Source organism: Lethenteron reissneri, chromosome 24, assembly GCF_015708825.2.
Source record: "Lethenteron reissneri isolate LAM-NWPU_2019-01 chromosome 24, ASM1570882v1, whole genome shotgun sequence".
Lineage (NCBI taxonomy): Eukaryota > Metazoa > Chordata > Hyperoartia > Petromyzontiformes > Petromyzontidae > Lethenteron > Lethenteron reissneri.
Genome location: NC_083802.1, coordinates 9,841,171 through 9,952,344, shown reverse-complemented (window position 1 = coordinate 9,952,344; position 111,174 = coordinate 9,841,171). Strand labels below are relative to the sequence as shown.

Below are 111,174 nucleotides of genomic sequence, written 5' to 3'. Positions count from 1 at the left end.
ATTGTCAAATGATAATTTGTCAATTCAAATATATTATTATCCTCAAAATACGTGCATTGAATGTACAGGTAATCTATCTTCTATCTATATATATAAAAAAGGGAAATTTGTGAATATGTGTGTCTGTTCGAAATGTTTAGTATACTTGCCGACATGCAACAAACTTGAAATTTCGCATGTGGGTAGCTTCCAGACTGTACACAATGCAAAAAGTATAAAAATAGACTTTAGTATTTTGGGGGGGCGCAATAATGCATATATTTTGCACGGCAAGTGAGCGGTGACGTCACATCTGCGATGTCACCCGCATGCGGCAGCGTCACGCAGTGTGCCTGCTGACGTCACGCATCCCCCCCCCACCCTCCGCGTAGGCCGTGTGTTAATCTAAGACAAGAATCCAAGTCCAGGGCGAAACCGGCTAGTAAAGCTAGTACTGTATAAGTTAAGAACTATAAACTAAACTTTTTATTTGACCAGGTAAAGCCCACTGAGCTATATATCTCTTTTTCAGAAGTGACTTGGCCACAAATGATAGCTCAACATAGTGGTTTATCATGTGGAAATGTATCGCAGCCAAAGATTCAAAAGTTATCTTCCAATGTAATGAAACTATTACATTCATATTGGTGAAGGGGAGTTGCTGACAGTTCAATGAGGCTGAACTCTCATACATCTCTCAAGTGTTACATTTCATTTCCAGTGCCTTCTCCGAACCAGAGGTCGATGACAATGCATCTCCAACTCTTCCTATTCTCCATCAAAGTCAAAGTTTCACAATTTTCCTGAATTATGTTTCACAACAAAACATTGACTATTCCAGGAGAGGCTCGAGTTAGCCCCACCATCATTTGACTCGGGCCATTAAAACGAGTTAAACCCACTTTGTGGGAAGTCACAACATTATTCATTTTATAAAGATGCTGGCCTCTGCCATGGGTTTGTAGAACTTCCAACAGTGATGAGCACTGCCCCACACTCATTTGAACAGTGTGATACTTCCAAATATGACCATTGACTCCCTCGCATGATCAACTCCCATCATCTCTCCACTGTCACATCTTCCTCTTTCACTGGCTCAGGAAACACAAAAACTCCACTCGAAGGGGGATCCGTGGTTGCCTCTTTCGCAGTTGCCACCACCATCATCATCACCACCACCTTTGACGGTGATGCCAAAGCATTGTTGTTATTAGAGGGAGACGGGGATGTGGAGAAGGAGGAGCACGAGAAAGAAGGTGAATATGGCACCCTGTCTCGATCCTCCAAAGAGGAGGGCACCATCTTCGCGGCTCCAACCACTGTCGCTCCTGCATCACCGACGGCTAAGCCGGGCCGCACGCTCAACGAAGACGAAATGCTGGACGGACTCCGACCACCGCTGGTGCTCCCGCTGCTGCCTCGTCTACTAGCGTGGGAGCGCTCGCCGCGGAGGCAGCAGACGAGCGCAATGAACGCCTGGCGCATGTCGCGGCTGCAGGCGGCATAGATGATGGGGTTGGTGGCCGAGTTGAGCACGGCCAGCGCGATGGCGTAGTCGGCGGCGCGCAGGAGCACGGGGCAGCGCCGGCTGTCGCAGGCCACGTCCACGGCGAGGAGGGCAAAGAGCGGCGACCAGCAGGTGATGAAGACGCCCACGACGAGGGCCAGCGTGCGCAGGAGGCCCAGCGAGCGGCGTGGGCGGCGGCGGCGGGACGACGGTGACGACGTTAGCGATGACGACGATGATATCTGCGAGAGGAGGGCAAGAGTAAAACAGATATGTACGGTCAGGGTAAAGTCATTAACATGTGTTGTTTACGTCATTTGTTTATCGAGGAAGGTCTCACCGAGTCACAATCCACCCTTTGTAGTGAGATGTTTGGCAAATTCCTTTACAAGGAGTTTTGTGTGGGAGGATATTGGAGGGCTCGGCGAAAAGTCACCAGGCGCACAAAAGTTCATTCAAAAACGTTCACAAACCCACTTGCTGTACTGCCATCACCTGGTCACCTCACAGCCCAGTGGGTTTGGGAGTTTGACACGTTTTTATTTGATCCAGAAACTCTGGCAGGTGTGCACCACGATGCCCGACTCAGAGCAAATGCCATTGATTCTGCAGCGACACTTTGATGTCTCATCCTTCTTCTAGGTCCCGCATCTGTTGCGAGGTGAAGACCTGGTCTCCAAGGATTGCTCTTCCAGAGAGGTGTGTAGTATATAATGTTGCGTTTAGTTTGTTTTTGCTTTGTGATTTGTATTAAATATTACAAATACTTTTGAAGTAAATTAGTCGAATTCATTCAATATATCAGATATAATTTTCAGGTGCATTGATATAGATTACCTTTATAAAGTGTAGTTTTCAGTTTTGCATTATTTAGAACAATGCATTATTTTGGATAACTTAACTTACAATTAATGTTCAACCTTCAATGTTACATTTAAACTGCTTTACTCATACCATACCAACCCTAGTACTAATTCTTGTCTGTTACCAAATCACTCTGAATGCGTCTGATCTCGTTAGATCTCAGATGCTAAGCAGGCTGGAGCCTGACCTATATAACCTCTTGTCACGGCAGCTCTCTCGCCTGCTTCAGCAGTTTTCCTGCTATAATTGTCTCACCTGATGACGATCGCTTGTGTTGCAATCGAAACGTCGTGATCTATTATTTTCTACCTACGTGACTTTACCGAAGGAACCAAAGAATATGGATTCCTGCAGTCACGAAAGCTTCAAACCACTTAGTGATGTATGGTAAAATAACCATAATGACCTGCACGTTGCCGGAGGCCCTCATTCAGCAGTGGAATGACAAACAACTCTAAATTCATATGGAAACCTAACCCTTAGACCCTAAATCCTCAACCATAAACCTCCAATTCTTATTTTCAGATGCATTGCCAGGTTGTCAGCTGTGCCTATCCACCTCCCGCTCACCTTCCTCCGTGCGGCCCGCAGTGCTCGAGCGGGCTTCCGCCGGCTGGCTGCGACGGCGCGGTAGAGGCGAGCGTAGAGCACCACGGTGGCTGTCAGCGCCAGCAGAGACGCCGCCAGGCAGAAGGCCACGTAGCTGCGCGCGTAGAGTGGGAGCAGCGTGGAGCACTCGCTCACATGCCCCATGCAGTTCCAGCCAAGGCTGGGCAGCACCGCCACCAGGACTGCCACGGCCCAGCATGCCCCCACGGTGAGCAGCGGCCTTGTCACCCTCCCAGCCCGACCGCCACCGACCCCACCACTCTTGCCAAACGGGCCACGGTGTGGCCGGCGTCGCTGGCCGTTGCCGCTGCCGCCACCGTTGCCCCTCGTGCCAGGCCGCGAGCGGATCATGGCCGCGTGGCGCTCCGCGGCGATGGCGACGAAGCTGAAGAGGGAAGCGGCGAGCGCGGCAAAGGCGGCCCCCTCACGGGCGAACCATCGCGCGGGTGTCAGCGAGAGTGTCGCGGCGCCGCCGGACAGGAGGACGTTGGCACAGTAAGCGGCGGCCGCCACGGCATCGGCGAATGCCAGGTTGCCCATGAGGCACAGGCAGTGCGTGGCCGTGCGCATGTGGGTTCGGTGGCGGTGGAGGGCGAGCAGAACGGCAGCATTTTCGGCGACGATGAGGGCACAAACCACCGCCATCACCATGGTCTTTGTGTCGGTGCCGAGTGATGGTGGACTGGTGAGCATGGAGCCATTGGTGTTGTTGTTGAGCCAACCGGGGTCGAATTTGCGGCCACGGAGACGTCCTGTCAGGTTATAGTGCAGGAAGACTAGGCCGGGCCCATCATAGCTTGGGGATTGGCCCATGGTGGAGTTGACCAGTGAAGGAGTTAATCTCTCTGCAAGTGAACGGGAGAGTGTGTGCGACTGAGGGTTACAAAGTGTGTCTGTTTTTTTTCTTACAAGAATTGCCAAGTGTTGGGGTCGTGATTTGATTCAAGGTTCAGATAATTATTTTTTCCCATTGTAGTGAATATAGAACATCTTGTGGCTGCAGGGATCATGTGAACCACTTAAATATACCATTAAATCAGCAATAATTTATGGCTGTCAATCGCTGGATGAAGGCATTCCCATGCCATTTTAGTCATGGCAATTTGACTGTACTTCACCAAACTGGTCAGTGTGGGTTATGGATAGGGGCCTAGGCCCAGTTCAGTTATCTCACAGCACTGATGTTAGCCGTGGCTGGAAATCGAACCCAGCACAGTCCTCTATCCGCTGCATAACCGCTTCACACTACATGCAACATATAGGAATGGAAAACAATGTATTATAATGTTCGCGATTCAATGCATGCATCATCATATGCATGGATAATACTCGATTCATCATTTATAATGTATTCTTACTCATGAGACAAGCAACAATAGTGTTATTTCACGTTTAGGTTAATGGAAGGAGACAAGTGAGACACGAAGAATTGCATCATTAAAATTCACCACCCCGTGTGCTCACGGAGACCCCGCCCACTGTGTCTGTTTTCCATTAGCCCCTATGTAAACAGCCCTACACAAACAGACCCTCTGTAACAGCCCTACATCACCCCCCCCTGTACAGCTCGCAGCCGTCCCGGCTGCAACAACTTTCAATAAAGGTTATTTAACCCCTGGATCCCCGCGTGTGCCTTAAAAAAACGTTTTTAACGCTAACTTGAAGGAACCAACAGTAACAACAACAACAACGACAACAACAAAACCCTCAACCCTGAAAGGGAACAATCCGACGCACCCCCCCCCCCGAATAAATACGGATACCGTAAGAACGAGCTATATACAATTTGTAGCGAAGCCACAATGCACACAACAGCAGGTGAGCCCAACGTACGTGAATGCAATGGGCAGGGAACACCCCCCCCCCCACACAACACACAATGAACACAACATATATATACAAATCTTGCGGTTCCTCAACAGTCTGCGCATTTTTGCGCGTGTCCTTGCGGTTTCACAACAGTTTGCAGCATTTTTGCGCGTGTCCTTGCGGCGGGCCCCTCACACGGGGAAACCCCGGGTGGCGGACCGTCAGGTGGCAATCGCCCGTCCGGGAGCGGGGCCTCCTCTGATGCCTCGTGACTGTTGGTATCCCCAGAAGGGGTGGTCGGGCGTGAGCCCGTCAGTCTCGATGCACCTGGAGGTGGCACGGCCGGCAAGGCATTAGGTGAGCGCGGTGGGGACGGACCTAGTGAGTCGGTCGACCCCCCACACGTCTGGCCACGCATGTGTGAAGTGGGTTTGTGTGCCGCGACGAAAGGTTTCAACCGAGAGGGGTGCACGAACCATCGCCGCTTCCCCCAACGAATGCGCACGCACTGTGGTCGCAGGACCTCGACCACTTCCACCGGCCCCCGCCACGGCCGCGCCAGCTTTGGGGAGGTAGCCAGGGGTACTTGGGGACAGTGCAACCATGCCCTGTCCCCCGGTTTCCACTGTATGACATGCGCTCGACCCAACCTGAGGCGCTCGTTCGCCTTTTGACGGAGGTCCGAGTTTAACCTCGCAGCATCCCGCGCCTCTGTTAACTTAGCCAAATTAAATTTGACGTGGTCAGCCAATTTTGTTTTTCCTTGCTGGTCGGGGATCTGCAGCTGGGCGCGAACAGGCGGGTCGGGTTCGCGACCGTACATAAGGTAAAAGGGGGAAAACCCCGTAGCTGCATGGGGTGCCATCCGATATGCCGCCAAGACCCCCTGAATATGCAGGTCCCAATCAGTCTGGGAATCTGAGACCTGCTGTGCCATCATTGACGAAATGGTGCGATGCAGGCGCTCGACCATTCCGTCAGTCTGTGGGTGATACGGGGAGGTCCGAATTTTCTTTGTGCCTAAGAGGTCACAGACTTGTTTAAGTAATTTGCTGGAAAAATTTTTACCCTGGTCGGTCAGCAGCCGTTCCGGGGCACCTTTGTCCAGGACGTATCCCTGAACAAAGGCGTCCACGATGGCTGCTGCCGACTGGTTGGCAAGGGGCCAGGCCATGGGCCAGCGCGTAAAATACTCGACACCTGTCAGCAAATACTTATTGCCCCTGGGGGTGGCGGGAAATGGGCCCAAGATGTCCAGTGCGACCAGCTCATTTATTCTGGACACCTTGATCGATTGTAAAGGCGGGTTAGACTCCCGCGCCGGCGGTTTCCGCTGCGCACACCGCGGGCATGAACTCAGAAGATCCCCCACATCCTTTGTCATACCAGGCCAAAAAAAATCTAGCTGTATTAGTGCAAGGGTCTTTAGAGTCCCCAGATGTAACAGGCGCTCATGCGCGGCCCACACCACTTTGCCTCGCAACTCCGAAGGGACGACCAGCCGATGTCGCTGTGATTTTGCGTCCCAGTGCATGAGCAGACCCTGTACCATTTCCCATGCACCCGAATCACCTTTCACCCGGCCAGCACCCCCGACGCGACGACGCCACCCGAGGAGGGAGGTGTCCTCCATTTGGAGGCGCCCCCACTCAGTGACGGGCAACCCCAACAGGGAATCCCTTCCCTGTTGTTCGATAGAATTATCAGCCAGTGGCTCGTCATCGTCGGTGGCTGCCAGGATCGGGACCGATGCGTCCCCTGAAGGTCTGCAACGTCCCGACCCCAGGAGGCATGCACATTCCGAGGCGGTTGGCATGCGTGACAGAGCGTCCGCGTTGGTATGGCGAACGCCCTTACGGTAAGTGGTCTCAAAATCAAAATCCTGGAGAACCTCCAACCATCGAGACAACTGTCCCGATGGTTGTTGAACCCGCAGGGCATACTGTAGTGCCGCATGATCTGTGCGGACGGTGAAATGCCGACCGTACAGATATGGGCGGTACTGTTGGATGAAAAAAACAATTGCCAACAGTTCTCTACGGGTAACACAATATCTCTGCTCCGCAGGAGACAACACCCGACTACCGTATGCGACCACCCGTTCAACGCCATCAACCACCTGGGAAAGCACACCCCCAATACCCGTGTTGCTCGCATCGGTGTCGAGCAAAAAGGGTTTCGAAAAATCAGGGTAGATCAAGGGAGGGGCTTTCACCAGGGCGTCCCGAAGGGAGCGGAACGCAGCCTCCTCCTCTTGACCCCAGTGGAAACGAACCCCTTTAGATGTTAGAGCGTGCAGGGGTTTTGCAATTGTTGCAAAATCAGCAACAAACCGTCGATAATACGACGCGAACCCAATAAAACTCCTGACCTCTCCCACTGTGGTGGGAGTCGGCCAGGAGCTGACACACTGCGTTTTGGCGGGATCGGTAGCAATACCCGAGCGTCCCACGATGTGCCCCAAATAACGCACCGAATCACGCAACAAATGGCATTTTTGGGGCTTAAATTTCAAATTAGCAGCCCGCATCTTTAGGAAAACTGCCCGCAACCTCTGGAGATGGTCATCAAAAGTTTTACTAAAGACGATAACGTCATCCAAATAAATGAGGCACGACTCCCATTGCAGTCCAGCCAAAACCAATTCCATCAAACGCTGGAAAGTTGCCGGCGCTGAGTGCAAGCCCATCGGCAACCTGTTGAATTGAAACAAGCCGTGCGGTGTACGAAAAGCAGTTTTAGGCTTAGACTCATCATCCAGAGGAAGCTGCCAGAATCCCGAAAGTAAATCGAGTGTGGAAAAGAATCGCGCTCCCGCCAAAGCGTCAAGCGATTCATCCATCCGAGGGAGCGGGTATGCGTCGGCAACCGAAATTTTATTAAGACGCCGGAAGTCAACGCAAAACCGCAACGAACCGTCCTGCTTTTTAACCAGGACGATCGGCGCTCCCCAAGGGCTGGTGGAAGGAGAAATGATGTCCGCGGCTAACATGTCATCAACAGCCGATTTGACATGTTCCTTTTCGGCGGGACTCAACCGAAACGGATTTTGGCGAATTGGCGCGCTGTCACCCGTGTCAATATGGTGACGCAGCAAGTGAGTGCAGCCCAAATCATATTTATCTCGACTAAAAACGTCGGAAAATTCTCGCAATAGCGTTTTAAGTTGTTGACGCTCTGAATCGGACAGGTCCGTCGATCCCGCACAAAGCGCCTCGAGCCACCCTTCATCGCTGTCCGAACGCGGTCGCGACGCAGGGACAGTGTTGACGGAATTGACGGCGGGCTCCTCACACGGCACCGGCGTTGCGTGAGCAAGCACGGTCCCCTGTGGGAGCACCACCGTCCGCGAGCCCACGTTTAGGACCGCGATGAAGGGTTCACTATCCCCTCTCACTATGGTCTGGGCCGGTAGTAAATCAGGTCCACTAACCCCGGCCCTAGACGGTCCCAACAGTACCCCTTGCGCCCCGGCACCCTTAACGAGGGGCCGCCGAAGCTTCAAGGGCACCAACATTTGCGTTCCCGGAGGAACGCGTACCGTTCTCTCCACGAACGCCGGCACCGTCGCGAACGCCGTCCGAGTCGCAACTGGTGATGGCAGGAACGCCATGCGTCTGCCCGATGGAAGCTCTATGCACCCCTGGTCGATCAAAATTACAATCGGCATTTTGGCCAGGAAGTCCGTCCCCAGCAGGCACGGAACCGCCAGCGAGGACGAGACAGACAATTTAATTTCCCCAATACAAATTTGGGCACGAATTTGTCCGATGATGCCAAGTGAGCCCCCGTTAGCCGCATAGAATGGTACGTTAACAGGCATCAAAGGACGGCTCCGGACAGGGAGAATATTGTAAATTAATTCCGAAATAATAGTCGCCGATGCCCCCGTATCGACCAGGATGCGCACTTCCACCCCGTCGATATATCCTACAACGGCCGACGACCCCGACGATGCGGCAACCACACGATCGGCCAGCACGGACCACTGGCCGGGTTCGATATGGGTACCCGGAGTGGTGCGTGATGGTGCGATGGTGCGTGATACCGGCCCCCCTCTCGTCGCGGTGTTTGAGTGCGTGACGGGTGTGTGTGTGGGCCAAACGTGTGGGGTGCCGCGACTCGCCGGTGTTTGACGGTGGAGCTTGGGATGAGGCCCGTCGTCCCGGTGAGGTGTCGTCCCGCGCTGACGAGGAGAGCGGCACCCCGAGGCGACGTGGCCCCGGACGCCGCAGTTATAACACCGCGGGAGCGACGTCGGAGGTGACGAGTGGTCGGAACGGCCTGACCCGTCCTGGCCCGGCCGTGCACTCGTCGCCTGTTGCCGTCGGTGGTCGACGGCGTAGAGTTCCTCCGTCGGAAGGGTGGCTGCAGCCACCGCACGCCCCGCCGATGCCCTGCTGGCTTTGCGTCGAAGCGACAGGAGGTTTGCGTGGAGGAGCCGCGCCGCCTGGAGCGATGTCATTTCCGCGTCCTCCTGTGCGACGACAGCGATGTCTAGATCGTCGGCCAGGAGGAGTATCTTCTCCGTTACCATAGCGTCGATGCCGTCGTCATCCATCCGGGGGAAGGCCGACTTGGCCATCGCCAGGAGGCTCGTTCGGTACGCTAGGGGCGACTCCTTCTCTCCCCGCTTGCGGTCGTAGAACTCCTGTCTGCATTCCGCCGACGGTCCGTAGACCCCTCCCAGCAGCTGCAGCGCCATCGGTAACGTGGAGCGCCTTTCCTTTGGTGCCGATGTTAGGGCGGCAAGCGCGTCGCCGTCCAGGAGCGCCGGCAGGGCGCTGAGAGCTTCTTCGTCCGTCCATTTAGCCATCTCCTGGTGGGCGAGGAAGCGTCTTTGAAAGCCGCTCCAGTCGCCCTCTGCGCCCACGAATTCTTTAAGCGGGGGCAGCCTTTGGTGTAGCGCAGCGGCTGCCGTGGAGTCCCGTGGACTGCTGCCTCCCCGACTCGGCTGCGTCTCGGCGCGAATGGCAGATGGCATCGCCTGTCGCAGCTTTGATGACGCGCCCTCCTCCGTCGTTGATGCAGCAGCCCCAGCGCGGCCGATGTCGGACCCCAGGTTGAGGTTGGCCACGCCCCTAGCGGTCGCTGCGTCGATGGCGGGAATTTCAAAATTTAAATCTTCAGAAATGGCGGGAAGGCGCTCCACAAGCCGGTTCCTCTCGCCCCGCGGTGGACCACCAGCCGCCAGCCGTGTGATGTCCCCCAGCGCAGCGGCAGCGGCGTAGAGCAGTTCCGCCAGCCTCTCATGAGCCAGCCTCAGGTCGTCTCCCCGCTGCTCCTCTTCATGGCGATGCTCCGGTAAGCCCGCATCCGGCCCCGGCTGCACGTCGTCTAGTAGAGCCATCTCGGGCTCGGCAATTTCGGTGGCGTCCTCCGCCCGCTGTTCCCTGGCTCGAGCTGTTTGGCGCGTGTCCATGTTCTTGGTTCTTCTGACGCCAGATGAAGTGTTGTTGAAGACGCGTGGACAACGGGGTAAGGCACACGTATTTATTTACACAAAGGGCTTACAGTACTAGAGGGATGTATCGGCCCCCTCACCCGTACAACTGGGAATTCACCCCTAGCTAGCCTTCCTAGCTGAGTCCTCCGCTAACGGGCTAGGGGAGGCTGTCTGGCCCGACACTGGTTAGTCGGGCTACGGTACCCGGAATCCCAGAGGTCTGACTCTGGTTCCGGGACCACGCCACTGGCTCCAGCCTGCACTGCCCTTACAAGGGCGGCGTCCCAGGGGGAGTCCAGGGCCTATCTGGCTGGTCTTCTCTCTTCTCTTAACTACTCTAAGACTGAGCCCCGAGCTCTCTGGCTCAACCCTTTTTATACCCCGTTAGAGGATCGAAACCCCCCTCACGCCGTCCAGTACGGACGTCGTTGCGGGCACCACCCCGTGTGCTCACGGAGACCCCGCCCATTGTGTCTGTTTTCCATTAGCCCCTATGTAAACAGCCCTACACAAACAGACCCTCTGTAACAGCCCTACACATGCTTACTAACTGCATTGCAATACTTTTTTCAGAGGTGTGTTAGGTTGTTTGGATAATTCTTGGAAATTGCATTTTTGTCTTCAATTCAATTGTGCTGCCAGCATCGTGTCACGAAATGAAGTATCCATTTGAATTTAATGCAGAACACTATCTTCCCCTTGTGTCAGACTGTTTCGTGGAAGCAGATATCACACAACTACTGCCAAGATCATAAGTTTTGTTTTATCAATACACTAGGGGGCAGCACGTTCCTACATGTTACATTGCAACGAAGTGTGTTTTATTGATTGATTTTATTTGTTGATGCGGGTAAGAAACATTTAGCCGTAAGCAGACAGTAGCAAACACATTCAAGGAAAACAACATTCAATTGATTCACCATTAAAATAACATTGGCAGGTTAATGGACATTAACACTGTAAAGTATGTATGTATCTATGTTGAACTTCTTTCGAAAACTCCATCCAACACTGAAGCACCAAGTCGCACAAAGTCCGTTAACCACAAGTACAGGGATGTATATTCTTAGGTTTTTTTCGGTAAAGTCACTTAGGTAAAAAATTCACATTTATAAAAGTAAAATAAAATAAAAATCACGACGTTTCGGAGGCAACACAAGCTTCCGTCTTCAGGTGGAACCGTCACAGCACGATAGCTGTATCGCCTAAAGACGGAAGCTTGTGTTGCCTCCGAAACCTCGTGATTTAAATTTTATTTTTATTTTACTTTTATTAATTTTTATTTTTTACCTACGTGACTTTACCGAAAAAACCTAAGAATATAAATCCTTGCAGTCACGAAAGCTTCAAATCTAGAATACAGGGATGTAGTGCATATCAGACATAAAACACCAAATCGTTCCGGGTTCGCTCACCACATTGCAAGAGAAGTGATATTTTAAATCGAAGGGATATCATAAATGTTTGTTTCATAGCAGAGGGAAACACCACTACTTTTAATTATCGGAGCTGTTATTTTCAGCCAAATGAATTAGAAAAGAAATGCATTTAATTATTGTTGACAACCAATTTAATGTACCCCATAGTGTGGCAGTGGGGACTGGTTCCCAGAGGCAGAAGTTTTAGCTGTGAGCATTGGTTACTAGACTGTACTAATGAGTCATAATAAGGATGAACCGGTCCACAGTTGTCTGCCTCACTGCTGCTGGTTAGTCGATCTCATTTGATCAAATTTGTTTGACGGTGAACCTTGACAAGAGGACCAAAATGCAGTTTTTATGGAACCCTTGATGATGTTTGCACAATGTGCAGGGCCGAGTGGATTTTGTACAGGTTTCTGTTTTGTTGAAACTTGTCATTTCCATATTTCATAACAAAGGTTCTTGGGTTAGATTGCGTTATTATAAATGTGTCGCAACCGTCCAAAACCTGACATGGCCAATCAGTAAAAACATGTGTCACGGTAACAAAATATTGGTCGCGAAAGCCTACGTGTTAAATTTCCATATTTGATGACGGTAATAGTAGAAAATTGTATCTTATCCTGTACTTTGGTCTCCCCTAGGTCGACTCGACCTGAAATGAGGTCTGGATACAGTGTGTCAATATCAGCGCTTGGGAGACAAAGGTGGCCTGGCGTGGTGCTGGTCACATCACCCCCTTGTGCGCCATGCCGGACTTAATAGGTACTTGCTAACAACACATGCACAACAACCTATGGATAAGCAGCGTAGCATTATAATTGTTTTTTTACCCTTTTATCTGGCAACAAAACTGACACCTTTTTTACAAGGAGTCATGTTTTCATTGACCACAATACCTGCGGTCGGAATGCAAACAAAAAACACAACTCTGATAATGTATGCACTGTCCTTGAAATTGATTGGTCCACACCCGAGACAGCTTTTCTTAGAGCCTAATCTCACATGGTGTTGGACCAGATGACGCCAAAAGGCGCAGCATTGTTTTTGTATTTTTTATTTCTATATGTGTGTAGGGTAGTGTCGTGATCTGCACACTGCACTACGAACCCAGCGTCCCGAGTTGGATTCCCGCTTATATTTCAACCGGTCTTGGGCCTCCTCTAGGTTAACTCAGCCCTTAATAATTGATTACAATACCTAAACAGTGTGTACACATCAGCACTAGGGAGACAAAGGCGGCCAGGTGTAGTGTTGGCCACCTACCCTTTCTTGTACTGTGCCAGCCTTCATAGGTGCTCACTAACGGCACTTGCGCCAAGAGTCTGTAAAAGGCTAAATGGGGGACCTTCGTATTTTTGTAGTTTTGTGGAGTGTAATTTAAGTTCACGATACGTGGATTTAGTCATGTTTTTAGGAATAACTTATTTTTAAAGGTATGCACATGAGATGTAAATTTGCACCTCTTTCTATATAAAAAAAATGAGCAAACCAAAGTGTACAAATATTGCCAAATAAAAAATGAGAAGTCGGAAGCAAAAAACGAGATAATCGAATCGTGAGTCCAAATCGTGACAATTGAAGGCAAATTGTTACATGTCTAGTTTTAAGTACATGCATACAATGGCAGAGCCAATATTTTCAGGTAGGGGGGGGGCAAGCCCTCCAGCAATGAAACATGATAGAGGAGTTGTTAGTAAGTAAGGACTTGTCCCTTGCTTTTATTCGACGCGTGTGCGGCGATGGCGCAGCCATCGATCGAGGGTCGAATTCGAACCGCGTTGTGTGATCGGCATCGCGCTCGCTGAAGCTGTTGATGCCTTCAGGGAAGTCGTGTCCTGTATACACAACTGCGCACAATTCTGAGTCACTTATCACTGCTTTGCCGTTACTTATTGCCAATAATGGACTCAGACTATTGTCCTATCATCTCATAGAGTCCCTGGCACGTAACAATATGCTGCACAGTGGCAGTGGGGGTCGCAAAATGCCGATTTATTACTAATTAATCCCAATGATCCGATCGAAATTCGGGATTTCAATCGGATCCGCCAGTGCATGCGTATAATGGTATACGTGGTAATCTGTGTATTATGTACGATTGTGCTCCGTGTAAAGTTTATATTGAGTTCGAGGCCCACGAGGGTGACATCAATGTGCAGTACCAGCAGTGTTCACCAGGAGGCGGTCTTGAATTGTCGATCTGCCGGGTGATCGAGAGAACAATGTGTATCATCATTCTCGAAAGCAGCAGAATTATAAGCAACAGGATCAGTAGCAACATCTTAAACAGAAGCGTCCTCAACAGCATCATAAGTATAAACATAATCAGATTACAACTATCAGCAGCTGTATCATTGACATCAGTGTAACAGCAGCATCTACAGTATCACATCGGCATCATCATCTAATGCTTTTCGTGGCAACATCATCAGCAGTGTCATTATCGTTAGCGGCACGTGACAGCAGTGTCATCCGCATGATAAGAGCCTTTTAATATAACATTGTAATTTTAAACATTACTATACTATAAGGACGTTTTTAGCAAAGTTGTTTTTAAATATGAACTTACCTTTAAATGTGAAATTATTCCAGGTCTTGTATTGCGTCTTCTTGTCCGTCCATATTTATACATGCATGTGTGTGGAATGTCTAATAATTATATACATGTGTTGCGTAGGTTAAATGTGTGCATGTATGTGTATATATGTAAATACAATTATACCGGCATTATGTAAATGTATATCCACATGTTACCATACATATAAGCATATATAAGCATATGTGATACGCATGCACTCGCTATTACAAATTATTAAATGATTGGAATTCACCACGGTGTTTAAAGTTTAACCCCAAGGGAGGCTTTAAACATCATAACTTGCCAACACTCATCATTTATACTAATGATATGCAAGACGTCATAGTAAGTGGACAAAGCGCCCCGCTCCTATTGGTTGATTTCGCCTTAGTGGGCGGGGCTTTGTTGTGGTTTGAGGTGATGGCTGAGACGGGTAGATGGTGTTGATTGTGTGTGTGTGTATATATACAGGGAGCTTTAGTCTGGTTTCATAAGCCCCAGACGTGAGACTGAACCGGAAGAGAGCCCTAGTTTTGCCTCAATAAGCGTTATTCATATTGAACCCTTTGGGAGTCATATGTCTGGCTGTATGAACAACATACTTTAATACTGCACCCGAGGGGAGTCGTATTCTGCCTCTATGTGCCTCATACATTAATACTGAACTCTAAAGGAGTCCCCGTCTGCCTCTGTATGCATCGTACATTAATAATGAACCCGAAGTTAACCTTAGTATGGCTGTACGAGCTAGACGAGGCTGAGAACATTGCACATGCCATTTGGTGGTCACATGACGAGCATGCACAGCATGATGGGAATTTTGCCTTTTGTGAGCGCATCTACGTGTACCATTGTATAAGAAACATTATAAACGAAAGTGTGCAATTCAGTCCATCTATTTCATCTATGTATACGCTACGTACAATGGCAACTATAAAGAAGCCTAGTATGGCGTTTTAAAGCCTCGTACATTCATACTGAACCCTAAGGAAGCCTTAGTCTGGCTCGGTATGAGCCTGATCCATTACTCCTGAACCCTAGGGGAGCCATAGACTCAGTGAGCTGTATACATTAACACTGACAGGTGTGGGTGGTATTGCAGTGCCTTGATTTATTTTGCCGGACATTGTGAACGACGCAAATTGAGGAGGGTGGTGTGTGGGTGGAGGGTGGTGTCACATTGTCACCGTTCGTGTCACAATCTTTACCTGCGACCATTTATTTAAGCACAACAGATAAATTGAGTTATAACACAACAGACAAATAATCTAATGGACACCGCAACGTCATGTGTAATGTAATATTTTTAAAAACGCATGTCTGTGTCTCCCTGCTCAAATAAATAGGGGGCCGTTCTGATCAGTCAGCAGTCCCAGGCCAGTTGTGGAGATTCTACATTATTATGGCAAGGAACACTCTTTAGGATTCTAAATAATAATGATGACGATGATGCACTTTAAACCCTCAGGATTAGCATCTCATTTCAAAATGTGTTTCAGCAAGGTGGCAGCGATACATCAGTTCAATGCACAGTTTACAAAATGAGCAGACAATGAATATTGCACCAAAGGAACACATGTTGGACAATGTAAATATTAAATTAAAACAAAACATTTTTATAAATTTTCCAAGTAAAAAAAGGTACTTTTAAACTTTATAGTAAGGTGTAATTATATTAAGTGCACAATGTATTTATGTGATGCAATGGATATATTTGACTCTTGTAATAACAAGGTTTTTAATATTCTTTGGGACTTTCGGGAAAGTCACGTAGATAGGTTCAAATAACGACCGCTTGTGTTGCGATCGAAACGTCGTAGTTTTTTGTTATTTTACTTGAATCTGTCTACGTGACTTTACCGAAAGACCCAAAAAATATGAATTCCTGCAGTCACGAAAGCTTTAAGTCAAGGTTTTTATTTTCCCCTTAAGAACATGAGCCAATTCAAAAAGTATCATAGTGAGATCTAACTGAGTTTCTCAGTAAGAGAAAGCTCTGCAGCCCAAAACAAACTCAGCAAATGTAGTCTTGAGCATGAGAGACATCTCAGACTTGAGATCCTGGGAAGAAACTAGACAGGTGAGTTTAGAGCTACGAAGGCAGCTTCCCGTGTTTCCCTTCAAGGGTAAATACTAAGGAGTGGACCAAATCACCCGCAATGCACCTGATCTCATTCGATCTCAGAAGTTAAGCAGGTTTGAGCTCGGATAGTGTTTGGATGGGTAACTGTCATGCATACCAGGCTGTGTGTGGCTGTGGACAGCAAAGAGCAAGTGGAATTTTCCCAAATAACCCCCACAGCATGCCTTCAATCGGCAGTAGCTTGATAAGAGGCCTGTAAATGTACATGTCTGCTTAGCAATGGAGTTTTCTACAACTTTCTTCATTAATCCAGGACAGATTTTCACAGTTTGCAATGCTGTTCTCGAACGAGGCACTGAAATACAAACTATTTTGCACTGTTACATATTGGAAGCAGATGAGTGACCACAGACAAACCCAACACCTTTAAAATGTACTCGACCACTTATAAAAAAAATGTTTCCTTGACTCACCATGCAGTTCATGACAGGATAATACAAATTTTGCTAAATTTAAATACTACAAACTGAAAATGAACAAAAAAAAAATCTAATTAACAAACAGCCTCCAACAATTAATTTAAAGTTAACTTAATGTTTTTTTTTCAATATCCCCATTTTGCTGTAATTACCAGCTCGTCAAGAGATGAACACATTAACATCGGGAACTCTCGTTGTGTGCAGTGTCGGGGAACGGCTCCGGAAGATGACGTCCCAGATCCACTTTACTACGAGTCTTGCCTTCATACAGCCTCTCAAAACAACACTGGATAGTGACTTTTCAAGTTCCTGAAAGAGCAGTTCACCGCATGTCAGTCATCTGATGTGTGTAGGAATTGTAACCTATAACATGGACTTGATAAAATTAAAAACCTAGTGAACAAACTTTAATTATGATCATGGATTTTGCTTTGTGCAGTCAGTGGTGACCGGGTTGAGTCAGAGGGAGATGAACCTTGAATTTGGCATTTATTGAAACCCCCCCCCCCCCCGAACGAGCCCAGAGCTTTTGTCTTTTACCCAGGACCTTGTCTTTGTTGCACCCTTTTCGTCCTAATACAACGCAAATAATACAACTCACTTGGCTAAATATATGGGTCCAGGACCTCTGCATTGCCATGTTAGTATTTCAGACATGACCATTACGAACTTATGAGAAACATAAGCCCTGCGGCAGGATTCTTAATCTTGCACTCTCAGGTCCTCATCAATGTCTGCTTGGGGTGTCTTTGATGCGAAAATGATCAACCTTATTATAGCCATTGTGAACCTCCAGATAGAGAGCTCTAGACACGTCCAGTCCCAAGGATTTGACTATAAATCTCGGAACTCAGGGATGCTGGAATACAGTCGTGACTCTAATGCCATTATTAACCTCCATGGAGAGGGATGGACACCAAGCCACAGCATTAATTAAAATAAAATGTTTTTTTTCCTGCAATTATATTCCACTAATACTGTTGCTATCATGCATGAGATGACAAAATGTATCTTCTGCACTCGCAGCGTGCAGTGCACCACCACTCTGTGTTGGAGAACTGGCCAGGAAAGTGTCATACCAGAACGACTTCTCAAGTCACTTCATTCTGTATTTTTGTCTGCACTGGAGGGCACCTTTTGCCATACCAACATTTCGTTTTCTTAGTGGTAAAATAACTCAAATTAGCCGGGTGGCTCAGCAGCATGGTGAGCGGCTCACAATCTCAAGGTTGCGAAGTTCAAATCCTGGTTGGGGATTGATTCGGCCTATCAACCTATCTGGGATTGATCAAATGAGTACCACTTTGTGGTAAATCAAGTCATTATATAGACTCAGCCCTGCCATAGGAATGTGGAATTTCCACCACTGGCTCAGGACTGTAAACAAGATGTGAGCACCGCCTCAATTGACCATTTGAGCAAGAAATCATGTTGGCTTGACTTTACAGTTTTAACACGAGTCATTTTTTTCAATAATTGCTTACAATTTGTTTACACTTGAGAACCTAGTTATAATCATGGGTGGCTGATACTTGGATCCAAACCCAGGATCTCAGCAGTACTGGCTCATTTCCCTGACGTGACAGCACCCTGAGCTACCCAGCCACCTCCTACCCCAGGGCTCTAATCTCAGCACCTCAGCAATGCCAGCTAACTTGTGTCCGACATGGCTATTATGATCTCTTCATTTAAGAGCAGCTCATAGCTTCGGTGGCGGCGGTGGGTCTGACAGACTCTGGCGCCGGCGACGGCGCTCGCCCTGTACTCCGAGTGCTCCTCCTCGAGCTGAACCCGCGCTGCCGGAATAGAATCTTGGCCGCAGCAGCGGCTGGAGCGTGGGCAGCGGCGGCGACCGCCCCGACGCCAGCGTGCGGCGTCGACGCCGTGTCGCTGTCCAGTCCCCAGTGGTGAGGGCTCAGGTGTTGGCTGCTGCGGCGCCGACCCATGGGCAGGGCCACCACATTGGCCACGCAGCAGGCGAGACGGGCGAAGGCGCGGCGCATCTCGCGGCTCGCCAGCGTGTACACGATGGGGTTGGCACCTGAGTTGAGCACGGCGAGCACCAGGCACCAGTCGGTGGCGCGCAGCAGCATGGGACAGCGGCGCGCTTCGCACGCCACGTCGGCAGCGAGGAGCGCGAAGAGCGGAGACCAGCAGGCGATGAAGACACCCACAACAATGGCAACCGTGCGCAGGAGCGCCACCGACCTCTCGGAAGCGGATGAGGCCCTCTGCGAAGCAGGCCTTGGCGTCAGAGATGGAGAGGGACAGCTTGCTCCGGTGTTTCCATCCGTTGTGGCCATTCTGGCTGTTTTGGGTGTACCGACCGTTCCGCCCGTTTCGGCCGTTACAGGTGTTGCGGCTGTTCCGCCTGTTCTGGTTGGTCTGGTTGGCTTTGGTGTTCCAGCAGATTCACCAGCCTTCTTGTGGCTTACTGGAGAGGTGTTTCTCATGGGGGTTGCTGATCCTGCAGGCAGCTTAAGCTTTACGCATGAAGACCCCAGCTCGGGAGATGCTCGCCCTGCCAGCGCCTTCCGAGCCGCTGCGGGAGCATCGACGGCAGACGAGCCGGCAGTGGAGGCGGACGGCGCCCGCAGGGATACACGCCTCCCACTGCGCCGCACAAGGCAATAGATGCGCGCATAGAGCACGGAGTCGGTCGCCAGGATGAGCGAGAAGAGCGCCACGCAGAAGAACAAGTAGGACTTGGCGTACAGCGGCAGGATGGCCGAGCACTCGGGCAGGCGGCCCACGCAGTTCCATCCGAGCGACGGCAGAGCCCCCAGCACCAGGGCCGCGGCCCAGCATGCGGCGGCGGCGATGGCAGCTCGGCGGCGCGCCCCGACGCGCCCCCCCGGGGTGAGGCGCATACGCAGCATGGTGGCGTAGCGCTCCACCGCGATGGCCAGCAGGCTGAAGACGGAGGCGCCCAGCGCCACGAACATGGCGCCCTCGCGCGCGAACCACGCAGCGCGGCTCAGCCTCAGCGTGGTGGCTCCCGACAGGCGCACGTTGGCGGCGTAAAGCGCCGCCGCCAGCAGGTCGGACAGCGCCAGGTTGAACACGAAGCAGTAGGTGGGCGTGTGCAGGCGGCCATTGCACGCAATGGCAGCCATGACCAGGAGGTTCTCGGCAGCGATGACGCAGCAGACAGCGATGAGGGCCAGCGAGCCGGGCCCCAGCGAGGAGCTGGGCTCCCCGCGGGACCCATGGTCCAGCTTCCCCGTGTAGTTGTAGTGCAGCAGGATGAGCTCGGAGTCCGAGAGAGCCGAGCTGTTGAGCATTTCTACCCCTTAGATTTGATATTGTGTTCCACGTTTGAATTAGACCTTGGGAGTTTTCAGTAGTGTCAATTGGTATAAAATCAATTAAAGTCCAGTAATAGGAAAAAAATAATTCTGGTAAAGCGATGTGTTTTAAGATGTGGTAACAGAGATGCTAGTGGAACTAGTGAGGCGATGCAGAAGTTCGTTTGAAAATCTTGGTGCAGTGGACAAAGGTTCGATGACCCACCAAAATGATGACTGGTAACCAACCACCAGCATTGAATTGCAGAGTTCTTTAGGGTCCATTAGGGCTTCACCAGGTCTCAGGTATATGACGGTGCCAATGCATGCAGTAGTTTGTATATAACTGGTAACATTTATGAATTCATGGATAACTGTACAGGTATTATAATTGATTTTTGTTGATGAAAAGTCTAATCGAAACCCATTGTTAAACTAATCATTGTCAGCAACACAGACCTGGGCGGTAAACGGCTTACATGAAACGTTAAAAAAAAGCGAGTTGTAATTATGTTGGACAACAAAGGTGAGCGACGAGTTCCAGAGTCTCGCGGCACATGCAGGGTATAAAGGAGTAGGCAGAGTGCTTTGTGCAAGAAGTATGGAAACAGAATTCACGTAGGAATGTGAGGAGAGGTGAGAAGCTCAAATACGTTGAGACAGGTGCATTAATGGTGAGATTTTGTAGTTGCACATTACGACTTTGGAAGTCCTAATGTGTGGTCAGGAATGGAAGATAATTTTGGCTAGTTTCCCCTTCTGGAACGTTGAGTTTCTGCTGCAGGTAGCATTTGTTGTCCTTCCCTGCACCTCAGATGAGCACGGTTGGCTACGTACAGTGAAAAAGAAATTCAATATACATACATCTGAGATACTGTATAGTCTTGCCTAGCTTTTCCTCTAGAATACCAAATCGCTGGTGTTAATATATTTTGACAAATCCAATGCCTCTTTGCAAATTGAATTTCTTCAGGAAATGAGCGGGTTCGTATCTCGTTATACTTCTTAACTGCAAGGCCAGCCACTGTCATTGTCGAACCACACAACACTTGACCCACTTTTGGTTTTGCCTTATGGAAAATGGATTTGCTAGTGCTCTTGGCGATAACTTTAGCAAAATAGTAATTTAAAGTTCACCTGACGTGGTTTTGTTTTTACAAAAGGGTGGGAAAACAGCCAGTGGTAAAGAACGTGTTATCCTATGGCTGTGTAGCATGTGCATTATATACACTGGAATGTGAGCTTTTGAAATTCTATTTAAAATGTCAAATAAATACCCTGTCGACCCACGAGCTTAGGAACCACCTTAACCAAACTATGGAAGGTTTTGGCTTATTAGGTTCCAGCAACCTGCTTGCTGTACTGCCATGTACTGGCAGTTGTGTATCTTCAGAATGAGATTCTCATGCCTGTGACACTCTCAGCATGGTCGACCAACTCAACCTCCCAAACTGAGGATTGCAGGTGTGGTTCATCATGGCCAGCTCGGTGAATGGTCCCTGCTGGAATCCTGGCTGGAGTGAGTGATTTTTAAATGCCAGAATTCAGCAATACTGAAATAGAGCAACGTGGTAAAGATGGAAAACTAGAATTCCAAAAATGTTGAAATTGTGATCTGAAATACAAAATATCAGGAACGTTGTAAATCCAGAATATTCATATAACTTGCAATCCAGAAACTCTGGATTTAAATAATTCTGGGACTTTTGATGGGAATCCAGAAAACAGACTGAAATTATAATTTAAGATTATAAAATGGTTGGACTCTAGAATACTGTAACTTCATAGACTTGGAAAATGCTCATTTGGAAGACTAGAACTCCTGAACTGTGTAATTGAGTTGATTGTGAATTCTGAAAATTTGGACCGTTAGGAATGTAGAACATTAGAACTCCATACTTGAGGAATTCTACAAAACTGGAATTTCAGTGTATCTGGAGTGCTGTACTGACATTGCAGAAGTTGGTCTTCGGACAATTACTGTGGGCGGCAAGAGAAAATACGAAGCATTAATTATTGTGAATGGGTGAAAGCTTGAGGATGAAATTGGATAAATGGGTGTCCTGCTGAAACGAGAATGGGGTGATGATCATCTACGTTGCTGGCACAGGGCTAACAGTGGAAATTCCACATTGAAATGGTGGTAGTAATTACATGCAAAGATCCATCAATTATAATATATGCAAATTTATATTAAAACAATGATATGCAAGGGTTATATATATATGCATTGTGATTGATTAAACTAAACTTTTGTAAACAAGATGTAAAAAAAGCAAAACAACACAATTATGCCATATAAATGAGAAAAATATTGTTTCTTGAAGTGAATTGTGACTCCCACTCTCTCTGCATTAGACAAAAACCGCTGTTAACTTCTCGCAAAGTGGTGCTTAATTCTTTATCAAATCTGGATGATAGCCGGCGATGATGATGCTGATGATGGGATCAGTCGCTGTCCCCATCCAAGATTGCATCTCACGAGCTTCTGACTGCGTATCGAGCGCTCGGACCGCAATACCATTTTAAATATGGAAACCTTAAGGGCCTAATACTAACTATCCAAACTCAGAAAAAACAAAAGCAACAATGAAACCTGAAACTGAAAACTAATTTTAAAAGTTTTCGTTTTAAGAGATTCGTATTTTTGTCAGTGATTTCGTTTTCTGCTTTCTTTCTTTCTTTGAACTGAGGTCTCCCTTACAATCGACTCTCACTTAAAGAAAGTCAACTCAGCCCAAAACAACAAACACACATTTTAGTATTCTTGTAGGTACACATCTAGGCTCTGTGTTGCGGCCTGTCTGACATGAGTTTGGAGATTCACAAATAATGACTTCCATTTGCACCTCCCATAGCACTCGAGTGATATCACGGTTGTGATTCTTGCATTTGAACCCAGAAGCACAGCAGGAGCTTCTCTTGAGTGCTCATCTGAAAGTCAATTCAGAGTCTATAATCTAATTACCAAAGCATCAAAGCCTTTGAGAGGGAGCCGTGGACACATACTAAGTGTGTCGCTACTTGCGAATAGCCGTTTGGTTTTTGGGTTGCACCCTGACCTTTCACCATAAACTTACAATATTGCGTGTTTACACCCACGCGCATCTCCACTGTATTTAAAAAGGGGGTTGTATAATGCATGCATTCTGAAATACAATGCTGTAGCCTTAAAGGTTTTAGCCTGAGGAGACCTGGGATTGGGACTCATCAAACCGGTTCTTAAGGTGCGGTATTGTTTTTCGCGTGGCATTTGGGATGGTAGGCGAATGCAAGTCAATGTTAATGTATGGACATTCACCAACCAACTTGCAGTGGATTATAGTCTACTCCTATATAAACTCTGATACATATGCCTATATAATCTGATAAGAGATGTATTAATCTCATCTGATAGAGATCCTATATCTTATCCGTTGTCTCATTCAACACATGCAGACAGATAAAAGTCAGTGGTCTTCCTGCTTAGATGAGTTTGGAGTGTTACTCTTTCCCATTAGCAGCCTCAAAACAGCGGTGTAAATATCAAATAGCATGACCACCACTTACAGTATATACATTCAAGTATATACTCAGTCTCATACTCACACAGATAGAGATCCCCCGTATAGCCTTCACAGACTGTCGGGGAAAGTGCTCTTAGAGAGTACCTATTATGGCCGGCACAGCACACGAGGGGGTGGGTGGCCAGCAACCACACCCGACCGCCTTTGTCTCCCCAGTGGCGATGTTTACACACTGCACCAGGCCCAGGACTGGATCACTCACACACACACATTTAGAAGTACACGCATGTCCGTGAGCGTAAACACTGACATACTGACGTAATTCACATAACAAATCATTAATGCAACTCAAAACAGAAATTCCGCATGTTACAAACTAGCCTTTAATCAAATAATCTTGAACCCCTCTATTATTGTATAATCTCGGAAGATCAGCAGGTTTCAACATTGTTAAGCGTTGGATGGGAGACCGCGTGGGAATACATCCAGTGTTGTTGACTTGAACGGAGAAGTGGCAAGGATATTTGCTTTACAGAAATGGATTCTTGAATTCAGGTGTTGTCTAGCTTTGCGCATTATGTTCTAAAATGTGTGTGCTTTCTCTGGGTTCTCCGGTGTCCTCCACGTGAAGCCAGACACTCGTGAATGGCATTGGGCAAACATACCAAAGAGTCGAGAGACTCAGTGAGGATTTCCAGCCTTCGTAAAGGGCATTGTTATTAACATTATTTATACCTGATTGTCAATTTGTCAAACACTGTCCATACACACCGCATGACATATGGCATTCAATACCGCACCTTTGTAGAACCGGTTTTTATGGGTACCAATCCCAGATCTCCTTGGGCTAAAAGCCGTAAGGCTACAGCATTGACATTCACTAAGCCTGTATTTTACAAAGCCTCTTTAATTTAATGTGGATGTGGACAAGTGTGGCTTGGTACACGTGACATTTAGGAAGGTTTCTGGCTAAAGGCAGATACAACAAAAAAACACAAACAGCTCTTCTCTATGGGAACCTCATTTGCCAGTAAAAATATGATAATTGGTTTTTTACCCTTCTATCTGGCAACAAAACTGACACCTGTTTGCATAGACCACAATACCTGCAGTCATAATGCAAACAAAAAACATAACTCTGATAATGTGCACTGTCCTTGCAGTTGATTGGTCCACACCCGAGACAGCTTTCCTTAGAGCCTAGTCTCACATGGGTTGGACCAGATGACGCCAACCCATGTGAGACTAGGCTCTAAGGAAAGCTGTCTCGGGTGTGGACCAATCAACTGCAAGGACAGTGCACATTATCAGAGTTATGTCTTTAGTTTGCATTATGACTGCAGTTATTGCAGTCTATGCAAACATGACTCCTTGTAAAAAGGTGTCAGTTTTGTTGCCAGATAGAAGGGTAAAAAACCAATTATCACAAACAGCTCTTCTGTATTATATTCTTGGTTCTTTCGGTAAAGTCACGTAGAAGGGAAATATTAAAATAATAAAAATAAAACACTCAAATTCTCACGACGTTTCGACTGCAACACAAGCAATCAACATCAGGTGTGAAAACCACAACAAGAAGATGTATTGTTTTATTTCATTATTTTATTATTTCCCTTCTACGTGACTTTTCCGAAAGAACCAAGAATATGAATTAATGCAGTCACGAAAGCTTTAAATCGAAATTTAGCTCTTCTGTGGTAGCTACGCGTCCAGGCTGTTCGACAATGGATTCATTCTTCATTAATGACCGTATTGTCCAGATCATAAGATACACTTCTTTCCCCTGTACATGTGGATTAATGCAACGTTGATAGTGTTGATCGTGTGTGTTCTATAATTAATTGGGTAGGTGTGTGCGTGTGGGACCAGATTTGTATAACTTTACTGACACCGGACACAGGTTTGGGGTGGATCTTACATTCCCGGGTGCCTCATAATACCGATAAATCGGTGGAACACAGACTTTAAATGCGCTCACAGATTTACGCGGTGGTACTCGCGTGCTGGGGTCGGCAACCAAAATAACAAGAAGAGCCATTTTTGTTAGAATTTGGTCCAAAAAAAAAACGAAACGTATTTTAAGAGCCCCCAATGCAAGTGATGAATACGACAACAGTGGTCCTTAACAAGTAACGGTCACGAAGCGGTCCTTAAAAAGCCGCATGCGGCTTCGGAGTCGGAGATACACGACCTAAAGGTCGTGTATCTGGGAGTCTCTAAAATCGGGTTTGTGGCTTTGTCGGTTGAAAAATAAATGCTTTCACTTCCAGGCTCTTAATATAGAAGAACAGCTGTTAGGGATTTTCGACTGTGTTATCCACTTGAGAGTCAACCATGAAGCGTCTGACTTTTAGAAAGCCGCCTGCCGTACTTGTTTGGTGAAAATTGTTTTGAATAAAAAGAAACGTAAATTGATTGGCACGCAAGTACTGTACCTGTACGGTCCTCATAGTCCTAATAGATTCATTGAATTGTCAGGATTTGGCTCATGGTTCTATTCAAGTCTTTATCTATGTTTGTTTATGCAAATTGCATTCGACACCAATGAGGAACCACAGGCAAGCTGGAAGGCAGCCAGGCGGTGAGCCGGCGACAACAAGCTCCCAAGCGCTGCAGTCTTTATATTAAGATGGACTATATTCAGCCAATTAATGAGTCCATAATAGAATTGTTTTGAGTTAGATCGCATAAATATCAATGTGTTGTTAAAACCCGCCACCACCCGACACAGCCAACTAGTAAGGGTTGTCACGTAAACAGAAATGCCAATTCGTCACTAGTTCAGCATACCGGTATATTGGAGAGCCATGCCACAACATTGTAAATGTTGGAGAGCCAAGCCACAACATTTACACCGGTGTGCTGTACTAGTGACGAATTGGCATTTTCTGTTTACGTGACAACCCTTACTCGTTGGCTGTGTCGGGTGGTGGCGGTTTTAACGACACATTTATTTACGCGATCTAACCCAAAAAACATCTTATGGATGATATTGGTCGTGAAAGCCTACGTGTTAAACCAATTAATGGATGTTTAACGTGTGGGAGGAAACCCGAATAGTGGTATATATTCATAGTGCTGTAGTGTGATTATATAGAGCCCGAGTGGAGAATATTATATTCAACAAATGTAGGCAGAGCACCATCCATCCACATGCAGCAAAATCCATTGTTGTGCTGTACTTCTTTACTCCCTTGTCTATGCTCCATCAATCTGTCACTGACGAGGGTGGTGAAGTATGGTACAATAACCCCCATGGGCCACATGGCATGAGAAGGGCCTCGTCTCGCAGTGGATTGACAAAAGATTGTACACGTGCCTGATTATAATTAATCTACAGAAATGTGAATTTGTAGAATCCAGAGTGGTGTGAATATATATATATATCGGTGTGAATACATTACTTTAATTTACAATGGTGTCAATCGCTATAGATTTATTAAATATATACTCGTACTGTATATAAATGTAGTGTTGGGAATCTATATAAATTATAGTACCATTAATATATATTATATGTAATGAAGTGAATACTCTATATACTCTAATCTCTAGTGCAGTATTCATGAATATACGATTGTGCGAATCTTTGAAATCTGCAGTGGTACGAATCTACAGCAGTGTGATTCTGCAGACTATACCACGATTTAATCTATAGGGGAATACTACAAAGACATATAAATCAGAAATAACCGATCCCTACATTCGCTATTTGATTAATTTATCAAAAGCTTAATCGTCGATGACAGTCGAGAACATGTCATAGCAGCTACACAGAAGTGAATTGAAAGTGTAGTTCATACGCTATCCCTTAAAAACAGATGGGCTTCCTACATATTAATTATGCATCACCTTGCATGTAGCAGTTTGTGTAATGCATTCAATGTTATAACTTTACATATGCATGTATGCAATACTCTGTTGTTATTTAAAAAAAATATTCATGTTATATTGACTATACAAAAAAATAGTAATTGATCTATAAATGTTACATTTATATAGAAAGCCAAGATTAGACTTTTTTTCAACAAAAAAAGCCACGTTCTGCTTTAGGGTTGTTTTGGGTATCATATTCCGTGTATTCACCGTTCACAGTGGACCACCTGTCCATTGTATACAGCGTGATTGTACACGTGTCTGTAATTGTATATGTGTTTATGTATGTATGTGTGCCTCTGTGTGTGGGCAAACGCACCACCTATTGGGGCGCGGTGGCGCAGTGGTGAGCGCGCTGCGCTACGAACCCGGCGACCTGAGTTACATTTCCACTTATGGATCACACCATTGACGATTACCTGGACCGCTCCTGGGCCTCCCCGAGGTCGACTCAGCTTTAAATTAGTACCTGGTGCGGCAGTGTGTAAACAACGTCAGCACTGGGGAGACAAAGGCGAATGGGCATGATGCTGACCACCCACCCACTCGTGTGCCGTGTTCGCCTTCATGGGTGCTCGCTAACAGCTCTTGCCCCAAGAAAATGTTAAGGCTATAGGGATGGGGGGATCTTGTCTTTATGGGCAATCGCACCTATTGACCCTATGTAGAGACTTATATAAACGTATTTACAAACACACGTAGATACACATATATAAGCAAGTATTTACTTACATACACACAACAGAGGCAAAGATCCCACCGATAGCCTTAACGGGCTGTTGGGTCAAGTTACGTTAGCTAGCATCTGTTAAGGTCTGTACACATTGCACCACGGACTCGCTGCTGAGTTGTAAACCTATAAACACGCACCTATACACCTACACAAAGACAAATGTCCCCCATACCCTGGACGAGTGCGCATATTCGTCACCGATGTTGACCGTGAACGGGAATCGAACTTGGCTCTCTTGGGTTCGTAGTGTAGTGCGCTAACCACGACACTATCACTTCTAACACGCATACTTACACACGCAATCTACACGCACATATATCTTCAAACTCATACCTGCACACACCTTGTATGCATACACCTACAACATACACACACGTGCCTACAAACACGTGCACGCCCACCGATGAGGGTTCTGTGGTCAGCACCACACCCTGCCGCCTTTGTCTCCCCTGTGCGGATGTTTACACTTTGCTATATGTACTCTTAGGTTGCTTTCGGTAAAGTCACGTAGGTAAAAATAAAAATAAATAATAAAAATAATAGCAATAATAATCGAAATAATTAATATTTTATTATATTATTGTATTTCTATTACAGTATTTTTATTACTTATTTTTATTTTTACCTACGTGACTTTACCGAAAAAAACTAAGAGTATGAATCATTGCAGTCACGAAAGTTTCAAATCTAGAATTTGCTAGAGGTATTCATTTAAGGCCGAGTCTTAAACCTACAAACACGCGCCTTATACCTACACAGAGACAAGGATCCCCCATATAGCCTGTAACAGTGTTGGGGCAAGTCCTGTTAGCGAGGACCTATGAAGAAGGCCAGCCTGGCATATGAGGGCTTGGGTGGGTGAGTGGCCGGGCCGCCTTTGTCTCCCAAGTGACGATATTTACACCCCGTACCAGGTACTCATTTGAGGCTGAGTCGGCCTAGGAACGGTTCAAATAATCGTCACCGGTGTTGGACCTGAGTGTAATTCGATACGCATATACACATACAACTACAAACACCCACACCTCAAAGACACCTACAAACACAGACCTATAAATAATGCACATACTTACACATAGACACACACACCTATACGTATAGACACCTACACATACCCATCCTCCGTGTAACTTTCAGACTGCAAGGGCATGTCCTGCTAGCAACACATAATAATGCCGGCACGGAACATGGCATGGGTGTTATGGTGAGCACCACACCTGGCCACCTTTCTCTCCCCAGTGGTTATGTTCACACACCACACCAGGCACTCATTCAAGGCTAAGTCGACCTAGGGGTAGTCCAGAACCAGCTCAGATATCACTCGCCACTGGTGTCAGCCGTGTCTGGAAATTGAACTCGGATCACCCGCTTCGTTGCGCATTGCGCGAACCACTGCACCACCACTCCGCCCCCATTCAAAACGCGTAGGTTCACCATAGAGCCTACAGACACAGACGTACAAAGAAAAACATCCCCCGTATAGCCTTGACAGACTTTGGGGCAAGTGCTGTTAGCGAGCACCAATAAAGGCCAGGACAGCCAGCGCCACGCCCAGCCACCTTTGTCTCCCTAGTGGCGATGTTTACACACCGCACCAGGTACTCCATTTGAGGCTGAGTCGACCTCGGAGAGGCCCAGGCCGTGAGCGGGAATCGAACTCTGGTCGCCGGGTTTATAGCGCAGCACGCTAACCCCCCACCCCTCACCACCACATATACCTAAATGTACACACAGACTCACTTACTCAAGTTCAGCCAGCATTGCCGATGTCCTCTCTCTGCTGGGAGGTGTTGTCCCTGGGACAGCATGCAGGTTAATGAGAAGCCGCTGTTGAAATTCAGCAACCACACCTACCCATCACCATCACCCCCATCAGCGTCCCCCATCACCTCCCACTATCACCTCCCTCTCGAAAGCGGTGATGTCATCACGGTGGGTGTGGGGGCAGATGCGCGTGGGTGCAGCGGCACGTGGGAGATCGGTGGGTACACCTGTGGGGGTGACATTGAGTGGGTTTACTCGGTGTCGGCGTCAGCTGGAGGTGATGATGACCATGACTACCATCCTCTACCATCCCCTTTCATTACCTGCCGCATAATCACGCCTAATCGCCACCACATTCATCTTCATAATCACCACGACGCACACTAGTTATGTATTACAAATAATACAACGCTCCCACCACCACCACCATTACCACAGTAATTCTCCACTTTGCTCCGTTGACCCCAATTAAGATGCAATTCCCCATTTTGTGCAGATAATGAGTTGTGAATTTTGGATTAATCCTGTGATCAAGAATTCACCGTCGCTCATTTAAAAATGCCACCTGCCTATTCCCTTTAAAAAATCAAAGAGCATTTTTCTTCAAAGTTCCATCACTAAAGGTTAGTCAAAATGTGAGTGATCTTGGCGATAATTGGAGAATTCTGAAATTGTCGTTTATTTTAAATCTCAAGTTTATCATCAGCATCATCACAAGTGGTAGTAAGAAAACACATCATTACTTTAATTATCAGCATTAGCATAATTTGTAATAGCAGTAACAACAGCGGCATCATCATTGTCTTGAATATCGGCAGCAGAGTATTCACCAATAGTAGCTGGTGATGATAATTATATTACTATTATCTCTTAGATTGTCATTTTAACATGGTGAGACTCGATTGAGGCCATATTTTGTGATCAAAATAATCGTTTCGTTTTCTATTTAAAGGTTGGACAAATAACACTACCTCTTCAAATAAAAATTGACACGTGTATATTTGCATCAAATATTCGTATAACTTCATTTTTTCCCCAAAAAAAAGTAGTATTCTCCTTTTAACATCCACCACTGACATTGGGTGAAGTGACTAATGCATTATTTTTAGATTAGCATCCTCCTTTGGGCATCCTTGGAATGCAATCCATCTTACCTTATAGTTTGTTTAAATTTTAGATGTATTCACTGCAAACTAAATGCATTTATTCAGTGGAATATAAACCACGTACACATTTCTATTCTGTTTGTGAGTAAATTTTTATCAATCCTTGTGATTTTCCAAGTGAATTATAAATGGAGACATGGCATTTAATACAGAAAAAATGTGTGACATAAACACAGAGGTTGATATCTTACATTTCACTATATGAGATTAGATTGAATACATGATCGCTTGTCAATATTCATACAAATATATTTTTGTATGCGTTAACTTAGAATGTTGCTTAGCCTATTTGTCTTCCAGACAAAAACGTTTGCACTGGGGTTTGTTTAATTATGCACATTTTGCACCGGCTTCAGCCTTCTTGGTCCCATAAGTAGAGTCAGAGAGAATGGCATTTGTCTCTTTATAAAATACCCTTGATTCTCATTCGATAATATGTTATCTCTTGTCATTAATGTCCTTTATTGAAGTAAGTAAGCACTTTAGCCAGATGAGAGGCCACTGATGTTCATTATCTTTTCAATGGCATCCTTTATTTAACCAGATGAATCCCCTTTGAGATTAATTGTCTCTTGTTATTTTCATCCTTTTAAGTTTTAAAGGTCTCTATCAATGATGATGTTATAAATTAATTATAACAATACTTTCATTTTATATAGCATAATTCATGCTAATTGCATCCCATAACGCTGTACACTAATTATATATGAGGACCAAATCCCATATACAGCAAATGAAAACCCTACTACCAAGCAAAATAAAAATTTAAATGGCACCAAAACAAAAGGCACAACAACAAAAACGTTATCACAAAAGATAATTTCGTCCATTAGGTCTTCATATCCCAGACCACAATCCTGACTTTTCAACCAAGCCAGGAAACCTTTACAGGAGGGGCGGTGGAGTGCCAAAAAACGATGACTAATTTAGACCAATCAGTTATATGTCCAAAATGTGATGACCTAATTTTCAGCGTATGCCTGGATAAAAAAAAAAATGCCTTTAGTTTGTATTTGAATCATATGATGAATAATATGATTCTGAAATTGATTATGCTGCTTCTGCTGCTGATGATCATATTAATGATGTTGATTAAGAAAATATGCTATCGATGAGGACGAGGCTGCTGTTGATGCTAATAATGATGATGAAGAAAATGTTGATGATGATGATCCTGCTGTTGCTGGTGATGATGGTCATGATGATGAAAATTATTATCCTGCTAATGGTGATGGTGGAAATCATAAAGATGACGATAATTGTGGTCGACTCAAGATTTAATTCTTAAAAATGAAATCGCTTTTTTCCCTCAAGTATCATATTACTGGTGTTGTTGAGTGCGGATTGGCAATGGGGCATTCATAAATTATTAACCGTGTAACACATATTTATTTCTTTTTCGGAACCAATTAGTCAAATGTCATCAAAATGTCAGTTTAACAGCAGGAGCTAAAATGATTATTTTCAGCTTGGGGAGATTAGGAAGGAGACCCCATTGGGCATGTGTGTGGTGTGTGGACACATGAGCAGGAGATGAGTGGCTCGGCAGGTTCATAATGACCATGTCAAAGACAAAGAGCCAGTACCATACAAACGTTAGGTTCGAGTCCTGGGTTTTGGTTTGGTGCATCAATCGGTTCACATTGGCTGAGCTGACACTATTGAGATATTAGCTTTGAGGTTTGAGTATGTCTCTGTCAGGAAGGGGGTGCATAATGACCTTGTTGGAGACGTTGAGCTACTACCATCTCTGATGAGTTTCCTATTGGGGAGGATAATGAATTGATGGCTGTATCATACACTAACTGGCACCATTTAGATCTTGGTCTGAATGTTTCCAGCACAGATACAATCCTGCGTTCGAACCCTGGCTCTGATTGTCTATATATTCAGGTGAAAAATTGCCAACACACTTCTTATTCAGTAATATTGTACATGTGTGTGGAAAGCATTGGAGCACTGGTTTAGGCTCTGCACTATGTTTCTAGGTTTAATTTGCCATCTATTGATATAATCAGTGCCATGTAGTATCTGAAGCTTTTCTGGGCCTCACCTCGGTCGACTCAACCCTAAATTTAGCTATTGCGGTGTATAAATATCAGTTCTGGAAAGATAAGGGCCACTCGACATGGTTCTGGCCCCACCACCCCCTTGTATGTTGTACTGGCCTTAATGGATGCTTGCTAACAATCTATATTGCTTAACATTTGATATTTTTGCATGTAGTATATATTGGTATATGTATGAATGTGTGTGTGTGTTACGGGAAGTCCTCAACGCGTTTTCACTGTAAAATACTTGTTTTATTTGGGGAAAAAATTAGCACAACGCGAAACGCACACAGTTATAACGTAGTTTTTGGACGGTCGACGACGAACTACTTTCTTGAGCTGTATGGGTGAGCGGTACGGGAATTCTGGGTATACGCGTGGAATGATAGAGTACGCGGTGACATACCCTCATCTCAGTTCTTTGTCCCGCTATAGCAGCAGACTGATTTTATAGTGCAAAAGTGATTCAAATTTGCATTCTTTTGATTCAATTAGTTATTCTCGGGTAATGTATACACAAGTAAGTTCGAGCTTAATATGTTTTCGATTAAGGTGTCACTTCTCAGGAATGCATCTGCTGTGTTAAACAAGCATTTACTGTATACGTGTGATGTGTGTGTGTATATATATCGCATGGGCAAATGTGTGGCCAAACTTCCTGACCCAACCAGCCACAAATCACTATCCTCATGTGGCCAAGAGCCACAAGAGACACGCAACTTTAAAACATGCATTCCCTGTGCGATGAGTGGGTCTTGTCGGATGGTCACGTGTCTTTGCATCTATAGTTCAACATGTATTCAACACGCACAGTCTTCGTTAATTGTGGGTAACACAATTCATAGGCAAGGATCTGTTTCAATATTGAATAATAAAAATACATTTTGGTCCATCGGCCTATCGGTGTTATGAACCAGTGTTTTTTCGCAACCTTTGTTTAAGCGGACAAGCTGAACGGGTTTAAAATGTATGAGTCTCATCAGCAGGTTGTGAACCGTGTTCACTCACTTTTAGCCACTCGCATGAGTTTGTTGTTATGAAGGTTTTTCCGTACATGTGCAAGTTTGGTTGGATAAGTTACTGTTTTATAATGCGTCAGCTATGTGGCCTGTTGAGCCTATGGTTCTGGGTTACCTGAGTACAGAAACATCGAATAAAAATAGAACCTTCCCATGAGATGTTATGGCTTAAGTCCTCCCAGAGACTCTAATCACTTACCCTGTGCCACACACACTCAGCGCCCCAGGTACGGTGGGGGGTAAAGGATTTACGTCATAGACACAAACGTACACATGGGCAATGACGCCGACACACCTTCCAGAATCCTCGAGCAGGATCTCGACCCGGACCACGCAGACTTAACCGGTCACGTGTCCTCTCGGGTCAACCAGAGTGCCATGGCCTTTAGTAACCCCTGGCACACCCACACCCTGTCCTGTAGGGCTGGCACTGCACGCCAAGCGTGGTACCACCAAGCGCTATCAACCAGCGCTCACCGAGCCCCTCTCGGGCTGGTACTACACCCACACCACGTGGTGTCCGCGATGTCGTTACACCGCTCACCGAATCCCTCTCGGGCTGGTACTACACCCACACCACGTGGTGTCCGCGATGTCGTTACACCGCTCACCGAGCCCCTCTAGGGCTGGTACTACACCCACACCACGTGGTGTCCGCGATGTCGTTACATCGCTCACCGAGCCCCTCTAGGGCTGGTACTACACCCACACCACGTGGTGTCCGCGATGTCGTTACACCGCTCACCGAGCCCCTCTAGGGCTGGTACTACACCCACACCACGTGGTGTCCGCGATGTCGTTACACCGCTCACCGAGCCCCTCTAGGGCTGGTACTACACCCACACCACGTGGTGTCCGCGATGTCGTTACACCGCTCACCGAGCCCCTCTAGGGCTGGTACTACACCCACACCACGTGGTGTCCGCGATGTCGTTACACCGCACGCCGTGCCTCTCTAGGGCCGGCACAGCACAGTGACATCCTGCGATGTCACTACATATGTTTTTGTGCATATATGTATTTCTACATGGTATGTTTATACAGGATAACGCCTCTTATTCGCGGTCCTATTATCCACAACTCCTATTATCTGCGGCAGCTTCAGGGTACGCATAATCTCCAATGATCCACGGGCACTTTTTTTTCCTATGACCCGAGATTATTCAGTTTTTTCACAAATGTGTTTGTGGAACTCCATCCTATTATCTGCAATTGTTTCGTGCATAATAGGAATCATGTAAAAATACATCCGATTATCTGTCGAGTTATCTCCGTGACTACTTTTTTTTAGAGGAGTAAAATTGCAGATAACACCGCGGACAATGGGATCCTCGATATTGGCCCCGCATATTTCCACGGATAAGGGTACCGGTAGTTCCGTGTTACGTATACATGTCTTTGCCTAACCGATTTACGTGCACAGCTCCTTTGTTTACCACTGCTCGATGAGGTCCTTCCTATACTGTGCAGGTCGCACCAAACTTCACCACGCTGGTCAGTGGTTAGGTGGGGGGAGCACAGGTGCAGGAGTGTAGTGTTGTAAAGGACGGACTTCTAAACTTCTTTATGGCACACACTGTTTATTGTCTTAATACACAGTCCCTATCACACTAAGGGGTATACGGTCCCCTCACCCGTTACCTTCAGAAGGTACAAGCCTCCGGACCTTGCAGGCTATCTAATCTCCCTGCTATCCCAGCGTCCTCTGGCTGGACCTAGGGGATCTCTCCCCGACCACTGGTGACACTGAGCCCGAGCCCTGATAAGGGCTGGAGGGCTTGGTCCAGGGTCCTAGATGTCTTCGGTCGACTTGGGTCTTCGTGTAGCAGAACTGGCCAAGAGCTCTCAGCGCTCTGGCGTTTATACCTGTTCGTGGCCGGGTTGTCCAATCCCCGGCCACCTTGTGGAACCCTCCGATTGGTCCTTCCCAATCTGGCGTTTGGATCCTACCTCACCCCATTTGACCCTGACCGTTTGAGCGAGAAAACCTTGTTTACGATCCGCTCGCGAACAGCGAGTAGTTATCACCACTACAGGAGCATAGAAGTACAGTAAAACAATTGATAATTGCTGCACTGCCTTATACTGCCCACAGCATAGCTCTGCAGCCTTTAACACCTGGTTATGCATCGTTGCCATCTAGATGAGCTTCGCTTCCCGAGATCTGACAAGATCACCTGCATTCCAGATGATTTGGTCATAGGCTGCATCTATATATACATTATAGTTATACGTACAGTGCATAGTATGCGTGTGTGTGTTTGTATTTACGCGTAATGAAATGTAGGAGACCGGTCAGGACTTGTCATACAAGCGCTTCCCTCTGTAATTGAAATTCTAAGAGGCCAGGTGTGTGGGAACGTGTCACTGCCGGGCTGTGTAAAGAATGTGCACACACGAGGGGGGGGGGGGGTGTGCGCGTCTCTGCACGTGTGGGAATCTCATTGTACGCGTGGTTTCTTGTCTTTGTGTGTGGATGTTTTTGTTTTAGTAGTACCAGTATATATACAAGGACTGTTTTCTTGGAACTTCTCTTACTTGATACAGCTATCGTGCTGTGACGTTTCCACCTGAAGACGGAGGCTTGTGTTGCCTCCGAAACGTCGTGATTTTTATTTTATTTTTATTTTATTAATTTCAATTGTTTACCTACGTGACTTTACCGAAAAACCCTAAGAATATGAATCCTTGCAGTCACGAAAGCTTCAAATCTAGAATTAGTACCTGTTTGCGTTTTTTTAATGTGTGGCATACAGACTGTTAGGGGCAATTGCTGCAAGCGAGAATCTATGAAGGCCAGTATTGTACACAAGGGGGTGTGCAGTGACCAGAACCACAACCAGTTGCTTTTCTCACCCGAGTGCTGATATAAAAAAATCACACATGATTCTGATTTACTGCTGCATCAACCTAGGGGAGGCCCAGGACTCATTCATTATATAACCACTGTTCGCCGTGGCTAGGAATCGAACTCGGGATACCAGTTTGCTAACCACTAAACCACTGCTCTGTCATACACAACAACAGCCATCATTCGCCACTAAGTGGCCGGTAACATCTCCACAGAGCTTGTGCCAGGCTAGGAGCACTCACACACAAAAGACAAAGGCAGATGAAGATCCTCCACACAGAGACTCAAAGACAAACACAACAGAGAGACACAGAAACAAGGGCACAAGTACAAATAATTTGTGTCGCACACACCAACAGAGGCCCTCCCACGTGCACACAGCGCACACGCCCGCACACAAACGGACACAGAACCCTCCCCTCCCCCACAAACATCCCTTATCAAGTTCACTACAAGACTTCCTGTTTCTTTTCAGCAAACAGCATCTGTCACCGCAGTATTGCAATCGTCAACGTCAACAACAAAAAGTGACTAATTTAAGCGATAGCGAGGCATTTTACCAAGAAAATTATACTCATCTGATCGTGGCTTTTACAAAAAACAACGTATTTCTGGCAAGAGCCCCCTGATGAACCGATGTCTGGGTTAGATGCCAGCCCATGTGTAACAGTATACTAGTGATAACGGTGACAATCACAAGTCAAAGCGACTACCCTGCTCAAACGAGCGTGGGGTGCAATTCGTCTTCATTGGCAGCCCTGAGTGGGTGATGGAAATGCCACGTTCATAAGGCAGGAGCCGGTCTAACCATATAGCACCAGAGGACAACCATCGTTGTTGACTGCAACACAAAGTGTAACAATTTACTTCATATACCACGGAGGGATGATGCTCATTTTCATCATAATGATATGATGATGATTATAATGCTGGTGATGCAGCTACTACTGTTGCTGCTGTTGATTGATCCGACCTTAATGTTACGTCTCCTGGCATATGCATCAATGCACTGCTGATTGAAGGCCTTCCCTTGCCCCATACATCAACGTTTTCGTCGGTGTGGCTTGAGGAAGGTTACTTAACGAATAGCGAATAATCACCATCGTCTGCGTATTTAGGTAGGTGGTGTTACGTGAATTCCATGTTCGGGGCTGAGATTGTCTTGGTTTGCGTGGGTGGATTGGAGCAGTGAGCTTGTTAATTTATTTTGAAATTAAAGCTGAAATGCAAACCCCCAAAAATAAGGAAGTGTATTGCTGTATTATCACATTTGTGTGGTGTGTTTGTGGGCACGTGTTTATGTATAATGTGTGTATGTCTGTGTATCTGTAGTTTATTGTTTTGGCATGGTGGGGTGCGGTAGCATAGTGGTTAGCGCACTGTGCTACATTTTTCCTTTAATTAGGTTTTAGTAAAAACAAATAGCAGGTTATTTAGAATAAGCTGTCTCCCCTGCCATATGAGAGCCACGATAACCGTATCGTTCGTTTTGCATGATATTGTTTGTTGTTGTGCTGTGATTAAACACTGTAATGTAAAACTATAAACTTTTTTATTTTAGCAGTTAAGGCCCACTGAGCTATATAGCTCTTTTTCCACACCAACCTGGTCACGAATGATAGCTCCTTGAAGTGGCGTATATGGTAAATTTATAGCAGCCAAATACTCTAAATAATCGAGATGCATGTTGAGGGAAAACCAGAGGACCCAGAGAAAAATCCACGCCTAGCATGGGGAGAACATGCAAAATCCAAATATACAGTAGGCGTCAGAGGTCGGAATCGAACCCACAACCTCTTGTATACCAGGCGAGGTAGTTAATATCTCGCCACCGAGCCCTCGGAGTATAAGATGGCACTCGGGGGGGTGGGGGGGTGGGGGGGTTGGGGGGGCTCTCAAGTTGAAGTTAAATGTTGCGCAACGTTCCCACATCTTACTGTTGCGCTCTTTAAAATGTTGAGTAACATCCTATGTCGAACACTAACTACAGTTCTCGTTGCTTTTTTTTTACAACACAGCTTACATTTTTTTACGGGGGTGTTTAACAAGATCACTGCCTAGGAAGTTTCGGTGCAGTAAAATAGAGGCCCCAGAGGTGTGATCCCGTCCTACCTGCCTGTACCTGGGTGACCCCGGCAGGGGATCATGGCGAAGAAAAGCAGTTTACCGTCCGCATATAAAAGAAAACGTCCTTAACCGTCAGGGCAGTAAATATACGTGCAAATGGTAAAAATACTAGAAAATAACTCGCGTGTATGTATTTTATTAATATTTTTTTCAGTGTTATTTTCTTGCCATCGCATATATACAAATTCAGCTTCCTGTGAATGATCGTGTAACCGCCTATGTCCAGCCAATTGATTGCAATCAACACAATACATTTCGAAGGAAGCTTCAACAAATGTTGCAGGGCCATGTGCAACTTTATATACCCATTGTTGTAGCCTATACTAAACGAAGCAACGTTATTGCGGGAAAATCGCACTGTTTAACTTTGACATACTGACTGGCCAAATGTGGCGGTTTAACATTCACCCCTTGTAGTGAGGGGTGTAAATGTGACTATGCCTTTCGAAAACAGAAAACAAAAGACTTTGCACGGGTGGTGTATCCTACACTCCTTTTTAGCGGATAATACTGCTTTGTGGAATGCCAGGTAGTGTTTTTTTTATCACACTCTACCATGTCAATGTTAAATTTGTGTTTACGTCATAACCATCACACTCTTCCAAAAAGTGAACAAATCGTTACATTATCAAAAGTCTGATTTCATATTTTGATTCAGCACCCATTGGAACTTCCAGATGGAAACGTTTGAGTGACTTTGCATTCCATTGGAAACAAACCCCTTCCTAAGATTGTATCTGGGTGTGCCACTGGTTCTGAGCCTCAAGTCTCTCCTCTTCCCCAGAGAATAGTGAAGTTGGAGAAGACACCACATATGATGCTGCTGTATCCTATACATGTTTTAGTGACTGATTTAGCGAGGTCGTCAGTAGCAACATCTCCCATATGTTCCCTGAATATGTCTGCCAGCCTTCCGTGTGTTCCAATAATGTGTGTGCGTACATGCGTCCGAGTGTGCATATGTTTGTGCATGTGTACAGGTTCGGTACACACTGTGGAGTGGTGGCCTAGTGATTAGTGCACTGCACTACAAAGCATGCCCCGTGAGTTCGATTCTTGACCATGGCTAACTTCAGTGGCAAATGATATCTGAACTAATGCTGGGCCTCCCCTAGGTCCACTTGGCCTAAATGAGTATTTGGTGCGATGTTTTAGTTAGCTGCACTGCAGAGACAAAAGTGGACAGTCTTATTGACTCGCCTGGCAAAGTGTGGTCAAACAACCCCCATCATTGAGTTGGGGAGTCCTTTATCCAGCAGTGGATTGATAAGGGATGACAATATAAATTAGAATATATGCATTGTTGTTTTAACATATATTTGTTTGTATACATACGTTCATAAGTACAATATGTACTGGTAATGGCCTTTTTATATTCTTGGTTCTTTCGGTAAAGTCACGTAGAAGGGAAATGATCAAATACAAAAAAATTTGACATAAAATTCTCACGACGTTTCGGCCACAACGCAAGCAGCCGTCCTCAGGTGAAGAACAGAGCTGTCGGAAAGACAGCGTCGTAATGAATTATATTATCATTTCCTTTCTACGTGACTTTACCGAAAGAACCAAGAATATGAATCCCTGCAGTCAGGAAAGCTTTCAATCGTACTGGGCTTTGTCCACTGTCTATCAGATTTAGCATCGAGCTCTATGGGAAGCAAATGACTTGGTTCACCAATGATAGGGGTTGTATTTTTGTGTTTAGCAGAACTTAAAGCAATGAAGAAGATCAAACTGACCCCGCCTTATGAGTGAAACTGTCAGCCTCGGGAGTTCTAATGTTTGGGGGCCCAATTAAATAAAATGTGTTTTGGGATTTTTCTAGTAATGTTCTGACTCGACTACACATTTGTGGCAAATTTAAGCTTGATAAATCTGTGTTTAGTGGGTGTATGTGGTGTTGCGCGTGTATACAGTTCGTAATATTGACCAACGACTCGGTTCTTCTGTAACAATGATGGGACATTGGATAAAGCAGGGACAAGGTCATTAACAGGGCAGTTGATTACGGGAAGTGAGTTTCATCATCAGCTGTAACAGTTGCAGCAGGATATATTCATTACTATCAGCAGCAACAGCGGTGTCATCATCAGCAACGACAGCACATTAATTTTCATCAGCAGCATATACTATTTATATTCGTCACCGTGTTCAATAGCATCATCAGCAGCGGCATATTTATATTCACCGTTATTATTCTGAGCAACATTGCCATCAACACCAGCAACATATACATCTGTTACCATTATCACTTGCAGCAGCAACAACATCATCGGCAGCATCTTCATTATCATTCACAGGGTGATCCCGATCATATATTATGTACATACAGTAGTATGTAAAATGAGCACCATACATTGCATCGAATTCCACATTGGTTGTGTTTTAATTCCTAAAGCTTGCAAACGCTGCCATTGAAAAGCTAAAGCACTTAGACATACATTTATAACACGTGTTGCTGTTCTAAACATCGGTTGCTTATCTCTGCAACACTCCATACGTACGAAGAGGAATATGTAAAGAACATACTTGACTCATATTAATGTGGTATTTCCTGTGTCTCTCTTACACTAGGGTGTGTGTGTCACGCTGGTTTCCTTGGCATTGCGAACCCAATGAACAGAAGTCGATAACAACAGTGGCTATAATGTAAACCTGCGCTGTGCTTCCCCTAGGTCGATTCAGCCTTAAATGGGTATGTACCTGGTGCAGAGTGTGAATAGTACTGGGAATGCAGGAGTAGCTAGGCAACCGTGCCATCATTAATAGGCTGCCAGTCTACAAGGATAAATGGGCATCTTTGTTTATGAACACGGATTAGGCCAATACTGCCCCCTGGTGAATACTCACGGGATGACCCTAGAAATGTTTGGGTTGGTGTCAATATTAATGTTAGCTCGGACCAGTATTAGTTAGGGTTAGAGTTTTCTCAGTGATTGTGCGTGTAATGGCTTGTGGTTCATTTTAAGGCCAGTGTGTTCGAATAATTTTCTATGTTACGGATTAGTGTTACGGTCCGTGTCTGGGTCTAGCTTTGCTTTGCTGTGATAAGGTTAGCGCTCATGTTTTAATGTTAGGGTTAGAGTCAGAGTTAGTGTTTGGGTTTGGTTTAACATAAGAGCTGCTGTTAGATTCATGGTGATGGTTAGGGTCAATGCTATCTCTAGCTTTAGGGTGATTGTAGTATTACTATACTAACAGTACATCATCAGTAAACAAAAATCCATCTCTTCACGCAAACTAACTCAGTCCACCAGCCTATTGGCCTTCCAGACATCATATAAATAAATACTCTAAAGTTCAGCTGCTTATTTTATGAAAATAATGCACACGAAGTTGGTAAAACAATTGTATTTTTCATAAGGGTCATATCACTGCAGTGTTTCTATTGCTTACACTGATATTACACTTACTATTCAAACACTAATACCAACGCTGCTAATATTTCCAAGACACGACGGCCTTGCCCTTGACTTTCCATCCTCAACGACTCAAGATCAGCTTTAAGGAATAAGTTTCAGTATTTATAGTATTACTGTCAATACTAGTAGGGTCAGCGTTCGTATTAGGGTTAGTATTAGATTCATGTAGGGTCAGGGGTCAAGGGTCAGTGTCACACGTGTTTGACCATGTGTCTGTGTGTGAAGTCCACGGGGGGGATTCCGGCGACCGCGAGGAGGCGGTTGATGGGCGTGTGATCCAGCACAGCCTCGTCGCGGTGGGAGAAGAGCACGCGGCCTCCTGCAACCCGGCACAGCGTTCAGCATCTTCGTCATGTTCTTGGTTATTTCGGTAAAATCACGTAGAAGGAAAATAATAAAAATAAAAATAATAAAATAATTCTCACGACGTTTCGGCCACAACGCAAGCAGCCGTCTTCGGGTGGAGAACAGGTCTGTCGAGAAGGCTGCTTGCGTTGTGGCCGAAACGTCGTGAGAATTGTATTTTATTATGTTTTATTTTTATTATTTTATTAGTTTCCTTCTACGTGACTTTACCGAAAGAACCAAGAAGATGAATCCCTGCAGTCACGAAAGCTTTAAATCGAAAAATCTTTGTCATGGTCATCATGGGCATCAGCAGCAGTAGGAGCAATATAATCATCTTCATGAGCAGTAGCAGAAACAGGAGCAACTATCTAAGGTTCGGGTTAATGTTTTGTTTCGTTTTTAGATGAGAGTTGGGTTTATTTTTGGGGTTAATGTGAGGGTTAGTAATAGGGTTAGGGTTAATATTATGGCCTTGTTTGGTTTTAAAAAATTAACCCGTAAAAACTAAGTTTTTCACTATAAATCCTTTATATGCGTGGCGGCTAGAGTCCTCTCGTCCTCTGGCTTGAGATGGCTGCCACCTATGGGTCAGATGATTGCTTGCCACCATTAAGCAATTGGTAATTACATATAAAAAAAATTCCTAAAAAGTGTAAAATTTTTGAAAAAAATTTTCACGAAAATTAATTGTCACGCACAACAATTCTGTGTGCAAAATGTCAGCTCGATTGGATCACGGGAAGTGGGTAAAAAAACGACCGAAAGATTTGCACGGTCGTAAGCGCGCAAGCAAGCAAGCAAGTGAACTTAATATAAAGGATTTAAAAATAGGGTCTAGGGATAATGGTATGATTCGGGGAAAGGTTTAATGTTAGGGTTTTGGATGGATTTAATATTTGTGTTAGTGTTAGGGCTAATGTTGTAGTTAAAGTATCTGGGTTTAGGGTTATTGAGAAGAGTTAAACTGAAATGAAATGGAGCTAATTTCCTGCGTGTGAATTTGTTGCAATCCTCAAATGTTGCACAGCGTCCCATGTAATACACTGTTAATGGTTTGTTTGTTTTTATATTGATCCATTGCGGTCAATCACAACCATTGTCTTTAATTATGAACACAGCTACAGGAAAGAACACCTGAGGCTTAACCTCTTTCCACCCTTCTCATCTGGAAGCCTAACCCAAAGGTGCCTGCACACGTAGGGCAGGGGAGCTAGGTAAGGAAAGGCACCTGCTCGGTCTATGAATTTAAACAAACACTGTATATGCTTTTTATGAACTACTGTAATACAGAAGAAAAAATGATGAGTTAAATTAATTACTTTCACTGACAAATAATATATATAAATGAACGAAGAATCTCTATACTGTCATGGCCAATTAACCCACATCCAGCCAATCGCAGTGCTGCTACTGCTGCGTGTGCAATCGCAAAAGAATGAAATTATTGAGAAAAATTTATAGTCACTCTGAGTTCATACTCTTTGGTTCTTTCGGTAAAGTCACGTAGGTAGAAAAAATAATATATCACGACGTTTTAATGGATTCATGCAGTCACGAAAGCTTCAAATCAAGATTCACTCTGAGTTGTAGAACATTCCATTGAGCAAGGCAGTTGAGAACACTGCAACCATTTTTTTAAAATTGCATTTGACACCAGTTGTAGTGTGAGTTAGGGTCATTGTTATATAGTTGGGGGTCAAGGTTATGGTTAGTATTGGAGTTTGTGTTACAATTAGGGTGACGGTTCTTCTGACCTGGCCCGAGCACTAAGGCACCTCCCTGTTGTTTCGGGTCCCCCTGGAAATCAAAACTTTCGCTCCACATGGCTCTCCACAGACCTCGAGCCACCCCCCACCACAGCCCGCAGTGGACATGGGGACTTTTATCTGTGTGGAGAAATGGGAAGGAGAAGGGAAACATGGATTAAAGAATGATAACATGGGGCGAGGGGAGGGGGAATATAACAGGGAGGAGAAGGAAGACGTGAGGATTGTGGAGACTTGGGAAAGCAAACAAAAAATAGACACATGGAGGAGAAGGGAGCCATAGGGGGAGATAAAGGAAAGAAACAGAGGGAGAAGGGGGAGATATGGAGAGAAGGGAGACACGGAGAAGATAAGGGAAACAGGGAGAAGATAAGGGAGACAGGGAAGAGAAGGGAGGTGTGGGAAAGGAGGGAATATATGACAGTGAAAGACATATAGAGGAGAATGGAGATTTGGGGTGTGTTATTGGAAGAATATGTGGATGATAATAGAGACCTCAGGGGTTGAAAATAGTGACAAGAAAATGAAGGAAGAAACGAAGGGAACAAAGGAAACACATGGGGAGAAGAGAGAACGCGGAGGTGTAGGAAGACACTTACAGATCTTGTCAGCATCCTCTCCCATCTTGAGTTCAAGTGCCTTGTAAATGTCTCGATCTGGGTCCACAAATAGCTCGTACCTGTAACCCGTGAGTTCACGGAATCGCTGCTCCATATGAAACACGAAATATCACGCGAGACAAATCTGAGACATGGTCTGGGACAAGAGGTTATCCAATTCCATTGATGCCCCTACACCTCGCCATTGCGTCCCCTCCTTCTGCCAGATCCCACAGCTGTTGCAAAGTCACCTGAACTCGATGGTCTGTGCTTCAGGTCGTCCCCTTGTTACAACATGGGTCGACACGTCCTTTAAGGTACGCATTTATGGTCTCATTGCCACCAGCCTCTGATTTTAGATCTTCCCCTTGGTCGGCAGCCTATGGGTGTCATTCTAATACCATCTCAGTAACCTCCACTCTCTATCCTACACACACGTCTAACTGATCACAACCTTCTATCCCGCATTACATCCTCAACATTTACCTGAGATCTCTATCCAAATAAGATGGGATGATATTTTTCCTAATTACATCTACAACACTTCCCTAGGTTCTGTGTAATATGAGATTGGACGAGAGGTGCATGTTGGATGAGGCGAGGGTTATATATCGGATTTGTATTTTTTTTTTACCTTAATATGACGTGGCATAGATTGACCAATAACCACCAACCGTACGTTTGCCTCCTACAAAAAAAAACCACGCACATGCACACACGTAAATACACACAGAAATACTGTACACAAATGTACACAAACATGTGTGCATATAAATGATAAAGGTGTATGCGAAGGAATATGGGTGTTTCACCATGAGTGTGCCCGATCACTTCGGAATTCGACACCTAAGCAGGTGTGAGCCTGGCTGGTAACTATATAGGAGACTGTCGAGGAATAGCAGATGTTAAGGCTCGGGTTGTGACGTGGCCAGGAGATGGTATCACAGGAATGGATGTTTGAATCCGTCTATCTGTACCTTTGAGTGCTCTGCCCGTGTATGCTTCGGTTTTGTATGTATGAATGTTGAACTTCTTTCGCGCCGTACGTAGCCAACCACGCTAATCGAGGTGTGTGGGAAGGACAAGAAGCTAAACACAAAAAGGAGTTCTAAAGAAATTAGTTTTCAATCTAGATGAATTTAAAAGTACAAAGCTCCAGTGGCTTCCTAATATCGAAAGGAAGAATGTTCCAGACGGCCGCAGAAGCGCATCTTGAAAGCGCGGCGATGCGGTGACCGTCTTCTCTAGACACTCTGATTTCCTCCCTTCGGCCAAAATGCTCATTAACACTTCGACTGTCACACGACCCCCCAGTGACCGTAGTAGTTGTTGTTGTTGTTATTTGTTGCCCTAGACATTGCTTTTTGGTCGCTGGGGGAGGAGTAAGGGAATAGATGACTAAAGCTCTGGGTAATTATCGTGTTGATTGATTTGGCAAAAAAAATCTCGATGCAAGACTCTCGTGAAAAAGATGCCTTGGATAAATAAAGGGCATTATTATGTATTTAGACACAAACAGTACATGCATGCATGTATATTTGTACATAGGTCCGTCCCTTGAACTCCTGTCAGCGAACATTCAACATTTCATTTGGCCTCAAAGTGCACCTGGCCTGGCACAGTCGCCATGGTGACGTGACCGTCACTTAGTGGCGAATGGCGAGTATTGGTAAGTGTTTGTATTTATGTGTGTTCCTGTAGGTATGTGTCTTTGTGTATGGTGTGGACCGGTGATGTAGTGGTTCGTGCACTGCACTATGAAACTCGCCCCCCTGGGTACAAAACCCAGTTAGAGTTAACATCAGTGACAAATACCATCTGAATCTGACCTGGGTTTCCTCTGGGTCAAATCCAGCATGATACAATAACCCAGTATGTTTGTTATTTGCTGCGCTATGGAGACAGTCAGCGAGTGCTGCCTACACAATTCCATAACGCCGGTATTAAGGTATCAAATTGAACTCAATTATTACATTCGCAAAACACGAATCAAATAATTGATCGTAAGAATGGATTATTTTCAATTTTATTACGGTGTATACAATGGGCGCATGTTATTTATGTATTTGTTGTTGTTATGATCACACTTGTTTACCCAGGTAAGCCTCACTGAGTCTCGTGACTCTTGTTCAGGAAGATCCCTGTCAACTTATCACAACCGGGGGGGCGCGGTGGTTGCTGTGTATCATCCCCATTGAGTAATTTGGGTGTAAGTTTTAAAATGTGGACGATGACGCCTTCACACAAATACACTGCGAAAGTAGACGGCGCCTATTTTTGCGGTTAATACACCCTAAACACATTTTTCTTTTACAACGTAAGGCTCACTGAGCTATATTGCTATTTTTCAGAAGCGACCTGGTCACAAGTGATAGATTAACGAACTGACTTATCACGTGCAAATTTATAGCAGCCAAACACTCTAAACGCGTGTTTATTCTAAATATGTAGGGAAAAACCAGAGGACCCGAAGAAAAATCTACTCAACCCAGGGGAGAACATGCAAACTCCACGACCGTCTGCATACCAGGCGAGGTAGTTAACATCTCGCCACCCGCTATATTAATTTTAAAAAAGTCCACTGGATTCGAACCGTGAAGCTCCAGCAACAAGCGGCTACCACGAGACCGCGAGACCACGAGACCGCCCATAATGACCCCTGCATCCACTGGAGGTGCTACATGCACCACAGCGGCAAAGCTAATTGATTCATTGAATCTCATCATCAACCCAAATTGTGACAATCGAATCGTAAAGAAAGTGAATTGTTGCATGTGTACTAATAACACTTGCCCCAACTGACTGTAAGGATACATAAGTGATCGTTATCGTTGTGTATGTATGTGTGCGTGTGTTTTGACAGTGTATCACCTCGAGAAGATTTTCTGGAATTCGACTGAGATCTTGAACATATTCCTGACATGCGTAGCACAAGAAGTGCTGTACACACACACATACATGCACACATGAATCAATATACACTCACACGTACACACAACAACACCTGTCATTGACGTCGCCACGGCACTTGTGCCAGGCCAGATGCACTTTGAGGCCACGTACACACAGGCACATTCACACATCCATACAAGAATAAAATTGACTTGACTCCATACGCATACGTACAAACATTCTCACACACTGTGCATTAATACAACGAACCCACCTCCTTGCATGGTGCCTTAACCTATTTTCATTGACCCAGTTCTTTTCTGACCTCTTTACTATTACACCAGAAACCCCGTTGACCTAGCCAGAAACTCACTTCTTATCCTTGCAATGCTGACCTATTTCCCCACTTGGATACACTGACTACTTGACCCAGTTGTTGACTCATTGAACCACTGAACCAGCTATTATCGACATACTGGCCGCTTGACCCAATGACACTCCTTCTTGGCTCAGTTGCTGCCTTACCAAACTTCCCACTGATAGTCTGACCCCTTGAATATAAGCTCTTGCCCCACTTATATATTGATCCACCGACTTACCTCTCCATCTAGATATTTACTCTTTACCCCGCTGAACTATTCACTCACCGACCACCTGGCCCCATTCGCTGACCGATTGACCCACTGACCCGCACGAGGATGACGATTGTCGTGCCGTGCTGCGGGAAGAGGCTGCTGAAGGTGACGCCCAGGCCCTGGGAGTCGTACACGTAGCACTGCATAACCTCCTCCACCTCCAGGGGATTCTCCGGGGTGCAGGGATACAGAGGGGAAGGTTTCGCCTCGCGCTCCATCTCCTGGCAGCGAGGTGGACTTGGCGGCCCCATGTCTCCAAGTTCTGCGCGTCGCTGTCTTTCTGCCTCTGCTTTTAAGCCCCTGTGTGCCTCTGCGTTCTTACTTGGGGTCTAACTGGGTGTGTTGCCTTCCTCCGAGGCCGCAATGTGTTTCTCTGTCTTCCTGTCTCTATGTTGTGTATCTATATGTGTATGTGTGCCTCAGTGTCTTTACTGGAGTCTAACTGTGCGTGTGTCTGTCTTTCCACGTCTTTTCTGCGTGTCTGTCTCCCTGTGTATTTGTGTGTCTCTGTCTGCATGTGTAGTTGTCTTCCTGTGGCTTTCTCCCTAAGTCTGTGTGTCTGTGTTGTTACTTCGGTCTGTTTGTGTGTATCCTGAATCTCTGTGTGCCTCCCAGTGTCTGTATGCCTCTGTGTTTCTGTGTATGTATGTGTAACCTAACGTTTATCACTTTGTGTCTCTTTCTGCTCACGTGTCCTTGTTTCCTTGTCTCTGCGTCTGCCTGTTCCCTTTCCTCGCCTTCTTGTGTGCCTCCGAGTCTCACCCTATCGCCTCCCTGTGTCTCCCTATTGCTCTGTGTCTCCTTGTCTCACTACTTTCCCCCGTGTCTCTCCGTGTCTCCCCGTGTCTCTTCCGTGTCCCTCTCCGTGTCCCGGTCTCTCTGTGAGCTGCTGGTTGGCGTGGTGTGTGTATTTTAAGGTCGCCAAACAGGGTCGGTATCTAAGTAACCTGACACTGACTTGAGGTTACACAATACACGCATATATACTTTTTCCCTTTCGGTCACGGTTCACTCAAGCATAAACTACAGCTCATGTATATAATACATACCGGGGCTGTCCAGTTAGGGTTTTAGGGTTTTACAATGCATATGACCGTTTGCGTGTGAGTATGTAGGTGTATGTGTATAGGTGTGTGCATTTTTAGGTATATATGAGAATGTAGTTGTAGGTATATTGTATGTATGTTTGTAAGTGTTTGTGTGTATAGGTGCGAGTTTGAAGTGGTCAGCGCACTGCGCTACAAACCCGACCACCTGAGTTCGATACCCGCTTACGGCCAATATTGGTGACATCTGAACCGGTTCTGGGCCTCCCCTAGGTCACCTCAGCCATAAATTAGTACCTAGTGCAGTGTGTTAACGTCAGCATTGGGGAGACAAAGACGGCCAGCCGTGGTGTTCGCCACCCACCCCCTCTTGTGCTATACAGGGGATCTTTGTCTTTATTTTGTGTAGGTATATGTGTGAAGTGATGGCCTAGTGGTTAGTGCACGGTGCTGTTGGCTTGGCGACCTGCGTTCAATTCCCGCCAACAGATAACAGCAGTGGTGAGTGATATCTTAACCAGTTCTGGGTTTCCATTCAGCAGTCCGCACTGACCAGCGTGGTGAAGTATAGTCAAATAATTCCATGACCGACATGACGTGTGTAGACCGGTGTAGTGGCAACAAGGCTGTAGATTATGAATGACATACATATACACAGGGCAAGTAACAATGCATCTATTGAAATTGATTCTTATGCTCATGATACGTGCATTAAATCTTGCATAGAAGAATTCTTTTTTATTCGTGTATGGGGACGTCCATAGGTGACGTCACGAAATTTTGGACCATTTTTGACCCCCCCCCCCCCCCTTCGTCACGGCATCACAAAAAGTCAGACCCCCCCCTCAAATATGACGTCACAAAGCTATGCCTCCCCCCAAATAGAACATGCTTCAAATCGCTATAAACTATTGTCATTGTAGTGCGTATTTAATGTGGCGCTGTACTCTGATGTTACAGGAGAAAACATTTATTAAATAGTCTATTATTAAGTAGAACGTGTTGTCTATATTTATTTAAAGTTGCGCATTTTGATGTGACGTCACATTTCCCCCCTCGTGGCATCGTCACAAATGTCTGACCCCCCCAGGTGCATGACGTCATTTGTGGACGGCCCCTATGCTGGGCAGTTTTATAATTGACCAAGTCACCTTGAGTGTCCCAATATCGTTATATCTCAGTGGCTAAGCAGGGGTGGTCCTGGTTAGTACTGGGAACGGGAGACTGCCTGGAAATTATTGATGTTGCAGAATTGGGCTCCTAGATATCTGGTAGATGGCAGTACAGCAATACATTCCTTAATTCCTTAATCCATGTAGAGCGCTGAGTGTGGTCACCCTTCTTTTGGGCCTCAACACTTGGGCAGCATCTGCTCCAATTCACGTCGCTGTGAACGATGGTACGAACAAATCTGAATTACTGTACATGTGCCGTGTGTTGTACGGAGGCACGCACACGAGTTGGAGGCAACACGTTAATTTAATAACTCCCCAGCAGGGTAACTTAACTAAACGTACAGTGGCTCTCCTGCTAATTGATAGCTACACAGTTAACTATGCGAGTTGCGGGTTAACTACACGAATGGGTCAGTCAGCCTGCATGCTGATTGACCCATGACGGGGAGCGAAGACCGAAGAGACGCAGCACCCACGGCTGATTCCAAAGACGAGCCTCGGACGCTCTCGGGACTGCCCCTTGATGCTCCCGAGCGTGGCCCCGCTCCGCCCTCGGTCACGTCCCCCTCGAGACCCTTTCCGAGGGATCTCGGTGGAGCGTCACGTGTCCCTCAAGCCCCCCCCCCGGGCCCCCCTCACTACCACGTCCTGACTTGCCCTTTCTCAGGCCGCCATCAGGACTATGCCCCCTGGGGCACGTACGCATACCGTACTCACTCTGGCCCCAGAAAGAGGTTCCAGACGCACAGTAGCACTCTTATGACAGTGCCTGGCGCTACCACCATCGTGACACTCTTGACGTCACTACACATGGATTTTCTCCAGGTGCCCTGGTTTCGTCCCACGTACAATTGGCCACGCTTTAAGATTTACGTGGCTTTTCTGGATCATTGGATTACATTATTATGTTTCACTATTCAAATAAGCATGGGTTGCAGCACTTCCATATCAGCTGTATGAACAAAGTCCTTAACCTTACCCAATTCCCTGCATTATTAGGAGGAGGGAACATGCCAATCTTCGCTACAAGAGGTGATCAAACACTTGGTTACAATTTTGAACAGCTAAGGGGAGATCTAGGCATTGCTGGTATGAAAGTGGTCCTAGGTGGATGCCTGCTCCTCTGTTGGAAGACTGTCAGGAGAATTGTAGAGATGACAAGTCATAAGTTAGCGGATAGATCAGCTCCATGGTAGTTGCTGGTGTCGAGTTCATATTGTATTTTCACTACATAGTCCAGTGGATGTTCTTGCTTGTGGATGTGCCGGTGAAGGAACAGCGAATTTGTAATTACAAGCACATAAATCTTGTAGCCTCTTGCCATCATAAAGCTGATTTGGCCCATCCATTACAATATACTTTACCCAGGTTTTAACGCAATGTTCCACTTGGGGATTAAAGTCACGTGGCGAAGGAGGTCATCAAAGGAATCTTGACTCATCAGCCCTTGCATTCCGTCCGTCATTCGGTGTTTGCAGTAAAGCAGTTGCCCGTTGTTTATGGAGATTTCCAGAGGGTGGGACTTCAGTCTTCTGGCTCTACTAATTGAAGTGTGGCCAAGGGCACATGGTTTTGTTTTTATTTCATGGTCTAGTGATAATTGAGTTACAGTGGAAGGGCTCGTAGCAGTCCCTTGCACCAAGCCAGGGCTCCCGTTTTTTATACTGTGGTGGATGTGACCTTACCACCTCGGTTGGATCTGCCAGGATAATCAGCCCACTACTGTGCCAGCCTCTCCCCAGATGGCATTTCCCACATTACATTGCAGTGTTACTGTCTTGCACCACAATAACATCAATAATAATGATTTGGATTTATGTGGCGTCTTAATACTACAAGTTTCCCTAGACGCTGTGCAGGAAAACCTATTTACATCAAATAACGTAGAGGAAACATGAAATAGGGCATCGACGAGCCACAGTGATCGAGCACCCATCACAGTAGCATAGCCATAAAATTGGATCAAATTGGATGAAAATAGAGATAGAGATTGGATCAAATATTCCTACCTTAAACACAGAGTTGCGAGTTGTTTTGGCAGAACGTACAAATACAATTCAATCATATAATTTACACTGCCTTCACAATAACATTCAAATGTGAATTAGCTTTAAAATAATGTTTGTCAGAATGCTTCATTAAAATCCCTTTCAGGGACCCCCTTTGCCTCTGAAGAGATATAGTTGCTCTTTAAAGGGGCTCATTGTACTTTGGGACGGTGATTCATTATTTTGGGTGGTCCCTCTCTCTCTCTTCCTGTGTGTGTGGGGGTTTTCTGTCAGAATGCGAGGCTGTGCGTTGTGGGAGCAGAGCATCTTGAGCAGCCAGCCCTAGCACACGGCTCTGCCTGGGCCCTGGGACAATTAATGCAGGTGAGTGTGAGTGTGTATTTGTCCAGTATATAAATAGATGAATTCAACACATTATAGGACATTAGTACACGCAAATGCATGCATTTAATAAGCCACACTCTGCAGTCGAGACCTATAAAGTTAAACCTGGTGTAGAGTTTGCATTCTTTCATAGATGCTGCCGAACACCATTGGCCCAGAGAGGCCTATAGGCAGATTAACTGAATTGTTCTTTGATTTTTTTTGGTGGTGGAACAGATGCCTTTATTTTAATTTATTAATCAGCCACAATACGCCAAAGCAGCGCATATTAAATATGTATTCAAAGGCATACGAACACGGGGGAAATTAGCACACGTACGCACACAGAGGTTTGAATAAGCATACACAATACTGTCTAGGATATCCATACCTCTACACGTGTGTGTGGTATTTGTAGACGTATACAGAGCATATATAAAATACGTCAAAACATATAGGACATTAATACAAACACATTCACATGTAACGTGCAAATGAATACACATATAATCGCACATAGGACATTCCTTATACACAAAGATGGCATGGATCCTTAGAACATTCATGCACTTCCACATAAGTAGGATATTTATAGGTTCGTATATAGTGCAGGGTAGTTAGTATATGGTACCGTATTACTGTAGTGCATATGCGTACACGCACCCATAGGATACGCATAGCAGTACTGTAGGATGCATAATTAAATAGACACATTTGGAATGCGCACAGTGATTTTGTTGTGAGGAACCACGGGCAAGCGGGAGGGCAGCAGCCAGGCGGTGAACCGGTGCCAGCAATTGGTCAAGCTCTGCAGCTTTTTATATAGTGCCCTGCTCTATAAAGGTGCGTGTAGCCTATTAACGAGCGTTTGCACAAAAGTTAAACTAAACTATAAACTAGTATTATACCAGGTAAGGCCCACTGAGCTATATAGCTCTATTTCAGAAGCGACCTGGCCACAAATTATAGCTCAACGAAGTGGCTTATCAAGTGGACATTTCTAGCAGCCAAATACTCTATACGCATGTTGTTTCTCAATGTGGAGGGAAAAACCGAATGACCCGGATAAAATGAACGCGATCACGGGGAGAGAGACACGCAAATTCCAAATATGTCGGGGTGGGGATCGAATCCACGACCTCCAAGTACACCAGGCGAGGTAGTCAACATCTCGCCACCGAGGAAACCAGAGCACCTGGATAAACCCCATTCGTGCGAGGCGAGCAACATTTCCCCCCGTACAGATGGAAACAGGTGGAGGATTAATCCGCTTGCCGTACCGCCATCTTCTGGAAAGCCAGGGTACGGCTACCTGGACGCCCAAGGGGAAGGAAGCTTCACTACATGTGTGCGATCCACCAACGCTCGCCTCTATGGTGTTGGATTACAGGCGTGCACAGCCATCGCCACCCCGGAATAGGATATTCGTACACACGCGCATAGGTTGTTCATATCCGTGCACATGTGGAATATATATACACATACCCACATACAAGCCACGTAAAATTACATTTGTAGGCATCGCCTTCAAAATAGCATGTGAAAATAAGTCATTAATTCCAAGATGATGATGATGTTGGCCAAATGTACAATTTAAATTCCTTTCAGGACCCCCCCACCCTCTGCCTCTAAAGGCATATAGTGGACATTTTAAAGGGGCTTGCAATACGTTGGGAGGGTGATTCATTAATTTTTTTTGGGGTCTCTCCCTCTCTCTCTGCCTGTGTCTGTGTGGGGTTTTCTGTCAGAATGCGAGCCTGCTCATTGCGGAAGGTGAGCGACTGAACAGCTAGCCCTGTCACACGCCTTACCTGGGCCCTGGGATATTTTTTTACAGGTGAGTGTCAGTGCATGTAAACAGTGTATGATGCACGTTTGTGAGTGACATTTTAACACAGGTGAATGTGTGTATATGCATATACTCTGTAGGTGTATGTATACAACTTGTGATGTATGTGACAATACAGGTGAGTGTGTATGTATAAGTGTGTGTATGCATTCAGTATATGGTGTACCTATGTGAGTGAAATTTAATACAGGTGAGTTTGTGTATATGTATATATGTGTGTCTACGCAGTGTATGTGTGAAATTGAATGCAGGTGAGTATGTGTATTTACACGTATGATGTGTGTGTGGGTCTATCATCTATGTGTGTGAGTGACATTTAATATAGGTGAGTGTGCATGTGTGTATACCATGTGAGTGCATTGGTGTATCATACATGTGTGCGAGTGACGTGTGTGTACATATGTGTGTGCATGTGTGTATGTCTCTCTCTATGTATATGTGTGTGTGTATATGTGTGTGTGTCTTCCCTGCTCACAACTGCAGACGTGAGCGCAATAAGGATTGGGTCTTTGGCTTTTATGGGTTGAGCAGGGAAACTGTGTGCGTGCAGAGGCCCATAGATCGAGTCTGTGTGCGTGTGTCACAGTGCATCAAGCGCTGCACTACTATCCCCGTAACCTTGGTTCGCGTCCCCGCCTTGGATAAAATCAGTGGCAAAGTCACGTGCGAACATGTCATGGGTCTCCCCCTAGGTCGACTCAGCCATACACAAGCACCTGGTTTTGTGTGTGAATATTGGTACTGGGGAGACAAATGCGGTCAGGCGTGATGATGGCTACAAGTCCACAGTCTTATGTGTATGAATGGAGAATCTTTGTCTCCGTGCATGTGTGTATATATCGGGCAATACATTTTATACACCCTACAGGGGTGTCATTGTGTGTGTGTATTATATTAGCATAGGTTATCGTACAGGGAGAATGGCTGCCACATGGTAATATGGAATTTCCACTACTAGCTTAGGTTCACCAATGGAAACAAGCACTCTCCCCATCGCTCATATGATCATCGAAACCCTGACTAAATGTGAAATGTGTAGGGGTATTGGTTTTGTCGAATTCATAAACGAATGTATATCGTACGATGTAAGGTTCAAAATAGTCTAATCCGATTGTCCGTTTTGCAAAACACCATTGTCTTGATTATCTATTGTCACTAATATTTTTTAAAGTATTTCGTTTCCTGACAAAATATTTCTGGAATAACAAACAATAATGATTGTTTTACATAAATAGAAATTACCCATTGAATGAGTGCTTTGCTATTTTTTTACCAGAGTAATTGGCTGTATGATGGTTACATAACGTCAGCAGTTCGTTGTTCGTTTAATTTTTTTTGCAGTATCACTGGCAGCATGTGAGTTAAAAACATTACAGATTATAAGTTGCAATGATCAGAAGAGTTATGGCAGATTTATGCTTAGTGAACTGCAGTTGAATAACTTTTAAGTAATCATTAGTTGCACTGGAGGTGCAACAAAGTGCAAAAGCAATAAAATAAAAATACGAACTAAAACTAAAAAATACGAACTAAGACTTAAGGGAAACTGGTTAAACGACGACCAACATGATAATGGAATATCGTAACGTGAAAGATAACGTCTGTATCTTGAACTTCTATGTAGCCAACCGTGCTAATCGTCTTGGCATATAGTTTGCCCGAGCATACTTAAACGAACATGCCTCATTCATTCATGTCCCCTTTATTCATGACCAGGCAATAGCCCATTGAGACCGAGAGGTCGCTCTCCAAGGCAGAGCAACGTTTAATCACGAATCGCAAATGCAGAAAAAACCCAGCACCATTAAATATTGGGCAACACAACTTTAGAATCGCTATCCATTCGTAAATCTTCACGACAAAACAACACAATTTAGTATTGCTTTCTAAAGCTTTCTAACCAAGGATAAACGATTAGCACTGTTAATCTCTGTCTATGTAAAATTTGGATTGGGGGGTATGATCACTATTATAACGATGATCCAATAAGAATTCAACTTTAGTATTCAGTTGTATTGCTATGAAGCACTTACCCGAGATACATTTATCAAACGGTTGCCCAAACATGCACCTGATAATCAGCACTGAAAAGATTCGCCTTGGTTCTTGCGCCATTGTATCCTGCTTATGGCAATATGTTCAGGAGCTAAACGTCAATGACGAGGTCTAATGGCCACGAGAGAGCTTCAGGAATTAAAGTTCGTGTAATTTCTTGCGCCATAACGGCCGAAGATGTCAGCTGTCATGCGTCACTACCTGTGCCGTCATCTCGCGACGTCACGCGTCATTCTCTGTGTCACCTCGATAAGCAGCTTGAAACGTAACGTTATTATTGCTCATTGAATAATTCTGAGGACAGAGGCATGTTGGAAAGCTTTACAGAATCCATGCATATGCATGCGTTTTCTTGTTTTATGTTATTCCTACTTTTTTACACATTTGCAACCATGCTGACCAAACTATGAATCTCAATGCAGAGTAAAACCTGCATGAGATGATCAGGCATGTAACGGCAGTGCAGACGCAAATTGTTTCACGTGTGCAGAGCATCACGTATGAAATTAAACTGTCATATTTAGCGTTACATTTTCTATCTTTTATTTTTAAACACAAGGGTCTGTACTGTGGGCTTGGCAAACGCAGAGGTAGTAAATTTTCTGACATTTACACCCATGCAATTTCCTCCTTATCATCAACAGTCCAGTTATAAACCTACAACCATCGTGGAAAGCCCATTGACATTCAACGATAACAAATTATCCACCAAAATAGAGTGTGTTCAATGGAAAAAAAAGTGTGTTCAATGGAAAATAATTTTTTTCAAATGTTTGCCTGATATGTATTTATAATCAACAATGATAGAGATGGGGTTATCATAGCGCATCAGGAGCGGTGTGCGATCACAGGTTTATTGTTGGGTCAAGAGTAATATTTTCAATAATTTCGACCTCGTTCGCGTAAATTGCACAGCGTAAACCAATGACTCCTCAGCCATTTAATGACTCCTCAAGCAATTTATAGCGTTGTTACGGGTCGAGGAGGAATTTGTTATGCAAACATAAAAATGAGGTTTGCGAAACGACTACCGGTAAAACAGAAACCGTTTCCAGAATTGGTTACCGGTTGCAAAAGTCAGGAAGCGGTCATTGGCTTCCGGTGAAATTTTAACAACGAGTGCACTGATTTGGCGCCTGCGAACGTTCAAAAATGTCACGACGGTGACCCAAGTCACCGCGTGGCCCACTTTACCCGCGTTCCTTGGTAGAGAAGGTCAAGGGTGCAGCCCCGCAATGGCTTTGCTCAACGCCACTGCTGGTGGAAGGGGCCTCCATTTCTTCGAGCGGGTTCCAGATGCGTATTTGAGCTTCTCCTCTTCCACGCTGACCAGATCCCCCATCGCACACGACACGGCCGATCGTGGACAATCCGTGGTTTTAGCCATTTACACAGCTGGGGGGGGGGGCATTTAAACAAAATTGTCTCATTGTTGCAACTGTCACGTCTGCAGATCAAATCGAACTGGCGACCTTTTGGGTTCCATGACCACTGTGCTAACCATACCACTGTGGCAGCTCCCTCCGTTTCTCATTTAAAATGGTTAAAAAAAACGTCACACGTATTGCGTGACATTTATATGTGTGTGTGTCATTCCCGTAACCTGTTTTTAGCGGGTAAAACTAACGACTTTAACAACCCTAATATTTTCGCGCCCACGTGCCTATACCCCACCCACTGTACAGCGCACGCACACACCAATATAAACAAATACGCAAAGACAAAGATCCCCCATTTATCCTTATGGACCGTTAGGCAGCCACACACACACACATACCTATAAATCTATACAAAAACACACGCATGCACTTACATACTCGCACACACACACACACGTGCCACCTCTAAATACACAGCAACGCACACATGTATGCAGTACTTGTGTGCACGGTCACACACACACACATGTATGCACGCAATAATTACCTGTAAAGGGCATGCAATATACGCATGTACAAGATCGAGCGCATGTACATATGCGTATACACACATGCACATGATGCACACACACACACACATCGATACTGTATACATATATGTGCACACACACAGACACACTTTTACAGGCACGTACAAATGCATATCAGCCATGGCCCATGCACACAATCGTTGGCATGATCACTCAAGTGAACATAATAGGAAAATGATATATTATGGCTCTTATAGAGCTCGCGTGTGTACGGGTATATGTCTGTGTGCGGGTGTAGTGTGTAGTATGTGAGTGCGTACGTGTGTTTATATGTGGGGAGCGGTGGTGCAGCGGTTAGCGCGCTGCGCTATGAACCCAGCAACACGAGTTCGATTCCCATTCACGGCCAACACCAGTGACGATTTTCTGAACCGGTCCCGGGCCTCCCCTAGGTCGACTCAGCCTCAAATGAGTAGCTGGTGCGGTGTGTAAACATTGCCACTGGGGAGACAAAGGCGGTCGGGCGTGGTTCTGGCCACCCACCCCCTCGTGTGCCGTGCCGGCCTTCATAGGTGCTCGCTAACAGCACTTGCCCCAACAGTCTGTTAAAGGCTATACGGGGGTTCTTTGTTTTGTTTTGTTATATCTATATATATGTGTGTGTAATTATGGTGTTTAGCCTGTACTGGGTGTGTGTATACATGTGTGTGCTTGGTATAATGTCTCGTGTATAATGTGCGTGTGTTTATTGACGTGGTGTATAATAACCTCGGCAACTATAACAATGTCAGCAATGCATCTGTATTTGTCACACTTACACATACAAATGCATACACCATGCATGTACTATTATACAGACAAAACAACAACTGACATTCACCACTAATTGGTGGCGATGTCACCACGGTGCCGGTGCCAGGCTAGGTGCACGTTAAGCCCATGTAAAGTGGCAAAGGCGTTGCTGGCAGGAGGTCACCGGCCCACGATAGCTATATCAGACAGCGTGAATTTGATGCATTTGATGCAGCCTGACACAGGTGTAATGGATGTCCTGCCACTCAGGAGGTTGACATTTGTCAATAGACATGACTCGGAAAGGTGCTGGGAGGAGACGTGACCGGGTGACTCGGAGTACAGAGCACGAATGAGTTGGCACGGCAGAGATCCTGGGTTCGAATCTGGGCAGCCACCCGTAATTAGATTGGATTCTCGAGTGTAATGAATTGACGGTCTCAGCACGGTCACCAGTGACTGGAGAAAAAAAAGCTGTCACATTAAATTAGATTTTTCACTTAATTTGGCTGCATTCCAACCCTGTAGGAGCAATTCAATTAAATGTTGGTGTGACTGCCATACTACTACAAACATCTCTATCGCAGGGCACGTGGCAAAGGCTAGTTGTCCCCCCCCATAGTTTGAATCAGAGATCATTCGAAGGGATCTATGAATTATTTGGGAATTTCTGCTTCTGCAAACTGTTTTCTGAGGTGATGCACTGGTCTGTGAAAAATCCAAATGACCATTTCTCCATCTCACGACTTAACGCTGACAGCACAATTGGAATAGAATCCAGGAAATACATTTTTTTAATTTAAAATCCTCATCATCATCTTTCCGCTTGAGTGGATAAAATGATTTGCGATGCTTTGTGGGAAGTTGAAAGTAGCCGTACATCCTATAGATAAACTGGCCCCCACCATGGGAATATGGAATTTTTCAGGTTTTTTTTAAGGTGTCAAGAATATATTGCTTTTCCATATGATTGCCTCGAAGACTGTGCGCACATGTGGGCTTCAGTTAATTTAGCACAAGGTCATAATTCTGTTACCTAGAATTCCACATAGTTGGCAAAACTGGCGATAAAAGAGCCGGTGTGGGTTTGAGAGAAGGAGATTATGCTCCAGAAAAACAAACTAAGCATATTTGACTGAGAACCCTGCATTCATAAATGAGGTGGTCACAGTTTGATAAGACTGAACTCTGAAAGGTTCCTCAAGAATATATTTTCAGTCATAGTGACATTTCTCCTTAACTGTTTCCTCAACCACAACAAAATAAAATTATCTTTATTATCTTCATTTCTACCGGAGTGGATAACATGATTTGCACGACTCTCTAGGAACTCTAAAGTGATTGTCAATCTTATAAACAAACTAGCCCCCATCAGGAGAATGTAGAATTTCACCTGCCAGCTCAGGTCCACCAATGGAGTTGGGTGCTGCCTCTTGCTTTTTAAGGTCAAGGGGCACTGAAATGTTTGACTTGATCATGATTATACTTATAATTTTACCTCAGTCAAGAATTTAACCGAGCCATCAGCTTATTCGGTGCTCTTGCAAGAGAGCTGTGGGCGATGTACACACGAAAAAGCCCATTCCAGACCACACCCATGTCTCCAGAAATGCCCCCCCTGTGTCTATTATCTGAATGGTACAGCCCAAAGGCCTCATGTGATACTGGGCCATTCAGAGCAGCCTTTGACCTCACATCAGCCGGGTGGACTTTGACCCCCCCAGGGCTCACCATCTGGGCGATTTGTAATTTTACAGCGTTCGCCTCTGATCACTGACACAAGCGCACGGGGTTTTCATTATCTAACAAAACGATATATTTTTTCATACATGAGGGACATTATACATTTTTTTCTTTTCATTTTCCAATTGTTCAGACTCATCACGGCAATTTACACTGAGTCAAGCTTCAAGCTGTGCATCGGAAACTGGTAAGGATCCATTTTATGTTCCATGTAATTTTTTCTTACATATAAAAAAGAACGCCGTGCTCGCACACGCCTCGGATTCATCGCTTTGAAGGGAAGGGATGAGTAGATCATGTGGCTTCGGGCTGAGAGGTGCCAAGTAGATGACAGTACAGCAAGTGGGTTTGTAACCTCATGTGTTTGGATCTTTGAGTGTTATCCCCATTTATATGTGCGTTTTTCCTCGGTTTCTCTGGTTTGCTTACAACACTCAAAATGGAATTGGCCAAATATTCAAATTCATAGCCCTCCTGAAAGAGCCTTGAGATTTATGTAGCTTTCCTGGATAAATTAATGGAATTATTTGTTATGTTGTTTCACGATCCAAATGAGCGTGGGATGCTGCCCATCTTTATTGGTGAGCTTGAGCGTCTTCATCACTCACTCTGTTCAATCCACTGCTGGATGAAGGTTTCCCCACACCACCGCCCTCCCTCCGTGGTTCGTTGATGGCAAAATCCATCTCACTCCTGCACATGCACTAATCTCATCGCTCCATCTCTGCGGTGGGTCATCCTCTCGGGAACGATTCTTCATCCGGTTGCTGTTGCATACCTTCTCATCAATCAGCCGTCAACCCTCCAGGCGACGTGTCCTACCCGAGTCCCCAGTTGGTATGTTTGCATTTGGTCTCTGATCCATGTGTTATCTTTGTTTCTGTCTCTCAGTATACATCTCAACATGTGTCTCTCTGTTTTTTGTCAATACTTTTTCAGCTTTTGTTACATTTTCTTAGTCATAGCAGGTATGTCATAGAAGTTCATCTGTACTGATTGAAAATGTTATTATTCAAACACAATAGTATGTTACCAATCATTATTAAATAAATACCAAATCCAATAGCACCCCAACCCGATCTCCAGTCCGCCTTCAACAACTGCCCTATATATACACACTACTAGTAAACCCTTAATATTCACGGGTTTTATAATTGCGGTTTTGCGACAAATTAAAATTTGCAGGGTTGTATTTTATATATTCTCGGCCATAACTCTGTACTAACCCGACAAGAAGCAGTGAGGTGTGGGAGCGATGTAGACACGGTGAGAGCGTGAAAGTTGCTCCCACGCGACACCGCTCTCCCTCTCGGTCTGCCTTTGTCTGCCACACCATTTACACGCCATTGCTTTCATTTACAATTCTGTGGGAATAACGTACGGTGTAATATTAATTTATCCTTGTATTCATTTATTTTAATAGGTAATATTTGTTTATGCCCCCTTAACCTATTTTACTCATAAGCTTTGAGTATTAATATTCGCGGATGTAATATTTGCGCCGTTCTCCAGGATCGTATCCCCCGCGAATATTAAGGAATTACTCTGTACTCTGTTGTGCTTTGCAGTTGTGTCCCTCCGAAAGTTATTTCCTCTGACTTTTCTGCCTTCTTTGTTTATCATATTCCGAATTAAATTTCCGTCGGTTCTTATAAGGGATAGATATAGATATTTGACTTAGTATCATCAGTCTGTTGTCTCTCTATCCAGATGATCATGGCATGCTGCTCATGTCCGTTTGTGGCCCTGGAAATTGCTCATTACTATGGCGGGGGCGAGGCAATCCATACACCCAATGGCAACTGTTGACTTTCCACAAATTGTCGTTACTCATTTATCAGCCTCGGAGGATTGATGATGATGATGCAGGTGCTGCAGCTGCTTGATGAGCATCATGTCAGGAGAGGTGACTCCCGACTGGGAACTTAATTTACGACTTTTACGAGAGAGAGTCGAGTGCTTTGACCACCCAGCCAGATTTTATCATGCAATGACACAGACACACGCTGACATATAGAAACACACATTCAAACATATGTATGTGAACAGATTCAGACGTGGCTTCAAATTCATATGAAAAAGAAACAGAAGGTGCCTGCCTTTGGCTTAAAAAGTCGTTTTTTTTTCCACAACATGTTTTCCCTGCCGATCTGTCGTACACACAGCCTATGGGTTTGTCATCAGGGGATATTATGTTCCTAATCAGTATACCGACTGCCATTTTAAACATACTAGCGACCAATCGCAGGGAGTCATAAGTGTCACATGATTGAACATACGGTCCAGTCATACGATTTTGGGTGAGCAATCGGATAGAGTCCATGATATTGCCGGTCTGGCCCCACAGTGCTGATGTTTAACACAATGCACCACTAAATCAGGTCAAGCATCTCATAAATCACACAACTTCTGTGTATTCACCACACTCTTAATCCCTCCCTCCTCACCTCGCCGCCCCCTGTCAAAACAGACACCGCTCTGTGCGGCGTCGAGGCCCTTACACAGCCTCTTCTGCATAAGGGCCTCGGGGTGGGTGGCCAGCATCACAGCCCGACCGCCTTTGTCTCCCCAGTGCTGATGTTTTACACACCGCACCAGATACTCATTTGAGGCTGAGTCGTTCTAGGGGAGGCCCAGGATCAGCTCAGATGATCGTAATTGGTGTTGACCGTGAGCGGGAATCGAATTTTGGTCACCGGGTTCATAGCGCAGAGCGCTAACTGCTACACTACCACTCCCTAACCCACATATGCACACGTACATGCATATTAATCCACATACAGACACACATATGCATCGCCTGCCACCAAATATTGTTAATCGGCTTGCAGAATGATTTAGGATAAAAAGAATTGTAATGCTTTTAGTCATTTGATGCTACTCACTCGCTGCTCAGCCACTGAACTCGCCACCATGGGGCTCCAAGGTGGCGAGATGTTAACTACCTCGCCTGGTATACAGGGGGTCGTGGGTTTGACCCTGACGCCTGTTTTTTGGGGGTTTGCATGTTTTCCCCGTGATTGTGTGGATTTTTTCCGGGTCTTCCGGTTTTCCCCTCCACATTTAGAAACATGCGTTTAGAGTATTTGGCTGCCATAAATTTCCACATGATAAGCCACTTCGTTGAGATATCATTTGTGGCCAAGTCGCTTCGGAAAAATAGCTATATAGCTCTGTGGGCCTGACGTGGTAAAATAAAAAATAGTTTTTAGTTTAGTTTTTATATTCCTGTTTCTGTGGTACACTTTCACGGTCCCGCATGACTTTATTGAGATGTTTAAATGTTGCATTTATGACCAGTACTACTTTGTGTAAAGTCAACAGTCTAGGTCACCATTTGGTATGGCTGGCCCTCGAAAAGGGGATGTGGATATTTCTTGCTGATTTGGGGCTGTGGAGAAAGTTGAGCACCACTCCACACATATTTAATCAGGGATGAATTTTGATTCTTGATTTTGAGGGTTCATTGTTAATGTCTGAAGCATATAGACTATGGTTCCCTTCGGTGTCAGTGTCAATTACTAATGCCCATAAAACCAAACCAATGTCTTTCTTTGGCTTCAGTCATTGGCTAAGGATCATAAAGCTAAACGAATGCTCTTTAGGGTTTAGTACTAATGCCTGAGGCTCATAAAGCCAAACAAAGGCTCTTTTAAGTTTCCATGACAGTGGTTTCATGAGTAAAAAAACACTCACAGGAACGTATAAAAAAGCACTCACCCCTTATGCAAAACTATTTAGTAGTTCCTGAATATTTGCATTCTCGTCCTCGTGTTTTAGGTTACCATCAAAATTTATTTGAGAAAATGTGATCGACTGACAGGCAGCAGTGAGACAGAGAGACAACCGGTTTCATGCTTCTTTGGACTCAATGGTAAAATATAGTCACCAATGCTCACTGCTGCAGTCTGCTTCTGGGAAACATATATGTACAGTAAGTATATCTCTCTATGTCTCACTCCTGCCTGTCAGCTGGTCACATTTGCACACACTTATTTAAATGGTGAACGAAGACAAGTCGACCACAGTACAGTTCTTTAGGAACTGCTGATGGTGTTGGGATAATGCACACAGGGCTGAGTGCTTTGTGTACACTGTTACGTGTGCTTTTTAAATGTATGGTTTTCCAGGCTACGCTATTTCCTGTTATTATAGGGTTTTCTCTTCATTTACAGATTTTATTATTGGTCAGTGGGTCCTTGAGCCAGTTTAATGATCACCTAGGGTTCATTGATAAAATGTAACTCTCATAAAGCCAGACTAAGGTTTCTTAGTGGTCTTTGTTAATGGTTGAAGCTCATAGAAGCAGATTAATTCTCCCTTTGGGTTCTCATCACTCATACCTGACCAGGTGTCACTGTGGTCAGAATGCTCAACTCACGATAACATTTTTGCAAGATCAAATCCTGATCAAAGGTCAACTCATGACCTTTGATCAGGATTCATGATACCAACATCAGTCGTTACCAGTAGCGGCAACAGCAGCTCTCTGTCTTGGGGTTTTAAAAACGAGCAGTGGAAATTTGGTCTTCAACAACGATGGTGGTTAACTTGTGAATCGACTTGCCCCTGTCTTGAAGATGTGAACACGAACTGGCAGCTCAGGGCCACGGACAGTGACGAGTACTGCTCCACGTTAGTTGGAGGAGGGACACTCTGGGCCCTTCAGTGCAACAAAATCTATTGTTGTACTGTACTTCTATGCTTCCCCATCTGTGCTTCCTATCTTCACCAAACCGTACTGGCCAGCATCGTAAATATCTCCCACGAACTTCATGGCTTAGGGAGGCCCTCGTCTAGCAGTGGGGTCACAAAAGGCTGTACTTGTACCCTGACTCTTAGGATGTCTACACTCTCGTTCGCAGGTCAGACACGATGCCCTGACCTTGCCTTGGTCACGATCGTTCAAAGGTCACAGGCAGCGTGACTTCCGCTTCATTTCGTCCCCATTTCTCTTCACCGACTCAAGTCGCTAACTTACCAAGGCCACTTAACGAGCATACAGGAGGTGGGTGTGCTTAGAAAATGCATTGTCAGTATTGTCATCATCAGCTGCAGCATCATCATCAGAAGCAGCATCGTTTTCATTATCATTGGCAACATCACCATCAGCAGCATCATCATTATCATCATGGATCTACTGACCATATTGTTGTGGGTGTGTTAGCGAGCACCCGTTTGTGGCGAGGATGTCTATGGAGAGTGAAGCACAGGGAGGGGCGCTTGGCAAGAAGGAAAGAAGAAGAGGTAACGTGACGGACGCATACACACAAGTTCATGCGTGTATATTTCTCACTTACATACAGAGACAAAGATCTCCCGTAAAGCATAATCAGATTGTTGGGGAAAGTGCTGTTAGCGAGCATCGATGAAGGTCGGCATGGCACACGACAGGGTGGGTGACCGGCACCACGCCCGACCGCCAGTGTCTCCCCAGTGGCGATGTTTACACACCGCACTAGGTACTAATTTGAAGCTGAATCGACCTAGGGGAGGCCCAGGACCGGTTCAGATAATCGTCCTTGGAGTTGGCCATGAGCAGGAATTGAACTGAGCTCTCTGGGTTTGTAGAACAGCACAGACTCATTCAACACACAAACACATCTCAACCCATTCACATGTAAGCGTTTGATGATGCATTGTTAAAATATCGTTTCATCTCATATCGGTCTTTTCAGGTGTTTGTAAATGTGAGCTTCATAGCTGGCTTCAGCCTAATTAAGTGAGAAAAAAATCTGAATGATTGTAAAGCAGTGATATATGGGTTTCATTTTGAAGTGTCAATGGTGACCAAGCTGGCATTGATTTCATAACACATAACCATTTTAATCACACTTGGCTGAGACTCAGATTCAAACCTAGACTTTTATGGGTGCCAGCTTGGCTTCTCTGACACAGCCCTTGTTAACCTGACATTTTGGCCATTATAAACACAATGACATATAAAGAAATGTAGACAAAGGGCTCAAACCATGAAGACAGGAGCTCAGTGGAGCTGCCTCCCCCTGAGCTTCCCCTCCTGAGCCACCTAAAACCAGCTCCTCCTTGTTCATTAAAATTCTGTTTAATATTTGCCCAGAAAGTTGTGACTTCCTTGGGTTAATATTTTGTAACATTGGGAAGCATTATGAACTTTGCCTCCTCGTAAAACGTCACCGCACCATAAAGTGCACGTGTATGTTGACATTTTATACACACCGTGCCGCATTCTGTGATATAACAAGTTACCAAGTGGCTCAGCATGTTCATAATGGCTGTACTTGGAAATCTTAATCGGCACCACTGAGAACGTGGGTTCAGGATAAGAACCCTGGAATTTGGCATCTATCTCCGTCTCTTTTAGGCGGATAATAATGGCCACGCTAGAGTGATGTCACTGGAGTGACATGACAAGTCACTGTGGCAGTAATGCCACGGTGGCATTGCTAGAGCGGGCCTAAAAGTCTCTATTCAATTATTTTGCCCTGAGTGAAGCTTAACACTGGTGACAAGCCCAGGACTCGCAACCTGCTCCTGTAGCTGTTCCTTTCTGTTGTGTCACCTTTGAAGGGCCGTTGCCACCTGTAGCAGTTCCAAAGGTGACGTTTATTCACCTCCTGATAAAAAAAAGCTCCCAAAAGAGCACAATTGGGTCATAATTGGCAATAAAAATAAAATATAAATACACCTGCAATTGAACGACTATAAAATCACCTCTGCTCAATTATGGTAATTTACGCATTCCACCCGCGGTTAAGAGACTGTGGCGAAAATCTGATTAATTTCACACCTGTTATATTAACGAGACCATAGCAGAGAAAAAAATGCGCTAATTGTGTCACTTCTCGTACTGGCTGCTTCGTTAAGCGGTCTCATTTTGAGGCAGCTGTGTGGGGAGCTCATGATGGATTTTTTTCAGAAACACTGAGGCAACACGACTGAAATCCTGCTTAAAATCTGAGTTTCAGCCACCCGCGATTAACACTGCTTTCTCAAGTGTGAATTGTGTTTATGGACACCGTTTACTGTACACTAAAGCATATTAAATGTCTTTGACTTAATATAGCTTAATACAGCTCTCAGGGATCCACATATCAGTTTGATTGCAATGCAATAAAACACATTTGCAGGTCATATTATGTGGCTAAAAGGTTGTTGAAGTGACTTCAGAAATATTTCTGTGAAGTTATCTTCCGGGGCCATGCTGTGAAAGACATTTACAAGTGAAACATTTTAATCTCCGTCATTATTTTTCTGTGGATTGCAGAAAATGTTTGAAGGTGTCAAATAAAACAAATAATTAAATTATATTAAAGAGTTAAAGGTGAAACAAAATATCAAAATAAAATATGAACGTTTGTGTAAAATACTTGCTATTGTTGGTTGGTTGGTTGTGGTGGACACGCGTGTCAGTGGTGTGAATGGAGACTGCGTTGCCTTGTGGGATTCTCCCATGATGCTTTGCAGCCCGACGTTTAATCGGAGTGTTTGTGAATGATCTGAAGTAGAAATGTTTCGTTTGATTTGCTCCTGTACTCATCTCATCTTGTTATTTGTAATGATTTTCTTATTTGTAATCCTGGTGAGAGCCCATTTTTAAATCCTTTATATTAAGTTCGCTTGCTTGCTTGCGTGCTTGCTTGCTTGCTTGCGTGCTTGCTTGCTTGCTTAGGACCGTGCAAATCTTTCGGTCGTTTTGTAACCCACTTCCCGTGATCCAATCGAACTGACACTTTCCACACAGACTCGTTGTGCCAGACAATTAATGTTCGTGAAAAAAATTCCCAAAACTTTACACTTTTTAGGCAAAAAAAATGTATTTTACATATATTCAAATAGAACTCATTCATGGCTTTGGCTGAACGTCAGAGTGTAAGAGCCCAGAGCGTAACCCCTCCACAGGCCGTGGCGGAGTAGCGCAGTTGGTAGCGCCCTCGCTTCCCATGCCAAAGGTCGCGGGATCGATCCCCGCGTCCTCCACAGGCGAATATATTTTTAAATCCTTTATATTAAGTTCGCTTGCTTGCTTAGGACCATGCAAATCTTTCGCTCGTTTTTTAACCCACTTCCCGTGATCCAATCGAGCTGACATTTTCCACACAGACTCGTTGTGTGTGACAATTAATTTTCGTGAAAAAAAAATTCCAAAATTTTACACTGTTTAGGGAAAACAAATTAAATATTTCATTACCAATTGCTTAATGGTGGCAGACAATCATCTGACCCATAGGTGGCAGCCATCTCAAGCCAGAGGATGAGAGGACTCTAGCCGCCACGCATATAAAGGATTTATAGTGAAAAACTTTGTTTTTACGGGTTTACTTGTGTTATCCTGTCATTCAGTTTTCGTCTAATTTTTTTTTATCTTTTGTCCTTTCTTTTGTTCGGTTCCTGTCTAATTCTGTTCTCACAGCAATTTGTTCTCATCTGTGTCTTGTTCCATCATCATCTCATTCTGTTGTTGTCTTCTTCTGTCCCGTTTCATTGCATTATCGACACTTCTGTTCTCTCGTGTTTTGCTTTCACGTTTCATCCTCCAATTTCCTATCCTGTTACAATCCCTCCTCTGTTCTGTTCCCAACCATTCCCTTTTTATCGCTCTCTCCCCGTCTCTCCTGTTTCGCCTGACTCTGGACCGTTCAGGCCCCTTCCGTGCTCTTCGCAACTCTCCCCAGAGTCGCAAGGGTGAGTAGATGGGAGGGTTCATAACGAACCATGGCAGGTTCATCATGGCCGTGTCGAAGACACTTTTGGGTGGGAGATGACAGCCTTTGCGTGGCCCACCTCTTAAGTGTTCTCAAAATATGAACAAATGTCATCAACTCAGCAGACCCTGACCAAACCGTAGACCGCATTGTGAACCGCTGCCAACATCGCATGGCTTTCAAACTTGGATCTAGATCTTCAAGTTTCTACGCACTTTGTTGTATGCAATAAGAAGAAGTCCCACTGAAGCAGCACCACTGCGATGTCGGGCTGGAGCCCTGGGTCATGGATGTGTCTCTGTCTGATGGTTTATAATGGCCGTATTATAGACACCCACCAGCACGCACACTAAACCATGTCACTCATTACTCATGAGGAAATTAATGAGACATCTGCTATGTAAATGATTTATGCGGCTAACAGGAATTCTTGTCATTCCTGTCTAAGGGGACAAGGGATACTGTTGCTGATGATGAAGATGATGTTACTGCTGCTGATGCTCCTATTCGTGATGATCGATGATGATGGTGCTACTACTATTCTTATTACTCCCGTAGCTTCTGCTGCTGCTACAACTGTTACTCCTGTTACTGATGATGCTTCCGCTACTGATGCTGCTGCTGCTGATGATGATCCATCTACTGCCTCCATCCCTCAGGTCAAGATAAAAGCGACACAGCGCTGATTCAACGGTTCAAGGGCGACGGCATTCGCTACCGGGCCAAGATGATCGGGGTCGACTCAGTGGCAGCGGCACGCGGCGACCGCATGTGTCAGGATTCCATGATCAAACTGAAGGTGCTGTCCAAATAACTGCAATGTTTCTCCCAATATCCGCAGAAAACCTCATATCCGGAAACCCGCATATTCTAAAAGCAGCCAATCTGTAAAACCGCACGTCCGAAAAGCAACGTCTTAGTAAACCTGTGTACGGTGAAGATCGATTCATAGATCTTCCTAATATCCGCACGGTTATTCTTCCCATTGCACACAGACTTGTACGGATAAGAGGAATGGACCACAAGTCTTGGCAAAATTCATCCGATTGGGTCCGAGTTGGGCATGACCTGACTTGACCTGGAAGCACGTCACGTATCCCATTATCTGTGCTCAAACGCACGTAAAAGGAGTCGCACGGAAGTAGCAGCAAATGTATCCGATGATCCACACTTTTCTGCGGATAAGAGGATCCACCCATGAGCCTGGATAAGAGAGCAGTCACGTATCAACAAAACCTACGTGTATGCTCCCTGGCTTTTCCACAAACAAGTTTATATGCGGGCTAACAGATTAGGCATGTAACGACGCGCCAATTTGTCAATTAAAATTAATTATAAAGCTCGGATACAATATGTGTATGAATCAGTTGTTTAAAATGTATGAAAACTGCGTGCAAATTATATGCTGATGTTACATTTAGGTTAGAGGCAAGGACAAACTTTAATAAGCGAGAAAATAACAGAAACGATTACCACAAGAGAGACGTTTAAAAACGAGACGTGACAGAATCGATTCTTGAATGGAATTGCAATCACCCTCCCCCCATTCACAACAATTCATCAGATCACCAGAGAGGTGAATTGGCACGTGCCTAATATCCAAAACACCTGCATATCCACCACACAGCTGCACCTTCACAACCCTGCAGATCCACAAAGCCATAAAGTTACATTTCCCATTTAATTATCACACTTTACCTCTCCTCAATCAACTTCACTCGCTTTCCGTTTACTGCACCGTTGTCTTTTTAAATACCTTACACTCTTTAAATCTCTCCATGGCCTTTTACCATACCTTATCTTGCCTCTCTCATCTATTTTTATGCCCCCCCCCCCCTCGTGCTCTTCGTTCACAATCTTCTCTCTGTCTCTCTCTGTCGCTCTTTCTCTCTATGCCCAATCTCGTTTTAGATCTTCCTCCCTCATTGCATCCCTCCACTGCAATAAACTCTCCTTTTCTCTTCTCCATTGCCCATTCCATCCCGTTGCTCCCCTGCTCGTTCGTGACCCCATATGCCCTTGTTACGGTCACTCATTCGTCGGCCCCTTTGCACGCTCTTGCCATTTAAATCGCCCTGCTTTTGTACCACTTTTAAACTACGTAAAGTGCCTTGCGTTAAGGCGCTCTATACATATCTGCGCCCCTGGTTATCCGCACAACACTCAATCCTTATACCAGATATACCCAAACACAGTCATATCTGCTTGGAAATTACGAACCGTGTATAATTGATTTAAGTTTAAAGCCAAATTCAACCCATAAGACAAGCAGCTCTAGTAGAAGCGTGCCCAGGCTGTATATATGCCCCAAGCTGTCTGACACGAGCTTGAAGCTTCAGTTATGAGATAAAGACGTTAAATTGGTGTAGTACTCCAAGTGGCATTACTACAGTGCTATCTGGAAGTTAATTAATAGTGGGTTTTTTCCCATTAAGGAAACCTCAAACCCATGTCAAACAGCCCAGGACACAACCTGCTATATGTGGCTACTAGAGAAGACCTCGGTTTTTATTTGGTTGAGTCTTCCTTTAAATAGAGAGACCAGGCTAAATGTGTGGTTAAATAACGGAGACGGGGCTGCGTGTGTGGTTGAATAACGGAGGCTGCTTGTTGGCTGTGGTTGTTCCTGCAGGGAATGGCTGCAGTAGCGAGGGCCCATGGGCAACACAAGCAGAGGGTCATTGTGTCCGTCTCCTTCTCCGGAATCCGGATTTACGACGAGCGGTGTGGAGTGAGTAGCCATCACCATCATCAGCAGCAACAGTAGTATCATCATCTTTGGCAGCTGAATCAGTAGCATCATCATCAGCAGCAGTAACGGTATTATTTGCAACTGCAGATTCCATCTGTATCATCAACATCATTATCAGTTGCAGTTGCATTATCATTGTAGATATTATACACTGCATTATCGTTCACTGCACATACATGTATGTATGCGTTACTGCAGTAGTTAACGCTGCTGTACGATGAACCCCTGGCCTTAGTTCGATTCCTAGCCATGGCTAACGTCAGTAGTTAGTTATTTAAAACCCGATCCCAGGCCTTGTAATGCTACCTGGTGTGGTGAGTAAACATCAGCACCAGGAAGACAAAGAAAGCCAGGAATGGTGTTGGCCACATTACCACCTCATGTGATATGCAGGCCTTAAGAGCTCTGCTAAGCAGATGTAGTGACATAGAATTGGTCACTTAGCAGCATAGCGATGGTTGCTGGCAGAGAAGGGGATCTGCAGTTACAGCAGCTCTGACAGACAGCAGGTCACGTGATAGACTACACCAGGGGTCGGCAACCTACGGCTCCGGAGCCGCATGCGGCTCTTTACGGGCTGCTTCTTGACGATATGTACGTATGTACAGTATGTACTCAGATGCATTGCGGCTCTTGAAATACTGAATTTTGTATCGAATTGGAAATAAATGGCTCTTCTTGTTATTTTGGTTGCCGACCCCTGGACTAGAGAGAGGGATGTAGGGGAAAGGTTACAGAAGGGACACGTGAGGGAAGCCCGGGAACCTGCTAGGAGGTTCTAGAAGTGGGGTGTGGCTGGGGCGGAGCGAGGCCACGCTGGGAGGATAAAAGAGGACCCCTGAGCGAAGGCTTGGGGCTGTCGTCTGGAGTGGGATCCCCTCGTCGTGCTGCTGGAGTCTTTGCCGCCATCTTCACCATCTCGGCGTCGTCAGTCAGTCTGCCAGCTGTCCTGACTGGGAGCTGTAGTTACTAAGTGTGAACTGTGAAGGCTGTTAATAAATAGAGTGCCTCCTACTCCAAGTATCTCTGAGTCAGTCACTACAAATGTATGGTATATGCAAGCAAATCCTCCTTCAGGTTAATGGTCACAATGAATGAGGCAGTATGAATGAGACAGACAGTACATATAAGACAGAGAAAGGGAAACAGTGACATAAATAACTAAGGTGATGTGATTCGGATTATTTATCCAGATGGAATCATCGGTTGTGTGTGTAGTTTTTTTCCCATTATTAAAAACTTGTGGAAGATTCCACTTCAAGGAAGATGCAGCCCAAACAGCAAGTGGTTCTTGTAGGAACTTTAGATATTCTGCATGTTACGAGTTTTAAACTTCATGATAAATGGGGCTTCAAAGTTAAGATCAAGAAAAGTAACACAAAATAATCCAGTAAGTCTGCTTGGGCAGGACACGTCGTGATAAGAAATCATGGCTCATGATCGATACGAATAGCTGAGTGACAGCCAAGGGAGGGAACACCTGAGAGGGACATTGCCCCATCCACTGCGCAGATGGGGCAATGACATCAGCTCGTGTGCAGGTGCTAGATGGATTGTTGTATTGAAAGATGCAAAAGGTATCTATTTAGCGATTGAACATCTTAACACCTGTTTTATTTCCAGAAAGGGTAAAAACTATCCTTATTTTTCATACTTTATTACTGGCAAAAGGTCCCATGATGTAGCTGCTCATCCCGGGCTATACATGCTCTGCTACGTGTGGCATTGTCTTTTTACTGTCTGCTTTTTGGCGATCTCTGGTCTGACACTGTTGAAACAAGGCCATAAAGAAGGCTCTCTCTGGTGTAGGTCAATCCATTTCAAAGACAATGCATATATTATCAGAGCATGTTTGTTTCCATCTTCACCACAAATACGTGTGGTTTATGCAGATTTTATTCCCAGCCAAAGGTATATATTTGGTGTTTGAGCGTCTTCAAACCTGTTTTATTGCCAGAAAGAGTAAAACCTATTCTTATTTTTCATATTTTGATACTGGAAAAGGGTACCATGATAAGATGGTTAGAGATGGTGGCAGCTTGGTTAAATAATGGCTGATGGTCATGATGATGATTGACATCACTTTTACGTTCTAATACGACCATGCAGTGACATTGCACCACTCCAGAAAGTAAATGTAAAGTAGTTTTTTTCTCCAGGAAGCCTCAAGTTTGTACTTTGACTGAATCAGACTCTTGTGCTTGCAGGTCCTACAACACGAGCACCCCGTGCACAAGGTGTCGTTCATTGCACGGGACGTCAGCGACCACAGAGCATTTGGTTTTGTGTGCGGCACGGAGGGGGATCACCGGTTCTACGCCGTGAAGACGGCGCACGCTGTGAGACACGGTGGCAGGCAGGGGATGAGGGGGACACACTGCAAGACACGGGGACACGCGGGGGGATGAGGACACGCCGTGAGACACAGAAACACACGGGGGATGCGGGGGACACGCTGTGAGACATGGGGTCACGTGGTGGATTAGTGGGACACAAAAGCAGAAAAACGCAGACATGGTAACCCGGGTTGCCGTGTTTGGGCAGAGACGCATTCACTGCTCATCAGCATCAACTGTATCAGTTTATATCCTTAGCAGCAGCATCATTATCATCATGATCAACCGCAGCAGCAAGAGTAGACGTCATCATCGTCATCTTAGAGGGGCAGCCATTACTATGTATCCTGAGACATGGGGGAAATGGTGATACTAAAAGTGATACAGATAGATAGGGAACAGTCAATATCAGCACCATCATAAGCAACATCATGATTATCAACATCACCATCAGTCCTTGTTTCTCCATGCTAACTGGTATCGCTATTTGCTTCCCTCACATCCCAATGCTTCCTCCTACGGTCAACCCTCTCTTCCCCCCTCTTCAGGCTGAGGGTCTAGTGATGGACCTTCGCAACCTCTTTCAGCTCATCTTCACCCTTCGTGAACGTGAGCAAAAGCAGCAGCAACAGAAGCAGCATCCGCAGCAACCACAGCAGCAGCAGCACCAGGAAGGCACGGACAAAGAGCAGAGCAAGGATAAGCAAGTCGATTCGTGCGCCCTTTACCAGGTTATGATGCTTCACTTGCCTGAGTTTTTTTCCCTCTCGCACACATGGTTTCTCTTGATGGATGTTTCCTCATTCTTGCTGAGGGTTTTCTCCAGGGTTCAGTCTGCCAGTCAAGTTTTTCCCTTTCTATTTAGATGGTAATGATGATAATATTTCCTTCCCAGACCATAAAAAATTACTCTGAGAAGGAATTGCACTGCCGATGCAAGCGGGTTGAGATGCGTTATCCTCTCCAATTGTGAGTTTTCTCTGGGATTTCAGGAATATCCTCTCGATAAAAGAAGACCGAATACACAAAAACAGCTCGTCTTCACATTTCCGAAAGTCAATGTAGTGTTTTTTCTAATTAACTAAGCTTTAAACGCATGCCAGACAGTCTGGCACACACGGCCCAGACGTGCAGCTGCTAGAAATGACTTGGGTATTTTTAAACTTTCCAACTAAGTTTGAAAGCATTTATACATTGCCCTGGTCCGTCAGTTTATCCAAAATAGGGGGGTACGATAACTCTCTTGAAGATTATCCAATAGTAGTAAACAAAGTTTGTTGCTAATAGGGACTTAGTACCAGAAAGAAAACTGACCAAATTGATTAAAAAAAAGTTTGGACGCTAAAACCAGTACTGTGGCATAATGACCGAGGCATGCGTGACCTCCCCCCCTACACCTCCCGATGACATCGTTATGCGTGATGTCATATCGCAATATTACATCGTGTCATTGCGCGGCTTGAAACGTAACGTCATTGTCACTTAATTAAACACTTCACTCGCAGACAAACACATGTCGGAAAGAGTTACAGAAGCAATGCATAAGCGTGACTTCTCATCCTCCTTTAGATTGCGTGTTTCTTTAATTCACGTGTACAGGTTTTCTCCAGGGTCGTGACGTATCTCTGCGAGCTTTCTGATTGTTTTTTTTCTTGGGCCTACCCTTTCTGTTTCTCTGCCTTCTGGTTCGATGTCGTACCTGTTGGCGTGTCCTTCCTGTATCATTTGCTCCTCCTTGCCGCTCCCTTGCTTCTGAATCCTCCCACTCGCTCCTCTTGCTTCTCTCATCTCCCTCTTCCTTCCTTTTGCTCTCCGCTGTTTTCCCATGGTCCCCCACACTCCCCATTGCCTTCTCACACTTGTCTACGATGCCTTTTTGCATCCCTTTCTCCCCCTTGCTACTGTTTTCTCCCTCTCACTTCCTCTGGATTCCCCTTGCTATACCATACTCCCCTTTGTTGCTCTCGCTCCCCTATCCCTCCTTGTGCTTCTCTTTACTTCCCCTTGCTTCCCTCATGCCTGCGCCCTTGGCAGACGATACCTGACGACGACTCAGACGACCCAGTCTACCAGGTAACGAATTGTCTATCTGTGCATGCAGGGGTTCATAATGGCTGTTTCAGAGACACAGAACCAGCACTTCTGAGAACCTTGAGTCGATGAATGGGTCTGGGGGACTGTTTCTCAGGGGCCTCATAATGGCCATCATGGGAAAATATTTCTACAAAATTCGGAAATCATTATGGATGTGCGTTATATCAGTGTTGTGTCATGAACCATTCTTGATCTACTTCTAGGCTATCCCATCTATGCCCATTGGCAAACACGTAACCCTAAGTGCATTGCCCCTTTTTCAAGATTGCATCTTTTTTCTACTCCCATACTGCATTGCTTTTTTCCCACAATGTATTGCTAACCTCCCAGAATGCAGTTCGTTCTTTCAATTCCCAGAGTCCATTGCTGTCCTGTGTACTGCATTGCTTTATTCCTAGTATGCATTGAGGGGCTGTCGCTGCACTCTCACGATGCATGGCTTCATTCTTAACGATTCCATTTCAATTTTTCTACTTTAGATTCCATTGCATTAGTCTTAATGGATTCCTAGAATGCATTTCTGAGCACTGGGTTTTTTTCAATAAAGCATTTTCTTACACCCAGAGCTTCCTAAGATTGATTGTTTTTATAAAAATACTAGAATGCATTTGAGGAGCCTATCTGTGCTTCCAAATTGCACTGCTGCGCTCTGGCTTCTCAGAATGCATTTTCCTCCTCAGAATCCATCATATGTATCGTTGGATGCATTACAGGTATCCCATGATGCATTGTTAAGGATGCATCACATATCTCCCAGCAAGCATTGTATGTACCCCAGGATGCATTGCTGGCTATTACAATGAATTAACTCTTCCCCAGGATACAGTTCACTGCTGTTTTTTCTACAGAATTCTCTTTACTGGCGATTTCTTATTCAATGTCTCTCTTCTCTTGCGACTCACGCTGGACTCAGTACATTATGTTTGAGCCCAGTCCGGACTCTGAGGAGTCCATCTACCAGGTGAGGTCCCAACCCTCGAGGCCCTGGGTTTGAACCCTGGGTATGGGTGTCTTTTTCGGTCTGATGTGGGGTTCATAATGTCTATGCAGGAGAAACAAATATCCTCGATTCAGTATGTATGCGTTTATGTTGAACTTATTTCGCACCGTACATAGCCAACCGTGCTAATCGTACGTCCTTCGTCTAGATATCCTTCTTTGTCAGAGCATTTATAATGTCCGTTCATAATGGCTGTCATGTTCCTAGTGATGGTGTCATCGACCCTGAACCAGTACCACTGTCTTGGGTTCAGACCCTTAGTCCCGGTGTCTTTCTCTCAGGAAAATAATAATGGTCATGTCAGACATATAGAACCAGCACTGGTGCGTTTCTAGGTTTAAGCTCTGGGACTAGGTGCATACAGCCATACATAGTGCCATGCTCACACACCCACACGCAAATCACTCAAACGCATACAGACACGCTTACACACACATCCCTCTCGCACATTATTTTCACACATACAGCCACACTTATACACACACACATTCATCATACATACAAAGGCAAAGATCCCCCCGTATAGCATGAACAGACTGTTGAGGCAAGTGTTGTAAGCTAGCACCTATGAAGGCCGGCACAGCACACGAGGGGGAGGGTGGCCAACACCACACCCGACCACCTTTGTCTCCCTGGTGATAATGTTTACATACCACACCAGGTATTTATTTGAGGCTGAATCGACCTAGGGGAGGTCCATAACAGTTTAGAGAATCGTCACTGGTGTTGGCCGTGAGCGGGAATCGAACTCAGGTCGCCGGATTCATAGCGCAGCATGATAACTGCTACACTACCGCTCCCCACTCTTACACGCACACATCACTCACAGACACAGCCATGCTCACACACACATCACTCCCACACACATAGCCATGTTCACGCACACATTAGTCTCCCACACAGGCTCGTAATTACCCCCCACCGTCCTCCCTGCTGGTGCCACGTGGCGTGCGAGACTCGCCAGCTGGTGCTCTTGACCATGATTGTGCCCCTTGACCACAGTTGACTAATTTGTTAAAATTCAAAACACTTAGCAACTCCAGACGGGCTTCTACATTTTTTTGAGTCACGATCCAGAAGTGAATTCAAAATTTAGATTTTTATACTCTTGTGTGATAATATTGCATCTACGTTACATTTGGCAAGTCCTCCATACCAATCAGCCTTCATTAAGCCTGAAGATTAGTTAAAAGAAAATATGTGTAGTGGATTCAACTGAGTCGCAGACGCACTCTTTGGAGGCAACACATTTATTAATACCAACACATTAACACAAAGGGGTTACTGCCCCTTTACCAGATAACCTATGGTGGTGGACCACCAGGCTAACTAGTTACTGGGAGTAGCTACAACGGACATGACCCTGGCTTGGGTCCTTGTCCACGTGTTGGTGACTTCTTCTTGCACGTAGAACTTAGATCTTCAGATGACGACAGCAACGCTGAACCCCGGTCCCTGTGGGGACCCGGTTTAAAATGCTGCTGGGTCGTGGCGGGCCCCGCCCTTGGCCACGACCACCTTCGAGAAACCTCCTGGGGTTTCTCGACCCTTCCCTGACACGTGACCACCCCCAAGCCCCCACCTGGGGCCCCTGTGTAGATCTTACTGATCACGTGCCTATCCAGGGTCAACCAGAGTGCCACGGCCCAGGGTAACCTCATCCCATGGCTGACACTCTCACACGCCCTCCTGTAGGAGTCAGCACTGCACGCCACGCGTGGTGCCACTGAGCGCTATCCCAGCGCTCACCGAGCCCCCTCTAGGGCTGGTACTACACCCACCTACGGGGTGTCCACGATGACGATGCATCGCACGCCTTGCCTCGCTAGAGCCGGCATTACCCAGTGACATTCACGATGTCGCTACACAAGTGGTGTCCGTGATGTAAGTGCATTCGCAGTGGAATGATGCTTTGCCGTTTCTATTAATTGAGTTTACAAAACACGCATCAAATCGTATGTGTGCAAGAATCTCTATGTTTTAACATGAATACATATTGTATGATATGGGTTTACGTCACTTGTGCACCCATTTGAGGTAATACAGTTTACGGCAATGTGATTTTTAAAATGTATTCTTGAACCAAATAGTGACACTATATTGTGATTATTGATTCAATCGCTGGGTGCGACTAGGGAGTCCGTGCATCATTCCATTGCGAGTATTCACAACTACGCCACCACTTTTAATAATCCACTCTTCAATTCAACCGCTATAATTTTATGGACAATTTTCTAATTGCTGTAAAGCCCCTTGGAATAAGGCGCTATATAAATCTAGGATAATAATTATTTGTTTTTTAAATATGTTTTGCAAGCCTGCATTTAAACACGACAGTCATTTAGCTGTACGATTTTATTTCACCGTAATTTTGAATCAGGCAGAGTACCATCAAAATAATGTGTCTTTATATAGCATCGAAAGGACACCACATTGCTGTACGCTGTACAGAAACAGTAGGTATATCTAAGGTTGACCGGGGACTTGTATCATCTTGTTTATTTTTTGTAAATGCGCCTCACATTTATTTTGCTGTGCTTTGTTGTTGTGCTTTGAATTCACATTTTTTTTCTCATTGTCTCAATGGGTGCTTACCTGGTTGTAAAAGACTTGATTCCTGTAATGGCAATGTCATGTTCGTAATGGCCGATCCTTGTCAGCACAGAGGTGTGTGTGTGTGTGATTATCATGATTTGTAAGTGAGTGATTGGATATCATTTGCTCTCATTAGCTACCATGGTAACCACTCTTCTGTGCCTTATTAACAGGTGCCATCAAGTCAGCTGAAGGATGGAGTGTACGACATCCCAATCTACAAAGCCTCTGAGGTGAGAGGTTCATAATATGGCCGTGTCAAAGAGACTGAGCCAGCACTTTTGTGATCCTGAGTTCGAGCCCTAGGTCTTAGTGTGTGTTTCTGGGGAGTTCATAATGATTCTGTCAGAGATACTAAGCCAGGAGCATGGGAGTTTTGGGTTGAAGGCTCGGGTCCTGGGGCAGGGTTTCTCTCTCTGTCTTAGGGTGTTCATAATTACCACGTTCTAAATTCCTAATAGCCACGTCCGAGATGTTATCACCACTTAGAGCCTTGCTTCAGGCCTTGGGTCTGGGCATCTTTCTCTTTTGCAGGAGGTTCATATTGGCCAAGGTCGGGTTCATAATGGTTGGCGTCATTGACTGCGTTAAAGACACTGAGCTCTCAAGTTTGAATCCAGGTTCCAGCCTCCCTTGTCTAAACCAGTTCTCAGCCACCTTCGATGAAACCAGGTTCCCTTGTGTTGTGAGTTTGATGGCAGAGGATAACAAAGCATTGACGGAAGTGTTGTGGAATCAAAGGCTTTGCCCATGATGTTGTCTTGATCTTGATGTCTCTTTTTGTCAGAATGGAAGCTCTCTGCTAGAACTAGAAGCCCAAATGGACAGAATGCTGTTGGTAAGTTTACTTGTGACAGTATTATAACCAGAGATCCTATGCCTCATTGTGTATGTGTTACGTGTATGTGTTTATTACATACGTACTGTTTGTAAGCATGTATATGTGTAGACAGAGGTGGCACATTGGTTCCCACCAGCCACAACAGCAGTGGCAAGTGCTTCAGAGAATGCAGTGGGCCTCCCCTGGGTGAACATAGCCATAAATTATTAACTGGCACAAGTGTGAACATAAGTGATGGGATACAAAGGTAGCCCGGTCGTAGTGCTTGCCACACACGTGGCAGCTTTTAAAGTGCTTGCTAACATTGCTTGCTCCTACAGCCTACAAGGCTAAATGGGGGATATTTGTCTTTTCTGTTTCAGGACTCTTCTCAGTTTGGTTTATTTGGAGACATCACTACACCACCGGACATCACCTCCCCTCCCGTGAGTATATGCAAGCTAACCATTTCCGTCTGCTAGTGAGCCTCAAGCGAGAAGGTACGAGCCCTGGGGGTGAGTGTGAACCCCTTTGCAAATGAGATATTCCATCTCAAGAGATTATGCTGGTAAAACATTCCAATAAATAACTAAAATAGTGTCTCTCTGAAGAGGCTGTTGGAGACACCGAGCTACCACAGTTGAATTCCTGGGTTCTATCATTGGTTCTGGACGTGTCTCTCAAGAGGTGTTTAATAACGGTCAGAGACATCGAGCCAGCACTGTTGACATCCTGGATTCAAACCCTGGTATGGAGTGTCTTTGTTTCATATGGATAATATTGGTCGCAAAAGTCTATGTGTTAAACTATTTCATAAGGATTCATAATGGGTGTGTCAGAAACACTGAACCAACGACGATGAGATCCTGGGGTCAATTGCAGGTAGTCCTTTGTCCTTAAAACAGATATTTTAACACAGCCATTTTGAACTCGCTGAATGAGGGAGACATCCACACCTAGTGCCTGAACCATGAACCGAAAACCTGAGCCTTGCGGGTTCAGTGTTCCCGACACGGCCATTATGAAACCACATCCTCGAGCCACCTTGGCTTATGTTTTCTTGTTTTTCCTCAGACCCCTATTTCTCCAGATCTGTTTGGACTTGGCGATGTCTCCTCGACCAATCAACAGCTTCCGCCCCCCCCTCCAAACAAGATGGCTCCCCTAGGTGGGTTGGGTAAGTCGAGAATGCGTATGATGGCCAGCTCATTTATGTTGTATGTGGCTGTATAAGTGTATATATCTGAGATTTATATTGATTCCTTTTCTCCAATCCAATTTTCAAAAAACATCATATGTGGCTTAAATAAAATTGACGAAATTGTGTAATCTTGTCTGACTCCCATTATATATTGTGTTGTATTACTTTCATCATGCAATTTCACTGTAGCCATTCCATTTTTAATTATGATTTGTTTCTATTTGGCACCCATTACGCCGGGCCATCTCATAACGCTATACACACGAAAAGCCACTTGCATACATCTGATCCCAAACATTCGAAAAAGGGAACCCCGGTGGCAGCTGTCCCTTTGGGAACAAGATGACTCAGCACTTGGCCTGCTAATGGGCATGAGTGCGCCATTCGCGGGCGGGGGTCAATGATTGCTTTGTGGATTCCCATTTTAGTAATTTGCGAGGACTTTTTTTTATTTGACAAATTTGTACCATAACGCTGTTACACAATGGCCTACTTATTTTTAATAATGTCAGGGGATCATATTCTTTGGGGCTTTCGGTAAAATCATGTAGATAGGTTCAAATTAATAAAAAATAAAATAAACAAAAAACTACGACGTTTCGATCACAACACAAGCGATCGTGACTTTACCGAAAGACCCAAAGAATATTAATTTCTGCAGTCACGAAAGCTTTAAGTCAAGATTGATGTCAGGGGATCCTTAGTGTTCACTGTGAAGCAGACGGTGTGGACTTTTATGGTTAATACGTGGTTTTTAGCATGTTAAAATGTTTTTGGATTTAGGCTTCGGTTTGTGAGAGCTTCTATGGCTGCATCAATTTCCACTAAATCTGTCATAACAACGGATGGAAATTAACGACGGGAAATCATCGAAGAAATGTAAGAAGGCTTGTAGAGTTTTCTAAAAGTAAATATAAACAAAACAATAAAATAACAGGCTTGATAAACAATTGACCGAAAAAACATCAGATGATTTATACCTCGCGCAGTGGTTGAAGGCAGATCAGGATAAAAAAATTATAATTAAGGAGGCGGTTGACAGGTCGGAGTGCTTTTTGGAAACTGACCTTAATATGTAATGAAAGCAACACAAAAATATACCTAAAAAAGGAGGTTTTAATAAAAGTGTTTTATGCGCTATCACGTATGGATCTGACAAATTAGAACGAGAATGAACAAAAGCACCGAGAGCAGTAGCAAGCTTCGAATTGCACAGAGAGACAGAAAAAGGAATGCGTATGTGGATGTATGGAGGAGTGCTAGCGCAGTAGTGAACACACTTTACTCTGAACCTGGTGACCTGCACTCGACCAGCACAGTGAAGTAAGGTCAACCATTGCCCATTACCAACACAGCGTGGAGAGGTCTTCGTTCAGTAGTGAATTGACAAAGGTCCGTTATATTTTTAGGAATAATTAGTTTAAAATGATGTTATATCCTTATATGCAGGTGTACATATACAGCAGATGTGCATAGTATGTACATATGCACGAACGCTTGACAACATTTCACCTGTCCTCCCTCTGCTTCTTTCCCTTCCCTACTCTCCCTGAAGCCTACAGCCTGCCCACCACCCCCGCGGCAGCGTGGGGCACCATGGGCCCCGTAGTGATGTACCCGGCAGGGTGGGTGGCCCCCCAGCAAGCGTCCTGGCCCGTGGCTGCTGCGGTGACCCCCCCGTTCGTTGTGGCCCCCTACGCTGCCATGCCCCCCACTACGGCCCGGCCTCAGCCTCTGCCCGCTGCCATACAGGCAGGCGCCCAGGCGAGGAGAGGAGCCAACAATAGCGCGTTTAAGGTGAATTTAACTCAATCGAGCATCGTCCCCTGTTGCAAAACTACTAAACTAAACTTTTATGCAATCAGGTAATCCCCACTGAGCTATTAGCTCCTCTTCAGCAGCGATCTGGCCACACATGATAGCTTATCACAGTGGCTTATCATATGTGGGAATTTATAGTTGCCAAATAATCTAAACTAAATGCAAGGTTCTAAATGTGGAGGGGAAAAAATGGAGGACCTGGAGAAAAAAGCCACGCAACGATGGGGAATATACAGGTATCAGGGTCGGAATCGAACCCATGACCTCCTGCATACCAAGCACGGGAGATAACGTCTCCCCACCAGAGCACCCGTGCGTGTGAAACCGAGTGCCTTCGTGATAGCCTTGCAATAATATAATTGGCTAATCATTTGAATGATTTTATTTACCCCATTGCCAAGCAATGCAGCCCAACAATATTGCCGACCCAAGTTATCAGATAATTAACAATGTGTCACCTTTTCGATTTAAATCGATTCTATGCTCTCAATATACATGTCAAACTGTCCATGTGAGATTGTATTATGAATGTGTGAAGCATGTGTAAATGATGCTCTGTTATGGTAAAAAGAATGGAGTCGACAAAGCTGTTCGACAAAGACAAAAATACAAGAAATAATGCAAATGAAACAGCAAAAATAAAACAAAGAATATTTTCTTGAGTGGAATCACACTCCAGGATTATTGGAACAATTGTTCTGTGGCCAATAATTACTGGTAATAATGTTTACAATAAATAATAATCTCTTTTTTTTACCAGGAGTGCCTCGCTAATTTTCAGGATGGTCTTGCATTGGATTGTTCAACCATTTAATTTTTAAGAAACATGTGTGTGTGTGTGTCTGTCCTGCTACTGAGGATTGTGCTGATTATATATCTGCAGCTGCTGATTATGGTACTAATGCTGCTGATGGTGAAGCTGCTGATGGTGGTGCAGCTGCTGGTGATAATGCAGCTGCTCCTGATGATGGTGGTGCTTCTGCTGGTGGTAATATTGCTGTTTAGTATGTTTATGATGACAGTGCTCACTGGCTACCCCCTCCACCTTACCCCAGGACTTCCAGCTGGCCCAACCACCTCCAGTGCCGGCACGGAGCCACCCACGGGCATCTGCACTCGCCGGGACCTCGGATAAGTTTGCCGAGTACTTCTCCGAGAGGATCGGCGTGGCGCAGGACCCCGACGACACAGACGATTATGACATTTCACAGCTGACCGTCACGCCTTCCGCTTCAGGTGCCATCTCCCACCGTTTTGCCCTCCCCGTTTCCTTCGTGTAACTGCCCTTTTCTCTCTTTCCTTCCTCTATCTCCTGCTTGTCTTCCTATTCTCTCCAGTTTTCTCTACCTACCCTTGTCCCCTTTTATCTCCGCTATCTTTCCCTTGTCTCTGCCTTGTCTCCTATACCTCCCCTCGCCTCCCGCTTGTCCCTGCTTTGTCCTACTCATGCCCCTACATTCAACCTTGAGGCTAAAAAGCAGTATTGTTAAACACACACACCCGAAATGTTTTTCAGGCACGTATTTATGCACTGTGCTACCAACCTGGTGACTTGAGTTCAAATTATGGCCATGTCTAACATCAGTGGCGAGTGATATATATGAGCCAGTGCTGGTACATTCCCTTGGTCAACTGAGCCTTATTTTAGCACCTGTTGCAGTGTGAGAGACAAATGGAGTGGGGTGTGGTGCTCGCCACACTACCGCGTTTGTACGGCGTGCCAGTCTTAACAGATCCTCACGAAGATTAGGTCAGTTGAGAAATAATGTCGATCTCTTTCATTGTATGTGTATGCCATCCATAGCCATTATGAACCAGTCACAGCCATTCTAATCCTGAGCGAAGAATACACTAATATACACGATTTTGTATTATTATCCAGGGTTCAAATGCAGGATTTAGCAGTGACGGATTAAGTGTCTCCGTCACAATCATTTAGGCCACCTAAGATAAAGGGAAACATCCAGTCTCCCAGTTTGAACGCCAAGTCCAAGATCTCAATGTTGTTGGTTCGGTTTCTGACACAGCCATTATAAACCCATGTGACTCACCAGATCCTTCCTCGGGGTCTCTGTCGGCTGCGTCATCAGCACCGGCTTCACCACCAAGGGCCGAGGCTCCGGCCACAGGCGCCGGCGCCACCACCGCCTACAACCACCACCACTACACCCAGCACCACACCCAGCCATGCTCCCACTCCCGCATCAAGGTCATTCGAACACAGTCCCAAAGCTACTGGAGATAAGGCACCAACACAGGTGAGCAGTGGTGGTGATGTTAATGATTGAGATAACGCTCACTTATGCGTTGGGTAGATTACCTGGGTCGTAGAATCACTGTTTGCGATAAAGGAATAGAAAATATAGTATTTCTTGCTCATTATTGCCTTTTTACACACCTGCTTCTTCAATTATTAACTCCTCCTCACTTATGGCTCAGTAACCAATGACTTTACAAATCAATACAAAGAACAGTCTTCAGCCCCATAAAAACTCGACCAACATTAAATATGTATTGCTAGCATCTTTTGTATATGGTTTGCATTGTTGGTTTTGGTTTTATCCAGGCCATCCCTTCCACTACCCCAGATAATCAAGAGTTTGACTGTAATGATTGTTGATTATCTTATGATGCTGGTGATGTTGCTGGTTCTGGCTATCAAGTAGTATCCGTATTAATATTATACTCTCCTTTGTTAATAAACATCAGTTAATAGTCAATGCGATTATACAAATGAATGCCAAAATAACTGAAGTATGTTCTCACCTACATAACAGAACCCCACTGAAGCAGCAGTATCTGCTGCATCAATTTCGCCTGGAGGGGATTTGTTGGGAGACGATCCATTTGGTGATTCTTTAATGTGATCATTCATGGTTTTCCAGGTGCGTGAATTTCATCTTTCCACCCACTCACGTGTCTTACTGAGCTCCTACTGTGAGACGTTCCCTGTCCTCACTCATGTGTGCCCTGATGAGAAAAACAACCATGAAAAACTGGTTTATTTAGACGAGGGCACAATCTGTTTTACTGGGTCATTATGAACCCCTCAAATGTGTATAACCTTACCCATGGCTTAAACCCAGGTATGAAGGATCACTGCCGCAATATCTCTTGCATGGCCATTATGAATCCCTTGAAAGAAACACTTTGATCCAAGGTTCAAACTCAGGCACTTATAGGTTCACAATCTTGACTGATTTATTCATGCCCTTGTGTCTATTCCAGGATGAGAATTGATGGAGAACATTTGAGACTAAAAAGGAAAATCTATCAAGGAACGTTCAACCGCGTTTTTATTTAACCGTGCTTCCACCACCACTGACGGTGAAGATGTTTCCCTCATTTTAACGACTGGAAAAGCCATCACAGAAGGAAAAACCTCAATTGACATGCAAGTCAAGTGAGTTGGAACCGAATGGTGTGAAAGAAAGCAACAGATTGGAAGATGGGAAAAATATAAATTATGTAAAATGAAATCAAATTTGGCCAGGCAAAATGCATTTGGAAACTGATTGTAATATTTACTTTTCGAAAACATTATTGCAGGATTCAGTGTCCCACGGAACAAGATATATTCCTGAACTGGTTTAGCTTATGAATCAGGATTAGCCTTTTGTGAAAATCTTTCAGAATTTTACAGTGATGGTGATATTGTTGTAATATATTTGCTGAAGACACTGCATTATTGAAATTATCCTCACCACCAACTCCATCTCTCTCACCTACTCTTCCTTTAACGTTGCCAAACAAAGATTTTGAAAAACAAATCTTCCAAAATTATCATCTTCACCCTCGTTTCACGATCGGAGAATGCAAATTAGCATTTTCCAATCTGAGAGAGGTTTTCATTTCCGTTGAGACCTCAAATTTTACATAATGTTGAAGTGTCACTCGTGAAGATTTTTGCACATCATATTGTAAAAAAATATTATACTTGTTGTTTAACTCTTGACAGCTCAAATCAATCTTGTCAAATTTTACACGCATAATTAAAGTTTTTATACTTAAACATGCAAGCTTTTTGTTGAATTTTTTGTATTGACTATTATGTGCCAGTTGTGCTGTTATGCAATTCATGTTGTTAAAACGCATCTTGAAAAACTAAAAGAGACAGAGCCCTATGAAGACGTCACATCAGCGAACAGATTCTGAAAACGTCAACAGACCCCACTCTTAAGAGCTCTCAGCCAATGCTACATATTTCGTGTATCAGTCAACCAATGTCATAATGTTTGAACACTTATGAAAGGCAGCCTTCATTACTCCACCAACTCACCTGGGTTGGATCTTTAACCTCCTGAGACACAACCACTGCACTTTTAGATTGTGAGCAACACTTCACCTCTCCACGATTTTTTCCGGGTTATCTTATTGTGAGCTCCTTTTGCCAGCTACATTTGACCTTCATACCCACAGTGACAAAGGTTAAGATCCACCTCATCTTCATTTACCCAGTCAATCCTCAATTCCCAAGTTCCAGTCTTCCTGACCCATTTTTCGATATTCACCAATCTCCATTAAAATTGTTAAGCAACTTTGATAATCACGTGACATTGAGTGGTAATTTAAAATGTGATAATCTTTCTCAATCATGCGCGATGTTACCCAATCATTAGGCACATGGAGCATGTAATGATAATCAATATTTCAATAGAGAGCATTTGCAAGCATATAAATGCAGACCGGTAGGTCATGAGGACTTGAGCTTGGGAAAGCATTTTAAATTGTGAAATTCAAGCACCGAAACACTGACACTTACAAACTTTATTCCAATTTTAAATAACAGATATTGATATGTTAGGATGTGTTTTTTGTGTATGAGAAGTTTTTATTTATCCAAAATAATTTTGGGAAACAACCACACAAGTTGTAGATTATTCTTGAAAACGAGTATGTGTATATGCATATTCATGTGTAATCTATTTGTTTTTGTATGCATCCGCTTGTAAGTATATACCCATGTGTGTCTTCATACATGTGTATATTTGAAGCTACTTGCATGTGGTCTTAATGAACCAAAGTCTGGTAAAATCACAGTAATGATGGCAGCTTCCAATTTCTAGTTAATTAAGCTGGTGTCATTTTTATCTGTATGTGCTGTATATGTATCTATGTGCACGTATATACAAATGTGTATAATAGGTATGTATAAGTATAAATCTTTTGTGTCTAAGTTGGCTGTGGTATATGGAGTGTTTGGTGTGGGACACGTGGATGGAGAAACTTAGGGAAGCCAAATCTCTCCCTCTGCCATGTCCTTTTCGTCTGCCAAACAATAAATTGAGTGTCAGCGATCACTCTGTTGGTTCATAACCACAAGCAGTGTCATCCAGGAGGGTCATTAATTCATCTATTACCAATGAGGGACTTGGTAATTATTCTTTAAAAGGGTTGATACTCGTAAAATTTTCCAGGAATTGCAGCCGAAGTTAAGGATTCTTGGAATTTTTACTTTGAAATTGAACCAGTGAATTATTAAACAGCAGCATCAGGGATGAATTCTGGGAATTATTAAACAAGGCAGAACCAGTAAATAATCATGGGAATCAATATAATAAAATAGGACGTGACCAGTGAAGAATTCTAAGATAATTAACATAAAGTGGTTATCCCAATTTGAAGCTGGAAAATTCCTTAAAGTATTCTAAATAAGACGGAATGCAATAACCAAATAAAACTTGTAATTTACCTGTATTTATTCGCTGTATCCCAAGCTATTAATGTTTGAAACTTCATGAATGCAAAAGTTATAAGAAAAATAGCACACATGGAGCTTTTCTCAGGTATGTAATGACATGTATGATAGTTATGTCACAGTGATATAACTCACAAGCTATAAATAGAACTCGTTAAACAAAGTTTTAATACCATGCCAGCCTGGAATACATAGCCAGGTATGTAGCGAGAAGTACAATTACATTTTTGAGTTGTGTCTTTGAACATTACTACAATTCCAATCACTCATACCACACCTGCATGTTTATCTCTTTCTTGCGCCCTGCTGGCCACAACCACCAAACCCTGGTCTCGATGGCTGCTTTGTGGCAGAATGCTCTCAATCGGACCTCCGACCTCATAGGCTTGGGCCTTCTCCACACACTCCACAAACTCCCGCAGGCTTTCATACACAGCCACTGAACAGTCCTCCACGGCCAGCCGTGCCTTTGCGCCTTTGTTCAGATAGCCGCCCAGTTCCAGGTAGAGCTTTGCCACCTGCACTGCCACCACTGTCATGTTGAGCTGTGATTTGTTTTCCACAGTCGTTGACAATGGTAATCTTAAAGATGCTGATCCACCTTCTTGGATGAAGGATGACTGCGGCGGTCTCTCCGTCCCTAGCTGCGTCATCATCCCTGCAAGAAGTTTTCCTTGTAATTCATTCACCATATTGCCAATTTTACTCTGTCCAAGGGTGTCCCTTTGCTTGTTTGCCGATTGAGATGCATTCATTGGGTTGCCCAGAGGGAAGGACTTATTTCCAGGGTCGTTTGCCTCCCGCTTCGTCTCCACCCTTAACTGCCTCCCACTGCTGCCACCATCCAACATCCCACTATCCTTTACACAACTCATAAATGCTCTAGGACCTTCACGGACAGTGTTCCCACACCGTGCCCTCACCATCTGGAGCGCAGCTTCATGAGGGTTCACCAAAACAACATTTGATATCTGGACTCTTGTTGCGGGCTCAGGTATTCGTGAGCCCAGAGTTCCAGCATGGGGAGGGATGCTGGAGCGCCTCGTGTCTCCCTGCCTTATGGAGGCACTTGCTTTATTGTGTAGATGCTGTTTTTTTCTTATATCATTTTCCACCATTATCGGGTTATTTGGCAAATAACCTGAGGGGAAAATCACCACAATTGAGCTGTGCGCCTCTGGTTTCGTGTAGATGGCTGAGGAAATTGGTGCTGCCGGTAGTGTTTGAGATCCTACTGGTCTGTCTTTTGGTCTCTTATTGGTTTGAAGGGAGCATATGGTTTTTGGCGACTGGTTCAATCAAACCTCTCTGCTTTCCTGGTCTATGCTCAACTTGTCTGTCTCCAGAATTGATACCAGGTCGTTTTTGTTCTGACTTGAGAAATGGTCCTGTTCTTGGTTCGAGCAAAGGTCTGTTTATTCTGGGTCGAAGCGTAGCTGTTCCATCTCTAGATTTTATACCAGATTTTAGTTCTGGCTTGAGAACTGGTCGTCCTGTTTCTGGTTTGATCAAAGGTATATGTTCTCCATGTCGACGCTCAGCTTGTCTATCTCTCGAGTTGATACCAGGTCTTTTTTGTTCTCGTTGGATAACTCCTGTTCTTGGTTCGATCAAAGGTCTATTCATTCTGGGTCTAAGTATAGCTGTTCCATCTCCGGGTGTGACACAGGCTTGTTTGAGATCAGGCCTTTTGTCTTCCAGTCTAGGTCTTTTGCCATCTGCACCAATGTCTCCAGCTCTTACAGCTGAAGTCTTGTTTACAGATCTTTCATTTCCTGGTCTAACCCCAGGCTTCATGTGTGCACGTTTTTTAGTGTTTGATCTTACTCCAGTCCTCTCATCTACTGTACTTATTATCTGTTTACCTGCAGCACCTTCAGCTTGCAAACCTTGTTTCTCAGGAATCTTTATATCTGGGTGCTTCACTTGTAAAGTGCCCGCATGACTATTGATGCCAGCAGGTGGCTGACGACCTCCATTCCTACTCTCCCTCCCTCCTGATTGCTCTTCCCTTGCATTCCTTAGCTCACGGTTTGGCATTCCACTCAAGTACTCTTCTATCCCATTCAATTCACTGTCGAGATTTGCTTCACGCACAGATTTTAAATGCTTTGTCGGTGCCTTGGAATTAAAAAATGTATAGTTGCCATTTTTAAGTCGAAATGAATCTTGCTCACCCTTGCTCAGCACATTAGATGTTGTGCTTGTGGTATCAACTCCCAAGTTTCTGCTAAACCGGGGAGAATGACTGGGGTGTCTTGTGTCTCCCTGACCCATGGAGACACCTACTTTGTTGTGCAGATGCTGTCTTTTTCTCACATCATTTGCTGCTGTCATCGTGTTACTTGGAAAATGTCCTGAAGGGAAAAGTACCACAATTGAGCTGTGTGCCACTGGTTTGTTGTAGTTTATTGAGGAGCCTCCTGCTAACGGTAGTGGTTCGAATCCTGGTCTGCTGTCTTTTGGCCTGGCTGAAGGTCTCTTGTCTTTTGGTCGAAGCAATATAGGTTCTGTGCCCACTGGTTTAATCAAAGGTGTCCTCTCTTCTAGTTTGAGGTCTGCTCGTCTGTCTCCGGACTTGATACCAGGGTTTTGTTCTGGTTTGAGACCTAGTTGTTTATTACCGGGTTCGATTGAAGTTTTCTTCTGTCCGGGTCTAAGCTTAGCCGTTTTAATGCCTGTATTGACACCATGTTTTTGTTCTAGCTTGAAAACTGGTCGTCCTTTTCTTGGTTCAATCAAGGGTCTTTTTCCTTCAGGTCTCGGCGTAGCTGTTATATGTTCTGTTTTGACACCCAGTGGTTTTACTCCTGGCTTGAGAACTGATCGTCCTGTTGCTGGTTCAGCTACTGTTCTCTTCTCTTCTGGACTCAGCGTAGCTGTTATATTTTCTGGGTTGACACCGGGTTGTTTTTGTTCTGGCTTGAAAACTGATCGTCCTGTTGCTGGTTCAGCTACTAGTCTCTTCTCTTCAGGACTCAGCATAACTGTTTTGTTTCCTGATTTAAATCCAGGCTGTTTTTGTTCTGGCTTGACAACTGGTCGTCTTGTTCCTGGTTCGAGTACTGGTCTCTTTTCTATGGGTCTAGGTGTAGTTGTTTTGTTTCCTGATTTGACACCAGATTGTTTTTGTTCTGATTTGAGAACTGGTCGTGTTGTTCCTGGTTCGAGTACTGGTTTCTTTTCTACAGGTCTAGGTGTAGCTGTTTTGTTTCCAGATTTGACACCAGGCTGTTTTTGTTCTGGCTTGAGAACTGCTCGTCCTGTTCCTGGTTCGAGTACTGGTCTCTTCTCTCCAGGTCTAGGTGTAGCTGTTTTGTGTCCTGATTTGACACCAGGCTGTTTTTGTTCTGGCTTGAGAACTGGTCGTCGTGATCCTGGTTCGAGTACTGGTTTCTTCTCTCCAGGTCTAGGTGTAGCTGTTTTGTTTCCTGATTTGACACCAGGCTGTTTTTGTTCTGACTTGAGAACTGGTCGTCCTGTTCCTGGTTCGAGTACTGGTTTCTTCTCTCCGGGTATAGGTGTAGCTGTTTTCTTTCCTGATTTGACACCAGGCTGTTTTTGTTCTGACTTGAGAACTGGTTGTCCTGTTCCTGGTTCGAGTACTAGTTTCTTCTCTCCAGGTCTAGGTGTAGCTGTTTTGTTTCCTGATTTGACACCAGGCTGTTTTTGTTCTGACTTGAGAACTGGTCGTCCTGTTCCTGGTTCGAGTACTGGTTTCTTTTCTACGAGTATAGGTGTAGCTGTTTTCTTTCCTGATTTGACACCAGGCTGTTTTTGTTCTGACTTGAGAACTGGTTGTCCTGTTCCTGGTTTGAGTACTAGTTTCTTCTCTCCGAGTATAGGTGTAGCTGTTTTCTTTCCTGATTTGACACCAGGCTGTTTTTGTTCTGGCTTGAGAACTGGTCGTCCTGTTCCTGGTTCGAGTACTGGTCTCTTCTCTCCAGGTCTAGGTGTAACTGTTTTCTTTCCTGATTTGACACCAGGCTGATTTTGTTCTGGCTTGAGAACTGGTCGTCCTGATCCTGGTTCGAGTACTGGTTTCTTCTCTCCAGGTCGAGGTGTAGCTGTTTTGTTTCCTGATTTGACACCAGGCGGTTTTAGTTCTGGCTTGAGAATTGGTCGTCCTGATCCTGGTTCGAGTACTGGTTTCTTCTCTCCGGGTCTAGGTGTAGCTGTTTTCTTTCCTGATTTGACACCAGGCTGATTTTGTTCTGGCTTGAGAACTGGTCGTCCTGATCCGGGTTCGAGTACTGGTTTCTTCTCTCCAGATCTAGGTGTAGCTGTTTTGTTTCCTGATTTGACACCAGGCTGTTTTTGTTCTGGCTTGAGAAGTGGTCGTCCTGTTCCTGGTTCGAGTACTGGTTTCTTCTCTCCAGGTCTAGGTGTAGTTGTTTTGCTTCCTGATTTGACACCAGGCTGTTTTTGTTCTGGCTTGAGAACTGGTCGTCCTGTTCCTGGTTCGAGTACTGGTTTCTTCTCTCCGGGTCTAGGTGTAGCTGTTTTCTTTCCTGATTCGACACCAGGCTGTTTTTGTTCTGGCTTGAGAACTGGTCGTCCTGTTCCTGGTTCGAGTACTGGTTTCTTCTCTCCAGGTCGAGGTGTAGCTGTTTTGTTTTCTGATTTGACACCAGGCAGTTTTTGTTCTGGCTTGAGAACTGGTCGTCCTGATCCTGGTTCGAGTACTGGTTTCTTCTCTCCGGGTCTAGGTGTAGCTGTTTTCTTTCCTGATTTGACACCAGGCTGATTTTGTTCTGGCTTGAGAACTGGTCGTCCTGTTCCTGGTTCGAGTACTGGTTTCTTCTCTCCAGGTCTAGGTGTAGCTGTTTTCTTTCCTGATTTGACACCAGGCTGTTTTTGTTCTGGCTTGAGAACTGGTCGCCTTATTTCTGGTTCAACCACTTGTCTTTTATCTTTAGGTTTAACCATTCCTGTTCTATCTCCTGATTTGACACCAGGTTCTTTCTGACCTTGTTTTATATTAAATGTTTCGTTTTTTGGTGTAGATGTTTTGCCTCCTGCTGTCATGTATCCTGATCTCACTGCATTTGTATTATTTTCAGGTCTCTTAACTTCTGGTCCAACCTCAGGCTTCATATCTGCAAGCTTTTTAGATGCTGGTCTCCCTCCAGTCCTCTCATCTACAGTTCCTTGAGTTGGGTGCTTCACTTGTAAATTTATCACATCACTGTTGATGGTAGAAGGCGATTGATGACTTCTCTTGTTGCTCTTACTTCCTATCGGCTGCTCGTCTCTTGCCTTCCTGAGCACATGACTTATTCTACTCGTGGACTTTGTTTTTCTCAATTGACTCTCGAAATTTGCTTCATGCACGAATCGTTCATGCTTCTTTAATGCTGTAGAATTAAAAGAGTTGTTTCCCCATTTATGGCTAAGTGAATCTTGCCCTGTCTTGCTCAGCCCATTTGATTTAGTGCTTGTCGAGTCCACTCCCAAGTTTCCAGTAAATCGATCGTTATTGGACTCACAATTAAACTGGTTCAATTTTAAGAGCTGTTTGAAGATGGAAACCCATACTGTGGCCGTCTGTTGCGGTTTCGGAATAAACTGATTTTCTCCTGAGGATGCATTTTCGACAGTTGTAGGTTTCGGAGATAGACTGCTGCCAGATTTCAATAGGGCCATGTTGGTCACCAATTGATCTGTTGGGATATTTGACTGAGTTGTTGCCCCTGCCTGCATCTCTTTGGAGCCAGTAACCACTTCGTACTGCTTCATGAGCAGATTTTTAAGTTTGGGGGGCTCCTTATATCCAAGGGGTTGCCCTTCCACTTGCAAGATTGTGCTGTATGTCGGCGATGACAATTTTGTGTCCTGTCCTTCTTCCTTGGTGGCATTAAAAACGTAAAGGTGTTTCATGCTTCTGATGAAGTCATTGACGGCGCTGAGTATTCTGTCAGAGCCATGCGCTACAGGAGTCTGCTTCAGTTCGCCATATGCCTCTCTGGCATCTATAATGCACCATGCGAGGAGGCCGTCTGAGCTGGTGGTGGTGGGATGACGGCAACTGAAGTTTTTTGCCAAGGAAAGAAAGGGGTGCACAGGGACATTGCTGTCATTGCAGTGAACGGTCACATTTGTCCATTCCTTTTCGCCACTACTGTTGGATAACCAGTTTGGGTTGAGAAGCAATTTTGCAGACTCCGCTGGCACTTTTACGACTCCAAGCCAGAGAGTGGGCTGCTTCAGGGGCGCATCTGTGTGTCAAATGGTGAATATAAGGTGCAACCGGTACATCACATTACATATAACATTCCATAAAATATAAAAATTGTACAGGAGGGGTGGACACATGAGAGAAAGTGGTGATCGGTGGTGGGGGCGTGGAAGGGAGTGCATAGAGAATGGCGAGACAAGGGAGAAGAGAGGGGGTGGTGGATTGCAAAGGTCTTCGGCAGGTAAGTCAGCAATGTGGACTATCAGCGGCCCCTTTTGGCAATGTAAAATATAGAGGGGTGGGGAAGATTCTTTGGTTCTTTCGGTTAAGTCACGTCTAAAGATAAAATAATAAATTAAAATAATAGCATATTAAATAATAGCATATATTATTAATAATAGCCTATATTATTATTTTATCTTTAGACGTGACTTAACCGAAAGAACCAAAGAATAATTCCTGCAGTCACGAAAGCTCCAAAATTAAGATTGGGTGGGGAAGAGTGGTGGTTGGAACAATCGTTTTTGGGCCGCAGTGTGAGAGTCGAGGGAAGGGTGGCAGGGTGTGGGCCTTGAGTCGCTACAGAGCCCCATTGTGTTGGAAATCAACAATCCAGTGTTTACTGCGTGGAAACATCACTTATTGCATTAATGTATAAAAAAAATACCGCGTACTGTAGTTACAAAATCCGAACGCCCTTCCGTACTTTGATGTGTGACCATTTGGGTTGAGTAAGGCTGTGTAACTTAGTTGCCTGGTCGTGCAAATGGCAACTCGGCGGCGGGAAAACAAATAAGAACGTCAAAAGAGTTGACAAAGACGCCGCACATTTAAAACACAAGAGACGGGAAGATAAACACGGCCAACAAAAAATACCGAGAGATCGACAGAGGAGACTCAACAAGCCCCCTGTGCGCTGCTGAGAGTTAGCGAGTGGCAAACTCTCGGGATAGAGTTATTAGTTATAGAGTGTGTTTAATAATAATAGACAAGTTATATGTTATATTCTTGGTTCTTTCGGTAAAGTCGCGTAGAAGGGAAATAATAAAATAATATAAATATAAAACAATAAAAATTCTCACGACGTTTCGACTGCAACACAAGCAATCATCAGGTGTGAAATCCACAGCAATAAACTTTTTTTTATTTTTATTATTTTATTACTTCCCTTCTACATGACTTTACCGAAAGAACCAAGAATATGAATCCCTGCAGTCACGAAAGCTTTAAATCAAAAGTTATATGTTGATGGCAGGTAAAGGAATAATCATTAAATCGACGAGAGGCGCATTGAAGGGACATTGGGGGCGTCATTGTACAGCGCAATTGCAATGAAATTTAACGATTTTTAACGAAGTATTAATAACATTTTAACGAAGTATTAATAACATTTTAACGAAGTATTAATAACATTAAAGGGAGGTTTTTTGTTTGTTGTTGTTTTAAAACTTATTTAGAACCAAAATTTCCTCTTAAATCCAAAACTAAAATATGTTTAAGCGAATGATTATTATACCGCCCGCAATGTTAAGCATGTTCTACCTTTGAATTGTACGTTGAGAAAGTGTAACATATAAACCGAAGCTAAATTGTCGCTGGTGTTATCGTGTAAATGTATTTATTAATCTCACTTGTGGTGGCGTTGAGCGAATTCCCCCCAGAGGTAAAAATAGCGCCGATAATTACGACGATAATCGGAGTTATGGGGATATCACCCATTGTCCGTTCTGCAAAGTGTAAAACAAATGTAATATGTACAAATATTAACAATATGTACAAATATTAACATTGTGCGAAACGCGAATATCCTTTCATCGAGTTTAACACGCGCATTTTTAAGCGTTTCGTAACTTTTATTTAACGCAAAAACACAATCGCTTAATTCGCACGCGAATAAAGTTCCAGCCGAGAGTAAAAAAAACAATGTTTTAAACATTGAAGAACACGTAGTTTTAAATGTCTTAGAGGTGCAGTATGTTAAACGTGGTTTTGTTGTACCGTGCGATGGCGCTGTTGTCGCATAAGCCCCCAACGGCTTCGATTCAAACGCGCGAGACGCCGCCTCTGATTGGTCGACGCGGCCAACGGTCGCGATATTTAAATGAGAATTTTCGGTTGCTGCAATTAACAATCCCGGTTCAAACCCCCCTCCCGACCTACCTACCCGGGTTAATATTTTTTAAATGTAACAATGTCATTCGTGTGTTGGCAGTTGTGCAAAAGCACGAATGCGTATGTTAATTAAAGTTCTAACACGTTAATAATGTATGTGAAAGAGGGGGGGGGGGAACTAGAAGACGTTTCGTGCAATGACCCTATATATAGGTCAATTCGCCTATATCATTTAGATATTTTGTTCCTTTAAAAGCAATGTGATTGACGAACGTTGGGAGTTTTTTGTTGTTGTTATAATTATGTAGACGCAAGGAGTCGAACTCCCCACAATTGTTTTATTCTAATTTGATGTGATTTTTTAATTCCCTATTTGCTTATAGAAATAGTATTTCATAGATTGGGTAATACGTCAGTGAGTGTAAATGAGTAAAAATAAGTTGTCCGACAACAGAATTAGCAAAAGATGCCTTATTTATTCAAATAGTTAACAGCACAACAATTCGCCATCTTATATAACATTGTAACTTTCACAACATCAATTCATTAACAATAGCCAACAGCATAACAAGTGCAAATGTAACTTTTAATATTACTTAATTAAAAACATTTGGAATTCATTAAGAGTTTGGTTCAGACATTTTTTCCCAAAATTTAATTTGCAATGTCCATTCGGAACTCTAAAAAGTTATACGGTCCTCAAAACGACTTTTTCTATCACTCCCATAGCTTTGTTATCCACACGAGCAACATGTTTGACGAACGTTGGGAGTTTTTTTGTTATAATTATGTAGACGCAAGGAGCCGAGCTCCCCACAATTGTTTTATTCTAATTTGATGCGAAAAATGTAATTCCCTATTTGCTTATAGAAATTGTATTTCATAGATTGGGTAATACATCAGTGAGTGTAAAAATAAGATAATTAGCAAAAGATGCCTTATTTATTCAAATAGTTAACAGCACAACAATTCGCTATCTTAAAACTCTTCACATATTTTCCTCTTATATAACATTGTAACCTTCACAACATCAATTCATTAACAATAGCCAACAGCATAACAAGTGCAACTGTAACTTTTAATATTACTTAATTAAAAACATTTGGAATTCATTAAGAGTTGGTTCAGATATTTTTCCCCAAAATTTTATTTGCAATGTCCATTCAGAACTCTAAAAAGTTATACGGTCCTCAAAACTACTTTTTCTATCACTCCCATAGCTTTGTTATCCACACGAGCAACACGCCTTTAATACACACTTAGGAAAAAATCGCACGTAAACATTCTTTCCAAAGTTTAAATAGGCTCAATTAAAAAACTAATTTGATAATTGTGCATGGGCGCGATACGCTTTCAGTCATGGGTATAGACTGTCCTTAACACACAATCCAATTAAAAAGCTTCATTAATTTCATTAAGCCTAAAGCGACTGATATGAAGCCAAGACTTATAGTTATTGACGTCTATAAATTTCATTGAAGCGAGCTCCGTCAACAACATATACAGATTAAGAAATGCATAAATAACACAGACTTAAAAAGCATTTTGGTAAAACTTACTTGCAAAGTCAAGCATTGGATAATTGCATAAAAGTTAAATAGATACTTTAAAATAATTTAAGACGAGTACAGTACCACAAGGTATTTAAGTGCAATATCAAATGTAACGCCTGCTTTTGTAAAATAAATATGCCGTCATTGGTTACCAGCGCCGAGAGATCACTCACGATTCTGTAAACAACCTGGTTTTCCATAGGCGTTTAAATGGTGGCTCAGCGCATCAGACATCAATTTATGAACCCCCTGAGACACACTGATATCCTGGGGCTTGAACCGTGGATGTCAGTGGTGCTGGCTTAATGATATCTTGAATATGGCCACTTTGAACCCCCTGAGCAACAAAGCCACATTTGATCAGACACCTCTGAAAATTACAGCATTCTTTTTTTTAGTTAAATCTCTTTGTAGTTTATTAATAAAAGTGCAATGTAAAGTAATGTTTAACATTAAATAAAAAAACACATTACATAAAATAGTAATAAAGTGCGATAACTGTCAATATTTACGAGCATAAGAGACATTGGAGGCTAATATCCTCCCTACCACCAACTTTGGGCCACAAGCTTAAGCCACAGTGTGCCCCCCCCCCCCCCCCCTCAATAAGTGGCCTACATGGGTTCCCCCATGGTTATATCTCTCCCAGTTGTTAAAATGTATGTCTAGGTGGTCATGGATCCCTCCTATATCTTGAATGCATTCACAAATAAATAAATAAATTTGCCAAGTGTATATAAACATTTTGTACAGTTCCTAACTGCACCGGAGATGAGAATATGACCAATGTAATAACAGATTTGATTTCAACAAAACTCTTAACATCTGAGACAAAAAGCTGAACCCCACAAAACCATTCTCACAGGAATGGTGACGATCCTACTGCCACTGTGCTGTTTAGAATGGTGGTGATATTGACGAAAGCCTTACTGAATTACTAGCAGGGTCAGAATTTAGATGTTTGGCCACATTATGGAGTGCTATTTGCAAGGAAACTGGCATACTCAGAGAAAAAACACACGGGGATAACACTAAGAGCTTCATACATAAGGGTTATTTTTTCTATTTGCTATACTGCTGTCTCCAAGCCATCTTCAGACCCAGGAGATGTGGAAGTTTCATAAATCTCAACTATTCAAATATAGTCACTCAAATTATGAATTACAGGTGTGATGATTATGATGCTGTAAATAAAGTTATACAGCATACAAAATAAATCTGTAGAATCAGCACCAGTCATAATCACTAACAGGAACTGAAGTATCATCTTCTCTTTCCTGCCATCACTTCCTCCACTCAAGATGCCAGTTGTAGGAATTTATAATTGTATACTTTAGTTATATTTATTTTCAGAGACTTCCATGCCTTTCCTATACTTTGGGCTCCTACCGGTTTTTGGATTTTTGTTGTTGTAACTTTCTGACCGGCCCCGACTGGGCTTCTGTGATAAAGAGCTTCACAGCTAATCAGATTACTCCAGGATTAATTAAGATTCTGATTCAGTAGTTCAAGCCTTTTTCTCAACAACTTTCAACCAAAAAACAATGGCAAAAAAGCGGGCACAAGCTAATCATCGTTCGTATTCTCCCAACTCCGTCCATCTCAACATTCTCCACTCTCCTCCACCTCTCCCTCTCCCATCGCTTCCTCATCGTCTGCATCCTCCGTTGGTGGATTGAATAAAGAAGAGAACGCAGAGGATAACATCTTCCTACTCATCATCGACCAAGGCGAGGGAGAGGGCCAAGTGCCCATTCATCTCTGCGACTTGGGAGGGCGTGCGTCCCAGAGCATCCTTGACACTCATGGAGGCCCCGTACATCTTCAGCCACAGGGCAGTATCGGTAAAGCCTTCGCGTGCGGCGTCATGAGCTGGCGTGAGTCCCCACACTGGGTCCTGCACCCCTGGATCCGCACCGGCCTCCAGCAGAATCCGTGCGAGGGAGGCATTGCCCAGGAGCATGACCTGATGCACGCAATGTGAATACAACAAAATATATACATGAATAGCGGGCTACATGTTATATTGTTGTATTTCGTGACGCTTTATTAAAGGTGGGGTGTGCGGTCACGATGGGGAAAACATTAGAGAGGGGAGAAAATGCTACATTGTGGCAGAGCCAGGGACAAAGCAATCAGGAGCACTCATAAATATATACACCCACATATACTGCAATAAAAAAAATGGATGTAATTTACATCAAATTATTCAGGACTGAAAAAATATAAACACGGCTGCATGACTGTACAGCATTTACGTGGATGGATGGGATGCTCAGAACTGCGACTTAATTAGCCAACTGCAGAGTCCAGCATTTTGAAGGTGTGTGAGTGTGACAAATACGGTAAAGCAATCGTGGCATTTTTTTAAAAACGGCTTACAGCGGAACAAATGAAACCAATCAATTCCGCAACGAGTTTGACGACTTTTACCGGCTCAAGAGTTTGTATTTTGGTCTTCATTTCTAGGGACTTGCTTTAGTATTATTTGTGGTTGTAACTTTGTTTACCCGCCCCGACTGGACGTGTGGAAAAGTGCTTTATAGCTCATCGGATTCCTTCATTCTAAATCAATATTATGATCATGGACGCAAACGACGCCTCGTCACCCTTCACCAAACGGCCAGCACATCAGAGGATCTCAATCTGATGCTGCTGGTGGCGATTATGGTTATTATAATAGTAACTCAGTGTTATTGTCTGTTATGAATGAGTACAATTTGCCGGTCAATGGTGGCAAGTGTCATCAAGCCCCTTCCAACCCACCCCCTTCATCAACCCGCACCGACCAACGCGGTTAAATCTAAACAACATCCACGACGTGCAGCAACGAATTGACACACTGGCCAGAGAATTACAACAATTATTTTCAAGGGTGGCACAGTTGGGTTTTTTACAATCGGGTTTAATTGTCTTTTTAAATCCTTTATATTAAGTTCGCTTGCTTGCGTGCTTGCGTGCTTGCTTACGACCGTGCAAATCTTTCGCTCGTTTTTTAACCCACTTCCCGTGATCTAATCGAGCTGACATTTTCCACAGACTCGTTGTGCGTGACAATTAATGTTCGTGAAATAAAATTTCCAAAATTTTACACTGTTTAGGGAATTTTTTTAAAATACTTAATTACCAATTGCTTAATGCTGCCAGACAATCATCTGACCCATAGGTAGCAGCCATCTCAAGCCAGAGGACGAGATGACTTTAGCCGCTACGCATATAAAGGATTTATAGTGAAAAACTTTGTTTTTACGGGTTATACTTGTTATATTAAACCCGATCATCTGAGATTGGGAGAAATCCGGTTTAATTGGTTCTAATTGCAGAACCGCACTTCTCAACGATGGGCTTCGTCCATTCCAAGCCAAGGAACTCACTGGCGCCCACGATTGTGGAGGAGAAGCTCTTCGTGTTCATCACGACCAACCTGCCCGCCCACCGCATTCTACGATAGCAGCACCGACGAGGAAAGCAGCCTAAAGCCTTGGATCAGAGTTTCGTATTCATTAAACCAGGTTTCAATCCCCCGAAATCGGGTTTAATTGCATTAAATAAAAAACGATTCCTGCCGCTGTAAAAATCGGGGTTTTTTTCCCCCACCCATGATTATTTTACACCCATTATATATACATTTTAAGACATTCCCCTTCAAAGAACACCGCCTCGCTCTCGCCCTCCCCGCAGTGCAGGGGGTACCCAGGGGGGGCGCCCCCCGAGACGCTTCACCTGCAGGGCGGTGCGGCCGAAGCGGCTGGGGGAGTCCGGGGGAACCCCGCGGGCGAGCAGCTCACGCACCGCGCCCACGTCGCCGCGAGCCGCCGCGTTCGTCAGGCGGTCTCCCTCGCTGGCGTTGCCGTCGTCGCCGTCGGCTCCATCGTAATGATTGCCCATCGCGAAAAAACGGAGAACGACGGAGCTGTGAGACGTGAGACGCGATCGGGACGACGTCCAAAGTGTCGACAGGGAATCTCTCTTAACCGCGTCACCACCCGCCCACCTTATATAGATGTTTTTTTTAAATAATCGAGGTCAGCGATTGGTTAACTGAGGCCTCACGTGATTCGATTCAGCCAATCGGGGGGTTTATTTTGAGTGGTGCGGACGAACCAATGGCGAGGGAGCTCGCGCGTGCGGGGCGGGGGGGGTCTGACGCCGTTGAGATTTAAACTTTTCCGCCGCTCTGATTGGAGGAGCTGGGACACCCCCCCCCCACTAACCCCTTCTCGCCCCAGTCAACCCCCAGCAGCCCCCGGGTGGGTGTGGGCATGCGGGGAGCACGTGGTTCTGACATTGACGCGTGACGTTTTTGATCAAAATCCATTTTAAAACGAAACAAAAATACCCCCTAATTGTTACGTTAAGTGCAGATTTACTCCACTATTCTTTTTAAAAAGGCACTCAGGACCGGATCGAAGTTGGTGCTTTTGTTATTCGTTATCGTTGTAGTGTTTGGAATACACTAATTCTGGATCTAGGAAGAAGAGCAGGTTGAACCTAATGATTGTGTAGTGACTGAACAAAAACGAATGCAAGCTAAAGAACTGTTACGTACAAACATCGCAGGGTGGCATACATGATGTCAAGTCTTGTTAACATACGGTAATGCATTGAATTGACTTACATTTGCTCTATTTTGCACTCACATCGTTTGCTGTAACTTACTGACCCGCCACCTACTGGACATCTGTAGGGGAAAGAGCTTTATAGCTCATCGGATTCCTCCTCCAGGATAAATCAGGATTATGATTTTGAAGTTCCAGATTAGAGCCAATCTATTGGGTCTCCTGTCGTCGTTAAATATCATCTGACCCTGGCTGTCAGAAAGTTCTGAACCCCACCCCTAATATAGCAACCTTGTAGCATTTGGTCGACCACCGCTTGACAAATTCGACAAATACAAATGTACTTTGCTATTTCATTATAAAGTACTATACTGTATTTCAATGTCCCATATTAGGGCTCACTCCACTTGCATGGGAGACCACCATGAATGACAAGTGGTATGTATAGGCTTGCTTCGGATCAGCAGAGGGCAGAGTTAGCAATCTTCCACCGTGCTACTGGGCTAAGTCATGTGCTCACACGCCGATAACTCCCGCACCTTCACCCAAACCCAGCGTGGGGGAAGTATGGTCAAATACATAACAATAACAACCGCCACTAAGTAGCACGGACGTCACCACGGCGCCTGTGCCAGGCTAAGTGCACGTTCAGGCCACGTGAAGTGTCGAACGCCTGCTGGCAGGTCACACATACCTGTCAACCCCTGATTAGTGCCCGACCTTATTACAGACCAATTCAGACCTTATTGGTCATAAATCTCAACGTTCATCCTACAAAGTCCCATCATCACAAGGGAGAAACACAAACAAACCAAAAATGTTTGCCCGTATTGAAACGGCTGTCCGCCGTGTGGACCTGACAACTCAATTTCCCTGAACAAGAAAGAATACGGGCTAAACCGTGATGGGTTGACGGCTGTGGTCATGCGACAGACCCAGGTGCCATGGATCGATTTACTGAGATGACTAGCCGATGCACCACCTGTGCCCCCCAAATACATAAATAACCAAAAGGTGACCTACACAACGCCATGGGACACCACCATCAAGCATTGACATAGTTTTACAGACGTACTTAACAAAATTATATACTGTATTGTATATATCACGATCGATATAGATGGCGTAATCGTGTTTTACGACGTCTGGGGATGCTCATTCCCAACAAAATGGGTCTGGCTATCACTATCAAAGACAATGCCATATACAGTATAGATCAATTATAATCAGAGCCATGTTTGTTTGCATGTTCACCAAACTAGTACCGCGTGCGGTTAAATGCAATAACTTGATACCTTTACAAAAAAAGGTTTTCTATTCGGTGTTTGGACAGCTTAACACCACCTCCTGTTTTATCGCCCAGATAGGGTACGAAGCTATTGTTGTATATGTTTTCTTCATAAAATGGGATTCGCTGGAGCCCGTGCGGGTGGATGGGGGAGCGGTGGTGGAGCGGTTAGCGCGACGCTGCGCTGTGAACCCGGCGACCCCCTGTGAAGGCGAGACGGGGGATCTTTTTAGGGTGGGTGGGGGTGGGTGGGGGTGTGTAGGTGTGTGGGTGGGGGAGTGGGTGGGGGGTGGGTGTGTGGGTGGGGGTGTGCGTGGGTGGGGGTGGATGTGTGAGCGTGGGTGGGGGTGGGTGTGTGAGTGTGGGTGGGGGTGTGTGGGTGGGGGTGTGTGAGCGTGGGTGTGCGTGGGTGTGGGTGGGTGGCTGGGTGAGGGTGTGAATGTGTGGGGGGGGGGGCTTGTGGGGAGCGGTGGTGGAGCGGTTAGCGCGTTGCGCTATGAACCCGGCGATGCGCTATGAACCCAGCGGCTCCCGTTCGATTCCCGCTCACGACCAACACCCAGTGACGATTATCTGAACCGGTCCTGGGCCTCCCCTCGGTCGACTCAGCCTCAAATGAGTACCTGGTGCGGTGTGTAAACATCGCCACCGGGGAGACAAAGGCGGTCGGGCGTGGTTGCTGGCCACCCACCCCCTTGTGTGCCGTGCCGGCCTTCATAGTTGCTCGCTAACAGCACCTGCCCCTACAGGCGACACGAGGGATCATTGTGGGAGTGTGTGGGTGGGGGTGTGTGTAGGTGTGGGTGGGTGGACACGTGCTTTGCGACACGCCGTAGAGAGTCGCCGCTGTTGCTGGGTGGATTTTTCTCCACGTGCGTGGTGGTGGTGGTGGGGGGGAAGGGGGAAAATGACGCGTGGTGGGTGTCGTGACGTCATGTCACGGGGATTGTACACAGCCAGCAGCGGGCCATGTTGATTCGTTCCTAGCTCTTTTCACGTTGACAAAATATCATCGTCCCTCAGTACTAATTGGCTGTGTCGGGTGGTGGCAGGTTTAACGACACATTTATATATTTACGCGGTCTAACCCAACAAAAACATGTGCAGTGAGTCCAACTGAGTCGCAGACGTTGGCTTGAGAGCAACACTTTATTCCAGTAAGGGGCCATCCGTAAATGACGTCATGCTATTTTTGACAATTTTTGACCCCCCCCCTTCGTCACACGGCGTCACAAAAAGTTAGACCCCCCCCTCAAATATGACGTCACAAAGCTCTGCCCCCCCCCAAATAAAACATGCTTCAAATCGCTTTCAACTCTTGTCATTGTAGTGCGTATTTAATGTGCCGCTGCACTCTGATGTTGTAGGAGAAAACATGTATTTAAAAGTCTATTTAATTAAGTACAACGTGTCTGTATTTATTTAAAGTTACGCATTTTGATGCGACGTCACACCCCCCCCCCCTCGTCTCACATCATCACAAATATCTGACCCCCCCCCCCTATGTGCGTGACGTCATTTATGGATGGCTCCTAACTCAATATAACATAACACAACCTACACTTGGGTGTCGAATGGCCATCTAGCCACGCTACGGCAGAACTAGGCACGGTTCGCTATCCTGGCCCAGACCACAAGCTGGGTTGCGGACCGCGTGGCTCGAGGCTTCTTTTACCCGACGTGGATCTTCATCACCAGAAGGCGGCTCGTATACTTGGCCATCTTGGCGTCTTCTTTCCGGCGGGCATGGACCGGAAAACAGCGAGGGCGTTGTCGTCCAACACCATCGGCAGAGCTCTCTGCGCCTCCTCCTCGGTCCAGTTCACCGACCGGTAAGCCGCCTCGAAGCGCCAGGTGAAGGCGCTCCAGTCACCCCCTGCGACGACTAATTCTCTGATGGGAGGCAGTCAGCGGGTTCATTCACTCCCTCTTCCAGCGTCGACAGCAACAGGCGTCGCTTCCGGTGAATCACACCTGTGTCCTAAAATGGCAACCCTGACTGCGCTTCTTCCACGCTGCACGTAATGGCGGCCTCCGGCTGCGTGGTCTCTGCGCCGCGCATAATGGTGGCCGCTCCGCTCGCGGACATTCCCGACCGTGCGTCATCATCCAGCGGTCGATCTTCTCTCCCCGGCGAGGTCCATGCAGTCAACCCCGCCATCATGGTCGCTGTCAGGAGTTCCACCATCTGCGAGACCGTCGCCCTCAGGAGCTCCAGCTGCTCAGACACCAGACACCACGCGCCATCCAATTTCGGGCTGCTGCCGCGGAGAAGATGTCGCCAGTTCCGCCATCTCCAGCGCCACCAATTCTCCTGTCGCGGTTTCGGTAACCGGGACCGCAGTTCCTGGGGCTGTTAGGAGGTTCTGTGTCTCATCCTCATCATCGTCGGAAGATGCCACAGGTGGGTTCCACTTCTTTTGGTACTTCGACATGTGTTTTTTCTCTCTATTCTTTATTCTCTCCTCTGATGAGAAAATGAAAAAGCAATTTCAACCACTTCTGATTCCAAATGTAGTGAGTGACTTCCGAGACACGTGGAGTTGAAGGCTTCTTGTTTATTAAGAGCACACGGGGTGATACATTACGTAAAGCTGCTACACATAGGCGATCCTAACACATAGCCCATCTCCGGCATACGCTACGCTAGTTGTCCGACTAGCGCAGCAACGGCGACGGAGAGGGTCTTGCAGAAGATCAGCCACGTGGTCAGAGACGAAGAGATGACGATGAGCAGCGACGCACCCAGGACACGCAACAGCACCCGGACCTCTGGTTCGGCCCCCCTTATATGTGCCCCGGCGTGGCCAAGCTCTGCCTCTGGCCACGCGCCCTGCCATAACCTTCGAGAAGGTTCCCAGAGCCTCTGGACTCACTCCACCTTTCACCTTTACCCCAGATACGACCCCCTTATAATAAGGAATTACACAATACCCCCATAACCGCAATTACCCCTTCAGGCCGATAGGTGTCACCCTGTCATTACACATACATTGTTCTTTTGTTTTGGTGTGGTTTTCATATACGTCCTCTTGGGTTTCCAACCTCACCTGCACACCTTTTTAAACTTGCTTGTTGTGCGAATAAACAATACAATACAATGCACGCACTCCGGATTTCGGTCACGTTTACGTGCATTCATTGATCGATTTAATGTGCGTATTGAACAAGGGGGTAATTTATAGATTTAATAATTGACAAACGTGTCGAGTTTTGGATTCTTTTTAGATGTAAGGACTTTAGCACTCTCCATCCTCCCACCTCTTTCATTACACTTTATTTAGTTTTTAATTCTAATTGGATGTGATATGACCAACATCTTTCCAACATCTTTCCACATTTTATTTTAATAAGATATATAAGTATATGATGCATGCCACCTCAATTTAACTTATTTTTTAATGCACGTAATTTATCAATCGATAACATGCCCACATTTATATATAATATATAGGTAAGTATATAAAGTCGTGCGTGTGGTCATATTCTAATTTACGTTCTACACAAGTACCAGGAAGCTGACATTTGGCACACGTATAATAATAAGAGTATATGCTCACAATCGCAAAAATCCCGCAACATCATAGTTTTGATGTTGGTCCCGCAGAACAAGGTGGGTTGGGGTGGGTGGGTAAGTGGTGTCAACATTTATCGTTTGAAAGTCGTGGGGCAATGTTGTGAACTAATCTAGATGGCGCTCCAAAAGCGTGATGTCAAACTTCCCGAATACCAAACTCTTTGGTTCTTTCGGTAAAGTCCCGTAGATGAAAAATAATTTTAAAAAATAATATATCGGCACAAAGAGAGGGGTCGTTTCTGTGACGGTCCCTTAAATATAGAGAGGGGGGGCGGGGGCGGAGAGAGGGAGGGGCAGAGAAAATTAGCATATCAATGAGTGGACGGCAACGTGCTGGTGCTGCAAGTAAGATGACGACGTGGCACGGCACGCAAGCTTGAAATTTAGGAGAAAGGCACACTAAAATTAAATAACCTCGCAAAATATCGAAATGTGATGTAATGCAACACAGAGAGTCGGTCAACACACAATTAACGCATAGCCTGGTTGATTACGTATTTCAAAGATTGCTAAGTTAGAATTTAAGTGTGAAAATTCCAAAGAGAGGACACAGGCAGAAAGAACAAATAGCCAGAGAGAGAAAAGATAAGCTTAAAACTTCCCCGTAGAAGTGGTTCAATCTTAATTTTGGAGCTTTCGTGACTGCAGGAATTATTCTTAGGTTCTTTCGGTTAAGTCACGTATGTCTGTCTATAGTTTTCTAGTTAGATTTTTGTTGCTATTTCTTTTATGCCTGATGATGATTGCTTGTGTTGCAATCGAAACGTCGTAATTTGCTATTATTTAAATTTATTATTTTATCTTTAGACGTGACTTAACCGAAAGAACCAAAGAATAATTCCTGCAGTCACGAAAGCTCCAAAATTAAGATTAAAATCAAAGAACATTTTTTAAATAAAAATAACTAAATTAAATAATTTTCATTTTTATTTTATTGTTATGTATTAAATTTTATTATTTTATTTTATTGCTTTTTTATTATAATTTTTATTTTCACCTACGTGACTTTACCGAAAGAACCAAAGAGTATGGATCCTTGCAGTCACGAAAACTTCAAATCTAGAATTCCCGAATACCGCGAAAAAAGAGACATGACGTCACGCTTTACGGATAAATTAATTCCCATGGAGGGTGAGAAGAAGAGG

The 111,174-nt window shown here is 44.9% G+C and overlaps 6 protein-coding genes and 1 long non-coding RNA gene across 7 annotated transcripts; 2 read left to right on the top strand and 5 right to left on the bottom strand.

The window, feature by feature from the left end:
* Positions 1-341: 341 nt before the first annotated feature.
* Positions 342-14,892, bottom strand: LOC133346560 (sphingosine 1-phosphate receptor 3-like). Its single transcript, XM_061558204.1, has 4 exons — positions 14,208-14,892; positions 13,801-13,838; positions 2,921-3,804; positions 342-1,728 (listed from the first exon to the last, which is right to left on the bottom strand). The coding sequence occupies exons 3-4, from the start codon at positions 3,770-3,772 to the stop codon at positions 1,039-1,041; spliced, it is 1,542 nt and encodes a 513-aa protein (XP_061414188.1). The 5' UTR covers positions 3,773-3,804; positions 13,801-13,838; positions 14,208-14,892; the 3' UTR covers positions 342-1,038.
* On the top strand, positions 2,946-48,880 carry LOC133346564 (uncharacterized). Its single transcript, XR_009755574.1, has 4 exons — positions 2,946-3,167; positions 12,280-12,400; positions 45,521-45,610; positions 48,157-48,880. It is a non-coding gene; the product is annotated as an uncharacterized LOC133346564 (long non-coding RNA).
* LOC133346558 (sphingosine 1-phosphate receptor 5-like) lies at positions 15,308-29,987 on the bottom strand. The gene is made up of 2 exons (XM_061558202.1): positions 29,925-29,987; positions 15,308-22,045 (listed from the first exon to the last, which is right to left on the bottom strand). Exon 2 carries the CDS (start codon positions 20,060-20,062, stop codon positions 18,467-18,469), a length of 1,596 nt encoding a protein of 531 aa, XP_061414186.1. The 5' UTR covers positions 20,063-22,045; positions 29,925-29,987; the 3' UTR covers positions 15,308-18,466.
* Positions 39,302-49,764, bottom strand: PRXL2C (peroxiredoxin like 2C). The gene is made up of 6 exons (XM_061558205.1): positions 48,874-49,764; positions 48,165-48,233; positions 45,928-45,981; positions 45,294-45,399; positions 44,683-44,814; positions 39,302-42,899 (listed from the first exon to the last, which is right to left on the bottom strand). Exons 1-6 carry the CDS (start codon positions 49,069-49,071, stop codon positions 42,772-42,774), a joined length of 687 nt encoding a protein of 228 aa, XP_061414189.1. The 5' UTR covers positions 49,072-49,764; the 3' UTR covers positions 39,302-42,771.
* A 1,955-nt stretch (positions 49,765-51,719) lies between these two features.
* On the top strand, positions 51,720-89,083 carry LOC133346559 (disabled homolog 1-like). The gene is given in 23 exon segments (XM_061558203.1): positions 51,720-53,413; positions 55,162-55,250; positions 61,895-61,948; positions 65,542-65,695; positions 66,627-66,769; positions 66,929-67,008; positions 70,384-70,425; positions 71,105-71,244; positions 73,078-73,176; positions 75,405-75,536; positions 76,082-76,264; positions 77,568-77,606; positions 78,541-78,588; positions 81,396-81,455; positions 82,010-82,060; positions 82,426-82,488; positions 83,117-83,219; positions 84,799-85,040; positions 86,120-86,300; positions 87,119-87,212; positions 87,214-87,322; positions 87,842-87,949; positions 88,293-89,083. Coding segments are annotated over 17 exon segments (1,734 nt in total). The 5' UTR covers positions 51,720-53,413; positions 55,162-55,250; positions 61,895-61,948; positions 65,542-65,695; positions 66,627-66,769; positions 66,929-66,950; the 3' UTR covers positions 87,932-87,949; positions 88,293-89,083.
* Positions 89,084-90,186: 1,103 nt separating this feature from the next.
* On the bottom strand, positions 90,187-92,029 carry LOC133346563 (uncharacterized). The gene is made up of 2 exons (XM_061558206.1): positions 91,040-92,029; positions 90,187-90,332 (listed from the first exon to the last, which is right to left on the bottom strand). Exons 1-2 carry the CDS (start codon positions 91,878-91,880, stop codon positions 90,292-90,294), a joined length of 882 nt encoding a protein of 293 aa, XP_061414190.1. The 5' UTR covers positions 91,881-92,029; the 3' UTR covers positions 90,187-90,291.
* A 7,479-nt stretch (positions 92,030-99,508) lies between these two features.
* LOC133346557 (cyclin-dependent kinase 4 inhibitor B-like) lies at positions 99,509-104,585 on the bottom strand. Its single transcript, XM_061558201.1, has 2 exons — positions 104,329-104,585; positions 99,509-102,571 (listed from the first exon to the last, which is right to left on the bottom strand). Exons 1-2 carry the CDS (start codon positions 104,491-104,493, stop codon positions 102,317-102,319), a joined length of 420 nt encoding a protein of 139 aa, XP_061414185.1. The 5' UTR covers positions 104,494-104,585; the 3' UTR covers positions 99,509-102,316.
* Between the last annotated feature and the right edge of the window lie 6,589 nt (positions 104,586-111,174).

Excerpts from the sequence above, each read along its gene's own strand:
- PRXL2C (XM_061558205.1), bottom strand. The coding sequence starts at position 49,071 with ATGGGGCCGCCAAGTCCACCTCGCTGCCAGGAGATGGAGCGCGAGGCG. Across the intron at positions 48,234-48,873 it reads CAATCGTCATCCTCGTGCGG|CACTTCTTGTGCTACGCATG; the intron begins GTCAGTGGGTCA and ends GTGTGTGTACAG. Across the intron at positions 42,900-44,682 it reads TGCCTTAGTGCTCGGGCCAG|GAGGCCGCGTGCTCTTCTCC; the intron begins GTCAGAAGAACC and ends GCCGGGTTGCAG.
- LOC133346557 (XM_061558201.1), bottom strand. The coding sequence starts at position 104,493 with ATGGGCAATCATTACGATGGAGCCGACGGCGACGACGGCAACGCCAGC. Across the intron at positions 102,572-104,328 it reads TCGGCCGCACCGCCCTGCAG|GTCATGCTCCTGGGCAATGC; the intron begins GTGAAGCGTCTC and ends TGCGTGCATCAG.
- LOC133346563 (XM_061558206.1), bottom strand. The coding sequence starts at position 91,880 with ATGGTGGAAAATGATATAAGAAAAAAACAGCATCTACACAATAAAGCA. Across the intron at positions 90,333-91,039 it reads AGAAAGAGATAAACATGCAG|ACGAAAAGGACATGGCAGAG; the intron begins GTGTGGTATGAG and ends ATTGTTTGGCAG.
- LOC133346558 (XM_061558202.1), bottom strand. The coding sequence starts at position 20,062 with ATGCTCAACAGCTCGGCTCTCTCGGACTCCGAGCTCATCCTGCTGCAC.
- LOC133346560 (XM_061558204.1), bottom strand. The coding sequence starts at position 3,772 with ATGGGCCAATCCCCAAGCTATGATGGGCCCGGCCTAGTCTTCCTGCAC. Across the intron at positions 1,729-2,920 it reads TGCGGGCCGCACGGAGGAAG|ATATCATCGTCGTCATCGCT; the intron begins GTGAGCGGGAGG and ends CTCCTCTCGCAG.